Source organism: Salmo trutta, chromosome 22, assembly GCF_901001165.1.
Source record: "Salmo trutta chromosome 22, fSalTru1.1, whole genome shotgun sequence".
NCBI lineage: Eukaryota > Metazoa > Chordata > Actinopteri > Salmoniformes > Salmonidae > Salmo > Salmo trutta.
The window spans coordinates 38,690,583-38,812,478 of NC_042978.1; the positions used below are offsets into that span (position 1 = coordinate 38,690,583).

At 43.4% G+C, this 121,896-nt stretch overlaps 6 protein-coding genes and 1 non-coding gene across 10 annotated transcripts; 3 read left to right on the plus strand and 4 right to left on the minus strand.

The window, feature by feature from the left end:
• The first annotated feature begins 11,501 nt into the window (after nt 1–11,501).
• LOC115157902 (calcium-activated chloride channel regulator 4A-like) lies at nt 11,502–27,077 on the plus strand. Its single transcript, XM_029706237.1, is given in 11 exon segments — nt 11,502–12,029; nt 12,408–12,921; nt 14,330–14,583; nt 14,641–15,051; nt 15,281–15,521; nt 15,724–15,984; nt 16,475–16,672; nt 16,833–16,960; nt 16,963–17,089; nt 24,068–24,339; nt 27,045–27,077. Coding segments are annotated over 11 exon segments (2,565 nt in total). The 5' UTR covers nt 11,502–11,903.
• A 19,752-nt stretch (nt 27,078–46,829) lies between these two features.
• On the minus strand, nt 46,830–81,064 carry LOC115158708 (leucine rich adaptor protein 1). 2 transcript variants are annotated; one of them, XM_029707935.1, is made up of 2 exons: nt 80,848–81,064; nt 46,830–49,258 (listed from the first exon to the last, which is right to left on the minus strand). In XM_029707935.1, the coding sequence occupies exons 1-2, from the start codon at nt 80,884–80,886 to the stop codon at nt 48,407–48,409; spliced, it is 891 nt and encodes a 296-aa protein (XP_029563795.1). In that variant the 5' UTR covers nt 80,887–81,064; the 3' UTR covers nt 46,830–48,406. The 2 variants fall into 2 exon arrangements, with proteins under 2 accessions (XP_029563795.1, XP_029563794.1); XM_029707934.1 differs by lacking the exon at nt 80,848–81,064 and adding an exon at nt 78,735–79,893.
• A 10,122-nt stretch (nt 81,065–91,186) lies between these two features.
• trnaa-ugc (transfer RNA alanine (anticodon UGC)) lies at nt 91,187–91,261 on the minus strand. Its single transcript has one exon. It is a non-coding gene; the product is annotated as a tRNA-Ala (tRNA).
• Nucleotides 91,262–93,108: 1,847 nt separating this feature from the next.
• ttc22 (tetratricopeptide repeat domain 22) lies at nt 93,109–97,609 on the plus strand. The gene is made up of 8 exons (XM_029707939.1): nt 93,109–93,436; nt 94,063–94,447; nt 94,540–94,595; nt 94,707–94,819; nt 94,971–95,089; nt 95,493–95,654; nt 95,864–96,016; nt 96,425–97,609. The coding sequence occupies exons 1-8, from the start codon at nt 93,210–93,212 to the stop codon at nt 96,956–96,958; spliced, it is 1,749 nt and encodes a 582-aa protein (XP_029563799.1). The 5' UTR covers nt 93,109–93,209; the 3' UTR covers nt 96,959–97,609.
• A 205-nt stretch (nt 97,610–97,814) lies between these two features.
• Nucleotides 97,815–102,298, minus strand: ttc4 (tetratricopeptide repeat domain 4). Of its 2 annotated transcripts, none has more exons than XM_029707942.1 (10): nt 102,264–102,298; nt 100,358–100,475; nt 100,098–100,259; nt 99,927–100,004; nt 99,667–99,791; nt 99,479–99,565; nt 99,119–99,360; nt 98,554–98,638; nt 98,351–98,433; nt 97,815–98,251 (listed from the first exon to the last, which is right to left on the minus strand). In XM_029707942.1, exons 1-10 carry the CDS (start codon nt 102,294–102,296, stop codon nt 98,152–98,154), a joined length of 1,113 nt encoding a protein of 370 aa, XP_029563802.1. In that variant the 5' UTR covers nt 102,297–102,298; the 3' UTR covers nt 97,815–98,151. The 2 variants fall into 2 exon arrangements, with proteins under 2 accessions (XP_029563802.1, XP_029563801.1); XM_029707941.1 differs by lacking the exon at nt 102,264–102,298 and adding an exon at nt 100,869–101,463.
• Nucleotides 102,299–103,568: 1,270 nt separating this feature from the next.
• pars2 (prolyl-tRNA synthetase 2, mitochondrial) lies at nt 103,569–106,570 on the minus strand. Its single transcript, XM_029707940.1, has 3 exons — nt 106,456–106,570; nt 104,748–105,349; nt 103,569–104,613 (listed from the first exon to the last, which is right to left on the minus strand). Exons 2-3 carry the CDS (start codon nt 105,324–105,326, stop codon nt 103,732–103,734), a joined length of 1,461 nt encoding a protein of 486 aa, XP_029563800.1. The 5' UTR covers nt 105,327–105,349; nt 106,456–106,570; the 3' UTR covers nt 103,569–103,731.
• A 108-nt stretch (nt 106,571–106,678) lies between these two features.
• On the plus strand, nt 106,679–120,200 carry dnai4 (dynein axonemal intermediate chain 4). 2 transcript variants are annotated; one of them, XM_029707937.1, is made up of 17 exons: nt 106,679–107,012; nt 107,320–107,488; nt 111,123–111,304; nt 111,493–111,605; nt 111,820–111,976; nt 112,147–112,286; nt 112,570–112,746; nt 112,897–113,082; nt 113,520–113,689; nt 113,785–113,871; nt 114,120–114,271; nt 115,533–115,690; nt 117,705–117,829; nt 117,912–118,010; nt 118,393–118,619; nt 118,848–118,953; nt 119,959–120,200. In XM_029707937.1, the coding sequence occupies exons 1-17, from the start codon at nt 106,963–106,965 to the stop codon at nt 120,007–120,009; spliced, it is 2,349 nt and encodes a 782-aa protein (XP_029563797.1). In that variant the 5' UTR covers nt 106,679–106,962; the 3' UTR covers nt 120,010–120,200. The 2 variants fall into 2 exon arrangements, with proteins under 2 accessions (XP_029563797.1, XP_029563796.1); XM_029707936.1 differs by having other exon boundaries at nt 106,687–107,012; nt 118,848–119,001.
• Nucleotides 120,201–121,896: the final 1,696 nt, after the last annotated feature.

Consider the following 121,896-nt stretch of genomic DNA (forward strand, 5'->3'; position numbering starts at 1 on the left):
CGCATACAAACATGGTCTCTTTCTTTTGTAAGACGGCTACAAAATGCAGGTGTTTCAGCCTAGCTCAGTGCTTTCTGTGGTGGAGGGGCAGCCAGCAAAAGAACAGAGCGTAGGCTTTGGTAATCTTCTCTAGTTGTGCTGTGACTGGCTTAGTGTTCTGTCCCCCAAAGGTTGTGAGTTCAAATGTCATAACAGACAACTTTAGCATTTTAGCTAATTAGCAACTTTTCAACTACTTACTACTTTTTAGCTAACCCTTCCCGTAACCCTAACCTTAACCATTTTAGCTAACCCTTCCCCTAACCATAACAATAACCCATTTAGCTAACCCTTCTACTAACCCTAACCCTTAAACCTTACTCCTAAAATTAACCCTAACCCTAACATTAGCTAAGAATTCGTAACATATCATAGATTTTGCTAATTATTAACATATAGTACCTTTAGCAAATTCTGAATATATTGTATGTTTTGAAAATGTGTAACATATAATAAGAATTGTAATTTGTAACATATCATATGAAATGGGTGATGGACACCCACAAATGAATACATACCATAGGAAACTTAACATATCATAATAAATGGAGTGTCTCGACTTTACGAAATGCTCTGACAACAGGTTGGTTTTAGAGAAATTTCATCGTTGAATATTGTAAGGCCTTTCATTGTCTGCTTATGCCCCCGTTATTTATCCAACGGTTCTGACTTGGTGTACAGGGAGAATGCTCTACGAGCGGCCCATGTTCTGAATTCTGTCGCTGTCCATTTCAAAAGTGACGATCAAATACGCCCCCCAAAAAAGTTCAGTAATAGAACCATGTAATTCCAGTTGAAATTGTGAGGGTAGTTTTGTTTGCTCAATGCGTTGTCTGTGCCATGGTATATTTTCTATAAAAGTGGATCCTCGTGATTGTATTTTCCCTCCTTTTTAGACCATATAGGACTAATAAAACACTTCAAATGGTAGGCTAATCACATCTCTCTCATCTCTCTCCCTCTCTGTGGTGACTTAAAGGGGAGTAAAGTTAAGGTCTCAACATCTTGCTGAATTCATCTGAACTGACAATTATTGTAATTTCTGTCAGTGTCAATTTTGAAAGTGCTGATCAAATAAGCCTACCTAGCCATGTATATTCCCCCTCAAGCCGATACGACGACAGCCCTCAAGGAACTACACTGGACTTTGTGCAAACCGGAAACCACATATCCTGAGGCCGCATTTATTGTAGCTGGGGATTTTAACAAAGCAAATCTGAGGAAAACGCTACCGAAGTTCTATCAACACATTGACTGTAGTACTCGCACTACTAAAACACTCAACCACAGCTACTCCCTCTCCCCCGCCCTTCCTTCGGCAAATCAGATCATGACTTAATTTTGCTCCTCCCTTCTTATAGGCAGAAACTCAAACAGGAAGTACCCATGCTAAGGTCTATTCAATGCTGGTCTGACCAAACAGAATCCATGCTTCAAGATTGTTTTGATTACGTGGACTGGGATATGTCCCGGTAGCCTCTGAGAATAACATTGGCATAAACATGGAAACAGTGACTGAATTCATCAGGAAGTGTATAGGGGATGTTGTTCCCACTGTGGCTATTAAAATCTACCCAAACCAGAAACCGTGGATTGATGGCAGCATTCGCACAAATTAAAAGTGTGAACCACCACATTTAACCATGGCAAGGTGACAGGGAATATGGTCGATTACAAACAGTGTAGTTATTCCTTCCATAAGGTAATATAACAAGCAAAACGTCAGTACAGGGACAAAGTGGAGTCGCAATTCAACTGCTCAGACACGAGACATATGTGGCAGGGTCAACGGGCAATCACGGATTAGAAAGGGAAAACCAGCCACATCGCAGACACGGACATCTTGCTCCTGGACAAGCTAAACACCTTATTCAACCACTTTGAGGACAACACGGCCCACTCCCAAGGACTGTGGGCTCTCGTTCTCCGTGGCCAACGTGTGTAAGACATTTAAGCGTGTTAACCATCGCAAGGCTGACGGCCCAGACGGTATCCCTAGCCGCATCCTCAGAGCATGCGCAGACCAGCTGGTTGGAGTTTTTATGGACATATTCAGTCTCTCCCTATCCCAGTCTGCTGTCCCCACTTGCTTCAAGATGTCTACCATTGTTCCTGTACCCAAGAAAGCAAAGGTAACTGAACAAAATGACTATCGCCCCGTAGCACTCACTTCTGTCGTCATGAAGTGCTTTGAGAGGCTAGTTTTAAGGACCATATCACCTCTACCTTACCTGACACCCTAGACGCACCTCAATTTGTATACCCCCCCAAAAGATCCACATACAATGCAATCACACACTGCCCTTTCCCATCCCGACAAGAGGAAAACCTAAAGTTGAAGTCGAAAGTTTACATACACCTTAGCCAAATTCATTTGAACTCAGTTTTTCACAATTCCTGACATTTAATCAAAGTAAAAATTCCAGGTCTTAGGTCAGTAAGGATCACCACTTTATTTTAAGAATGTGAAATGTCAGCATAATAGTACAGAGAATGATTTATTTCAGCTATTATTTCTTTCATCACATTCCCAGTGGGTCAGAAGTTTACATACACTCAATTAGTATTTGGTAGCATTGTCTTTAACTTGGATCAAACATTTCAGGTAGCCTTCTACAAGCTTCCCACAATATGTTTGGTGAATTTTGGACCTTTCCTCCTGACAGAGCTGGTGTAACTGAGTCAGGTTTGTAGGCCTCCTTGCTCGCGCGCACACTTTTTCAGTTCTACCCACAAATGTTCTATAGGATTGAGGTCAGGGCTTTGTGATGGCCACTCCAATACTTTGACTTTGTTGTCCTTAACTGTGGCCATTTTGCCACAACTTTGGAAGTATGCTTGGGGTCATTGTCAATTTGGAAGACCCATTTGCGACTAAGCTTTAACTTCCTGACTGATGTCTTGGGAGTGAAGCTTCAATATATCCACATAATTTTCCAGCCTCATGATGCCATGTATTTTGTGAAGTGCACCAGTCCCTCCTGCAGCAAAGCACCCCCACAACATGATGCTGCCACCCCTGTGCTTCACGGTTAGGATGGTGTTCTTAGGCTTGCAAGCCTCCCCCTTTTCCTCCAAACATAACGATGGTCATTATGGCCAAACAGTTCTATTTTTGTTTCATCAGACCAGAGGACATTTCTCCAAAAAGTCAGATCTTTGTCCGCATGTGCAGTTGCAAACTGTAGTCTGGCTTTTTTATAGTCAAACCGTAGTCTGGCCTTTCAGGTTATGTCAATATAGGACTCATTTTACTGTAGATATAGATACTTTTGTAACTGTTTCCTCCAGCATCTTCACAAGGTCTTTTGCTGTTGTTCTGGGATTGATTTGCACTTTTCACACCAAAGTACATTCATCTCCAGGAGACAGAACGCGTCTCCTTCCTGAGCGGTATGACGGCTACATGGTCCCATGGTGTTTATACTTGCGTACTATTGTTTGTACAGATGAACGTGGTACCTTCAGGCATTTGGAAATTGCTCCCAAGGATGAACCTGTCTTGTGGAGGTCTTTTGTTCTGAGGTCTTGACTGATTTCTTTTGATTTTCCCATGATGTCAAGCTAAGAGGAACTGAGTTTGAAGGTCAGCCTTGAAATTCATCCACAGGTACACCTCCAATTGACTCAAATGATGTCAATTTGCCTATCAGAAGCTTCTAAAGCCATGACATCATTTTCTGGAACTTTCCAAGCTGTTTAAAGGCACTGTCAACTTAGTGTATGTAAACTTCTGACCCACTGGAATTGTGATACAGTGAATTGTAAGTGAAATAATGTGTCTGCAAACAATTGTTGGAAAAATTACTTGTGTCATGCACAAAGTAATGTCCTAACCGACTTGCCAAAACTATAGTTTGTTAACAAGAAATTTGTGGAGTGGTTGAAAAACAAGTTTTAATGACTCCAACCTAAGTGTATGTAAACTTCCGACTTCAACTGTATATAAGAATGCTGTTTATTGACTATAGCTCAGCCTTCAACACCATAGTACCCTCCAGGCTCATCATTAAGCGTGGGGCACTGGGTCTGAACCCTGCCCTGTGTAACTGGGTCCTGGACTCCCTGACAGGCCGCCTCAAGTTGGTGAAGGTAGGAAACAACACCTCCACTTTGCTGATCCTCAACACAGGGGCTCCACAAGGATGTGTGCTCAGCCCCCTCCTGTACTCCTTGTTCACCCATGACTGCACGGCCATGCACGTCTCCAACTCAATCATCAAGTTTGCAGACGACACAACAGTAGTAGGCCTGATTACCAACAATGACGAGACAGCCTACAAGGAGGAGGTGAGGGCCCTGACTGAGTGGTGCCAGGAAAATAACCTCTCACTCAATGTCAACAAAATGAAGGAACTAATCGTGGACTTCAGGAAACAGCAGAGGGAGCATACCCCTATCCACATCAACGGGACCGCGGTGGAGAAAGTGAAAAGCTTCAAGTTCCTCTGCGTACACATGGCTGACAATCTGAAATGGTCCACACAGACAGTGTGGTGAAGAAGGTGCAACAGTGCCTCTTCAACCTCAGGAGGCTGAAGAAATTTGGCTTGGACCCTAAGACCCTCACAAACTTTTACATCAGCACAGTTGAGAGCATCCTGTTGTGCTGTATTACCGCCTGGTATGGGCAACTGCACTGTCCGCGACCGCAAGGCTCTCCAGAGGCTGGTGCGGTCTGCCCAATGCATCATCGGAGGCACACTGCCTACACTCCAGGACACCTACAGCACCCGATGTCACAAGAAGGCCAAAAAGATCATAAAGGACCTCAACCACCCGAGCCACGGCCTGTTCACCCTGATACCATCCAGAAGGCAAGGTTAGTACAGGTGCATCAAAGCTGGGACCGAGAGTCTGAAAAACATCTTCTATCTCAAGGCCATCAGACTGTTAAAAATGAAATAGCCATCACCAGCTGGCTACCACCCGGTTACTCACCCTGCACCTTAGACATATAATATTTATTTGTTTCTTAATTCCCTTCCATTCTTTTACTTTTAGATTTGTTTGTATTGTTGTGAATCGTTAGATACAACTGCACTGTTGAAGCTACGGACACAAGCATTTCTCTACACCCACAATAACATCTCCTAAATATGTGTATGTGACCAATAACGTGATTTGATTTGAATTGTTAATGATATAAGAACAAACATGAATTTACTGAACATAAATGTAATAATGTTTGGTATGGTTCAAAAGTCACAACGCATGTCGGCATTCGTTATTATTGAAGGAGAATGCAGTTCTTATCAAGTTACACAAATCCACAAGGAGTGAGTAGAAACCATATTTATTTCAGCAAGTCAGATGTATCGTCTATGGTTTTTAAAAAGGCAGTAAATGAGGCTGAATTAACTGTTTTGCTGCCAGATGAGGTGCCGCCAGGTGTAGCGGTAGTAAGGATTCACTCCATGGTGCTGAAAAGAAAGCTCCGCTGTCTGGACAGCTTTATGTTGGCCCCAACAGTTTGTAGGTAGTGTTTGTCACCGTTATAGCGCAATTAATATATTGTTTAGTGTTGTGTTGTATAGTGGCTTTACTGGCATGCATCTAAAAAAATTGTTGCGTTTGCCCCACCAAGATTTACATGCTAAAGTCCCCACTGACTGTCATTAACTAAACAGATATCAGAATGTCATAATGTTTGCTAGCTAGCTACAACCATGTCCATGGAGGATTATCCAGAGCCCTAACGTTAGCTAGCTAGCTAAAACCTGCCAGAGCATTAGCTAGCTAGCAAATCTTTCCTTGATGTTCTTCTCCTGAAAAAAACACCACTTTACTTTCAAAAGTAAAACACGAATTCAAGATAACATTAATTTGTTTATTTTTTTTTGTCAAAAATTAGAGAACCTGCCGTTGTTTTCCAGCTGTGTTGCTGTGTAGCCTACCTGGCGCTCTGTCCCAACTGATGTATGGAATGTTGACCAATGCGCTAGAGCAGGCTGCCTGCCTGCAGAGATCTGTTGCTGCATGTGAAACACATATTCCAATACAAGTTTTTGCAGGAACAGATATGCCTACCTCCTTATTTAGCTACTGAAATCCAAATACAATTACTGCACACATTATGTTAATTGCTTAAACGCTTTAACCTGTTAGGGCTAGGGGGCAGTATTTACACGGCCGGATAAAAAACGTACCCAATTTAATCTGGTTACTACTCCTACCCAGTAACAAGAATATGCATATAATTATTGGCTTTGGATAGAAAACACCCTAAAGTTTCTAAAACTGTTTGAATGGTGTCTGTGAGTATAACAGAACTCATATGGCAGGCAAAACCCTGAGAAGATTCTTTAAAGGAAGTGCCCTCTCTGACAAGATCTTGTTCTTCTTGTCTCTGTTTCTTGAAGACTGAGGATCTTTGCTGTAACGTGACACTTCCTACGGCTCCCATAGTCTCTCAGAGCCCGGGAAAAAGCTGAATGATGTCATTCCAGCCCCAGGCTGAAACACATTTGCGCTTTTGGCAAGTGGCCGATAAGAGGATAATGGGCTTAGGCGCGTGCACGAGTCGATCCTGTGCTTTATTTTCTTTTGTCTATCTACCTAAACGCAGATTCCCGGTCAGAATATTATCGCTTTTTTACGAGAAAAATGGCATAAAAATTTATTTTAAACAGCGGTTGACATGCTTCGAAGTACGGTAATGGAATATTTAGAATTTTTTTGTCACGAAATGCGCCGTGCTCGTAACCCTTATTTACCATTCGGATAGTGTCTTGAACGCACTAACAAAACGCCGCTGTTTGAACATAACTATGGATTATTTGGGACCAAACCAATATTTGTTATTGAAGTAGAAGTCCTGGGAGTGCATTCTGACGAAGAACACCAAAGGTAATCAAACTTTTCTAATAGTAAATTGGAGTTTGGTGAAGGCTAAACTTGCTGGGTGTCTAAATAGCTAGCCCTGTGATGCCGGGCTATCTACTTAGAAAAAGCTATTTTAAAATCGGACATATCGAGTGCATAGAGGAGTTCTGTATCTATAATTCTTAAAATAATTGTTATGCTTTTTGTGAACGTTTATCGTGAGTAATTTAGTACATTTTTAGTAAATTCACCGGAAGTTTGCGGGGGGTATGCTAGTTCTGAACGTCACATGCTAATGTAAAAAGCTGGTTTTTGATATAAATATGAACTTGATTGAACAAAACATGCATGTATTGTATAACATAATGTCCTAGGTGTGTCATCTGATGAAGATCATCAAAGGTTAGTGCTGCATTTAGCTGTCTTCTGGGTTTTTGTGACATTATATGCTAGCTTGAAAAATGGGTGTCTGATTATTTCTGGCTGGGTACTCTGCTGACATAATCTAATGTTTTGCTTTCGTTGTAAAGCCTTTTTGAAATCGGACAGTGTGGTTAGATTAACGAGAGTCTTGTCTTTAAAATGCTGTAAAATAGTCATATGTTTGAGAAATTGAAGTAATAGCATTTCTAAGGTATTTGAATAACGCGCCACAGGATTCCACTGGCTGTTACGTAGGTGGGACGATTTGGTGCCACCTACCCTAGAGAGGCTAACTAAACATTTAATAGTCATATTTTCAGGGTCAAATTCAGGTGCAATAATTCAACTATTTATTGATGGAAATAAACGCTATAAAAATAAGGTTTAGTAGATCCTGGTGGAATAAAGTTGGGTATTGAAATAAAAGACATAGGCCTACATGTTATTTGTTAAATTCTGAAGACATATTTAGTGTAGTCATAGTACAACATCAAAACAGCATTCAGTGGGACAGAAGAAATGTGCAGGACAATAAAACAGTGTAATTAGCTAATATCGACAAGATATTACCATTAGAAGCCAGCACACACAGCAAGCTACCAAAAATAATTTATTAAACAACCATTATTTCACTGTACTGCAGTTTACTGCATTTTGACGGCAGTGTCATTTTGTAAGGGTATCTTGCACTCTTAGAACAAAAGGTGCTATCTGGAACCTATTGGGTTCCATATAGAACCCTTTCCCCATAGGGTTCTACATGGAACTCAAAAGAGTTCAACCTGGAACCAAAAAGGGTTCTGCTTTGGGAACAGCTGTCACGTCCTGACCATAGTAAGAGGTTATTTTCTATGGTGGAGTAGGTCAGGGCGTGACAAGGGGTGTTTTGTGTTTTTTGATGTTTTCTATTTCTAGGTTTGTGTTCTAGGTTTTCTATTTCTATGTTTGGGGGGGGTTGATCTCCAATTGGAGGCAGCTGGTCCTCGTTGCCTCTGATTGGAGATCATATTTAAGTAGGGGTTTTTCTTCCTGGGTTTTTGTGGGTAGTTGTTTTCCGTTTTGTGAGTATCACCTGACGGAACTGTTGGCTGTCGTTTTGTTGTTTTTGTTTAAATGCTAGAACAAATGTTAAGGAAGTGAATGTGCACTTTTCAGTTGGGTGGACTGCAACTACGAAAAACACTGCCATAGCCTGTAGTAAAGCAAAAGCATTTATATCTTCAGACATTCTCTAATGTGTGCTTTTAATAACCTAGCAAATTCAATGACTTGGAGGTGAAATACAGTCTATCACATTCCATTTTTCTTATTTTTTTATCGGTATTTCATCACCTGCCTAATAAAAACCTCAAATGGCCCTGCTCCTGCAAAAGTTAATTGGGCCGGATAAGCTGAAGTGGACTCGGCCCATGTACCATTAGCCGGAGCTCATAGTAATGTCATGACGTTGCCCTCTTTGGGTTTTCTATGCACCATCCCCCTACCTCTGTCTCCCCCACCCAGGCTCTGAGAGAGCGGTCGTAAATTCCTAAGAAAATGTCCCGCCTCATGGCCACAGTATAAAGAGAGAGTGGGTTTCATAGAAAGAACCTAGGAATTCTTCCACCTCACAGGACTGGAGAACCGAACGACATTTATGTTCTGGAGAATGTATAAAAGATCGGTGACGAATCCAGCTACGAACTGGTCCGTTTGGTACAATTTTGTGAAGCTCATGCGAGACAATACGGCCACATTACCATGGCTCTGTTTATATAATAGCCTCAGTTGTGAGACATACAATAATGGTTGTATGTATGGTTATACAATAATGGTTGTATAAAATGAATGAATAAGGATAAAGCTATTTGGAATATGTTGGGATGCTTGTAAGATGTTAGTGTGAGAGAATTGTATTTCTGTTTAAAGTTTCACCAAGTTATCGGCACGCCCCCATGACCAGACGGGACCTGGCGTCATGAGACAGCCTTTTCTATGTTCCGAATATAACCCCCACCCAGATTTTCTATCACCAGACCGAGCTTACCTCCATTACGAATGGCTAAAGGTTGGAGACCAGCTTACCTCGATAACGAGAGGGCCAAGGCTTGACCATGCATTCCTCGTTCTGAACTTTAACCATACCACGTGGTTAAACTCTTAGACTATCGATACCGGCAGAATAATAACAAGTCTTTGATATTAATTACCAGTCTGCAGCTAGGAATTCGGTATCATTGAACGAGAAGGCCGACGAAACATCTGTCCTATAACGACATTAATGAATGTCACTTTGAAATATCCATTCTAACCAAGAGAGAGAGAGAGAGAGAGAACGTGAGGACAAAACTCTCCAACAGAAAATAACTTTTCAACAAAGATCCTGACGACACACTGAGCGTAAATATATATATTGATTGCAATTGTTCCCGAATGAGTGGGCGTTCATGTGCAAAGGATTAGCATTTCAATTGTTATAATTATCAACTCTTGTCAACCTTTTGTCTAACAAACCGCCATGCCGGTTTAGCCCACTGGGGCACATTCCTTTATCATTTCTTTGTAACGATATCTACTGTTTGTATGCATTTCTGTGAATTACTTAGTAAATAAATGATTTTAAGACAATTGATGTATGGATGACTCATAGTGAAGACTGGGTTTGTGCAGATAACCAACAATTTACGACGTTTGGAGTGAGACTGACGAGATAAACGAATATATCATTAATCCGAAGACTAATAGATCAGATATTATGATATCTGAAAGTTATATTAGGAAAATTATAACTTCGTAATCTGAATATTTTCCTTGGTGCCCCGACTTCCTAATTAATTACCATTACACAATTAATCAGTTTAATCGCGTAATAACAATTACAGAGAGTGATTTGATAAATAAGTCTTCAGTTTAATGATGCCAAAGACACGACAGTAATATGAGCATACAATTGGCAAAAAATAGAATGTCATCATGGAGAAAAAGCACATGACTCGCAGCTGTTTTTACCAAAAATGTTACCAAAAAAATAGCATGGAATCACTAACTATTACTTCTAAACAAGACACCTTTTAGGGGGATTCTAAGAAGGCTACAATGTTGTTTGGTTTATATCTTTAATAGTCGCTGAGATTGTATTTGGTTATCAATGCAAAATAGGCTACTTTGATGCATAACCTATATAGATGAGATCAAGGAACCATGCGAGTTGGTGGTAAAATACAGCTTCATTGTCCCTTCCAAGGATCCGCCCTTTTGTGAAGAAAAACAACATTGTGCTACGCTCCAAGTGTTGTGTCTCAGTAGGGTCAAATCCTTTCACTTATGAACGCTTTCCCGGTTATATCAGCAGATCTATCACCATGGCTTCTGAAGCAGTGGCTGTGTTGCTGCTGGTCTTCTTGTCAGGATCTACCTTTGGGATAAAGCTGGAAGGAAATGGATACACAGATGTTCTGATTGCTATTAACCCAGTGGTGCCTGAGAACCCACTGCTCATCAAGAGAATCAAGGTAAAGATTATAAACCAACAGTTAGAGACAATTTGCTTCCATGTTACTTGTTTTAGGTATACATATACAGCAGGGATCCCCAACTGGTGGTTTTATTTGGCCTCCCAAATTTTTCTGATCAAAAAATACAATAAAATAATTATAAAATAAATAAATAATTGTTGGACATAAGACTGCGAAAAAAAATATGAAAAGGAAATCAGCTCCAAATGATTTTAATTGAAGAAATCTGTTCCCAAGTATTCCCACTCATAATATAGAAACAATTGCGATCGTATACAAATGTAAGCAAGGTTTGAAATTATTATGTTTTAGCCAAACATTATATCTGTTTGGGCTTCTTGCGGTCAATTTGCAGCCTACAAATTATTTGTAATTATGTTGCGGCCCCCCAACCATCCGCTCAAGAAAAAATCGTCCCACGGCTGAATCTAGTTAATGATTCCTGGTATACAGCATTCACGTTTACCTCGCAAGTGCTTCAGTATGTTTGGATAAGTGATTTAAAGGGTATAGATAAACCAAGAAGAAACACATTTGTTGTCAAATATTGTTCAATATACGTATATAATTTGTGTTTCAGGACATGGTGAGCGATGCGTCATCCGTACTCTTTACAGCCACTGAGGGCAAATTCTACTTTGAAGAGATAACAATACTAGTGCCACCAAACTGGTCTCAAGGAGACTATGGAAGAACAAAGACTGAAACCTATGAAAAAGTATGAATATTATTGTTATAACCAACTGCAACAGATGAAGCTTCATGGCAATATTTTTCAGACAGCATAGCATTTCATTGCTAAAAGGCTTTGTTCTCTATTTTAGGCCAACATAGTCATTAATGAGGAAAATCGTGCATATGGAGATCAACCTTACACCCTGCAGTATGGTCAATGTGGATCTGAGAGCCGGTACACACATTTGACCACTAAATTCATGTTAGATGATGAACTCATTAAACTGTATGGACCCAGAGGTAAGAGGTACCACCATAAACAGAAGTCTAAGTAATTTAAACACATAACAATTATGATTCTTTAAAATCATAAATAAATAAATCCTGAATAAATGAACAAGACTGAGTTTACAGTAGGCTCACAAGCTTATGGAATTAAGGAAATGAATGACTTGTCTCTTAGGTAAAGTCCTGGTGCATGAATGGGCTCACCTGAGATGGGGAGTTTATGATGAAAATGATGACGGGCAGCCATTCTACAAGGGTGCACACGGTGGTATTCAGGCAACTAGGTAACCTTGTCTCTTAAACTCTTTCCCACTGTCCAGTCCTACACAGTAACAGTATAACTAATATCAGATCATGTACGACATTTGAAGATACTGTACATTTTGCAGTTTTATCTTTACTTTTGTTTGAACCAGTTTCACATTCATTGTGCATTCTCAACATTCTCTTACTAATTTCACAGATGTTCCGTAGAGCTTTATGGTCAAATTGTCAACAGAATTAACCACACAAAATGCACACACATTGACCCAAACACCAAGCTATATACACAGGACTGTGTGTTCTTAGCAGACAGCGAACATTGGGAGAAAACTGCATCTTTAATGTCCTATCCAAGTTTACATAAGGTAAGTTATGATTATAAAGACACTTTAAAAAAAGGTGCTATCTAAGAACCTAAAAGGGTTTTTCGACTGTCCTACGTGGAACCCTATTGGGTTCCGTGTAGAACCCTTCCCCAGAGGATTCTACATGGAACCCAAAATAGTTATACCTGGTGTCAAAAAGGGTTATACCTGGAACCAAAAAGGGTTCTCCTATGGGGACAGCCGAAGAACCTTTTTGGAACCCTTTTTTCTAAGAGTGTATGCTGTCTTTCTCAACTGCATCATTCTCAGTTTTGACAAACTTTTATTTATGTACACACTCAAGGTTACAAGATTCTGCTCCAAGAAAACACACAACAGGGAGGCCCCTAATGCACAGAACAGGATGTGTGACAACAGAGATGTGATGGACGTTATTTTCACAAGCTCAGTGGATGCCAAAGCCAATGTCCAGCCTCTGAAAGGACCACATCCAGCACCTAGGTTCACTGTGATGCAGAGGGGACAGAGAGTTGTCTGTCTGGTCCTTGATGTTTCAGGAAGCATGCATGTACGTTACTGCAATATCAGTATAATTGTCTAGGGTAGCACAACTTAAAGCATTTATTATGGATTAGTAAATTGTTCATTCATCATTTATGAATCATTACTCAGTTCATAACTTATTTAATATAGGTCCTTATAAACCATTTACTAATCATTAAGTAAGTCTTTTTATGTGGCCTCATCTAAAATGTGGGCTATTTATACTTTATAAATATTTTAAATGTTTGAGTGACCAGCGTAATTTATCACAAAAAGAAGGACATGCCATTGGTAGACATTCCAGCAGTACCTGATGAAATATATACTGTATATTACACACGTCACTCAAAACATTTGTAAAGTATAAATAGCCCACACTTTAGATAAGGTCACGCAAAAAGACATCTAATGATTAGTAAATGGTTTATAAGGACCTATATCAAACATCTTATTAAATCATTATTAAATACTTTGAAGGTTGTTTATAAATGTGTGAATAACTAGGTTACTAACATTTACAAATGTGTGAGTAATGATTACTAAATGATGAATAATCTATGTAATAATCCATTATAAATGCTTTATTATGTGGATTTGTTATAAATTGTTACCGTGTCTAGTTTTCATTTCAATATTACAAATATTTTTTCTAGTAGTTACTGTTATTAAGGGTATGTACCCAGCCCTTCAGCATTTGTCTGTGTTATCAATACGTTAAAGTTTGTCTAACATCAGACTGTTCTAATGTTTACTTTTAAGGGCTCAAGAATATTGCAACAGCAACAAGCAGCATCTCTGTTCCTGACAACTATAGTGGAAGATAATTCCTATGTTGGGATTGTAACATTCACAAATTATGCCACAACTTTAAAACCTTTAACTGTAATCCATCGTGAAGAATCAAGAACGCAACTTGTGAACTATTTGCCAGTTGAAGCTATTGGAGGCACTGACATTTGTAAAGGACTTAAAAAAGGTTTTGAGGTAAATATGCTACCACATATTTTTTTAAACCCCCATGCAGTCTTTGTAATTGTATTTTTAAATCATCACTGTGTGTGTTAATTTAATGAAAATAACTCCAAAATATATTTGTAATTATTTACTTTTCTTTGGCCTCTGATCAAGTGAGTGTTAGAAAACAAATGTGAAGATATTTACATAAACAGCACTGATTGGCTGATAGGTTGGTCCAGACCCCACCTTACCCAGTTAAACATTCATTGGTCTATTATAATCAGATCACATTGTGACGTCCTGATGTGGGGCAAAAGTTCCATCTTGCCTGAACTGGCTGAAATTCCAGCAAAAAAAAATTCAAACAGCATTTACACAAAAAGGGCATTATTATAATTTTATTTCGACCTCATAGTGTGGAAATGACATTTAAAAAAAATACAGGAAATCACCTTTTTAACTGCACTGCCCCTTGAAGATGTAATGCAAGTGTAGCCTACATGGGTCAGTTTTTTATGTTTTTTTACACCTTTTTATGTTTTCCCAAAAAAATCTATGTTGATTTTCAGGAGTTATGCAAAGACAATGGCAATACAATGGGAGATGAAATCATCCTTTTAACTGATGGGGAATCAGAATTAGATTGTGTGTCTGAGGTTAAAGAAAGTGGTGCCATTGTAAATACAATTGCTCTTGGACCAAGTGCAAACAAAGAGTTGAAAAGGATGTCAGAAATATCAGGTAAGATTTAATCAAAGGACCATCATAGGAAGAATATTTAACTCACGGACGTTACATTGTATTAGCCTTTAAAGGGACTATCCACTCAAAAACGATATTTGGGATTTTTCATTATTCCACTGTTAATACTGTACAGTACCACAATATTTTGCATGTCAGCGGTCAAGTTTTCAAGATTTTGGACTTTGAAGAAGCAAAGTGTCACAGGCAACATCAACACGAGGAAGCAAAATGCATATTTTGGGACTGTATCAGCAGTGGATTTTCCCTTTAAGGCAGATGAGAAAGTCACATTTTGTATGCATACTCTTTTCAATTCATTGTCAATTATCTTCATTCTACTTGTTCTTATTTATGTTTCAGGTGGGAAATATTTCTATGCATCTGATAATCTGGATCAAACTGAACTTGTGAATGTATTTGCTTCACTTACCACAACCAACGGCGATTTCACACATCAGACAATCTTGGTGAGATAGAAGTCATTGTAAATGCTTATGAATGTTAATAAATGCTTTAGAAATTATTGTATTTGTTATAAATTATAATTAATTGTATTGCTTATAAAACGTATAGATGATTATAAATGCTTACAAATAATTAAAAACGTTATTAGCTTATAGATGTTAAGTATTACCAAACACTCTAACAATATATTTTTAAATGACATGTTTTTATTTTCACTCTGTACATTTTCCTTAACAGCTTGATAGTTCTGGAATGAAAAGAAAAGGAATTCTCAATGGGACTGTGTCTGTTGATCACACAGTTGGGAATAAAACCACCTTTTTGGTGCTCCATGAAAGTCAATCACCAGAGGATATTGAAATAAAAAGCCCATCTGGACAAATCTACGATTTTATTGATTTTCAACCTTCTTCTATTTCAAAAACACACTCCTTAGTTATTCAAGGGACAGCAGAGGTATTGTTTTCCATGTCCTGTTGTTGAACATGTAAAGTGTTTTTGTTACTTTAATTGTATCATACTATCAATAATGATAAAGCTCCATATGGGGAGCCTGATACAAACATGAGTTGTTTAAACCCTATGCATTAATCTTGTGAATGTGATTAAGAACTAATGAACTACTCAACCCTTTCTGACTCATTTGAACAATTTCCTTATTGTTTATTTCTAGACTGGAGATTGGACATATACCATAAAAAATACACTGTCAGATCAGTCTATAACAATAACAATAACAAGTCGTGCTGTCAGTGAAGCCATACCTCCAGTCACGGTCAAGGCTTACATGAGCCAACAGTCCATTGATGGCAGCAAACCCATGTTGGTGTATGCAGAGGTCAACCAGAAAGGTGTTCCAGTGATTCTGGCAGATGTGATGGCCACACTGGAGTCTGATGCTGGGGACCAATATCAGCTAGAACTGCTGGATAATGGAGCAGGTCAGTTAGAACCATAATGGAGCAGGTCAGCAAGAGCCATGATGGAGCAGGTCAGTTAGATACATAATGGAGCAGGTTAGTTAGAGCCATAATGGAGCAGGTCAGCTAGAGACATAATGGAGCAGGTCATTTAGAGCCATAATGGAGCGGGTCAGTTAGAGACATAACGGAGCAGGTCAGTTAGAGCAATAAAGGAGCAGCTTAGTTAGAGCAATAACAGAGCAGGTCAGTTAGAACAATAACGGAGCAGGTCAGTTAGAGCAATAATGGAGCAGGTCAATTAGAGCAATAATGGAGCAGCTCAGTTAGAGCCATAATGGAGCAGCTCAGTTAGAGCCATAATGGAGCAGCTCAGTTTGAGACATAATGGAGCAGCTCAGTTAGAGCCATAATGGAGAAGTAGCAGAATGGTAAAATACATGCATAACATGACTTTTTGGATTGTTATCCATTCCATCACTGTCTGAGAGAAATATATAGATATTCTGATTATACACATCTGTATTCTTTCCAGGTGCTGATGCTTTTAGAAATGATGGGATCTATTCCAGATTTTTTACCACTTCTAAAAAAGGAAGGTACAACTTGAAAGTGAAAGTGCAAAGAAAAGACAAAGGCAAAAATAATGGACAAGTTAGATTGAAGAGACACAGTGTTGCCCCATATGTACCTGGATATGTCATCAAAGGTAAATCTCCCAGTCTGCTGTTGTTCATCGGTGACAAGTTGAATGTTTTCACATTTTGAGTCTGTTGCAACGTGATATCTAATGTTCTCATATTTCAAGTCTGTGAGTGCCGATATAACATGAATGCATGTAACTTATTGCCCCATTCCCTCTCTTCCAGGAAAAGTAGTGATGAACCCCCCAAAGCCCCCATTCAGTGAGGATGACCTACAGGATGATGTGGGCAGCTTCACCAGAACAGCCATAGGAGAGAGCTTCTCAGTCAGTCTCCCACCTGGTGTCCCCCCTCCAAATTTCCCCCTAACAAAATCACAGACCTGAATGCAGAGATAGAGGAGGACAAAGTGATGCTCACCTGGACTGCACCTGGGGAAGACATGGACCAAGGCACAGGTACAGTACCTAATTTATTTTTAAGTCTATTTACATAACGTCTAGGGATGGGCAGGTTTAATCGAATATCCGGATATCCGAACGGACGTTAGTATTTGATTACTTTAGTGAGTGTTCATTTTTTTTGAAAAAAATGTGAAAGCCTGTTTTAACAATGAAAAAGTTTGTCTAAATTAAATAAAATTATCCTTGTGACATTTTTAACTACAAGGATATACCATAACACATTTACATTTTTACATTTAAGTCATTTAGCAGACGCTCTTATCCAGAGCGACTTACAAATTGGTGCATTCACCTTATGATATCCAGTGGAACAACCACTTTACAATAGTGCATCTAAATCTTTTAAGGGGGGGGGGGGTTAGAAGGATTACTTTATCCTATCCTATGTATTCCTTAAAGAGGTGGGGTTTCAGGTGTCTCCGGAAGGTGGTGATTGACTCCGCTGTCCTGGCGTCGTGAGGGAGTTTGTTCCACCATTGGGGTGCCAGAGCAGCGAACAGTTTTGACTGGGCTGAGCGGGAACTGTACTTCCTCAGAGGTAGGGAGGCGAGCAGGCCAGAGGTGGATGAACGCAGTGCCCTTGTTTGGGTGTAGGGCCTGATCAGAGCCTGAAGGTACGGAGGTGCCGTTCCCCTCACAGCTCCGTAGGCAAGCACCATGGTCTTGTAGCGGATGCGAGCTTCAACTGGAAGCCAGTGGAGAGAGCAGAGGAGCGGGGTGACGTGAGAGAACTTGGGAAGGTTGAACACCAGACGGGCTGCGGCGTTCTGGATGAGTTGTAGGGGTTTAATGGCACAGGCAGGGAGCCCAGCCAACAGCGAGTTGCAGTAATCCAGACGGGAGATGACAAGTGCCTGGATTAGGACCTGCGCCGCTTCCTGTGTGAGGCAGGGTCGTACTCTGCGAATGTTGTAGAGCATGAACCTACAGGAACGGGTCACCGCCTTGATGTTAGTTGAGAATGACAGGGTGTTGTCCAGGATCACGCCAAGGTTCTTAGCACTCTGGGAGGAGGACACAGTGGAGTTGTCAACCGTGATGGCGAGATCATGGAACGGGCAGTCCTTCCCCGGGAGGAAGAGCAGCTCCGTCTTGCCGAGGTTCAGCTTGAGGTGGTGATCCGTCATCCACACTGATATGTCTGCCAGACATGCAGAGATGCGATTCGCCACCTGGTTATCAGAAGGGGGAAAAGAGAAGATTAATTGTGTGTCGTCTGCATAGCAATGATATGAGAGACCATGTGAGGATATGACAGAGCCAAGTGACTTGGTGTATAGCGAGAATAGGAGAGGGCCTAGAACAGAGCCCTGGGGGGCACCAGTGGTGAGAACACGTGGTGCGGAGACAGATTCTCGCCACGCCACCTGGTAGGAGCGACCTGTCAGGTAAGACGCAATCCAAGCATGGGCCGCGCCAGAGATGCCCAACTCGGAGAGGGTGGAGAGGAGGATCTGATGGTTCACAGTATCAAAGGCAGCCGATAGGTCTAGAAGGATGAGAGCAGAGGAGAGAGAGTTAGCTTTAGCAGTGCGGAGCGCCTCCGTGACACAGAGAAGAGCAGTCTCAGTTGAATGACTAGTCTTGAAACCTGACTGATTTGGATCAAGAAGGTCATTCTGAGAGAGATAGCAGGAGAGCTGGCCAAGGACGGCACGTTCAAGAGTTTTGGAGAGAAAAGAAAGAAGGGATACTGGTCTGTAGTTGTTGACATCGGAGGGATCGAGTGTAGGTATTTTCAGAAGGGGTGCAACTCTCGCTCTCTTGAAGACGGAAGGGACGTAGCCAGCGGTCAAGGATGAGTTGATGAGCGAGGTGAGGTAAGGGAGGTCTCCGGAAATGGTCTGGAGAAGAGAGGAGGGGATAGGGTCAAGCGGGTAGGTTATTGGGCGGCCGGCCGTCACAAGACGCGAGATTTCATCTGGAGAGAGAGGGGAGAAAGAGGTCAAAGCACAGGGTAGGGCAGTGTGAGCAGGACCAGCGGTGTCGTTTGACTTAGCAAACGAGGATCGGATGTCGTCGACCTTCTTTTCAAAATGGTTGACGAAGTCATCCGCAGAGAGGGAGGAAGGGGGGGAGGGGGAGGAGGATTCAGGAGGGGGGAGAAGGTGGCAAAGAGCTTCCTAGGGTTAGAGGCAGATGCTTGGAATTTAGAGTGGTAGAAAGTGGCTTTAGCAGCAGAGACAGAAGAGGAAAATGTAGAGAGGAGGGAGTGAAAGGATGCCAGGTCCGCAGGGAGGCGAGTTTTCCTCCATTTCCGCTCGGCTGCCCTGAGCCAATGATAGGTTAATTTGAACAGTGAGAGACAGAATAACAACAAAAATATCCAGAAAAACGCATGTCAAAAATTGTATAAATTGATTTGCATTTTAATGTGGGAAATTGCAAGTGACGAAGAGTTAATATACACGTACTCAAAAAAACTCTCCCACAAACCCAGGTGGGAAAAACACCTACTTAAAACCTGTTAGGGATAGGGGGCAGTATTTTCACGTTCGGATGAAAAGCGTGCCCAGAGTAAACTGCCTGCTACTCGGACCCAGAGTCAAATATTTGCATTTTATTAGTGGATTTGGATTGAAAACACTCTGAAGCTTCTAATACTATTTGAATCATGTCTGTGAGTATAACAGAACTCATATGGCAGGTAAAAACCTGAGAAAAATCCAACCAGGAAGTGGAAAATCTGAGGAGCTTTGCAGCTCCTTCAGGGTTATCTTTGGTCTCTTTGTTGCCTCTCTGATTAATGCCCTCCTTGTCTGGTCCGTGAGTTTAGGTGGGCAGCCCTCTCTTGGTAGGTTTGTTATGGTGCCATATTCTTTCAATTTATAAATAATAGATTTAATGGGGCTCCGTAGGATGTTCAGAGTTTCGGATATTTTTTTATTACCCAACCCTGATCTGTACTTCTCCACAACTTTCTCCCTGACCTGTTTGGAGCGCTCCTTGGTCTTCATGGTGCTGCTTGCTTGGTGGTGCCCCTTGCTCAGTGGTGTTAAAGACTCTGGGGCCTTTCAGAACAGGTGTATATATACTGAGATCATGTGACAGATCATGTGACACTTAGATTGCACACATGTGGACTTTATTTGACTAATTATGTGACTTCTGAAGGTAATTGGTTGCACCAGATCTTATTTAGGGACTTCATAGCAAAGGGGTGAATACATATGCACGCACCACTTTTCCGTTTTAAATTTTTTGTATTTCACTTCACCAATTTGGACTATTTTGTGTATGTCCATCACATGAAATCCAAATAAAAGAAAATACAGGTTGAACGCAACAGAATAGTAAAATCGCCAAGGGGGATGAATACTTTTCCAAGGCACAGTGTATACACTACCGTTCAAAAGTTTGGGGTCACTTAGAAATGTCCTTGTTTTTGAAAGAAAAGCACATTTTTTGTCCATTAAAATAAGATCAAATTGATCAGAAATACAGTGTAGACATTGTTAATGTTGTAAATGACTACTGTAGCTGGAAACGGCTGGACAGAGACACTGGGCAGAGGAACTCTGCCTAGAAGGCCAGCATCCCGGAGTCGCCTCTTCACTGTTGACGTTGAGACTGGTGTTTTGCGGGTACTATTTAATGAAGGGGCCAGTTGAGGACTTATGAGGTGTCTGTTTCTGAAACTAGACACTCTAATTTCCTTGTCCTCTTGCTCAGTTGTGCACCGGGGCCTCCCACTCCTCTTTCTATTCTGGTTAGAGCCAGTTTGCACTGTTCTGTGAAGGGAGAAGTATACAGCGTTGTGTCGGAGGTGAACGGTAGTGTATATTTTTTTGTGTACATGTATTTAACCCCTTATTTTTGGCACTAAACAGTCTCCAGATATACTGTACTTCCATTTATTTTTTTCAACTGATACCGGGGGACCTTTAGAAGAATCCTGTGAGGCCTGTGGGCATCCTAGAGCAAAACAACCGACATGTACGTGTTCGTGAGAGTCTCATCTTTAGTGTGTAGTCCAAACTGTTTGGACGCTACAGACAAAAGTTGGCAGATCAGCTGTACCTACTTCAGACGAGTCACAAGACGTTTATGGAGGTCGTAGAGCAAAACAGAGATCTCTGTCGTGTTCGTGAGAGTAGGCCAAACCTTTCGGACACTACGTGCGATTTTGTGAGAAGACCAATTTTCGCAATGTCTCATGGTCTGACAAACCCAGCTCTAACTCTGCCACCTTTTACCGCAGATGCAGAAGTACGACATCGTCAGAGTGGTGGATTGAGACACGTCCAATGCAAAAAAGATATACTGCTCAAAAAAATAAAGGGAACACTTAAACAACACATCCTAGATCTGAATGAAATAAATAATCTTATTAAATACTTTTTTCTTTACATAGTTGAATGTGCTGACAACAAAATCACACAAAAATAATCAATGGAAATCCAATTTATCAACCCATGGAGGTCTGGATGTGGAGTCACACTCAAAATGAAAGTGGAAAACCACACTACAGGCTGATCCAACTTTGATGTAATGTCCTTAAAACAAGTCAAAATGAGGCTCAGTAGTGTGTGTGGCCTCCATGTGCCTGTATGACCTCCCTACAATGCCTGGGCATGCTCCTGATGAGGTGGCGGATGGTCTCCTGAGGGATCTCCTCCCAGACCTGGACTAAAGCATCCGCCAACTCCTGGACAGTCTGTGGTGCAACGTGGCGTTGGTGGATGGAGCGAGACATGATGTCCCAGATGTGCTCAATTGGATTCAGGTCTGGGGAACGGGCGGGCCAGTCCATAGCATCAATGTCTTCCTCTTGCAGGAACTGCTGACACACTCCAGCCACATGAGGTCTAGCATTGTCTTGCATTAGGAGGAACCCAGGGCCAACCGCACCAGCATATGGTCTCACAAGGGGTCTGAGGATCTCATCTCGGTACCTAATGGCAGTCAGGCTACCTCTGGCGAGCACATGGAGGGCTGTGCGGCCCCCCAAAGAAATGCCACCCCACACCATGACTGACCCACCGCCAAACCGGTCATGCTGGAGGATGTTGCAGGCAGCAGAACGTTCTCCACGGTATCTCCAGACTCTGTCACGTCTGTCACGTGCTCAGTGTGAACCTGCTTTCATCTGTGAAGAGCACAGGGCACCAGTGGCGAATTTGCCAATCTTGGTGTTCTCTGGCAAATGCCAAACGTCCTGCACGGTGTTGGGCTGTAAGCACAACCCCCACCTGTGGACGTCGGGCCCTCATACCACCCTCATGGAGTCTGTTTCTGACCATTTGAGCAGACACATGCACATTTGTGGCCTGCTGGAGGTCATTTTGCAGGGCTTTGGCAGTGCTCCTCCTGCTCCTCCTTGCACAAAGGCGGAGGTAGCGGTCCTGCTGCTGGGTTGTTTCCCTCCTACAGCCTCCTCCACGTCTCCTGATGTACTGGCCTGTCTCCTGGTAGCGCCATGCTCTGGACACCACGCTGACAGACACAGCAAATCTTCTTGCCACAGCTCGCATTGATGTGCCATCCTGGATGAGCTGCACTACCTGAGCCACTTGTGTGGGTTGTAGACTCCGTCTCATGCTACCACTAGAGTGAAAGCACCGCCAGCATTCAAAAGTGACCAAAACATCAGCCAGGAAGCGTAAGAACTGAGAAGTGGTCTGTGGTCACCACCTGCCGAACCACTCCTTTATTGGGGGTGTCTTGCTAATTGCCTATAATTTCCACCTGTTGTCTATTCCATTTGCACAACAGCATGTGAAATGTATTGTCAATCAGTGTTGCTTCCTAAGTGGACAGTTTGATTTCACAGAAGTGTGATTGACTTGGAGTTACATTGTGTTGTTTAAGTGTTCCCTTTATTTTTTTGAGCAGTGTATATCTAGCTTAAACAGACAGATTTTTATGGGGATGTTTATATTATGCTAATTTGACTGCGGGGGCGCAGACATCGAATCTAGGGGGTTAATAGTTTTTCTGAACCATACTTAACAGGTTAGCTAGACTCATATCCTTGAGAATGTGTGCTAAATTGTATCACTCCAAGTCAAACAGATCAAGAGATATAAATATGTGCCTGTTGTTGTGCCACCATGTGTTCGATTTGAATGGGCTTGCTTTATGTTAAGTCTTGACAGTGTTTGGAACATGTGACAATATGAATAACCATGTCTGATTTATATGCATTCATGTGCTAAGTCACGCCCAGCTGAATATTTATTGGTCACTAGTGGCCATATTGTTTGAGATAATAGCCTGGGAAATATAGCGTTGAGAGACCTTGTTCCATAGATGTTATATATTTCATCCAGATCAGAACAGTGGTTCCAGAGATGTAGTTATTTAGGTGTTTTTCACAAAATTCAAAATGGCGGAAAATCCATCATGGCGGACCTTATGGGGTAAATTTGTTCCTTGTAATGAACAGGACCTATGTACTGAATTTTATGACTCCAGATCACATGGGGTGAGAGGTGTGACCTTTACATTTTTGCATTTGAAATCAATTGTTGTAGCGCCACCATAAGGCGAATATGGATGGCATTGCATGACAGGGTGTGGCCCTTTACCATCATGCAATGTTGCACCCTTCTAAGCCTTATCTTCTCAAGGGAATAAGCATTTTAATTTGGCATTACGGAAGGCTGCCCTGATATCGGTATGCTATTTTCCATACTTTTAAATAGTAATTCCAGGCACTCACCTAACAGAGTTTGCACAATACCTGACAGATCAATGCAAAACACTTTTTGTAACATAATCAGTTCTTTCATGGCAAAAAACTTCTCTTTCGCTGTTGATGTTAACCAAACTACCTCAGAAAAGCGCCATTCTGATTGGTCGAGAGTGAATAGGATTTTTTTTTTATAAAAACATTTTTTTATGTTTTTAAATTTCGACTCTATGGATATCTGAAAAAAATGTCATGATATTAGTCAGATCATTTCAAATGTCTATCCCTACTAATTATCATCATCATGAACATTACTGATCCTGAAATCATTATTTACCATAACAGTTTCTAGATGAGTTCAGACATTTGCATTGAATACCCATGTGTGAATCTCATACATATGTGTTATAACCTGAATTTTCCCTTTCCACTTTGTCCTGCTTCATTTCTTTCAGCTGATTCCTATGAGATCAGAGTCAGCATGGACTTGGAAGCCCTGAGAGGAAATTTCAGTGGAGCACATCTAATGAACACCTCTGACATCCAACCACTAGAGGCAGGCTCTACAGAGGAATATTCCTTCCTGTCCAGTTACATCATCAATGCTGAACCAGAGACGGTCATGTTCTTTGCTGTACGTTCTCGTGACAAGGATTCTCTGATGTCTGACATGTCTAATGTTGCTAAAGCCACAAAAATGTTACGGTTTGTACCATTTGTTCAAACTACAAGTACGTCTACGATATCACAATATCCAAGTCCAAACCTAAAGCGGTCCTCTGGATCAAATGTAGTAGCAGTGGTTGTATCAGTCATTGGTACTACTGCAGTCATTATTGCTGTGCTAGTTGTAAGCAGGATGCGACTCAACAGACCCGGGAACACTCCCCACTTCACAGAGACACAGGTCTCTACAAGCTTGCTGTAACAATTCACAGCACGAATACATCCATGGCCTTATCAACACTAAAGATAACTCTAGAATTAATATAACACTCCTTTCTGAAAAACAATGGCAACGCAAGCTATTCTCTCTTTGAATTTGAAATATATTGCCCTTTCCAAAGGCAAGACAGAATTGTATTTACTGAGACGACAGAGAGCAGAATATGCCATCCATCGAGTAAGACTCAACCATTAGTTCCATCATGGTAATGCTCCCAGTCGTTTACTGGCTAACAAACTACGCAGTAATGACCAATTAGCTGATATAGCAACTTCTGAATCTGAAATCTGTCTGAATCTGTCTCAATGAACTTAAAAGGGCATTGGATAACATGAATAAAGGCAAATCACCTGGATGGATGGTATTCCCCCTGAGGTCTATTTCAAATATTGGAATCAATTAGGTCCACTGTTGCTTGACATGACTAACACAGCCGTTCACAAAGGCTCATTTGGGAGAGATGTGAATAAAGCACAAATTTCGGCTTATAATAAATTCAAAAAGTAAGGATGCCACCCAGTGTTCTAACTATTGCCCCCTATCTTTGATAAACACAGATATTTAACTGTTTTCCAAAATGTTGTCATCCCGTCTCGAGACTTTCTTACCCAAATTGCTCGTCACAGACCAAAGCGGGTTTGTTAAAAAACATTAATCCACGGACAATCACCGGACCTGTTACATATCAACAATGGTTCAACAGAAACAACAGCTTCTTGGGCTGTTTTATCTCTCGATGCAGAACATCTTTGATAGACTAGAATGTTAATACCTCTGGTTGATCTTGGAACATATGGGAATTGGCTCCAATTTCATTAATATGATTAAAATACTATATGCCAATCTCTCAGCCATAGTTATAACAGGCAATATCTGCTCTGCTCTGTTCAGAATCACCTGAAGCAGAAGACAATGCTGTCTGATTTCTTCATGGAACCCCTGGCCCAGGCAAATCATCAATCGAAGGAAATAACACCAACTTCCCTAAAAGCTACTGATCACTTAATCTCATTATACACGGATGACATTTTACTATACTGCTGTGGAGAAAATGAACAGACCATGGCAAAATGATCAGTTTCTCTGGTTTTACTATTTATAGGTATGTGTTTGGGTAAAATGAACATTTTTGTTTTATTCTATAAACTACTGACAACATTTCTCCCAAATTCCAAATATTGTCATTTAGAGCATTTATTAGCAGAAAATGACAGCTGGTCAAAATAACAAAAAAGATGCAGTGTTGTCAGACCTCGAATAATGCGAAGAAAATAAGTTGATATTCATTTTTAAACAACACAAAACGAATGTTTTAACTTAGAAAGAGTTCAGAAATCAATATTTGGTGGAATAACCTTGATTTTCAGTCACAGCTTTCATGCGCCTTGGCATGCTCTCCAGCAGTCTTTCACATTGATGTTGGGTGACTTTATGCCACTCCTGGCGCAGAAATTTAAGCAGTTCTGCTTTGTTTGATGGCTTGTGACCATCCAACTTGCAGTGGTCTCTTCATTTTTTCCAGAGCTGTATATAGACATTGGTACCGCAATCATTCCTAAATGCATTGAAGAATATAGAATAATTTAGCTTCATCCCAAATTATTAAATGTATCTAACCAAATCATCCCTACTGCATCTCAAGACCCCGATGTAGTTTTTGAATCCCAATCATTGCCCATTTTAAATATTTGTGAGTAGATATATTTCCTCCTTAGATAAAACCATTGCAAGAAACTTTAACAGAATGCTCAAATCAATTCAAATCCAACCTCAGTAGATGGACTAACATCCCAGTTGCTTTAACTGGCAGAATATCTATTGTCAAAATGAATATATTGCCACGGGTGAATTTCTGTAGTTCAATTCTTCCCTTCTCTCCCTTCTGACTATTGGGATACAATTCATAAGTAAGCGATCCTGGATAAAAAAATAATAAACTTACAAAGAGGGAGTCTTTCCTACATCTTGTAGGAGGACTATCCATACCAAACTTTCCGGGCACTAGCATTTCGACCCATTCTAAATTGGTGTAACTGGGAATCAAAATGTCATGCCTATAATACAATATTTCACAATAATGCCTTGCGATCTGGAACAGAATATGGAAAAATATGACCTTGGCATCCCGTAATCTGAACCATCAATTTATACATTTAAAGGTTGTTCAAAGACTGCATTAAACATCAAGGAAACGTTTCACTATGAAATTGGTCCCAACTGTTCACTGTGTTCCCTACAAGCAACAGTGACAAGCAACCATAGTTGCTGGGAGGCTGTATGGGCAGAGGCTTGTTTGATGGGCGGAAGCATACTTATTTTTGTTTATTTTCCTTTACATACTAAATGTCATAATGATCAATACTTTGTATTTATGTGCCTTTGTTATGTTGTAGTGGCAGGCTACAGGAAAAGACGATATGAACTGAACCGCCCCCCTCTACTTCTCTCTTTTCATTATATTCATACATTTTTTTTAAATGTTATATTCTTTCAGGACAAACACATTAACATCTTGCATGCTTTGAATATTTAAGATGTATTTGCTTAGTTTAACCACAGGATGGCAGTCAAGTACCAGCATTAGCTTTTCTTCACTGTCTTTTGTCTGTCTGGTCTGGTGCTTTATTATTGTGGTCATGTCATGATGTGGGCACATTTAAAACGTTTACGAATGAAACTGGCTACACATCTACCATTATTATATTGTTTTACTGTGATTGAAAAGGGTCTATTCAAGGTCTTAATAAAAGGCCTATTTTACACTCACACATTCATTCGTTTATAATCATATTTTCTACTATCATGACTTCACACTTAACACTCATTTCACATAATTTTGTGATAAGTCGATTAGATAAATAAAAATCATATAATTTGCTAAAGGAAGTGACTTTGTAATCTTTTGTTGTCTTAACCAGTTGATGTCAGGATTTCATTCCTAGAATTTCAAACAGAAGCCATCAAAAGTACATGTATGTATATGATACAATTCATGATTTTAACACCAACTTATCTAGCATCATCCAACACAATGCAAATATTCTCCTTTCTGTGGTCTTTGACTTTCAAAACAGGTGATTTTCCTGTAAGACCCGGGTTTACTGAGACTGTTCTATTCCTTTGCCTTGTGCATCATCTCAGGTATTTCCCTCAAACATGTCTTTGAAACTAATGATGTCATCTAGCGTTTATGAGCGTCAGTAAACCACATAAAACCATTCATTACAATAAAGCCATTCCTAGGGACAAGCATGGATACCAACGCAGAAAAAACACCCAATAAAGCAATCATCAAATTGGAGGTTTGGAGTTTACAGAGAAACCCCCCTATTATCATCCCTTGTTGTTATACTCAGTCTGGAAAACATAGTCACACTTTCCATGATCACTGTTGGAAAGATGGTGGCTCTTGAAAGAGTGGTACAACAATACAATAGAAGTACTGGGTGAACTTAACCAGGTCAAATACTACAGTTGGTCCATTGTGGGCAAGAAAGGAAACCATGGCTCTATTGTTCTTTTCATGGGATTGAATCAACGTTGTTTCCACGTCATTTCACTGAAATTACATTTAACCAACGTGGAACAGATGTTGAATTGACGTCTGTGCCCAGTGAGCAGCGTTGTCCCCAGAACTCATAATGCTGAATGTCTATGGCCCAATTTTCAATCTCAGCACAGACATGAGTTCAATATCATAAATCCAGGGTAAAACCCGTTGTGCCAAAGTCAGGAAGCCTTACGTCAGAAATTTGGTAAACACATACTGAAAGTTGGTTCATCATGACAAAAAATGAAGTATCAGTAACAAACCACCATAGAGAGATGAAATGAAACGTGATTCTTGATAATACTAATTGAATTAAACCCCAAGGCAATTTGTATTTCTGTCCTGCTACTACAGTATACAGAATGTAAAATATTTTGTTTATTTTATGTAGTTTACGAAAGTTCAATCAGGAAGGCTCGTCTGAATGCTCATTTAACTTCATCCAGGAAGCATAACATAATTCACTCTGTTTCCTATTCTAGGGGCATAGTGGGAATGAATACAGACGTATCATCATCAGCATAACATTTTGTTTCTCCTCTTTCCTATTAGCCAGTTGTGGAATGGCATTCACCTATTTTACCTTATAAGCACGGCGCAATAATGGACATACCTCACGCTTGCCGTTTAACCTATGGGCTCACTTTTACAATTATCAACTTCTTCTTGCTCAACCAATGGACTTACATCTTGTGATGTACAATATTTATATTGTCAACTGTGGCTTCCCTGTGGCTCAGTTGGTAGAGCATGGTGTTTGCAACGCCAGCATGGTGTTTGCAACGCCAGGGTTGTGGGTTCGATTCCCACGGGGGGCCAGTATGAAAAAAAAAAAAGTATGCATTCACTACTGTAAGTTGCTCTGGATAAGAGTGTCTGCTAAATGACTAAAATGTAAAAAAAAAAAAACGGAACTCACTTGCTACTTTTCACATCATCTGGCTCTGCCGATCTTCCCTCGGAGACAAGGCCATTCCCCAAACTATTTAATAAAATGTCCTATTGCAATCCATCTTTGTTGTTCATTCAGTTAGGTCTGTACTCGATTTAACTCTTTTTGAGGGTGGTGTTAAGTGGTCTCTGTGCATTCTGCTTAGCTAGAATATCAGAGAGTGACTTATCCATAATAACCCCCCTGTCCCCATGCTTCCCCTCTGCTGTCTCCCACCATCTTCACCCCAGTCTCCCCCCAGCCCCTGTCCAGACCACTTTGTGACGTATTACAGAGGGAGAGTCAATATGCAGAGTGATTCATGGGAAACTCAGTCTAAGCTTTGGAAAGGAGCAAAGAGACAGGATCTCCATCTTGGTGAATTGTTTCCCTCTCTCTACAGGTCTGTCCCTAAACTAAGTCATTCTCCCTATCTGTCTCTCTCTTCCTCAATGTATTTATTTGTGCCTATCTTTAGCCATGTTGGCTTCATCCTCCACTCTGCAGTTGGCCATCCCTGTTTCACCACCACAGCAGTGCTGATCCATGTACTTCTAAGGCAGGCAAGAGGCAAAACACGGAGGGCTGAAAGAGTGTTCATATTAAACATTTGATTTAACAACCGTATAATAAGGTTGTGTTGGTATGAAGGTAATTGTACATTGTCTATGGTGATTGACATCACTTATTTTCTGAATTTGACACATAGTGCCATGCTTTAAAAAGGCATTCAGATTCTTTAAGATAATCTCTCCTGGACTTGGATGGCTTTCATATGAGTGTATTTCTATGTGTCAAATTACCATCCCCTTAAGAGACAATATTACATTCATTCGCCACAGCTTGCCAAAGCAAATTAAATATTTTCCATTCTGACAAAATCATAGCCTATTATTATTCCATCATTCATCTTAAGGGCTCAAAAGCACTGACTAAAACAAACTATCAAATTCAATAATAATGTTATTGCACACTGATACCAAATGCAGGCAAGCTTTAGTTAAACCTTGGCTTGCAGTGCAAATGATTGTTTAAACAGAACCATGTTGTGTTTCTAAACACTAGCTGGTGATGAACATCAGCTCACCATTCAGCCTCGCCCGTTCTGTCTCTGTTACTCGGTGGATGGCCTGGCCAGTACTATCAGAGGGAACTTCCTAAATCTAAATCTCTCTTCCTAAATCTATAAAGCTACTTGGAGACTGTCATTCGTAGCCCCAAAGGTGCAGTATGCTGACAAATGCCACCTAATTAGACAGGATTATATTTGAGCCCAGACTTCAAATCTGCCGTTAAACACTTCCTTTTTCATTCTTGATTCATATGGAACGAGAAAAGAGGGGAATTTCTTTAGCCAATTACAAGTTTAAAAACCTTATCCTGACTTACAGACGTCAATTCAACATGTATTCCATTTCATAACTTTAATTGAAATGATGTGGAAACAATGTTCATTTAAATCAGTGTTTGCCCATTGGGTTATTTGTCAACTCGAAAATGTAAACAAATTAAGTCGTCTTAGTGAAGTTTGATTATCCTGACCTCGGGACCAGGAAATGCAAGCTCAAGGGTCATGTTTACAAACTGGAGACCCATTCAAACAAATCACTAGTAGGGACTTTTTTGTTGCTGTAGTTTTTTGGGGGGCCCATCCACCACCCCTCTTCGGAAGACAAAAATAAAATTTGCTTTCACAGTTTTTTCTTTACTCGTACGTTCTACATACATTTTACATACATGGCATTTTTTTTTACGGTAGTTACATAGCAAGACTAAAGTAATTTAATATTTGTATATACATTACATCTAGATAGATCGTACTTGAACATTATAAATCGTGTTTTCAGTCATAACTATCATAGAACATGAGATTTTAAACATACCCTTCAGCTACTATCAGTCCATCCCACCTATCTACTACCACCCCCCATATCTGGAAAATGGCCCTCATGGATTCTCACTGCAGCCTGTAGAAACATAAGGCCTCTGTCACCAAGGACATCCCAGGAAATAGCTCTTAGGTATCGCAATAATCATAAAAATAAATGTTTAGGGTATCCAATGTGATTTATCTATGAGGTGAATGCCTTCCGCGGTCATCTGGAAGTGCAGGGGAGCCACTTCTTAAATATACTGATAGCAGATCAAACATTAAACTTCTACTTGTTCAGTTCTGCTGAGTCAGAGCGCTCCAGAAGTTCTGCCACAGAAAATTTGCCAGCAGTTAATAGTTTGAGCATCCACATCCAAATAAAGTGTGACCTAACCTTCAAAGAGATATAGAAATACATCAGCCATTCTCTTTTTGATTGTTAATGTTACTGGAAAGTGTTTTGGTGGATCAATACACCTTCATAAAGTTGAAGAAAGCAGGTGTTATAACCCAATACATTTGATAAAATCGTTGCGCTCAATTTGACCTCACTGTGCCACCTGTCGGTCTAGTGTTTTTTTATAATTAAAAGTCCCCTTTAGATGCCTGCCCACTGGGCAAAAACTGTTTTCATCCACCTTGTTTCCATGTCATTTCAACAACCAAAAATGTATGTGATGATGTTGAGTCAACGTGGAAAACTGATTGGATTTGCAAAAAGTCATCAACATAAGGGAATTTTGTCTTTTAACCTAAATCTAATGACAATGTGGCATTGGTTGTTGATTTCACTTTGAATTTACATTAGTTGACAACTCAACCAAATGTAAATCCAAACTAGATGTTGAACTGACGTCTGTGCCCAGTGGGTGGTCTCGTGTTATGGGACAGGTAATCATTGACGTGAGAGAGGTCTGTAAGGATATTAAGGTCTTCTGTGTGTACAGAGGCTGCTGGCATTACCCTGGTATTGAGAATCAGGGGAAAGACAGCCGCTTGACATTGTAAATCCTACATTGATCGCATGGCATTAATTCATGTACCTCCTGGCATCTAGTTGTGTTGGCTTTGTTTTGAGGACCTTACGTCCGAGTCAAAGGTCAGATCATGGGATCATTCACACCACAAACATGTCCACAAAGGAAATTCTCTCTCTCTCTCTCTGTGTCTCTTTCTCTCTCTTCCCCCGCTCTCTCTCCTTCCCTTCCTCCCTCGGTCTGTGCCATGTACAGAGTGCTTCGGCTCCCCTCTCCTTTGAGTCTGTGTAAATGGGGTTAAAAACCTCTCCATTTGGGTTGCCAGGAGCTGATGTAAGGCTGTTGGCTGAATGTATTTAGATTCAGTGGGGAATGTAAAGTCCCTCACTAAGCTGTACTCTTACTCTGCCTGACATCATGGAGCTGCAGGAAGATTGACAACAGCACTCAGATGTTTTCACAACCCATCCCAGCCCAAGCACTCCTGAAAGAGAGGAGCAGAGAGAGGGCAGGAGGATGAGAGAGCGAGAGAGAGAGAGTTAGGAAGAGATAATTAAATTGGAGTGATTGAGGGAAAGAGAGACAGAGATAGTAAGAGAGAAAGAGGTCATCAAAAGGATGCGAGAGTTTGTCAGAGCCAGAGCAATGCACAGAAGCTGTGTTCTGACCCGCTGGGGCCTTGTTCCCTCTTCCCGTGGGTTTGGCATTTGAGTAGAGCATTGAGAGAACAGGCATGCTGTCCTCTCACCTCCTGGCTTTCCGTTCAGATTCCTCACATCCTGACCTTATCACTGATCTCTTCCTCTCTTGTTTTCTCTCCCTGTCCAATCGCATCTCTGGATACACACATACTGTGACTTATACACACAGTTAAACCACCACCCCTCTTCTGTTCTGCTCCACTATCTCCACACCTGTTTTCAATTGCACTGTACGGCCAATCCTAACACACAGGACACGCACGTGCAAACACACACCATGCGTTCACATAAACACAGTAGCAGCAGCAGCGACACGGGTTACAGAGTAAGAGAGAGAAAGAGGGGGCATCACTGAATCCCTGAACTCCCATTCATCTCCATTGATGCTACAGCTTGGTCCTGGACAACTAGGTCACCAGGACGTGTTGATGACCAATAGCGTCAATGCTGCCAATACACTGCTGTGCTGAGAGCCCAACACCACATAAATACACTGAGAGCCCAACACCACATACATACACTGAGAGCCCAACACCACAGAAACACACTGAGAGCCCAACACCACAGAAACACACTGAGAGCCCAACACCACATAAACACACTGAGAGCCCAACACCACATAAACTCACAGAGCCCAACACCACATAAACTCAGAGCCCAACACCACATACATACACAGAGCCCAACACCACATGCATACACAGAGCCCAACACCACATGCATACACAGAGCCCAACACCACATAAGTACGCTGAGAGCCCAACACCACATAAATACACTGAGAGCTCAACACCACATAAATACACAGAGCTCAACACCACATAAACACGCTGAGAGCTCAACGCCACATAAATACACAGAGCTCAACACTACATAAACACACTGAGAGCTCAACACCACATAAACACGCTGAGTGCTCAACACCACATAAACACGCTGAGAGCTCAACACCACATAAACACACTGAGAGCCCAACACCACATAAATACACTGAGAGCCCAATACCACATAAGTACGCTGAGAGCCCAACACCACATAAATACACTGAGAGCCCAACACCACATAAATACGCTGAGAGCCCAACACCACATAAATACACTGAGAGCCCAACACCACATAAATACGCTGAGAGCCCAACACCACATAAATACGCTGAGAGCCCAACACCACATAAACACACTGAGAGCCCAACACCACATAAACACGCTGAGAGCTCAACACCACATAAATACACTGAGAGCCCAATACCACATAAATACGCTGAGAGCCCAACACCACATAAACACACTGAGAGCTCAACACCACATAAACACGCTGAGTGCTCAACACCACATAAACACGCTGAGTGCTCAACACCACATAAACACGCTGAGAGCTCAACACCACATAAATACGCTGAGAGCCCAATACCACATAAACACGCTGAGAGCTCAACACCACATAAATACGCTGAGAGCCCAACACCACATAAATACACTGAGAGCCCAATACCACATAAATACGCTGAGAGCTCAATACCACATAAATACGCTGAGAGCCCAATACCACATAAATACGCTGAGAGCCCAATACCACATAAATACACTGAGAGCCCAACACCACATAAATACACTGAGAGCCCAACACCACATAAATACACTGAGAGCCCAATACCACATAAATACGCTGAGAGCCCAATACCACATAAATACGCTGAGAGCCCAATACCACATAAATACACTGAGAGCTCAATACCACATAAATACACTGAGAGCCCAACGCCACATAAATACGCTGAGAGCCCAACACCACATAAATACACTGAGAGCCCAACACCACATAAATACACTGAGAGCCCAACACCACATAAATACACTGAGAGCCCAACACCACATAAATACACTGAGAGCCCAATGCTCTCCCTCAAGAGAACAACATTAGTCCATTAGTCCATAGTCCCTGTTTGTAGGTCGCGAACGTGAGATGCACATGCTCAGAACAGAGAGCCTTTAAAAATGATCAGATGATAAAGAGAGCACATATTTGTGGGGGGGCAGTGTCAGACTTGTTAGTGTGTGTCACAAAGCGTGCTTGTCTGTGGCTAATTGAATGAAAGAGATGCGGAAGAGGGTCCATTCAGGCCATTAGGGGACTAGATCACAGATTCACTTTGGCATGTTCTCACATTTCTCATTTGCCAGCTTAAACACTCTATGAAAGCATTTCTCTGAATCCCAATGACTGTGTGTGTGTGTGTGTGTGTTGTTAGCGCGTGTGTGTGTCTCCTCTGTCAATGGCTCACAGGACTGTCTCTTTATGAGGTGTCTCACCTGTTTAATAATTTACTGGCAGGACTTAGCCTAAAATTACTCAAGAGCACTGGAGGCCCACGAACACAGCAGAACAATCCACACATGTATACTGTATGTGTAATATAACCAACAGCCTTATTCTAAAACGGATTGTGTCGAGGCACAGATCTGGGGAAGGGTACCAAAACATTTCTGCAGCATTGAAGGTCCCCAAGAACACAATGGCCTCCCTCATTCTTAAATGGAAGAAGTTTGAAATGACTAAGACTCTTCCTAGAGCTGGCCGCCTGGCCAAACTGAGCAAACTGAGGAGAAGGGCCTTGGTCAGGGATGTGACCAAGAACCTGATGGTCACTCTGAGATCGAGAGTTCATCTGTGGAGATAGTTGTCCTTCTTGACGGAAATCCTATCTCTGCAGCACTCCACCAATCAGGCTTTTATGATAGTGGCCAGACAGAAGCCACTCCTCAGTAAAAGGCACTTGACAGCCCGCTTGGAGTTTGCCAAAGGGCACCTAAAGACTCTCAGACCATGAGAAACAATATTCTCTGGTCTGATGAAACCAAGATTGAACTCTTTGACCTGAATGCCAAGCGTCACATCTAGAGGAAACCTAGCACCATCCCTATGGTGAAGCATGGTGGTGGCAGCATCGTGATGTGGGGATGTTTTTCAGTGGCAGGGACTGGGAGACTAGTCAGGATCAAGGAAAAGATGAATGGAGCAAAGTACAGAGAGATCCTTGATGAAAACCTGCTCAACAGGACAACGACCCTAAGCACACAGCTAAGACAATGCAAGAGTGGCGTCGGGCCAAGTCTCTGAATGTCCTTGAGTGGCCCAGCCAGAGCCCGGACTTACATTTACATTTAAGTCATTTAGCAGATGCTCTTATCCAGAGCGACTTACAAATTGGTGCATTCACCTTATGATATCCAGTGGAACAACCACTTGAACACGATTGAAACATCTCTGGAGAGACCTGAAAAAAGCTGTGCAGCGGCACTCCCCATCCACCTGACAGAGCTTGAGAGGATCTGCAGAGAGGAATGGGAGAAACTCCCCAAATACAGGTGTACCAAGCTTGTAGTGTCAAACCGAAGAGACTCCAGGTTGTAATTGCTGCCAAAGGTGCTTCAACAAAGTACTGAGTAAAGGGTCTGAATACTTATGTAAATGTGATGTTTTACATTTTTTATACATTTGCTAAAAATTCGAAAAACCTGTTTCTGCGTTGTCATTATGGGGTATTTTGTGTAGATTGATGAGGGGGAAAAATTATTTAATCAAATTTAGAATAAGGCTGTAATGTAACAAAATGTGGAAAAGTCAAGGGGTGTCACGCCCTGGCCATAGAGAGGTTTTTTATTCTCTATTTTGGGTAGGCCAGGGTGTGACTAGGGTCTATGTTCCTTTTTCTATGTTCTTTATTTTCTATGTTTTGGCCGGGTATGGTTCTCAATCAGGGACAGCTGTCTATCTTTGTCTCTGATTGGGAACCATACTTAGGTAGCCCTTTTCCGTCCTTGTGTTGTGGGAAGTTGACTTTGTTTATGGCACATAGCCTTTAGCTTCACGGTTTGATGGGTAGTGTTTATTGTTTTGTTCGGCGTCTTTTCTAATAAAAATAATATGTACGCTCACCACGCTGCACCTTGGTCCTCTCCTTTCAACCAACGTGACAAGGGGTCTGAATACTGTCCGAATGCACTTTTTTCAATGTGTTGTACCTGTATGACACTATAAAGTCAAGATACTGAAGGTACATTTAAATATTCAATGTTAGTGATCAATGATGTATGAAATCAAAACTGATTCACATTATGAACCAAGAACTTCAATGCAACCTATACAACTGATATGAGACCTTTGAGCCAAATTGAATGCAGAATTTCAGGTCTTACCCTAGCTGAGAGAACTCTTCTCCACGATATATACATCTCAATGGAGTTGAGTGTCGGTGGAGTTTACCTCCAACTACATCGAGTCACTATCAGTCTGTACATAAAAAATGTCCATTCTTTAATGTGTGCCTTGTACCTCTATTTGTCCTGTGTAACTGCAAGCCTTTCTTTGGTTGCTGAAATCTGTAATTTTTTATAAAAGTAGCATTTTACCTCTGCCAAGGGAGCCGTTGTTTGTTAAAACCTCTTGGGGATAGAATCCCACTGACGGGATTGCTAGCATGGCGGGAAATTCAAAACACCAAAAATGTAATAATTTCAATTTCTCAAACAATCAACTATTTTACACCATTTGAAAGATAAACATCTCCTTAATCGAACCACATTGTCCGATTTCAAAGAGGCTTCACGGTGAAAGCATAAAGTTAGATTATGTTAGGAGAGTAAATAGCCAAAAAAGTACACACAGCCATTTTCAATTCAAGGACAGGCGTCACCAAAAGCAGAAAACCAGCTAAAATTATGCACTAACCTTTGACAATCTTCATCAGATGACACTCCTAGGACATTATGTTAGACAATACATGCATTTTTTGTTCTATGAAGTTCATATTTATATCCAAAAACAGCATTTTACATCGGCGCATGTCGTTAAAATGTGTCTCCCCCAAAACTGCCAGTGAATTTACAAAAAAATACTCATTATAAAACGTGGTTAAAGTATTAAACTGTTATTCAAAGAATTATAGATGAACATCTCCTGAATGCAACCGCATTGACAGATTTCAAAATAAATTTACTTGGAAAGCACACTTTGCAATAATCTGAGTACTCTGCTCAGAAAAATACACTACGCAATACAGATAGCCGCCATGTTGGAATCATCTAAAATCATAAATAACATTAGAAATATTCCCTTACCTTTAATAATCTTCATCAGAAGGCACTTTCAGGAATCCCAGGTCCACAACAAATGTTGTTTTTTTCGATGAAGTTCATAATTTATGTCCAAATAACTCCATGTTGTTCCGTGTTGTTAGCGCGTTCAGTAGGCTACTCAAAATGTAGGGCGTGGGAGGGAAAAGTCACGACGAAAAGTCAAAAGAAAAATCTATTTACGTTCGTTCAAACATGTCAAACGTTGTTTAGCATCAATCTTTAGGGCCATTTTTAACGTGAAACATCAGTTATATTTCAACCGGACCTTTCCTGTGTCTTGAAAAACGTTTAAAATACAAGGTCTCATTTCACATGAACGTGCATGAACGCGCAATAATGAAGTGACGACATCCCAGGGACATCAACTTCCCTTCCTTCTCATCCGGTCTCTGTTCATCATAGACGCTTCAAACAACTTTATAAAGACTGTTGACATCTAGTGGAAGCCATAGGAAGTGCAAAATGAATCCTTTGTCACTGTGTGTTTTATTGGCAATGACTTGAAAATAGTACAGCCACAAGATTTTCATTTCCTGCTTGTATTTTTTCTCGGGTTTTTGCCTGCCATATGAGTTCTGTTATACTTAGAGACACCATTCAAACAGTTTTAGAAAATTCAGAGTGTTTTCTATCCAAATCTACTAATAATATGCATATTCTATTTTCTGGGCTAGTGTAGTAACCTGTTTAAATTGGGTACGTTTTTCATCCGGCCGTGAAAATACTGCCCCCTAGCCCCTAGAGGCAGATTTCTTTTGTTTTGTGAGTGGAATTATACTTTTTTAAACTATGGATTCCAAATCCAACTGACAACTCTATAACAAACAGGACAAGGACAGGTACACACTAAGCATTAAATAATGGATATTTATGAAAGTATCGAGTGGTAGTGGATGCTTGAAGTCATAACTTCCTTCTCAGTGGATGACAGTGGATTTTGGGGGTCAGTTTGACAGTTTCACATGAAATGAAATTCCACGAATACAGAATGATGCTGAGACTCAGATTGTTCACTTTAAAATGTACACTACTGGTCAAAAGTTTTAGAACACATACTGAGTCAAAAGTTTTTCTAAAATGTTTATTATTTTCTACATTGTAGAATAATAGTGAAGACATCAAATCTATGAAATAACACATATGGAATCATCTAGTAACCAAAATAGTTTTAAACAAATCAAAATATATTTTATATTTGAGATTGTTCAAATAGCCACCTTTTGCCTTGATGACAGCTTTGCACACATTACTCACCCACATGGGATGAGTCATGTGTATAACCTTGGAGGCCCGTTGTCACTCTCATATGTGATACTATGGGAGAGACGGAATGAATTCCCACAGACACACAGACACGTGCACACAGTACACTATAACATAAAACAGATGAGCTTGTTCGGAAACCATATTATGGGGTTGGGTAGCCATTGTAGATTGAACAACAACTCCCCCTTGGGTTTCGCCTCTAACCTCTACCCACGTCTGATTGCATCACTTTGTGGGAACACTGTGGCCTATTTCGGCCCCTTGGTTTACTTCCCCCCGAATACCATAGAGAGGCTTCCCCCAGAGTAACACACACACACATACACACCACACTGCTTACCCAATAATATGATAACTATAGCTGCATTCCATAATGTGGAGAGAGAGTACTCACTGCAGACAAACCAGGAGAAATATAAATATGAAAATACTACAAGAATGTGGCTCTTAGAGTGACACTGCTTAATTTAAAGGCAGAGCTAAACAACACGTATGCCAGACTCCAGATAGAGCTGAGTTTTTTTTATGTCACTGTGGTTTGAGAGCAGAATATGTGTGTGAGAGACTGGGCGGCAGGCCACACGGGTTTAGTCTCAGAGAGGGGATACAGTTGGGTTTCCACACACAGTACATCCAAAACAAAGCTCTGTATGTAACCATCAAGCTATTTTCCACTACCCTGGTTTATGGTCCTGTCTCCCCAAGGCAGTGCTGTAAGAGGTGGCTTGTGGTGTTACTGTCCTCAGATTCAAGGTAATAAGAAACAGTTTGGGGCTGGTATTGTCCTGACATGAACAGAGATTACAGGAGATTTGTGGTCCAGTGTGGATTGTGGTCTGCCCTGTGTGGACCATTATAACCATAAACCAAACCAAACGAGACACACACATCCAAGAGAACCATCTCCTCAGGATCTGATGAAACAAAAACATTGGGGTGTGTCAGTGAATACAGAGCATGTTGTGTCTTACAAAATGCTATTATTAAGCTGTGTGCTTGTCCATTGTACAAACTATGGCAGTAGAGCACCATGGACAAACTGAGGGTTTCGGCTGGTCCATTGTCTTGCTCTCCATATAGTATGACGATAAACTGTTTTTACAGAGACCAAAGGCTCATCTGTTGTTGATCTGTGTTAAACAACATTTTATATGATTGTTGGATCTCCACCTACCTCCTGCTGTGCAGCCTCTGTGGTGGAACTCCCACCCTGTCCTGATGTTGTCGAGCCCTGTGCTGTAGTAAGCTCTCCTCCCCACTGTTCCTTTGTTCTTTTACAGCCTCACAAGAATCTGTGTCCACTACCCACCACTGTGGTTAGAGTCTGCTAACACGCAGACGTCAACACAATCCATACATGTTTAGTCTGTGCATTTGTTATACCACACATTATCAGATTCAGACATAACCGATCTGTCTCCAAATAGTAAAAATCAATGGCCCTGAAACTGACACCAGAACCAGCTAGCATCAGGCAGCCAAATGGCCAGTCAGTGACATAGGCTTTGTTTTTCTACAATGTGGTTACATTTCTCTCTTGAACCTCTAAAAGTCTAACGGGGGAGGGATTGTTTTAAGATGGTCATACTATGGATCACAAAAGTATCTAATTGTATGATTATAACTAGAGTAGAGCCAATGGACCTGAAGGCTACGGCACAGAGCAGTTTCAGAAGTCTGAAAAGAGGGTTGATAAATGGTTGTCATATGATGTGAAGTGCTAATGGGTTTGCTGGGAAGTAGTGAGGAGGGAGGACAGGGCTGGTTGGAGGGTATTGATTAGAAAATGTACACCAGGCTCTCTGAAAGAGAAGCCCATTGGAATAGTGGTTATAGAGAAACACAGCTAGGCCTATACAATAACAGTACATCAAGGATAATGGGCAGTTAGCACTAAACCCAACGCCACAATAAATGAAATAAGGACACATCTCAAGGTGGAACGATGGCTCCCTGTGGGTTACAAGAGAATAACACAACTGCTAATGAAGACAGGCTGGGGAGGATCTCTATCTCTCCTGAGTGCATTGTTTTCTTTCTTTGTGGAGAACTATTTGAAATCTGTCCAAAGACAGCTCTTTAGGGAACAGGGAGGTGAAACCGCTGATACTTCTGGGTTTCAGTTCTTTTCAGACATAACATTCTGTGACTTTTATTTCAGCTAAATGTTGTGTTAGAGATAACAAAGACGTTAGTGTAACATTGAAAATATATTTAATTAATCACTTCCGTAAGCTACACATTTGCATACATATAATTCTCAACATCAATGCACATGTCAATCATTAGATGTACATCTCAATAATATACACACAAAATAAATAGCTTCTTCCTGTAAAACATTGCATCACAATTAAAAACCTGTACCACACAAAGCGAAATGTGTCAAATGTGTCAATTTGCAAGATCCAGTGCATTTAGTCAGTCTCAATGACTTGACTCCCTCCCCGCATAGTAAATGTCCGTTTTCAGTTTTTGAGTAAATGCAATACACTATAATTTGATCACAGTGGCCTTATTTCACTTCCAATTCTCTGTGTTCAAGATATGAACACAACACACATAGCGGACTGGCAACAAAAGCAAGAGAGAAAGAGAAGAAAAAAAAACTGTTCTTAACGGATGCTTTCTTTGAGGACCCTGTCATGTGCTTAGAAACCCATGTCAATGCTGAGGGTAATGCATTCTGGGAACAGAACAGCAGGAAATATTGGAAGCGGAAGCTTCTTTCAGCTCCCTATATCCACCCCCCCCCCCCCCCCCACCCCCCCCCCACCCACCCAATTCCGGCCCTCAAATCCATGGAAACATAATAAGCTAACTTTCCTCAAGCCACTACAATAGGGGCCCCAGCATTAGCCACCATTTGGCTAGCAATGAGGTGCCAAAAGCCTCTTTAGTGTGTCTCAGCTTGATATACAGCGTGTGACTGGCTTTCTAATGCAGAATGGAGAAAATATGCAGCCTGATGCTGCAAGGCTACTGTTTGAAAGATTCCCTTATGACATACATTAGGTCTGGTAATTCCAGAACTAACTGTACATTACTGTTCTACACTTTCCCTAGGTGGGATAGGGAATACTTCTGTAATATATTGTGCATTTGGGAATGACAGCATTGCCTTGTTTAGTAGTACAAAGTCAATATGCACAGTCTTTACAGCCACTGACATTCTAATGTCAATATGTAAAACATGGTTTGGATCATTGCCATGGCTACTGAGTGGATATCCATTACTCCGTAAAATCATGCTCTGTTTGTCTGCGGTTCAAATCAGATGATGAGTGTTTGGCACCTGTATTCAAAACAAACATCACACTGGACGTCTGATAAGCAAACATCTTATAGTGGGTATCTGATAATGAAATACAAACACGCTTCAGTTATAGTTTACCATCAGTGACCAAGTTCATATTATGACAGTGACCAAGTTTATATTATGACAGTGACCAAGCTCATATTATGACAGAGACCAAGCTCATATTATGACAGTGACCAAGTTCATATTATGACAGTGACCAAGTTCATATTATGACAGTGACCAAGTTCATATTATGACAGTGACCAAGTTCATATTATGACAGTGACCAAGTTCATATTATGACAGTGACCAAGTTCATATTATGACAGTGACCAAGTTGATATTATGACAGTGACCAAGTTTATACTATGACAGTGACCAAGCTCATATGACAGTGACCAAGCTCATATGACAGTGACCAAGTTCATATGACAGTGACCAAGTTTATATTATGACAGTGACCAAGTTTATATTATGACAGTGGCCAAGCTCATATGACAGTGACCAAGTTCATATTATGACAGTGACCAAGCTCATATGACAGTGACCAAGGTCATATTATGAGTGACCAAGCTCATATGACAGTGACCAAGTTCATAATATGACAGTGACCAAGCTCATATGACAGTGACCAAGCTCATATGACAGTGACCAAGTTCATATTATGACAGTGACCAAGTTTATATTTTCACAGTGACCAAGTTCATATTATGACAGTTACCAAGTTCATATTATGACAGTGACCAAGCTCATATTACAGTGACCAAGTTTATATTATGACAGTGACCAAGTTTATATTATGACAGTGACCAAGTTCATATTATGACAGTGACCAAGTTCATATTATGACAGTGACCAAGCTCATATTACAGTGACCAAGTTTATATTATGACAGTGACCAAGTTTATATTACGACAGTGACCAAGTTTATATTATGACAGTGACCAAGTTTATATTATGACAGTGACCAACTCATATTATGACAGTGACCAAGTTCATATTATGACAGTGACCAAGTTTATATTATGACAGTGACCAAGTTTATATTATGACAGTGACCAAGTTTATATTATCACAGTGACCAAGTTCATATTATGACAGTGACCAAGTTTATATTATGACAGTGACCAAGCTCATATTATGACAGTGACCAAGTTCATATTATGACAGTGACCAAGCTGATATTATGACAGTGACCAAGCTGATATTATGACAGTGACCAATCTCATATTATGACAGTGACCAAGCTCATATTATGACAGTGACCAAGTTTATATTATGACAGTGACCAAGTTCATATTATGACAGTGACCAAGTTCATATTATGACAGTGACCAAGTTTATATTATGACAAACCAATATTTGTGTGTTCTACTGATACCTCTTGAGAACTCTTTTTGTCATTCCAGATTCTTACAGGCCTACATATAGATTATTACAGTGGATCTTGTCTTCTCTAAAATACATCACGAAATGTATAGCTCAGTCTGTAATGCGAGTTAAACCATTAGGAAAATATAAAGTATGTATGTATGATCTGACATGTTTGATGATCATGGTCTCCTCCATTAAGAATGTCTCCTCTGTTTGGGCTGGCTAATTCGATGAAAACCACAAAGTAGGAGGGAAACACTGGCATGCCATGACTTACTACCAGCCAACCCATCTGTTAAATGAAAGTATTAGGAGTCTTAACAGAAGAGCTTTAGAATACTAAAGGCTACATCACGGAACACCCAACATCTAACTACGGACGGTCTTCTACTTTATCTACTGGCATGCACATTCTATTTTTACCATAGAGAGAGAGACAAAGAGAGAGAGAGAGAGAGAGAGAGAGAGAGAGAGAGAGAGAGAGAGAGAGAGAGAGAGAGAGAGAGAGAGAGACAAGTTGGTCCTGGGGCTCTGGTCACAAACACAAACAGACCTCACAGAGCCCCAGGACAGCAACACAATTAGACCCAACCAAATCATGAGAAAACAAAAAGATAATTTACTTGACTCATTGGAAAGAATTTACAAAAAAACAGAGCAATCTAGAATGCTATTTGGCTCAAAACAGAGAGTACACAGTGGCAGAATCCCTGACCACTATGACTGACCCAAACTTAAGGAAAGCTTTGACTATGTACAGACTCAGTGAGCATAGCCTTGCTATTGAGAAAGGCCGCAGAAGGCAGACCTGGTTCTCAAGAGAAGACAGGCTATGTGCACACTGCCCACAAAATGAGGTGGAAACTGAGCTGCATTTCCTAACCTCCTGCCAAATGTATGACCATATTAGAGACACATATTTCCCTCAGATTACACAGATGAGTGAAACACCACAGCGTGCCATCACAGCAGCAATATTTGTGACCTATTGCCACAAGGGCAACTAGTGAAGAACAAACACCATTGTAAATACAATCCATATTTATGTTTATTTATTTTCCCTTTGGTACTTGAACCATTTGCTTATAATATTATATTTGTAATGTCATTATTCTTTTATTATTTTTTATATCTTTTTTTAACTTTTACCCCTTTTTGTCCCCAATTTTGTGGTATCCAATTGGTAGTTACAGTCTTGTCTCATCGCTGCAACTCCCGTATGGACGAGAGAGAGAGAGAGAGAGAGAGAGAGAGAGACAAAGGTCGAGAGCCGTGCATCCTCCGAAACACAACCCAACCAAGCCACACTGCTTCTTGACACAATGCCCGCTTAACCCGGAAGCCAGTCACACCAACGTGTCGGAGGAAACACCGTACACCTGGCGACCGTGTCAGCGTGCATGTGCCCAGCCCGCCACAGGAGTCGCTAGAGCGCGATGGGACAAGGATATCCCTGCCGGCCAAACCCTCCCCTAACCCGGACGACGCTGGGCCAATTGTGAGCCCCCCCCATGGGTCTCCCAGTCGCGGCCGGCTGCGACAGAGTCTGGACTCAAACCAGGATCTCTAGTATCACAGCTAGCAACTGTGATGCAGTGTCTTAGACCACTGCGCCACTCGAGAGGCCATGTCTTTATTATTTTGGAACTTTTGTGAGCGTAATGTTTACTGTACATGTTTATTTCATTTTTGTTGATTATCAACTTCACTTGCTTTGGCAATGTTAACATGTGTGTCCCATGCCAATAAAGCCCTTAAATGGAATTGAATTGAGAGAGTGAGAGTGAAAGAGAGAGAGAGAGAGAGAGAGAGAGAGAGAGGAGAGAGAGAGAGAGAGAGAGAGAGAGAGAAAAGGGGATAGGGAAATATTTAAGTGATGCAGTGTGGTTGGGACTGTAAGTGGGCAAAGCATGGAGCTGGACACCAGTTCTGGCACAGATCCCCCTCACCATCCCCAGGAACTGGGTTATGGTCATTGTTTCCCCATTGCCATCCTTATTGTACCATGGCCCGTGAGTAGACGTGCACTAAACGTACACGTTGGCACTGAATGTATGTTTCCATCAAGTCATTGTGCTGGTGGAAAACAGGATGACAAAAGGAGGTGGAGAAGAAAGAAAAAAAGCCACAGTGCAGTTTGAAAGTGGAGGAGGAGTGGGTGTGCGGAGACAGGGAGGGGTGCATGGAGGGTTGTAATGTAGCTGAGGTCTGGAAGTGAGAACTCATCTGAAACATATTAAAAATACTGCTCTGATAGGAGTGCTGAGTGGTACAGAACTGAAGACATGCAGGCAAAGACATCACACAGAGACAGACACCCTAAAACAATAGAACTAAGACTGTCAGCTTGTAACAAGGTCGTAAGGCGTTGAGTATACATAATCCAAAACATCACTAAGGGAAATCCTAACGTAATTCAATTGAAAACAGTCCATCATGATCTGATTTGTTACACTAACGTGGTTGAATGCGGCGGCAGGTACCCTAGTGGTTAAGAGCCAACTAGGTGGAAAATCTGTTGATGTTCCCTTAAGGAAGGCACTCAACCCTAATCGCTCCTGTAAGTTGCTCTGGGTAATGTAATGAATGCTATGCATATCACATCTGATAACATTCGCAATACATATGCCTTATATAATGGCATGCAGTGCATTGTTCTCCCAGAGTTAATATGAGTAATGGTGGAGGTTATAGTGAAGAATAGCCCCTTGGGACTCGTTAGTATCTGACAAAGTACCTGTGCACAGCAAGCCAGTCGCAAACACACGTGCACTCACACACACATGTACTTACACACGTGCACTCTCTCCCTCTCTCTCACCCTCTCTGTCGTCCTGGCAACCCCTGCCTTGGAGTGTCCAGGCATTATTCGTTTTCAGTGGTGACGATTCTGTGTGAGAGTGGGTTGTTTATAACTGAATACAAAGGCTCAGAGGGAATATTGCTTTTAAAAAGCAGTCAGCACATGACATGCAATTTTCACCCACCCAAATAACTAACAAGTTCACACCACTCAACACTGAGTGAAAGATCAGAGACGGTTGGACTCATTAAGACACAGACAGCAGAGGACTGAATCAGTCATTTAAACTATCAGGATTATCAGAACAACAGTGCAGTCATCTTGGGACTGGAGATACAGGCATAATAGTTTAGGATGACACCAATCACAACAACTGCTGTCCAAATGAAACAAAAATAGTGTACAGTTAAAAAAGAGACAATAATAACACTCAGCCACAACAACCACCCACAGAAGTACCCGATGCACAGATTAATTGTATTGCGATTGACTGATTATACAAATTGCATTGACTGGTTAAGTACTGTAGGTAGTAGGACATCGACAACAGCACAAGTGTGCAAACAGTAGGAACATTCTATATGCTCTTAGCATACTATGATGGTACACACACCTACAGTATGTATGAGAACGATTCCGCTATCTATAGAGTGTGTTACAATCATTTTAACATGGGGTTGTGAGGGCAAACTAGGTTCTATAGATGCGAGTGATTGTAACAAATATATTTTTTTCTGTTGGAAAATTGTTAATTTTCTCTGGTACTGTATGTTACAATGCATAGAGGAAAGGAGGATAAACATGTCAAAAACAAACTTGATTCAGAAAAATATCAACACTGTGCTTCATCTCCAATATAATACTGACATCATTGTTCTAGAAAGTTAGTGCAGTCACATTTAGAGTGAATAGAACATAATGTAATGATGTTGTGTTCTCCTACACACCATGGAAATGGTAGACGTTTGTATAATATGTGCAATCAACCTCTCTCTTAATATTTGACCGGTAGGGTCATTACATGGGAGGGGGAAAAAAATGCTGGGTTGTTTGGTTGACCCAACTACTAGGTTGCAGGCATTGGGTCACTTAGTTGGATTGTTTTCTTTAAAAAGAGCAAGGTTGAGTTGTTGTTGTTGCTGGGTTATTGATGCTGGGTTATTGAGACCCAGTGGTCAGGTCAGAAGACTGGAATCGCGACTACAGTAAGTAGCGCCGTGGTTTCATATAGTTATTTTTGGCCACCCGTGAGAGTAAACATCATTCCGGTTTATCTGTTCTGATATCAGAAGGTTAAGGTTGTACACTGACACTTTAGTAGATTTAATGAAGCTTACAAAAGTCTAAGAGTTCCTTAAAAGCCTATGCAAAACCCAGTGTTGGTATACTTACCACTATGTAACAATACGTACAAAATTATGTTATTAATAATACATTAGAATATGTAATGTGTATTTTATTTAATGAAAATTGAAATTAGCTGTGTATTTAAGATTATGAACAAGAATTACATTTATTTTCACTGGTGGCGAAAAATAACTATCTGAAACCCCCACACCTAATAAGCCACGTCTCCTGAAAATAACCTATGGATTACATATAAAAAGAGCTGTTCAACCCAGCATGAAAATGAATATAACCTAATTGATGGTTAAATTAACCCATGTTTGGGTAATCACAACAATCCAACATGCTAGGTTATTCACACAACCTAACTGGCTGGGTCAAAATAACCCAGCGTGTGTCCTGTCCAACATTTACCCAGCACTTGGTTACCAAATAACCCAAATTGGGTTGATTTTAACCCAGCATTTTTTAGAGGGAAGTGGTGTAATACATCCACCTCATAGAAATGTCACATCGTCCTGCGACTGCACCCATCGCCAGTGGGCATCATACCCCAGGTGCATCTTGCCGTTCATCTTGCAGGCATCTATGTCTATCTTGCCATTCTTATAGGGTTTGAGTTTTGGGCTCTGGCTTTTCCCCAGCTTTTCAGCCAGGCAGACCCGGGCTGAATCAGTAGGTCCTCGTGCTTGCCTGACTGCTTTCTCCAGGGCGCCGTTGCTCTTACTGGGCTGCTGGGTTTGGCTGGGGTCCTTGGTATCCTTGGTGATGGTGGTTCCTTTCACTGCATCTGTGGCCTTAGTCAAAATGGAAGACTCCTTATTGGGGATGTCTGGCTTGACTTGGGGAGAGCCAGGATCAACAACTACCTTGCCCCCTGTGCCTTGTCCTACCCCAGCTCCAGCCCCAACCCCTGCCATAGCCACTGACCCTTCTCCAGCTCCAGCACCTCTCCCAGCCTCTGCCCCAGCCCCTGCCCCAGGCACTGCCCCAGCCCCTGTCTCTGCCCCTGTCCGTGTGGGTGTCACAGTCCCCAGTGGAGTAGAACACAGCACAGACTCAGAACTAGAAGGGCCGTACTCGTCCATGTCATCAGCAAGGGTGTCCAGATAACTGCCTATAGAGATGTTATCCAGCTTGTCATTCAGGGGGTCCTGCAGGCTGCTCCAGCTGCCCCTCCAGGTGTCTCCTCCAGGGCCCTCTCCCAGGCTGTACTGGCTGCTGGTCAGACTGCTGCAACGGCTGGTCAGGGTGCCACGCTCCTCCAGGAGCCACTTACATGCCTCGATCCCCTCGTGCACCGCCAGCAGCTGCTGCAGGATCTTCACGTCCATCGAGCGCAGGTGGGCCTATGGAGAAGAAGAATACTTTATTGATACAGGAGAGGGGAGAGAAGAGATGGCGGGAGGAAAGCAACTGACTCAGGAGACAGGAGAGAAGAGATGGTGGGAGGAAAGCAACGGACTCAGGAGAGAGGATAGAAGAGATGGTGGGAGGAAAGCAACGGACTCAGGAGAGAGAAGATGGTGGGAGGAAAGTAACGGACTCAGGAGAGTGGAGAGATGGTGGGAGGAAACAACTGACTCAGGAGAGAGGAGATGGTGGGAGGAAAGCAACGGACTCAGGAGAGAGGATAGAAGAGATGGTGGGAGGAAAGCAACTGACTCAGGAGAGAAGAGATGGAGGGAGGAAAGCAACTGACTCAGGAGAGAGGAAAGCAACGGACTCCGGAGAGAGGAGAGAATAGATGGTGGGAGGTAAGCAACTGACTCAGGAGAGAGGAGATGGTGGGAGGAAAGCAACGCTCAGGAGAGAGAAGATAGCGGGAGAAAAGCAACGGACTCAGGAGAGAGGAGTTGGTGGGAGGAAAGCAACGCTCAGGAGAGAGAAGATAGCGGGAGAAAAGCAACGGACTCAGGAGAGAGGAGTTGGTGGGAGGAAAGCAACGCTCAGGAGAGAGAAGATAGCGGGAGAAAAGCAACGGACTCAGGAGAGAGGAGTTGGTGGGAGGAAAGCAACGCTCAGGAGAGAGAAGATAGCGGGAGAAAAGCAACGGACTCAGGAGAAAGAAGACGGTGGGAGGAAAGAAACTGACTCAGGAGAGAGGAGATGGTGGGAGGTAAGCAACTGATTCGGGAGAGAGGAGAGAATAGACGGTGGTAGGAAAGAAACTGACTCAGGAGAGAGGAGGGAGCTGTGAGAGCGGTGGGAAAGAGAAAGAAGAAAGAAGAGATGGAGGATGGAAGGGTAAGAGGAAGATAGGAGAGGAGCAAGGTGAGAGTAGGAGGTGAGAGAATAGAGGAGGAATAAGAGGAAGGAGAAGTAAGGTAATGGTGTCACGACTTCTGCCGAATTCGATGCATCTCTTTATTCGGGCGGTGCTCAGCGGTCGACGTCAACGGTCTTCTAGCCATCATTGATCCATTTTTCATTTTCCATTGGTTTTGTCTTGTCTTCCTACACACCTGGTTCCAATCCCATTCATTACATGTTGTGTATTTAACCCTCTGTTTCCCCTCATGTCCTTGTCAGAGATTGTTTGTTGTTATGTTCGTGATTATAGATTAGTGCATGAAGTTAGCAGGAGAAGCTACCCCGGACATGGAGGTGGAGGAGTGCATCCAGGAGCATACGGAGAAGCTTTACCATCTGGGCGCCGCCATGGATCGCGTTGTCCAGAATATGGACCGCTGGGAGAGACAGGGAGTTCTTCCAGTGCCTCCACCAGCACAACCGGGGTCTATCCTGAGCACCCCTTTTCCGCCTGAACCCAGTGGGATCCGTCTCTCCATGCCACAGGGGTATGACGTAAGTGCTGCCAACTGCCAGGGTTTCCTCCTCCAATTAAACCTTTATCTGGCCACGGTCCACCCAGCTCCATCGGACCGTGAGAAGGGTTTCACCCTCGTCTCGTGCCTCACCGAGAAAGCCCTGGAGTGTGCCAGCACCGTGTGTGGAGAGGGAGATGCAACGTTGGACCATTTTGAGGAGTTCACCTGCCGTTTCCGAGCAGTCTTCGACCACCCACCCGAGGGCAGAGCGGTGGGTGAGCGCCTCTACCATCTGAGGCAGGAGACGAGGAGCGCCCAGGAGTTTGCCCTGGAGTTTAGGACCCTGGCTGCCAGTGCGGGATGGAACCACAGGGCCCTGATCGACCATTACCGTTGCGGTCTGCGCGAGGACGTCCGTCGGGAGCTGGCCTGCAGAGACACCACCCTCACCTTCGACCAGCTGGTGGATCTGTCCATCCGGCTGGACAACCTGCTGGCTGCTCGCGGACGTCCAGATCGGGGTCTGGTGGTTCCATCCTCCCGCACCCCCTCTCCGATACCCATGGAGCTGGGAGGGGCGGTGCGCAGGGAGACCGGGGGAGGTTCCCGCTCGTGCACCATCTGTGGCCGCAGAGGTCACACTGCTGGTCGGTGCCGGGTTGGTTCCTCTGGGACTCAAGGCATCAGGTAGGGCGCTCTGGTGTCACCCCAGGTGAGCCGGCACCATTCTCACCCAGAGCCCTCTGTTGCACATATATTTGTGTCTGCCACTTTTCCTGAATTTGCCCCGCGTTCCCAGCATAAGGTGCTAGTAGATTCAGGCGCGGCTGGGAATTTCATTGATAAAGTGTTAGCTCATAGTTTAGGGACCCCCATTGTACCCGTGGATGTGCCTTTCCCCGTTGACGCCTTAGATAGTCGTCCATTAGGGTCAGGGTTTATCAGGGAGGCCACTGCTCCTTTGAGTGCGGTGACGCAGGGGGTCACACGTAAAAGATTAGTCTTTTCCTTATTGACTCTGCTTCATATCCCGTGGTGCTGGACCTACCCTGGTTAGCTTGTCATAACCCCACTGTTTCTTGGCCACAGAGGGCTCTCACGGGGTGGTCGCGAGAGTGCTCAAATAGGTGTTTAGGGGTTTCTGTTGGTGCTACTACAGTGGAAAGTCCAGACCAGGTCTCCACCGTGCGCATTCCCCCAGAATATGCTCATTTGGCTCTCGCCTTCTGTAAAAAGAAGGCGACTCAATTACCACCCCATCGACGGGGGGGATTGTGCGATAAATCTCATGGTAGACGCTGCACTTCCCAGGAGTGGTGAGAGGTGAATGTTGTAGCAGGGTGGTGAGAGGTGAATGTTGTAGCAGGGTGGTGAGAGATGAATGTTGTAGCAGGGTGGTGGGAGATGAATGTTGTAGCAGGGTGGTGGGAGATGAATGTTGTAGCAGGGTGGTGGGAGATGAATGTTGTAGCAGGGTGGTGGGAGATGAATGTTGTAGCAGGGTGGTGGGAGATGAATGTTGTAGCAGGGTGGTGAGAGATGAATGTTGTAGCAGGGTGGTGGGAGATGAATGTTGTAGCAGGGTGGTGAGAGATGAATGTTGTAGCAGGGTGGTGGGAGATGAATGTTGTAGCAGGGTGGTGGGAGATGAATGTTGTAGCAGGGTGGTGGGAGATGAATGTTGTAGCAGGGTGGTGAGAGATGAATGTTGTAGCAGGGTGGTGGGAGATGAATGTTGTAGCAGGGTGGTGGGAGATGAATGTTGTAGCAGGGTGGTGGGAGATGAATGTTGTAGCAGGGTGTGAGAGATGAATGTTGTAGCAGGGTGGTGGGAGATGAATGTTGTAGCAGGGTGGTGAGAGATGAATGTTGTAGCAGGGTGGTGGGAGATGAATGTTGTAGCAGGGTGGTGGGAGATGAATGTTGTAGCAGGGTGGTGGGAGATGAATGTTGTAGCAGGGTGTGAGAGATGAATGTTGTAGCAGGGTGGTGGGAGATGAATGTTGTAGCAGGGTGGTGAGAGATGAATGTTGTAGCAGGGTGGTGAGAGATGAATGTTGTAGCAGGGTGGTGGGAGATGAATGTTGTAGCAGGGTGGTGAGAGATTAATGTTGTAGCAGGGTGGTGGGAGATGAATGTTGTAGCAGGGTGGTGGGAGATGAATGAAGTAGCAGGGTGGTGGGAGATGAATGAAGTAGCAGGGTGGTGGGAGATGAATGAAGTAGCAGGGTGGTGGGAGATGAATGAAGTAGCAGGGTGGTGGGAGATGAATGAAGTAGCAGGGTGGTGGGAGATGAATGAAGTAGCAGGGTGGTGGGAGATGAATGAAGTAGCAGGGTGGTGGGAGATGAATGAAGTAGCAGGGTGGTGGGAGATGAATGAAGTAGCAGGGTGGTGGGAGATGAATGAAGTAGCAGGGTGATGGGAGATGAATGAAGTAGCAGGGTGGTGGGAGATGAATGAAGTAGCAGGGTGGTGGGAGATGAATGAAGTAGCAGGGTGGTGGGAGATGAATGAAGTAGCAGGGTGGTGGGAGTAAGAAGAGGTGGATTTGAGAGAGAAACTGAAAAAATAATTTGGGTTAAGTTGCATTCCCCACAGTTAAAACAAGTTGCCAACCGCAGTAAATTGTAAAAGTAAGTAGACTTACGGAAAATAAAGGAAAGTTGTAATTAATCAAAATAATTTGGCACCACTGCTTTTAATACGTGTAGGAGCGATGCTGAATAAGCCAGGGATAAATAAGAGGAAAAAACAGTGCTACGGTGATGGAAAATCCAACAGAATACATTAGCAGAGATGTGCTCCAGTCCAGTCAGGAGCTAGGGCCAAGAGGTAATATATGGTAATGAGATTTATGGCCTCCCCCCCCCAGGGTTAGCAGAGAGAACTGCCAACTGGATACACCACACTCCTAGAATGCAACTCAATCACTGTGATATGCCTATCGCACTTCCAATTGCTTAGAGTTCCAGGACAGTGGATAAAGCACAGACACCTAAATCTTACAGATCTTTGACCTCTGACCTTTTTCAGTCTTTGTGTACCTCTCTCGTTGCCCCCACTGCACCACCCCTCATGACCCTGCAGGTCAAGTCATTAAAAAAGCATCCGAGTGGAACCTATTGATTGATTTCTCTGGCCTACATCCACTTTCCTTAAAATGTGGTTACTGCACAATGTACATGCCTGGACCTTTCTGTCTCTGTATCTCTCAGCCGGAGCAATACATAAATCATATGGATATAGATTACTCATATATCTCTGTCAGGCTGCATCATTATAGCTCATAACTATCATCACAAAAAGCTCATTCCGTAATAAACTGCAGAAGGGGCCCACATGAGACATGTGATGGATAGGTGTAATATAGGAAACATAGACATACTAGAGATGATCTTCCAATAATACAAATCACACTGGATATTGTTTCATCAATCTGAATGCCCTTTCAGTGAACTACTCTCCATCCAGCGAAACAAAGGAAATGGTGATGGGATAACACTGCGTTAGAGTACCCTTCTTTGGCCCTATACTATCCAATCCAAAGTGTTTGTGTCCTTGCCAACTCAGCTCCACTCCTCCCAGCCTGGGGCAGAGACCAGGAGACACAGGCCATCCGGAACAGAACAAGAGATGAGGCAAAGAGTAACAGCTTTCTCAGTCAGCAGAGCTTGTGTATAGGAGGGGGAGGAGGAAAAAGAGAAAGTGGAGGAGGAGGGAGACGGCACCGATATCTCTCTCGTTCTTCCTATCTCTCCCTCTCTCAGTAAATGAGCTGAAGGGGCTATAGTTGTTCTGCTGATGCCAAAGCCACACTGACCGACCGGCTGTATGCTCTGCTGTAGTAATGAGTTAGTCTGATGCTGTGAGCACAAATCACCAATCAAAAGACCAAAACACAGGAAGCGAGAGAGGGAATGCAAAGCTAAAGCCAGGCTGCAAGGTGGGAAATAAGAACATACAGTGAGGGAAAAATGTATTTGATCCCCTGCTGATTTTGTACGTTGGCCCACTGACAAAGAAATGATCATTCTATAATTTTAATGGTAGGTTTATTTGAACAGTGAGAGACACAAAAAAATCCAGAAAAACACATGTCAAAAATGTTATAAATTGATTTGCATTTTAATGAGGGAAATAAGTATTTGACCCCCTCTCAATCAGAAAGATTTCTGGCTCCCAGGTGTCTTTTATACAGGTAACGAGCTGAGATTAGGAGCACACTCTTAAAGAGAGTGCTCCTAATCTCAGTTTGTTACCTGTATAAAAGACACCTGTCCACAGAAGCAATCAATCAATCACATTCCAAACTCTCCACCATGGCCAAGACCAAAGAGCTCTCCAAGGATGTCAGGGACAAGATTGTACACCTACACAAGGCTGGAATGGGCTACAAGACCATCCCCAAGCAGCTTGGTGAGAAGGTGACAACAGTTGGTGCGATTATTCACAAATGGAAGAAACACAAAAGAACTGTCAATCTCCCTCGGCCTGGGGCTACATGCAAGATCTCACCTCGTGGAGTTGCAATGATCATGAGAACGGTGAGGAATCAGCCCAGAACTACACGGGAGGATCTTGTCAATGGTCTCAAGGCAGCTGGGACCATAGTCACCAAGAAAACAATTGGTAACACACTACGCCGTGAAAGACCAAAATCCTGCAGCGCCCGCAAGGTCCCCCTGCTCAAGAAAGCACATATACATGCCCGTCTGAAGTTTGTCAATGAACATCTGAATGATTCAGAGGACAACTGGGTGAAAGTGTTGTGGTCAGATGAGACCAGAATGGAGCTCTTTGGCATCAACTCAACTCGCCGTGTTTGGAGGAGGAGGAATGCTGCCTATGACCCCAAGAACACCATCCCCACCGTCAAACATGGAGGTGGAAACATTATGCTTTGGGGGTGTTTTTCTGCTAAGGGGACAGGACAACTTCACCGCATCAAAGGGACGATGGACGGGGCCATGTACCGTCAAATCTTGGGTGAGAACCTCCTTCCCTCAGCCAGGGCATTGAAAATGGGTCGTGGATGGGTATTCCAGCATGACAATGACCCAAAACACACGGCCAAGGCAACATATGAGTGGCTCAAGAAGAAGCACATTAAGGTCCTGGAGTGGCCTAGTCAGTCTCCAGACCTTAATCCCATAGAAAATCTGTGGAGGGAGCTGAAGGTTCGAGTTGCCAAACGTCAGCCTCGAAACCTTAATGACTTGGAGAAGATCTGCAAAGAGGAGTGGGACAAAATCCCTCCTGAGATGTGTGCAAACCTGGTGGCCAACTACAAGAAACATCTGACCTCTGTGATTGCCAACAAGGGTTTTGCCACCAAGTACTAAGTCATGTTTTGCAGAGGGGTCAAATACTTATTTCCCTCATTAAAATGCAAATCATTTTATAACACTTTTGACATGTGTTTTTCTGGATTTTTTTGTTATTATTCTGTCTCTCACTGTTCAAATAAACCTACCATTAAAATTATAGACTGATCTTTTCTTTGTCAGTGGGCAAACTTACAAAATCAGCAGGGGATCAAATACTTTATCCCTCACTGTATATTTAAAGCAATTTAATGTTCAATCAATTGAGTTCTATTTAGCTAATTGTAGACTACTGTCTGATGTGTAGGGCTAACATGTGCGCAATGATGTGCTGCCTCATTATTTGCAGCCATAGGTGATCATTTATTTTTAGGAGCTGATCTGTCATCAGTATCTAATGTTAAGGTAAGATTTGAATGGAGAATGCTGATCTGAGAGCACCGCTGCCTTTCTTTCGATCGCACCTATTGAACGTTCTCCCTATGTGGTGTTTTTTGTAAATGCATGTGAGTTCTTTGGCCATTATAGAAACAATGCATCATTTTGTGCCAGCAATATACCACCCTTCATCCCACTGCTGGCTTGCCTCTGAAGCTAAGCCGGGTTTGTCCTGGTCAGTCCCTGAATGTGAAACCAGATGCTGCTGGAAGTGGTGTTGGTGGGCCAGTTGGAGGGCCAGTAGGAGGCAATCTTTCCTGTGGTCTAAAAAAATCTCCCAATGCCCCAGGGCAGTGATTGGGGACATTAGCCTGTGTAGGGTGCCGTCTTTCGGATGGGACGTTAAACGGGAGTCCTGACTCACTGTGGTCACTAAAGATCCCATGGCAGTTATAGTAAGAGTAGGAGTGTTAACCCCGCTATCCTGGTTAAATTCCCAATCTGGCCCTCATACCATCATGGCCTTCTAATCATCCCCAGCTTCCAATTGGCTCTTTCATCTCCTCTCCCCTGTAAATGAGAGTGTGTTCTCAGTCAACTTAGCGGGTAAAATCAAATAAAACACTCGTAAGCTTATGTTCCATCGCTATCAAGAAACCGGGCTCAAGCTATTACTTCATAGACATGGCTATTTGTATTTATGCAAACCATATGGATTCTCCCTTTAAAGAGGGGAGGGGGTGAATATCAACAGCTGCTTTACATTAAGCACATACCAGTCCCTGTGACTCTCAAAGTACTGAATAAGTTGGCTGAGTGAGCATTTGAAAAAAGAAAAGAAACCTCCAGTTTTTTACTTCTTGTTGGCTACTTCCCACTAAGTCCAGGCCGGCTGTCTTTTTTGTGTGCGGTCCGGACGGCCCCAGCTCCATGAGGGGTCTAAAGTTTAAAATGTTTAGTCCCCTCAGTTTTAGTTTTGTATCCCTATTTAAAATAGCAAAAAAGTTAAGATGATTGAGTGACAGGTTGGTGGCAAAACAAATTATATCTCCGCTGCGCTGTGTTAGCACAATGGGCAAGGTACTCCATGGTGTGTATAGGGGACTATGGAAAGCCTCTGGGGCTGTTAGGAATGACTCCTTTGGGGTTTCCATAAAAAGGCAGGAAAACGCTTCTCATCTCTGTGGTAGACTGCACAGCTATTTTCAGGTCTTTCTAGAGATGTTCGATCAAGTTTAAGTCCGGGCTCTGGCTGGGCCACTTAAGGACATTCAGTGACTTGTCCTGAAGCCACTCCTGCATTGTCTTGGCTAAGTGCTTAGTCTGAGGTCCTGAGCACTCTGGAGCAGGTTTTCATCAAGGATCTCTCTGTACTTTGCTCTGTTCATCTTTCCCTTGATCCTGACTAGTCTCCCAGTCCCTGCCGCTGAAAACATCCCCACAGCATGATGCTGCCACCACCATGCTTCACTGTAGGGATGGTGCCAGGTTTCCAACAGACGTGACGCTTGGCATTCAGGCCAAAGAGTCCAATCTTGGTTTCATCAGACCAGAGAATCTTGTTTCTCATGATCTAAGAGTCCTTTAGTTGCCTTTTGGCAAACTCCAAGTGGGCTGTCATGTGCCTTCTACTGAGGAGTGGCTTCCTTCTGGCCACTCTACCATAAAGGCCTAATTGGTGGAGTGCTGCAGAGATGGTTGTTCTTCTGGAAGTTTCTCCTATCTGCACAGAGGAACTCTGGAGCGCCTTCAGAGTGACCATCGGGTCCTTGGTCACCTCCCTGACCAAGGCTCTTATCCCCGATTGCTCAGTTTGGCCAGGCAGGCCAGCGCAAAGAAGTCTCTTTGTGGTACCAAACTTCTTCCATTTAAAAATGATGGAGCCCACTGTGTTCTTGGGGACTTTCAATGCTGCAGAAATGTTTTGGTGTCCATCCCCAGATCTGTGGCTGGACACAATCCTGCCTCGGAGCTCTACGGACAATTCCAAAGACCTCATGGTTTTTCTCTGACATGCACTGTCAACTGTGGGACCTTAGGTGTGTGCCTTTCCAAATCATGTCCAATCAATTGAATTTCCCACAGGTGGACTGCAATGAAGTTGTAGAAACATCTCAAAGATTATCAATGGAAACAGGATGCACCTGAGCTCAATTTTGAGTCTCATAGCAAAGGGTCTGAATACCTATGTAAATAAGGTATTTCTGTTTTTTATTTGTAATACATTTACAAACATTTCTAAAAACCTGTTTCCACTTTGTCATTTGGGGGTATTGTGTGTAGATTGATAAAATCCATTTTGAAATAAGTCTGTAACGTAACAATATGTGGAAAAAGTAAATGAGTCTGAATACTGAAGTACATATCGGTATGTTTCATCATAGAAATAGATAGGCTACATTTTAGAATGGTTTTCTTGGTAGCCTATTGGTTTTTGTAGCTGTAGATGGAACTGTATGTATTGGAAACATGTTGGCATTGCTTAATTGATTACGTGGGTCGAATTTGACACACATAATTGTATTGTGCCATATCACAACATGTTGCTTAACTCATGAGCAAGCGGCATGATTTTCCATGTTAGAAGCATGCCTATATAGGCCTATTTATTTGGCAAGACAGCTGTACATGGCTGCATCTCACTGTAGTAGGCTGTAGCTTATGTTTTGGTTATTTGGATCTCCATTCGCCTTTTGTTTGCTGCGTTTGTTTACTGTTAATGTACATATCCTAAATATAGATTGTGTCATGCCTTAATCGATCTGATATTTTGTTTACTAGGCCTACCTCTTGGTACTGCTGTTTTCTTCTGTTTGTTTGCGTTCGTTCGCATTCACAGTTGTGTCAGTATTCTAAGCCAAACTGCTATTCAGTATTTTTTTTTGCATGCATGAATAACTATGCTATTTAGTTTGCATTATTTTGGTATGACAGCTGTGTGTATGGCTGTATTTACAATGTTTGTTTGTAATAGATGAATTGCCCTATCTAGCTTGTAGCCTATATTCATTACCAAAATGGCCTAGCTGTAATGCGCCCTCCATTGTGCTGATACAGCGCAGCAGAGATAGGCTACAGACTTCAACAGCAGTCAATGTTTTTGGAGTCTCGACATTTGAACTTGATCTTTATTGTAGTATAGGGTGACTATATACTGTAAGCAGAATTCAATATAATTCCAATGCAAAACCCCCAAAAATGTTACTGCCCCCTTAGTTACTTTATCCTGGCGCTGGGTCTGGGTTTGGACTTGATTTCAACTTTCCACAGATGGCACTCCCTAAAAACACACCACTTTGATACAAGTTACTTTTCGTGGGAGGTTAGGAGAGCATTTTTTCAAACCCTTATCCTTGTCCTATCCTTAACCTAATTCTCCTAATCTGTTACAAAAGTCGTAGCTTTATCAATGTGTTTTGATTTAGGGGATCTCGTCCACTGACGTAGATTTTTGGTCCTGTCCCGACATCTATGGTTCACAAGTTTGGACAGCAACGTTTTGTGCAATAGAGGAATGGTTCTCAAACCTCTCCATGGGGACCCCAGGCCGTTCCATGTAATTGATCTATTCCAGAGCTAACACACCTGATTCAACTTGTCAACTAATCCTCAAGCTCTTGAATAGCTAGTTCAGAGCTACAGCAAAATTGTGAAATGTCTGGGGGTCCCCAGGGAGATGTTTGAGAACCACTGCAGTACAGCACAGCAAAGTGCAGTACATTGCAGTAAAAAAAAGTAGAGAAAGTCTATTCAACATTCATTCAGAACCCGAAAATACGTATTTTCAACGTTAAGAATGGTTTTAATTTCAACGTCCGTAAAATATATATTTAAACCTCCTGAAAACGACCTTTAATTCAGAACCTAAAATTAACCTAACTTCAAAGTGTCACGCCCCCACCATAGAGAGCCTTTTATTCTCTATGTTGGTTAGGTCAGGGTGTGACTAGGGTGGGTAATCTAGGTTGATCTATTTCTATGTTGGCCTGGTAGGGTTCCCAATCAGAGGCAGCTGTTTATCGTTGTCTCTGATTGGGGATCATATTTAGGCAGCCATTTCCCCGCTGTGTTTTGTGGGATCTTGATTTGTTTTTGTGTAGTTGCCTGTGAGCACTCCAGAACGTCACGTTTTGTTTGTTCTTTATTGTTTTTTTGTGTGGTTCACTTCAAATAAAATGTCGAACTGATTTCACGCTGCGCTTTGGTCTGAATGTTCTTACGACGATCGTGACAGAAGATCCCACCACAACAGGACCACGCAGCGTGCCCAGGAGGAGAAGGTATCCTGGGCTTGGGAGGAGATCAAGGAGGAGAAGATATCCTGGACATGGGAGGAAATCATGGAGATAAGGGAGGACAGCGACGACGCCAGGGTTTGCGGCCACAAGGAAAGCCTCCCCCCCAAAAAAATTGGGGGGCACACTGGGTGGTCGGCAGAGCCGAGGAGCAAACCAGAGCTGATCTGGGAGAAGAGGGAGAAATTGGAGGAGTGAACGGAGAGAGTCAGAGACCATCAGTGAGTTGATGGAGAAATTGGAGGAGAGAGAAATGAGAGAGTTGTTGTGTTGGTGTATGATGCACGACATTCGCCCTAAGGAGCGTGTTATCTGTTTGATGCCACCTGAGTCAGCTCTCCGTACTCATCCTGAGGAGCGTACTAGCAGTCTGGTAAAAACTGTGCCAGCTCCACGCACCAGGTCTCCAGTACGCCTCCACAGCCCTGTACGTCCTGTGCCAGCTCTCCGCACTCGCCTTGAGGAGCGTATCATTTGTCCGGTACCATGTGTGCCGGCTCTACGTACCAAGTCTCCAGCACGCCTTCACAGCCCAGTACGTCCTGTGCCAGCTCCCCGCACTCGCTGTGCAAAATGTGTCATCGTTCCGGTACAATTTGTGCCGGCTCTACGCACCAGGTCTCCAGTGCGCCTCCACAGCCCAGTACGTCCCCACACTCGCCCTGAAGAGCGTGTCACCAGTCCGGTGCAACCTGTGCCAGCCCCACGCATCAGTCCTCCAGTGCGCCTCCCCAGTCCGGTACATCCTGTGCCTGCTCCCCGCACTCGCTCTGAAGTGCGTGTCACCAGTCCGGTGCCACCTGTACCGGCTCCACGCACTAGGCCTCCAGTGCGCATTCACAGTCCGGAGCTTCCGGCGACGGTTCCCAGTCCAGAGCTTCCGGCGACGGTCCCCAGTCCAGAGCTTCCGGCGATGGTCCGCGGTCCGGAACCTTCTGCGACGGTTCGGAACCTCCTGCGACGGTCCGGAACCTCCTGCGACGGTCCGCGGCCCGGAACCTCCTGCGACGGTCCGCGGCCCGGAACCTCCTGCGACGGTCCGCGGCCCGGAACCTCCTGCGACGGTCCGCGGTCCGGAACCTCCTGCGACGGTCCGCGGTCCGGAGCTTCCAGGCAAGGTGTCCAGTCCAACTCCTAGGCTGGAGCCTTTCTCAGCGCCGGTGCCCAGTCCAGGCACAGTGACCAGCCCAGCTCCAAGGCCGGAGTTGTTCTCTGCACCGGTGCCCAGTCTGGGCGCGGCGTTCAACCCAGCTCCATGGCCGGAGCCTTCCTCTGCGCCGATGCCCAGTCCAGGCAAGGCGTCCAACCCAGCTCCATGGCCGGAGTCCTCTCCTGTGCCGGTGCCCAGTCCAGGCACGACGTTCAGCCCGGCGCCATGGCCGGATCCGGGGTCTGGGCGGGGATTACGACCTGCACCGGAGCTGCCACCAATGCTAGATGCCCACCCGGACCCTCCCCTATTGAGTCAGGTTTTGCGGCCGGAGTCCGCACTTTTGAGGGGGTACTGTCATGCCCTGACCATAGAGAGCCTTTTATTCTCTATGTTAGTTAGATCGGGGTGTGACTAGGGTGGGTAATCTAGGTTGTTCTATTTCTGTTGGCCTGGTATGGTTCCCAATCAGAGGCAGCTGTTTATCGTTGTCTCTGATTGGGGTTCATATTTAGGTAGCTATTTCCCCACTGTGTTTTGTGGGATCTTGATTTGTTTTTGTGTAGTTGTCTGTGAGCACTCCAGAACGTCACATTTAGTTTGTTCTTTATTGGGGTTTTTTGTGCGGTTCACTTCAAATAAAATGCCTAACCGATTTCACGCTGCGCTTTGGTCTGAATGTTCTTACGACGATCGTGACACAAAGTCTGGAAAATACATATTTTAAACGTAATTTTGCATACTGGGTTTCTGGGAACAAACTGAAAAGTAATTTGACACAGTCAGCTCAAATTTGGATTAAAATTGTATGAAGAAAATCGCATTGACAGAGGAGGGTGTACTGAATTAATTATGCATAAGGTTGGGGCTGGAATTTGTTCTGGATGCTCGAACAGTGATGTGTCTGTCTCATATGTTGATCTAGCTAATTGGCTAGCTAGCATGTGTACGCTCACTGCAATGCACAGCCGATGTGCTACTCGCATGTGCATTGAGAAGGGTGCAATTGCAGTCCGCAATTCTGGGCGTTCCTGTATGTGGGTATTCCCGCACCTGCAGGAACGCCTCTTTATAATTTAGGAGAAGCGGGGGCGCTCTATTACAGTAGGTGACTTTAATGCACAATAACGTTGGATGCCAGCTGGCGATGAACTCCACAGATGAAGGGGGGGGGGGCGCGACTACAACGGTAGCAAGCTAGCCGTACATTGGTAGACAGTGTCCTTCGCCCCCAGAAATAAGCATGTGGGAGCGATTCAATTATAAATTCAATAGAAACTGTTGCACCTACAAACTAGATCAGCTTTAATATTGGAGATAGATTGGCTTCTATCAATGCAATTGTCTGCACTATTGTAAAGTGGTTGTTCCACTGGATATCATAAGGTGAATGCATCAATTTGTAAGTCGCTCTGGATAAGAGCGTCTGCTAAATGACTTAAATGTAAATGTAAATGTAATTTCCAATCCCCTATACATATATTATTTGTAAGTATATACAGTACCAGTCAAACGTTTAGACATACCTACTCATTCAAGGGTTTTTCTTAATTTTTTGTAGAATAATAGTGACGACATCAAAACAATGAAATAACACATATGGAATCATGTAGTAAGCAATAAAGTTTATATTTTATATTCTAGATTCTTCAAAGTAGCCACCCTTTGCCTTGATGACAGGTTTGCACACTTTTTTGCATTCTCTCAACCAGCTTCACCTGTAATGTTTTTCCAACAGTCTTGAAGGAGTTCCCACATATGCTGAGTGCTTGTTGGCTGCTTTTCCTTCACTGCGGTCCAACTCATCCCAAACCATCTCAATTGGGCTGATTGTGAAGGCCAGGTCATCTGATGCAGCACTCCATCACTCTTCTTCTCGGTCAAAAAGCCCTTACACAGCCTGGAGGTGTGTTGGTTCATTGTCCTGTTGGAAAACAAATGATAGTCCCACTAAGTGCAAACCAGATGGGATGGCATATCGCTGCAGAATGCTGTGGTAGCCATGCTGATTAAGTGTGCCTTGAATTCTAAATAAATCACAGACAGTGTCACGAGCAAAGCACCCCCACACCATAACACCTCCTCCTCCATGCTTCACGGTGGGAGCCATACATGCGGAGATCATCCGTTCACCTACTCTGCGTCTCACAAAGACACGGCGGTTTGAACCAAGAATCTCAAATTTAGACTTAACAGACAAAAGGACAGATTTCCACCGGTCTAATGTCCATTGCTTGTGTTTCTTGGGCCAAGCAAGTCTATTCTTATTGGTGTCCTTTAGTAGTGGTTTCTATGCAGTAATTCGACCATGAATGCCTGATTCACGCAGTCTCCTCTGAACAGTTGATGTTGAGATGTGTCTTTTACTTGAACTCTGTGAAGCATTTATTTGGGCTGACATTTCTGAGGCTGGTAACTCTAATGAATTTATCCTCTGCAGCAGAGGTAACTCTGGGTCTTCCTTACCTGTGGTGGACCTCATGAGAGCCAGTTTCATCATAGCGCTTGATTGTTTTTGCGACTGCACTTGAAGTAACTTTCAAAGTTCTAGAAATATTCCGTATTGACTGACCTTCATGTCTTAAAGTAATGTTGGACTGTCGTTTCTCTTTGCTTATTTGAGCTGTGCTTGCCATTATATGGACTTAGTCTTTTACCAATTAGTGCTATCTTCTGTAGCGGAGGAAGGAGCAGCACAATGAGGGGATGAAGCAGCGTGCTCGGGAGGTCATGGCATCCTGGTCGCTGGAGGTGTTGGAGTCAAGGATTGACTGGACATGGGATCAATTATTTGACCACTGCAACAACCTGCCGAGGGAGAACGACAGACACGGGAGGCAGCCCCCAAAACATTTTTGGGGGGGGAACACGGGGAGATTGGCGTAGTCAGGCGGTAGACCTGAGCCAACTCCCCGTGCTTACTGGAGGCAGCGCAGTACTGGTCAGGCACCGTGTTATGCGGTTAAGCGCACGGTGTCTCCAGTGCGCGTTCATTGCCCGGCGCGCTATAGGCCAGCCCCCCGCAAGTGCCATGCGAGTGCAGGCATCGAGCCAGGACGGATTGTGCCGGCTCAGCGCGTCTGGTCTCCAGTGCGCCTTTTCAGTCCAGGTTATCCTGCACCGGCTCTGCGCACTGTGTCTCCAGGGCGCTGGGAGGGTTCAGTTCGCCCAATGCCTGCGCTCCGCCCGAGCCGGGCCAAAGTGGGCATTCAGCCTGGAGTGTGGGTAAAGAGCCTATGTACCAGAACTCCAGTGCTCCCCCACAGCCCGGTTTATCCTGTGCCTCCTCCTCGGACCAGGCCTCCAGTGGGTCTCCCCATCCTGGTCAGTCCTGTGCCTTCTCCACGGACCAGGCCTCCAGTGGGTCTCCCCATCCTGGTCAGTCCTGTGCCTCCTCCACGGACCAGGCCTCCAGTGGGTCTCCCCAGCCTGGTGAGTCCAGTGCCTGCGCCCAGAGCCAGGCCTCCTTCATGTCTCCCCAGACTGGTGAGTCCTTGGCCAGAGCCGCCAGAGCCGCCCGCCAGTCCGGAGCCGCCAGAGCCGCCCGCCAGTCCGGAGCCGCCAGAGCCGCCCGCCAGTCCGGAAACGCCAGAGCCGCCCGCCAGTCCGGAGCCGTCAGAGCCGCCCGCCTGTCCGGAGCCGCCAGAGCCGCCCGCCTGTCCGGAGGGCCAGGCCTCCTTCATGTCTCCCCAGCCTGGTGAATCCTGGGTCAGTGCCGCCGGAGCCGCCCGCCAGCCCGGAGCTGCCGGAGCCGCCAAGGTCGCCCGCCAATCAGGCGCAACCAGAATCGCCCGCCAGCCGGGCGCAGCCAGGGTCACCCACCAGCCGGGCGCAGCCAGAGTTGCCAGCCGGGCGCAGCCAGGGTCGCCCACCAGTCCTCCGGCGCAGCTAGGGGCGCCACCTAAGTGGCCGAAGCCAAGGGTGGAGCAGGGTCCACGTCCCGCACCCGAGCCGCCGCCGTAGGAAGGCACACCCGGACCCTCCCCTTCAGAGTCAAAATGGTCGGTGATCTGTTTGTTAACTTGGCTTTCGAAGACCTTAGAAAGGCAGGGTAGGATAGATATAGGTCTGTAGCAGTTTGGGTCTAGAGTGTCTTCCCCTTTGAAGAGGGGGATGACCCCGGCAGCTTTCCAATCTTTGGGAATCTCAGACGATACGAACGAGAGGTTGAACAAGCTAGTAATAGGGGATGCAACAATTTCGGCAGATAATTTTAGAAAGAGAGGGTCCAGATTGTCTAGCCCAGCTGATTTGTAGGGGTCCAGATTTTGCAACTCTTTCAGAACATCAGCTATCTGGAATTGGCTGAAGGAGAAATGGGGGAGGCTTGGGCAAGTTGCTGTTGGGGTTGGAGGGCTGTTGATCGGGGTAGGGATAGCCAGGTGGAAAGCATGGCCAGCCGTAGAAAAATGCTTATTGAAATTCTCAATTATAGTGGATTTATCGGTGGTGGCAGTGTTTCCTAGCCTCAGTGCAGTGGGCAGCTGGGAGGAGGTGCTTTTATTCTCCATGGACTTTACAGTGTCCCAGAACTTTTTGGAGTTTGTGCTACAGGATGAAAATTTCTGCTTGAAAAAGCTAGCCTTAGTTTTCCTAACTGCCTGTGTATATTGGTTCCTAACTTCCCTGAAAAGATGCATATCACGGGGGCTATCCGATGCTAATGCAGAACGCCACAGGATGTTTTTGTGCTGGTCAAGGGCAGTCAGGTCTGGAGAGAATCAAGGGTTATATCTGTTCCTGGTTCTACATGTTTTGAATGGGGCATGCTTATTTAAGATGGTGAGGAAATTACTTTTAAAGAATAACCAATCAACAGCCTAATCAACTCTATGTGAAGGAGATATGTCACGCTGCATGAGGTAAATGTTGGTCACAACAGATACTGACTAATTTTCTGATTCACACCCCTACTTTTTTAAAGGTATCTGTGACCAACAGATGCATATCTGTATTCCCAGTCATGTGAAATCCATAGATTAGGTCCTAATTTATTTCAATTGACTGATTTCGTTATATGAGATGTAACTCAGAAAAATCTTTGAAATTGTTGCATGTTATATTTTTGTTCAGTATAGAGAGAGAGAGACATTTTTTTTTAGGCTGTATGTATTTTTAGATATAGGCCTATCGTACATTTGTATTATTGTAGCATCACAATCTTTATTGCAAAAAGAAATACACACAACTTCAAGCTACATATTCATTTGACAGAGGTAATGAACTGCCCATTGATCAGTAGAACAATTGATAAAACAGGACCATGTTTGCAAAACAAGTGTTTCTGAGCTTATGTCAATATTACAGAGGTAAGCTAAGGGTTACAGAAATCAAGAATTGAGACAGGATTTATAGACTTCTACAGTTGAAGTCGGAAGTTTACATACACCTTAGCCAAATACATTTAAAATCAGTTTTTCACAATTCATTTTTTTTATTTCACCTTTATTTAACCAGGTAGGCTAGTTGTGAACAAGTTCTCATTTGCAACTGCGACCTGGCCAAGATAAAGCATAGCAATTCGACACATACAACAACATAGAGTTACATATGAAATAAACAAAACATACAGTCAATAATACAGTAGAACAAAATAAAACAAAAAGTCTACATACAGTGAGTGCAAATGAGGTAAGTTAAGGCAATAAATAGGCCATGGTGACATTTAAGCCTAGTAAAAAATTCCTGTCTTGGGTCAGTTAGCAACACCACTTTATTTTAAGAATGTGAAATGTCAGAATAATAGCAGAGAGCATGATTTATTTCAGCTTTTTTTTCTTTCATCACATTCCCAGTGGGTCAGAAGTTTACATACTAATTGAGTGTATTTGGTAGCATTGCCTTTCAATTGCTTAACTTGGGTCAAGGGTTTCGGGGAGCCTTCCACAAGCTTCCCACAATAAGTTGGGTGAATTTTGGCCCATTCCTCCTGACAGAGCTGGTGTAACTGAGTCAGATTTGGTTTGTAGGATCCTTGCTTGCAAACGGTTTTTTAGTTCTGCCCAGAAATGTTCTATAGAATTGAGGTCAGAGCTTTGTGATGGCCACTCCAATACCTTGACTTTGTTGTCCTTAAGCCATCCATTTGGAAGACGCATTTGCGACCAAGCTTTAACTTCCTGACTGATGTCTTGAGATGTTGCTTCAATATATCCACATAATTTTCCCTCCTCGTGATGCCATCAATTTTGTGAAGTGCACCAGTCCCTCCTGCAGCAAAGCACCCCCACAACATGATGCTGCCACCCCCGTGCTTCACGGTTGGGATGGTATTCTTCGGCCTGCAACGCTCCCCCTTTTCCTCCAAACATAATGATGGTCATTATGGCCAAACAGTTCTATTTCTGTTTCATCAGACCAGAGGACATTTCTCCAAAAAGTACAATCTTTGTCCCCATGTGCAGTTGCAAACCGTAGTCTGGCTTTTTATGGCGGTTTTGGAGCAGTGGCTTCTTCCTTGCTGAGCGGCCTTTCAGGATATATCGATATAGGACTCGTTTGCTGTTGTTCTGGGATTGATTTGCACTTTTCGCACCAAATTATGTTCATCTCTAGGAGACAGAACGCGTCTCCTTCCTGAGCGGTATGACGGCTGCGTGGTCCTATGGTGTTTATACTCGCATACTTTTTTTGAGGTCTTGGCTGATTTCTTTTGATTTTCCCATGATGTCAAGCAAAGAGGCACTGAGTTTGAAGGTCGGCCTTGAAATACATCCACAGGTACACCTCCAACTGACTCAAATTATGTCAATTAGCCTATCAGAAGCTTCTAAAGCATTGACATAATTTTCTGGAATTTTCCAAGCTGTTTGAAGGCACAGTCAACTTAGTGTATGTAAACTCCTGACCCACTGGAATTGTGATACAGTGAATGATAGATTATTTCACTTGTCTGTAAACAGTTGTTGGAAAAATGACTTGTGTCATGCACAAAGTAGATGTCCTCACCGACATGCCAAAACTATAGTTTGTTAACAAGAAATTTGTGTAGTGGTTGAAAAACGAGTTTTAATGACACCAACCTAAGTGTATGTAAACTTCCGACTTCAACTGTATATATGAGTGACTGTGTCCAACACACCACCACCTGTTGTTATGTTGGGCACTTACTGACCAAAAAGATATTCTGAAATATATGTTCTTCTCAATGACATGTATTGCTAAAATAAAGGTTTAAGGAAATACAGGCAGCACCATATTACGACAAGAAAAAAACAGCTCACTCAATCAAGCATTATGGTCTTGTAAGTATAAAAGCAAAGCATGCTTTCATACAATTAAAAAAAGCTTGAAAAGGTAATGGGATTAGTGTGTGAAGAATACAATACTTTAACTTGTATGTGGTACAAATCACAATATTGTGGGAGCACCTGCTCTAAGTGTATGAATTAGGCTGTTTGAGAAAGTTTGAATCCTAAGCAACCTGCATACACATTGTTTGAAGTACAACAGACCAACATACATTACATTTAAGTCATTTTAGCAAATGTTCTTATCCAGAGCGACTTACAGTAGTGAATGCATACATTTCATACATTTTTTTCTCCGTACTGGTCCCCCGTGGGAATCGAACCCACAACCCTGGCGTTGCAAACACCATGCAAACACCATGCTCTACCAACTGAGCCACATGGGACCGTAGTAGGTCAAAGCTGTGTGCTGGAAAATCTTGGTAGAGCATAGGCTTTGTGGTGCCCATTTGAATTTCCTTTATTTTTTGGCTTCAGACCAATGCCTACTTCTCACTTAAAACAGTTATTTTTTTGTTTTTAATTACATATTGGTACAGACGACAGAAAAGAAGATACACACCCATCTTTCTGCAAATCTCTGGCTAGGCTACATTTTTGCTTGTGTGCCTATCTACATGTTGTCTGCATGCCATTTATTTTATGTGCCAGTCCCAATGCCAGTCTGCCTGTAGGCATGTCCTAAAGTGTGTGTGGGGGGTGGGGGGGGGGGGGGGGGGGAGTCATAGCCTTGGGAGCCTTGAAGGTGGTAGAGCCATTTTCACAGTCAAAAGGATTCCGGTTTCCCGGTGGAGGCGCCAGGCCAGACAGCTCCCGGCTAATTCACAGGATTCTGGAGAGCTAATTTTCCTTTCTCCGGCTTGCATCGCATACACCATGCCACGCTCAGTTGAGCTCACACAGTATATACAGCACTCTCTCTGTGTGTGTGTGTGTAGCATCTTAAGCACTAGTCTCCTCAGCCTTCATCACAAAATGAACAGGCTATCACTTGATACTACTCAAGGGGAAAATATGATTTTCAGGCTTGATGTGCCATTTCACCATGCAGAAACCTATACGCATGCACAGATCCACGCATACACGTGCACGCATACACATGCACAGTGTTATGATTAGTGTGAATGTACACATAGCTGTCCTACACACCAGTGAACAAAAGACAGATTCCCACGCTGAGACCAGTCTGACAATATCACACTGGAAACAGGGATGAAACAGACCCCCCCCCCCCCACACACACACACGGTTGTCTCTCTTGTCTGTTATCTTTCACCTTCCCTATCTATTGTCTGCCTTCTGCAAACAGAGTTAAGTGAACACATCCCTGAGCATCCTCCATCTCCCCATCTCTCCCCCCTCTCTCTCCCCCTCTCTTTCTCCCCATCTAGTAAGATCCCTTTCAGAGACAGCAGAAGGGTGACCTCTCTCCACAGCCCTCCCACTGTTCCATCTGTTTGCATACTCCCTTCCACTCTTTCTATCTCTTTCTCTCCCTCTCTCTTTGTCCCAAAGATTCATGGAAAAGTACTAGTCAGTCTCCACAGACTTGCACCCACTCAATATACAGTATACTGACTCTCTTACATCTAAACACTCCATACTCTGGCTTCTTCTGTTTGTCTGTCTTCCCGCCATCTCTCCATCTCATTCTTTTCTTTTACACAACCCTCTTGTCCTGTTCTATCTGCCTGCACATGTCTCCCCTGTGACTTCCATCTGTGCAGCACAGCAGCAGTCAGGGAGAGGTAGGGGGTGAGTCATGCACTGGGCTCCAACAACACTGTGCAGCATTCACATTCTTAAGACTTTTCCTTTTTATAGGACACACACATAGATACAGGTGGCAGACTGTAGCCTATATGTGGACATAACAGTCTAAAGAAGTGTTTTTATTTTATTACAGTTGAGCTCCAGACTGATAATAGAAGCTATCTGATACAACGAGGCTCGTCTGTGTGTCTTAGTCCATGACAGGAAGGTGGCAGCATGTCTTTGAGGACAGAGCATCCTTTTTCTTTCTACCTTTATTTAACTAGGCAAGTCAGTTAAGAACAAATTCTTATTTTCAATGACGGCCTATGAACAATGGATTAACGGCCTTGATCAGGGGCAGAACAACAGATTTTTACCTTGGGGATTCGATCTTGCAACCTTTACGTTACTAGTCCAACACTCTAACCACTAGGCTACCTGCCACCCCACTAACTCAGTAAAGCTGTTGAGACCCGTGAAGAAATGTCTGAGATTTGACAGCAGCTGGGGACTTCTTGAGGGAAAGTAGTCAGACAGTATTCAGCCAGCATGACACTGAGCCGACTAAGACCAGACTGAGTATGATCTGTGTCTCTGCCTGTCTACACATTGCAGTGTGTCAAAGTCTGTCCCAACAAAACCATTTGTGTCTGGATCAATGATACACAGGCCAGATACATGAAATTTGAAACAGACCAGATGCATGAAGCTTGAAACAGGCCAGATGCATGAAGCTTGAAACAGGCCAGATGCATTAAGCTTGAAACAGGCCAGATGCATAAAACTTTAAATAGGCCAGATGGGAAAAAGCAACAAAAAAGCCCTATGAGTGAGTGAGTGAGTGAGTGAGTGAGTGAGTGAGTAGCGGGCAGGAGCAAAGGTGAGAAGTGGCGACAAAGGACACCTCTGCTAGTTAGAAGGTGCCTCAATGCGGGGGCCCTAGAGCTCTGGGGGCCATGCGCCTGTCATTGATTTTTACATTGACACCCACCTCCCCCTTTGTTTTTACACAGCTGCTACTTGCTGTTTATTATCTATGCATAGTCACTTTACCCCTACCTACATGTACAAATTACCTCCACTAACCTGTACCCCCGCACATTCACACGGTACCGACACACAGAGACTCATACAAAGCTCTCACTCGCCCTCCATTTGGCAAATCTGACCATAATTCTATCCTCCTAATTCCTGTTTACAAGCAAAAATTAAAGCAGGAAGCACCAGTGACTAGATCTATAAAAGACGTGATCAGATGAAGCAGATGCTAAGCTACAGGACTGTTTTGCTAGCACAGACTGGAATATGTTCCGGGATTCCTCCCATGGCATTGAGGGGTACACCACATCAGTCATTGGCTTCATCAATGAGTGCATCGATGACGTCATCCCCACAGTAACCATACGTACATACCCCAACCAGAAGCCATGGATTACAGGCAACATCCGCATTGAGCTAAAGGCTAGAGCTGCACCTTTCAAGGAGCGGGACTCTAACCCAGAAGCTTATAAGAAATCTCGCTATGCCCTCCGAACAATCAAACAGGCAGAGCATCAATACAGGAATAAGATTGAATCGTACTACACCGGCTCTGACACTCGTCGGATGTGGCAGGGCTTGCAAACCATTACAGACTACAAAGGGAAGCACCGCCGAGAGCTGTCCAGTGATACGAGCCTACCAGACGAGCTAAACTACTGCTATGCTCGCTTCGATACAAATAACACTGAAACATGCATGAGAGCACCAGCTGTCCTGGAAGACCATGTGATCACACTCTCTGCAGCCAATGTGAGTAAGACCTTCAAATAGGTTAACATTCACAAGGCCGCAGGGCGAGACGGATTACCAGGACGTGTACTGCGAGCATGCGCTGACCAACTGGCAAGTGTCTTCACTGACATTTTCAACCTCTCCCTGTCCGAGTCTGTAATACCAACATGTTTCAAGCAGACCACCATAGTGCCTGTGCCCAAGAACACTAAAGTAACCTGCCTAAACGACTACCGTCTGTAGCCATGAAGTGCTTCGAAAGGCTGGTCATGGCTCACATCAACACCATTATCCCAGAAACCCTAGACCCACTCCAATTTGCATACCGCCCCAACAGATCCACAGATGATGCAATCTCTATTGCACTCCACACTGCCCTTTCCCACCTGGAAAAAAGGAACACCTACGTGAGAATGCTATTAATTGACTACAACTCAGTGTTCAACACCATAGTGTCCTCAAAGCTCATCGATAAGCTAAGGGCCCTGGAACTAAACACCTCCCTCTGCAACTGGATCCTGGACTTCCTGACGGGCCGCCCCCAGGTGGTAATTGTAGGTAACAACACATCCGCCACTCTGATCCTCAACACAGGGGCCCCTCAGGGGTGTGTGCTCAGTTCCCTCCTGTACTCCCTGTTCACTCATGACTGCACGGCCAGGCACAACTCCAACACCATCATTAAGTTTGCAAGCGACACAACGGTGGTAGGCCTGATCACCAACAACAATGAGACAGCCTATAGGGAGGAGGTCAGAGACCTGGCCGTGTGGTGCCAGGACAAAAACCTCTCCCTCAACGTGATCAAGACAAAGGAGATGATTGTGGACTACAGGAAAAAGAGGACCAAGCACGCCCCCATTCTCATCGATGGGGCTGCAGTGGAGCAGGTTGAAAGCTTCAAGTTCCTTGGTGTCCACATCACCAACAAACTAACATGGTTCAAGCACACCAAGACAGTTGTGAAGAGGGCACAACAAAACCTATTCCCCCTCAGGAGACTGAAAAGATTTGGCATGTGTCCTCAGATCCTCAAAAAGGTTCTACAGCTGCAACATCGAGAGCATCCTGACTGGTTGCCTCACTGCCTGGTATGGCAACTGCTCGGCCTCCGACTGCAAGGCACTACAGAGGGTAGAGCGAACGGCCCAGTACATCACTGGGGCCAAGTTTCCTGCCATCCAAGATAGAGGTTGACCGATTAATCTGAATGTCTGATTAATTGGGGCCGATTTCAAGTTTTCATAACAATCTGTAATCGGTATTTTTGGTTCACCGATTTGCCGATTTTTTAAATTTTTATTATTATTATTTTTTTTTTACACCTTTATTTAACTAGGCAAGTCAGATTAAGAACACATTCTTATTTACAATGACGGCCTAGAAACGGGGGTTAACTGCCTTGTTCAGGGGGGATTCGTGTTTGCCACCTTCGGTTACCAGTCCAACGCTCTAACTACCTGCCTTACATTGCACTCCACAAGGATTAACAGGCTGACTACCTGTTACGCGAGGGCAGCAAGAAGCAAAGGTAAGTTGCTAGCTAGCATTAAACTTATAAAAAACTATCAATCTTAACATAATCACTAGTTAACTACACATGGTTGATGATATTACTAGTTTATCTAACGTGTCCTGCGTTGCATATAATCGATGCGGTGCCTGTTAATTTTCATTGAATCACAGCCTACTTCGACAAACGGGTGTTGATTTAACAAGCGCATTTGCAAAAAATGTACTGTCGTTGCACCAATGTACCTAACCATAAACATCAATGCCTAACAGGAATATTTAGACTTAGTCACCCGCTAGATAAAATACGGAACGGTTCCATATGTCACTGAAAGAAAAAAACTTTTGTTTTCGAGATGATAGTTCCGGATTCGACCATATTAATGACCTAAGGCTCATATTTCTGTGTGTTTATTGTATTATAATTAAGTCTATGATTTGATTGAGCAGTCTGACTGAGCGGTGGTAGGCAGCAGCAGGCTCATTCATTCAAACAGCCCTTCGCTGTGCTTCAAGCATTGCGCTGTTTATGACTTCAACCTGGGTGGGTATAATTTGTGGAACGTTCCAACAGGAATCTATTCCAAAAACTTCGTAAATAACAAGGTTTCCAAAAAACAACGCATACAAAGTTGTATAGCGGCAGAATAAGATACCGGGTAGGGAGTGGTCTATTTCATTCCGTTTTTCACTCATCACGTTTATTACGAAAAATGTCTGTCCTCACATGTCTGTTTGCCTATGGACAAACATTAAGAATAAGCTACGTGGTGAGTTGATGCCTATTCGGCAGCTAGTTAGCTAGGTTTGTATGCGTTGCTACTTTGTACGCGTTGTTGGTTGGCAACCTTTTACTTTACGTTTTTTGGAACAGATTCCTGTTGGAACGTTCCACCCCTTCAAGCCTATCAACTCCCAAGTTTAGGCTGGTTTAACCGATGTGAAATGGTTAGCTAGTTAGCCGGGTGCGCGCTAATAGCGTTTCAAACGTCACTCGCTCTGAGACTTGGAGTAGTTGTTTCCCTTCCTCTGCATGGGTAACGCTGCTTTGAGGGTGGCTGTTGTCGATGTGTTCCTGGTTTGAGCCCAGGTAGGAGCGAGGAGAGGGACGGATGCTATACTGTTACACTGGCAATACTAAAGTGCTTATAAGAACATCCAATAGTCAAAGGTATATGAAATACAAATCTTATAGAGAAAAATAGTCCTAAAATTCCTATAATAACTACAACCTAAAACTTCTTACCTGGGAATATTGAAGACTCATGTTAAAAGGAACCACTAGCTTTCATATGTTCCCATGTTCTGAGCAAGGCACTTAAACATTAGCTTTCTTACATGGCACATATTGCACTTTTACTTTCTTCTCCAACACTTTGTTTTGCATTATTTAAACCAAATTGAACATGTTTCATTATTTATTTGAGGCTAAATTGATTTTATTGATGTATTATATTAAGTTAAAATAAGTGTTCATTCAGTATTGTTGTAATTGTCATTATTACAAAAAAATTAAAATAATCGGCCGATTAATCGGCAGCGGCTTTTTTGGGCCGCCAATAATCGGTATCGGTGTTGAAAAATCATAATCGGTCGACCTCTAATCCAAGACCTCTATACCAGGCGGTGTCAGAGGAAGGCCCTAAAAATTGTCAAAGACTACAGCCACCCTAGTCATAGACTGTTCTCTCCTTTACCGCATGGCAAGCGGTACCGGAGCGCCAAGTCTAGGTCCAAGAGGCTTCTAAACAGCTTCTACCCCCAAGCCATAAGACTCCTGAACACCTAATCAAATGGCTACAAAGACTATTTGTATTGCCCCCCCTCTTCTTTTACACAGCTGCTACTCTCTGTTGTTATCATCTATGCATAGTCACTTTAATAACTCTACCTTCATGTACATATTACCTCAACTAACCGGTGCCCCCACACATTGACTATGTACCAGTACCCCCATGTATATAGTCTCGCTATTGTTATTTTACTGCTGCTCTTTAATTACTTGTTACTTTTGTTTATTATTCTTATCTGTATTTTTTTAAACAAAATTGTTGGTTTGGGGCTCGTAAGAAAGCATTTCACTGTGAGGTCTACACCTGTTGTATTCGGCGCATGTTACTAATACAATTTTATTTGATCTTTAGTGGACAACAGTTCTTGGAGGGTCTTTCCATGACTTAGACTGACCAGTTGAATCCAAGTGAAAGCGATGATCCCTTATTGATGTCCACTCCAATCAGTGTAGATGAATGGGAGGAGACAGGTTAAAGAATGATTTTTAAGCCTTGGGACAATTGAGACATGAATTGTGTATGTGTGTGCCATTCAGAGGGTGAATGGGCAAGACAAACCATTTAAGTGCCTTTGAACGGGGTATGGTGCCAGGCGCATTGGTTTGTGTCAAGATGTACAATGCTGCTGAGTTCACGCTCAACAGTTTCCCATGTGAATCAAGAATGGTCCATCACCCAAAGGAAACCCACAATTGAGACGCATTGGTCAACATGGGCCAGCATCCCTGTGGATAGCTTTCAACAACTTGTAAAGTCCATGGCCCGACGAATTTAGGCCGTTCTGATGGCAAAGGAGAGGGGGGATATACTCAGTGCAGATTGCGAGGATGGCTCATGTCATGCAGGTTCAGGTAGGCTATACAGGACAGTTGTATAGTCTAAAAAAATCTATTGGTAGCTGATTAGTATGCGGTTGCATCTACATTTTTCTTTTACTATCTGCAATGTTTGAATATCCAACTTTAATTACTGAACAAGTAATTACATTATTGCCGCCAGCCAGGCGACACCGTGTATAGGTTAGTGAAATGTTAGGCTTAACATGAGAAATGGATGCCCAAATAGGCCTACCAATAAAAAATATATCCATTAGCTAAAGCAAAGCTATAGACTACATGCCCTGGCATCATTGATTTGATAGGCAGCAGCATAGACATGTTGCAATTTCAACAACATGGACTGCGACCGGTAGTCTATACTTTGTGAGTGGCTGTCTGGCTGACGCATTAGATGTTTGTTTTTGGTTTTTTTTTGGGGGGGGGGGGGGGGATTCGACCTTGCGGGGGCCCAGAGAAACTGTGTTACACCAGTGGTGTGTGTACGCGCATGTGTGTAGCCTATTTTGTGAAAGCAGAATAGTGATGAGAGTGCAAAGTTCAGTACCCCTCTGTTCTCCTGCTACCCAGCACCACTCAGAGAGATGAGATATGGGCCCAACACATAGCAGCACTATGTATGCTGTCTGGCAGTGGGAAGATCACTCTGACTATGAGGTAGCTCTTAATCACTGGAGCCTCTGTATGCGTCCCAAATGGTACCCTACTCCCTACATAGTGCACTACTTTTGACCAGGGCTCTCTCTGCATCCTCTGGCTCAGCAGGGCTGATGAATGGGGATGGCTGCAAGCAAATCATGGGGTCGTTATGTGACACTGGCCGCACAAAGATTTATGACCCTCTTGATGTCCCCTAACCTTAAAACCTTTGCTGTTTAGTTTGTTCAAACCACTCACTAGTGGTCCACAATGTCAGCACTGTAAAACATCATCACCCAAATGGCTGGTAGTGGTATTCCCTCTGGGTATAGGCTATCGACTAAATTCTACTGGCAAAGCAAGAAAGTTTGGATTAACATAATATATTGAGTTGTTATGGGCAACATGGACTACATACTGTATCCTACAACACCATATGTAATTTTATGCAGGTTTCTTTGCCAGAGTCTTTGGGGTAGTCTGTTGTTATTCTCTGGCAAGTCAGAGTGCAGATGACAGAATGACACCGCAGGGAAGTGCAGCAGTGGTAGGCCTACAAACAAAACCTGTGGGTCGTTATTTTCAAACCAAACAAATGCGCCAAATGAGACTTGTTTCGGTTTCTAGGAGGACACACGCATCCACAATGTGCTGTTTGTGTACAATCATTCCAATACGACATACATTGCGCCGTCACCAACACAGCTGCCGCAAGCGCCTGTCTTTGCCATAGGAATGCAAGACATCTGTGCACAAGGGAAAAACAACACACACCCGGAGCTTCTCTGCTGAAGTCCTGTTTTTGCACCAAGGGGAGAAGTATGATGACGTCTGTTATGATAAGCTCGGAATGTCGCCTATCAATGAAAGATGGCTGGCCTGCAATAAACTTGGTTTAATAGGATAAATGAACAGTTAGATTGTAAATGAAATAGCCTACCAGTTCTTTCGCATTATATAATACAATAGTAATCCATCCCTAGGCTAATTATTAGTCTCTGAAAACACCAATTATGACCTGTTGACAATAATGAATCTTTAGCAACCTCAGCCACCTGCCGCTGTTATCATGGTGAAGAGCAGCTGAATTATTGATTGGGTGGATGCCTTATATTCAGGAAGAGGATATAGGACTAGGATCAACATTAAATACATATTCTGTTCACTGTAGGCTTAATGACCACCAACAACATCATTCTGAGTTATTAGGGAATCTTTATAACATTAAATGTCAAAAGCAGAGCAAATGTTGTACGACTGCTCATAATCTTTCTAACAAAATTAAATTAAATGTGAATAACTAATGGTAAGGCCAACAAAAGTCACTGCCCCAATTAAGACCTTACCATATCAACTTTTAATTTTCGAATCTTCTCATCCAGACTCTTCCTGCCCGTGATGTCTCGGTCTTTGGTCTCCAGTGAATTCAACTTGACATCTCGGTGGGTGGACGCCTCTTCCCGCATGCACTTGAGCAAACCCTCAGGTGTCTTCCATCCGATTTTCACCTCCAAATCGTTTAAATCTGGAATAGACTCGTTGGCAGCTGTGCTCTCATCCATACTGTTCCGTTCTTTGTCAAGACCAAAGCACACTACGTCCTCTGTGATTCTTGGATATCCTTGTCTGTCAAACTGCAATAACAGCAACCTCTAATTGCAATGTCTGGCATCCTACGCAACTCCTCTCCAATCGGTGCGCCAGAGAGATAATAGGTTAAATAATGCACTAGGTCCTTTTAGTTTTATCAACAGGCAGAACATTGAGAAACACTATTATACTATGGTCCTGTTGAGGTCATGGATGTAGAAAATAGCCTAATACCATTGCAAACACCGTCGATGCTGTGAAGTTAATGCGCTGTTACAATCTATTGAGATGATGCGCTCATCAGCTGAAATAAATACACAGTCACTGGTCTGTATTATGTTAAATTCGCACTGAAGGGTTATCGCGATGAAGTCCACTGGCTCTCCGTGGAGGTGCATTCATATAATGTGAATCTTCCTCAGAAAAAAAAACAGTCGCAGAAGCCTATGAAAGAATAGTCTACATTTCCCTCGAGTCCAAACGAGTGGTTTTGCTTCTCAATACGGAATAGTCCTTTCTAGATTAGGCTAGTGTAGGCCTATGCATGAAATACACAACAGAGAGCTGGACCTAAACCCTACAAGCCACGCGTCGAAACGCAGATTCCACCTGCATGATGCCAGCGACAGCTGTAGAGGGGAAAACTGAACCGTAGCGCACAACTTGCCTTCCGTAGGTACTGTAATATCCCTATACCCCTACCGTAATAGTGCTGATGTGAAACGCACCACCCCTTTCCAACTGGACACGAATAATAGAACACTTGAACACCGACGTAATAGCCCATTTCGAAGCCTTCTGCTTACTTGGCTGATGTTGATTCATGCTTTCTCACAGAGGAGTCATGTTCCGTAACAGCACCATCAGTGAAAAGCTCTCTCCACATTCAGAGTAATGCCAAGCCGGGGGTGGTAGAAAGGGCGATCAGGGGTCTAATCAGAGTAATCTAGTGGGACAGATGTCTATGTCATTTAATACTGGATGAGACAGTTATTCATTTGATTGATATTTTTCTGCACACCATCTGATATACTATACTGCTGTATCAGACCATCAAAGCACACCTACAACATAATAACAAGAATGTACACACACTTGCTGACCAGATTACTTCAAACCACTTGAGCTTCATAGCAGCCTACATTACCCTCACCCAACATAGCTCGCCTCACTCTACACATTTTATGGGTGAGCAGTTTGGGCAGTTTAGCTTCCCTGTGGCTCAGTTGGTAGAGCATGGTGTTTGCAACGCCAGCATGGTGTGTGCAAAACCAGGGTAGTGGGTTCGATTCTCAAGGGAGGCCAGTACAACAACAAAAAAAATGCATGAAATGTATTCACTACTGTAAGTCGCTCTGGATAAGAGCGTCTGCTAAATGATTAAAATGTAATATGTAGTGCCTATTCCTCAACAGGGTCGTATGCTTTATGATCTGGACGGGTTCTGAAATTAAATAAAAATAATGTATTACTTACATTAACTCTAGAGTACAATCAATTTCCTTCACTATGTAAAATAACATTAACTCTATACATTTCTTAGATGTACTTGTTACAAAAAAGGGACAATCTCTAAGTACTACAGCTTACAGAAAACGTACAGATAAAAATATAATGTTGATAGTTATCGCCCTCTTCCCCTAAAAAGAGGTTTACCAGTCAACTTCATAGACTGCGTCGCATCTATGACACAGAGGAAGAATATGACAAACAATCAAATTCTCTCCGTGAGCGTTTTCGCTCGAGAGCATACCCCGATACCTGGCTTGATAAAGCTCAAAACCAAGTTAAAAGCTTGAACAGAAGCCAGTTACTTAATAAATCCCAACAAAAACAGAAGAAACCGTTTTCTGTAAACGATATACTTACTTTCAATGATAGCGGTAATGGCATCAAGTGTATTGTCATGAGACTCCTCTTTAAATTCTGATTTCCAGAATCCACCTTTATTCAACAATAAACGATCAAGAGTTCTATAAAAATATTGGTCAAATCAGATGTGGTCAGAGAGAGAAAAGAGGCCTTCATAAAATGTTTCCCTGTAGATCTTGTACCACTTGTATGCCCTCCGACTTCTAGGACCTATGAGATAAAGCAATGTATAACTTGCACTACTAAATGTATATGTATGTATATGTTACAGTGTTCTTGTAATACTATTTTTTATTGAAAGTACGTCTTGGAGAACATAAATCCACTATTAGACGTCAAGAAATCACCTCGCCAGTTGCGAGACACTTTATAGAACAACATTCTATTAATGAATTACGTTGCGTCGGGATCGAAACAGTTCATCCACCACGTAGAGGTGACGACTATGACACCAAATTACTCCAAAGAGAAGCCATGTGGATATATACATTTAATTCTGTATCTCCACACGGTTTAAACGAATAATTCGATTTCACCTCTTTCCTATAAGCCACATATAGACTGTTATACAAGAACACTGTCCATATCAGATTTGCATTTCGTTTATGAGTTGGACCCAGTGGCGACCCGTCATTCAGGGTAGGTGGAGCAAATGTAAAAGAAAATTGGGGGCTTGCCTGTTTTGCATGTTATTTTGGCATTAATATGTGTCACGTATCAGTTTGCAAACAATATAAAAAAGATGTATATCATTGAGTTAATAAAGCCACATACAAACATGGTCTCTTTTTTGTTTTCTTGAGTAAAACAGCTCCAGAATGCAGGTGTTTCAGCCTAGTTCAGTGCTTTCTGTGGTGGTGGGGCAAGCCAGCAGAAAATACAGAAGTGTTGCGCCATTATTGGCTGTGTTCTGTCACTCATGGGGACACTATGTCATCGCCAAGTCTAAGGGTAGAGCTAGAAAATTCTAGCCCATTGGGTGCTGACATAGAGTTACATTAGACGTGCCCATCAAAGAAGGCTCAAGGTCATTGGCCACAGATAAAATGAGTCAAATCACGTTATATGTACAGTAGCTTTGATTGGACTGATCATGTCAACATCATACTTTCAAAATCTTACCTAGCAGTAATCGTCATGAATCAAGAGGACAATCTACTGGCAAATCCTTTTTAATCCTTGTCATATGAAGAGAAATAATGAAGAGAAATTATAGATAAAATGTATTGGTGCTCATCGACCATTGGATAAACATTACACAACAAGTTGGAAATTGCAAATTCAACAATGAGGGGTTTGGAAGTAATCAGTGACAGTGGCTAACTGCAAACATTGCAAAGCAATCACTAGCCTGTTATTCAGTGGAGTGGCTGTGTGGTCCCAAATCTGGGATTAAGGGGCTCTTTTCTAAGTTTAAAATGAAAAACATTCAACATTGGCTTTTCTGTCAATGAAGCATGATTTGTGCCGCGCCCAAAACAACTGTTAACTCGGAACTGTGAAAACTTGACTTCAGTGAGTTCAAGACAACTGGGAAGTTGGAAATAAACGAGCTTTGACTGTGAAAATATGTTTTGAACGGTCATCCAACTCAGAATTGTAAATCCTGCATCTTTCGAGAGCTACAACCTGAAGATCAATGACGTCATCATGATTCAACCTTGTTTTTTTCCGAGTTCCCAGTCGTTTTGAAAGCTCCATAAATGCAGAGAATGCCAGACTTTGAGGACCAAATTTGCCCACGAAGGACCGTCACGCCACCTTCTTGTTCAAGTAAGCACAGCACAACAAGGTGAGTAGAAAATGTATTGTATGCTGCTGAATAAATGATGTAATATGCCAGGGAGATATGTATACTGTAGCTAAGAAAGTAATACTAAGTGTATGTTGTGTAGTAAGATGTGAGTAGCCCATGTGCCTCACTCTAATAATTTGGTCTATTTACCCCTTTTAATTTTGCCTACTGTTCTGACTTGGTGGTGCACATGTAGCCTATAACCTGTTTTAAAGAAATGTAATCATTGAATTGTGTAAGAGCTTTCATTGTCTGCTTATATGCCCCCTTTATTTATCCTACGGTTCTGACTTGGTGTACAGGAAAAACACTGTAAGAACGGCCAATGCTCTGAATTCTGTCGCTGTACATTTCAAAAGTGCTAAACAAATAGTTATATTGACTACGTCCGTCCTAGCTTGCTCATTAATGTCTTAATCTAAATTACAGATTGCCTCTTATCCGCTTGTCGTCCCCTTATACCATAGTTTGTACATCTCAATTGTCATTAGAATCCACATTTGTTTAAGCAAGTCAGCCATATCAGCTGTTTTTTTTAAAAGGCAGTAAATTAGTCTGAATGAACTGTTTCGCTGCCAGACAAGGCTCCGCTTGAACCCAATGGTCACTCTGAAAGAGTGGCCAGACGGAAGCCACTCCTCAGTAAAAGGCACATGACAGCCCGCTTGGAGCTGTCAAGGCACCTAAAGACTCTTAGACCATGAGAAACAGGATTCTCTGGTCTGATGAAACCAAGATTGAACTCTTTGACCTGAATGCCAAGCTTTATGTCTGGAGGAAACCTGGCACCATCCCTACGGTGAAGCATTGTGGTGGCAGCATCATGCTGTGGGGATGTTTTTTAGCAGCAAGGACTGGGAGACTAGTCAGGATCGAAAACCTACTCCAGAGTGCTCAGGACCTCAGACTGTGGCGAAGGTTCACCTTCCAACCCTGTTCGGGGCGGTAGTTATTTAGGCAGGTTACCTTCGCTTACCTCCGCCTCAATCTACACACAATACCCCATAGTGACAAAGCAAAAACTATTTTTTAGACATTTTTGCTAATTAATTACAAATAAAAACCTGAAATATGACATTTATATAAGTATTCAAATCAAATCATATATTATTTGTCACATGCGCCGAATACAATGCTTACTTACAAGCCCTTAACCAACAATGCAGTTCCAGAAATAGAGTTAAGAAAATATTTACCAAATAAATGAACGTAAAAAATTAAATAAAAAGTATATGAACCGAGTCTGTTAGTAGATTGGACCTTTACATATGGGACCTGAACTGCTGAGGGGAGGACAGCTCATAATAATGGCTGGAACAGAGCAAATGGAACGTCATTAAACACATGGAAACCATGTGTTTGATGTATTTGATACCATTCCACCTATTCAGCTCTAGCCATTGGCACAAGCCCGTCCTCCCCAATTAAGGTGCCACCAACCTCCTTTGTAACAGACAAACAGCCAGTTGGCACTAGAGAGACCTTTAGAACTCTAATCTATAGTCAGCCAGTGCCTCAGAGAGACTGGAGAGCTGAGTGGATCTTTGGCAATGCACTGACTGTAGGTAGCACTCTTTCAAGATGCTAAGGAGGGTCTGATGGCCCACTTAGAGGTACCATGATAATAAAAAATATATAGTATCATAAAGGTGATGGAGAGGAAGATGGGTAAATCACTCATGTAATCTGGTAAAATCCAGGTTACTGTTCAGCTTCACCACAGCCAGAGATAGCTTTTCAGTTCACAGTCACTGTCTGATTGAAACAGTGCTCAGATTGCCTCTAAGGATACAAGATCTGTTGGGGAGCAGATAGATGAAAAATGCATTGATCCCACAAAAAAGGTATCATAACATGAACCAAAACCAACATCTGAAATTCATAAAAGCGAATTGAGGGATCAAACGGTTTGGCTACACAAACATGAAAGCAGCTCGTGGTACAGCACCAGGGAACCCTTCTATATCAGGATGACTTTGACGACAAGTAAATACAATACAAAAGTTAGTATGAGGTGAATGCACAGTATACAGTGCATTTTGAAAGTATTCAGACCGCTTAACTTTTTCCACATTTTGTTACATTACAGCCCTATTCTAAAAAAAAAAGGTTTTAAATCCCTCAATCTACACACAATACCCCATAATGACAAAGCAAGTTTTTAGAAAATTTTGCACATTTATTAAACATAAAAAACGTACTATTACATTTACATAAGTATTCATACCCTTTACTCAGTACTTTGTTAACACCTTTGGCAGCGATTACAGCCTTGAGTCTTCCTGGATATGATGCTACAAGCTTGCACACCTGTATTTGGGGAGTTTCTCCCATTGTTCCCTGCAGATCCTCTCAAGCTGTCAGATTGGATGGAGTGCGTCGCTGCACAGCTATTTTCAGAGATGTTCGATCAGGTTCAAGTCCGGGCTCTGGCTGGGCCACTCAAGGACATTCAGAGACTTGTCCCGAAGCCACTCCTGCGTTCTCTTGGCTGTGTGCTTAGGGTCGTTGTCCTGTTGGAAGGTGAACCTTCGCCCCCAGTCTGAGGTCCTGAGAACTCTGGAGCAGGTTTTCATCAAGGATCTCTCTGTACTTTGCTTCATTCATCTTTCCCTCTATCCTGACTAGTCTCCCAGTCCCTGCCACTGAAAAACATCCCCACAGGATGATAATGCCACCACCATGCTTCACCATAGGGATGGTGCCAGGTTTCCTCCAGATGTGACGCTTGGCATTCGGGCCAAAATAATTAAATCTTGGTTTCATCAGACCAGAGAATCTTGTTTCTCATGGTCTAAGTCCTTTAGGTGCCTTTTGGCAAACTCCAAAGGGGCTGTCATGTGCCTTTTACTGAGGAGTGGCTTCCGTCTGACCACTCTATCGTAAAGGCCTGATTGGTGGTTTGCTGCAGAGATGGTTGTCCTTCTGGAAGGTTCTCCCACCTCCACAGAGGAACTCTGGAGCTCTTTCAGAGTGACCATTTGGTTTTTGGTCACATCCCTGACCAAGGCCCTTCTCCCCCGATTGCTCAGTTTGCCCGGGCGGACAACTCTAGGAAGAGTCTTGGTGGTTCCAAACTTCTTCCATTTAAGAATGATGGAGGCCAGTGTTCTTTGGGACCTTCAATGCTGCAGAATGTTTTTGCTACCCTTCCCCAGATTTGTGCCTGGACACAATCATGTCTCGGAGCTCTACAGATACTTCCTTTGACCTCATGGCTTGGTTTTTTGCTCTGATATGCACTGTCAACTGTGGGATATTATATAGACAGGTGTGTGCCTTTCCAAATCATATCCAATCAATTGAATTTACCACAGGTGGACTCCAATCAAGTTATAGAAACATCTCAATGTTGATCAATGGAAACAGGATGCACCTGAGTTCAATTTCAAGTCTCATAGCAAAGGGCCTGAATACTTATGTGAATAAGGTATCTGTTTTTTATTTGTAATAAATATTGGAACATTTTTCGCTTTGTCATTATGGGGTATTGTGTGTAGATTGAAGAGGTTGAAAAAAATAAGAATAAGGCTGTAACGTAACAAATTGTGGAAAAAGGGAAGGGGTTTGAATACTTTCCGAATGCACTGTACATGAATGCTATGTTAGATCACAGTGACTTATGTCGCACATTCGCATGGAGCAGACATGCCATTATAATTATATCTCCTCATCAGGAGGTGTGCGTGTGTGCGTGTGCGTGTGTGTGTGTGTGTGTCAGGACAGACCTCGTTAAAACGATTAATAACTGGGCTAACTGGGGCTTAGTTTCCTAACACCAAAAAACTTTAACATTTTCAGTATGTTGGACACACATCATAATCCTCCAATACTGGGAACGTCTCTTAGAGGATTATTGGGGGTTAACATCTCTCCAATTCTCTGCCATTCTGGGTCTTTAGGAGGCTTCTATGAGGCTGATGAAGTAGAAAATTGAATGTTAAAAAGAAAAATGTACTGACGACTCAGAAAATATGATGTGCAATTTTCATATTATTTGACTATGCCCTGGCACCTGAGGAAGGGTGAATACCATGGCAACAGTTGTGCGGAGAAATGTGAAAATATTAATAATTCAACACTACCAACGCACAAAATCATGTATACAGTACCAGTCAAAAGTATATCTTCTATATACCATCCCTACCTTGTCACAACACAACTGATTGGCTCAAACACATTAAGAAGGAAAGAAATTCCACAAATTAACTTTTAACCGGGCACAAATGTTAATTGAAATGCATTCCAGGTGACTACCTCATGAAGTTGGTTGAGAGAATGCCAAGCGTGTGCAAAGCTGTCATCAAGGCAAAGGGTGGCTACTTTGAAGAATCTCAAATATATTTTGATTTGTTTAACACTTCTTTGGTTACTACATGATTCCATATGTGTTATTTCATAGTTTTGATGTCTTCACTATTATTCCACAATATAGAAAATCGTCAAAATAAAGAAAAACCATGGAATGAGTAGGTTTTTCCAAACTTTTGACTGGTACTGTATATCTACCCACTTAACAGCTGGACCCTAAAGGTTTTACAACAACATATTATACTGTACACCAGACTATTCTAACATCTACTGCAGCACACACAGAGAAACCTAAGAAAATGCTCTGTCAGATTACGTGGCAGACTGAGATTGAGTAAGGAACAGAGATGACTTCATAAACAACAAATATGTTCAACAGACAGACAACATATCAACTACAGAAGATAACTATTGTACCATACACAAATGAAACCCCATGAAACTCTTACTGGAAACAAACTGTATCGTTTCAGTTGAGTGTACTAGAGCTTAGCCTGTCTACTGGAAGGTGATGCTGTTGTTAAGCAACCTCTTGCTAGCTTGACTAGCTAAACATTTTACGATTTCGGGTGTGTTTGTAAATTCAATCTGGAGTGCCAGAGTGCGCTCTGGGTGTTTGTAAATCCAGAGCATTGTCAGATTGTCAGTTCATAAATTCAGAGCGTTTGGCTCTCGGAGCGCACACTGGATGCTCTGGCCGAGGAGTAGAGTTGAGCGTTCAACGGCAGTCAAGCACCCAAGCTAACTGGCTAATGTTGGCTAGCTACTTCCAGAAAAACAAATGAGAGAACACCTCACTCTGACCATTTTACACACCCTAGCAAAGCTGGTTAGGCTGTTTTCATGTTATCCAGAGCATTGGTGACTGTAACTGTGCTGCAGGCAACATTTAAATTATGTATTTTTTTGGCCAACATTTACTGACACTGGCCATATTCAACGGGTGTTGAGCGTTCATAAATTCAGCAGTTATTCTGCGAGAGAGTGCTCTGAAATCAGAGTAGATAGCCATTGAATCGCCCGACTGTCACGGATCCCTCTGGAACTTTCATTGCACACACTTGGCCCCTATTCCCACTGACTGTATTTGTATATATGTGCCCTTTGTTCACCATGGTGCTGCTGATTATTGTTACAATGTCCGTTGGTGCGTGTGAGTACCTGTGCTGTGTGTTTTGGCTTTCATGCCCTTGTGGATTGCGCAGATGATTATGGGTCTTGTCCCGTGTGATAATCATTGTGTGCAGGTGTTATTTATTCAAGGTACTCCTCGCTCTTTTGTTTGGGTTTCAACCCTGTGTTTTGTATACGTGTTTGTTTGATCTTCGTCCCGTGCCTTTACATAGCACGCCGTAATTTGGGGCTTAATAAAAAACCCAATAACGCATTCCTGCATCTGTCTCCCGAATCTCTTCATACCAATGTGACAGAATAATTGACCATTGAGGGAGACAACTGGAATGGCCCGTCCGACGACGCTGCGACTGGTCTGTCCGGTGCCGCCGCAACTTCGACAGCTGCATCGGGTCCCGCACTGGGTTCCTGTGATCGTGACGCCGCCACAACGGGTCCGTCTGACGCCGCCACAACGGGTCCGTCTGACGACGCAACAACCGGTCCATCCGACGCCACTGCTACTGGTCCGTCCGACGCGGCCGCAACTTCAGCAGTGGCAACTGGCCCGTCCGGCGACGACGCAACTTCGGCAGCTGCATCGGGTCCCGCACTGGGTTCCTGTGATCGTGAGGCGGAGGTACTGTCACGGATCCCTCTGGAACGTTCATTGCGTACACCTGGCCCCTATTCCCACTGATTGTAAACTCAGCAACAAAAGAAATGTCCTCTCACAGTCAACTGTTTATTTTCAGCAAACTTAACATGTGTTTGTATTTGTATGAACATAACAAGATTCAACAACTGAGAGGCATAAACTGAACAAGTTCCACAGACATGTGACTAACAGAAATTGAATAATGTGTCCCTGAACAAAGGGGGGTCAAAATCAAAAGAAACAGTCAATATCTGGTGTGGCTACCAGCTGCATTAGGTACTGCAGTGCATCTCCTCCTCATGGACTGCAACAGTTTTGCCAGTTCTTGCTATGAGATGTTACCCCACTCTTCCACCAAGGCACCTGCAAGTTCCTGGACATTTCTGGGGGGAATGGCCCTAGCCCTCACCCTCCAATCCAACAGGTCCCACACGTGCTCAATGGGATTGAGATCCGGGCTCTCGCTGGCCTTGGCAGAACACTGACATTCCTGTCTTGCAGGAAATCACGCACAGAACAAGCAGTATGGCTGGTGGCATTGTCATGCTGGAGGGTCATGTCAGGATGAGCCTGCAGGAAGGGTACCACATGAGGGAGGAGGATGTCTTCCCTGTAACGCACAGCGTTGAGATTGCCTGCAATGACAACAAGCTCAGTCCGATGATGCTGTGACACACCGCCCCAGACCATGACGGACACTCCACCTCCAAATTGATCCCGCTCAAGAGTACAGGCCTCGGTGTAACGCTCATTCCTTCGACGATAAACACGAATCCGACCATCACCCCTGGTGAGACAAAACCACGACTCGTCAGTGAAGAGCACTTTCTGCCAGTCCTGTCTGGTCCAGCGACGGTGGGCTTGTACCCATTGGCGACGTTGTTGCCGGTGATATCTGGTGAGGACCTGCCTTACAACAGGCCTACAAGCCCTCAGTCCAGCCTCTCTCAGCCTATTGCGGACAGTCTGACCACTGATGGAGGGATTGTGCGTTCCTGGTGTAACTCGGGCAGTTGTTGTTGCCATCCTGTACCTGTCCCGCAGGTGTGATGTTCGGATGTACCGATCCTGTGCAGGTGTTGTTGGACGTGGTCTGCCACTGCGATGATGATCAGCTGTCCGTCCTGTCTCCCTGTAGTGCTGTCTTAGGCGTCTCACAGTACGGACATTGCAATTTATTGCCCTGGCCACATCTGCAGTCCTCATGCCTCCTTGCAGCATGCCTAAGGCACGTTCATGCAGATGAGCAGGGACCCAGGGCATCTTTCCTTTGGTGTTTTTCAGAGTCAGTAGAAAGGCCTCTTTAGTGTCTTAAGTTTTCATAACTGACCTTAATTGCCTACCGTCTGTAAGCTGTTAGTGTCTTAACGACCGTTCCACAGGTGCCTGTTCAGTAATTGTTCATGGTTCATTGAACAAGCATGAGAAACAGTGTTTAAACCCTTTACAATGAAGATCTGTGAAGTTATTTGGATTTTTACGAATTATCTTTGAAAGACAAGGTCCTGAAAAAGGGACGTTAGTTTTTTTGCTGAGTTTATTTGTATACATGTGCCCTTTGTTCACCATGGTGCTGCTGATTATTGTTACAATGTCCGTTGGTGCGTGAGTACCTGTGCTGTGTGTTTTGGGCTTTCGTGCCCTTATGGATTGCACAGATGATTACGGGTCTCGTCCCAGGTGTTCTTTTTTCAAGGTACTCCTGCCTCTTTTGTTTGGGTGTTTTTGTTACGTGTTTGTTTGGTCTTTGTCCCCGTGCCTTTACACGGCACGCCGTAATTTGGGCCTTAACTAAAAAAAATATTATGCATTTCTGCGTCTGTTTCCCGAATCTCTTCATACCGACATGACAATGACTATACCACTTAGCTAAGAATGATGTCAATAATCAAGTCAATAAATGTTGGGTAGTTAGTTAGATAGCAGATAGTTAATATACTGTCTGGCAAGTTTGATGTATTAGTAGCCAACTAACGTTAGGTAACTAGCTAACATGCAGGTACATATTGCTGTAATGCTATGCGGTTCTTAAGGATAGCGTAGCTAACAAATTGTCAGCCAACATAATGTGTAACGTAACTTACTTTATTACATTTTTTTAAATGTTCTTAACATGTGTCATAATTAGTATGCCCTCTCGTCGGACTTCGGCTGCATATTTTCCACCATTTTCTTTAAATCTGAAAAGTAATGAAGCCACGGCCGTGGCTGATGAATTGCACGGAAATAGTGTCCACTGCATGTGTACTTCGTATTTTGTCGAATTTAGTATGTCATCCAGGAACCTTTGGCATACTAACTATATCCATATGTAACCGATGTGAAATGGCTAGTTAGTTAGCGGTGGTGCGCGCTATTTTTTTTTACATTTTAGTCATTTAGCAGACGCTCTTATCCAGAGCGACTTACAGTAGTGAATGCATACATTTCATACAATTTCATACATTTTTTTCTGTGCTGGCCCCCCGTGGGAATCGAACCCACGACCCTGGCGTTGCAAACACCATGCTCTACCAACTGAGCTACAGGGAAGCTAATAGCATTTCAATCAGTGACGTCACTCGCTCTGAGACTTGAAGTAGGGTTTCCCCTTGCGTTGCAAGGGCCGCGGCTTTTGTGGCGCGATGGGTAACGATGCTTCGTGGGGTGTCAGTTGTTGATGTGTGCAAGGGTCCCTGGTTCGAGCCCGGGTTGGGGCGAAGAGAGGGACGGAACCTACACTGTTACACATACTATGACCAATAAGCATACTACATACTAAATTCACGTCACAAATTGTACGGTTAGTATGAGTATTGCTCCTGACTCTCTGTCAGGTTACATGACAGACTGGGTAAGGAACAGACTGACTTCATGCACATGTTCCCCTTCTTCCCCTTTTCCCTCCTTCCCCACCATCCACTCTTTCAACACTCACCTTGGTGTTCTCCCTGACTCTTGTCCCGGGTTGATGACATCACCAAGCACCTGCAGACAGCACAATGGTGTTTTCCCTCCTGTTAAAGTAATTTAGGAGCAAAATAGTACAGAAAAGAAGGAACGAAAATAAAAAATAAATACGGAAATCAAGAGATAGGAAAAAACACACATTGGACTAAAATGTTTTTAAGAGCACTGGGTCTATTACCCCAATATCCAAAGGAAGTCAAATATGTCTGATCAAGTACTCCACAAGTATGTTTTTCAGTTTAGAGATTGAAGGATAGACATTACCATGCTGACAGATTAGTAGTCTGGCCCAGGAATCAGACGTCATTCTAGACGGATGTTTGATGTCTAGACTGCCAACGACATCCTTAGCCAACTAAAACACAAGCTGTCAAAATGATCAGACACGTAACAAACTTGGGTGAAACTCTATGCTATATGCTATTCAAGTTAAGGGTAATTGGTTCACTAAAATCGCAGCTCATAAAGCAGATAAAACACACACAGCCCAAATATATTCGGAACTATTTTGGGATCATTTGTGAAGATGAGATTTTACGTACCCATTATCCATCACCATAGGAATTGCTTGAGCTTTTATAAAAAAAATATCTGCCAACTTTTATTCAACACTATAATAAATTAAATGCTCGCTCTCCGTCAACAGTGTGGTGTCAGTACACAACACTTTCAATCTGTTTGTCATACAATACAATCAATGCATGTCCACCCTCTGGTGGTGATAAGAGGCCAAACACTTCAAGGGTAAAAAAATAAATACTGGTGGTACCATACATAAATAAATACTCCTTATCTGCACTGGACAGACCGTAATGCAACAAATACTTTTTGAAATATTAGTATGAGTTTTGAAAGAGTGATCACCTTTGTTTACAATTAGAGTTTATTTGAGTTCACTGAGATTGAGGATATCTGCATACTTCATCTAAGCACATGAGCCAAGTCAAAGGGCTCTTTGTCCAACTGCATCTCTCTCAAACTGTTCATGCTGAGCCTAATGGATCACGTTCTGTCATTACCATGGAGACAGCAGGCAAGAGGAAAGCTGATGTAAGCACCTTCTAAAAGATTGTTTTAAAAGGTTGAGTGAAAGTCAACCTACCTACTGTTGTTGTGACACCTGTCTAAAGCAATAACCCACTCTCCTTGTCTGTAAAAACCTAAAGCTGACATGTGAGCCATAAAAGAAGACCATAGACCTACTGATTATCAGTCAGATATTCAAACCACATCTCAATGTATTGTATCATAAAGAGAAACACAAAAAAGGGGGTCATAAATGTTCAATCACATTCAAATGTACTATTCAAATGAGAAGAATGGAGCGGGAGGTAGCCAACTAAGCCAGCTAGGCCAGAATGGGAGTACAGTACACCACTGCATGAGGTTACTTACTCCTTCCCCTCCCTAGTCCCTAACCTAACCGGTATTACCAGTCTGCCTCTGGAGGAAGAAGAAAACAGCCAGTTGACTCTGACAGTCAACAGTAGTGTATGGGGACATATGAGTCTCAGGTAGTAATTGTAAAAGACTATGAATTACCTGGATAAATATGTGATTAATAAACAGGAGAAAGCCATGAAGGAAGGCAACACAGAGGAGGACATTGAGTCCCTCATTGATGGCATGGCGTACATCCCAGGTCACTTCCACCTGGACCTCAACCTGAACCATGAGCCCAGCGGGCCAGGGGAGCTGCGGAGGAGGGACACCCAGCTGAAGGTGGACTCTCTGGGGGCTGAGCTGGAGGCAGAAGTTGGGTATTGTAACATATTATCTTATGGTTATAAGGATGGAGTTTGGGATGTCTGATATTGTTAATTGAACTTTACTGAAATCATGGGTGTACATACAGGTAACTGCCAAAATAAAGGAAACACCAAAGTGTTAAGTGTCTTAATAGGACAAGTGTCTGGAACTCTATTGGAGGGATGCGACATCATTCTTCCACAAGAAATTCCATAATTTGGTGTTTTGTTGATGGTGGTGGAAAACGCTGTCTCAGGCTCCGCTCCAGAATCTCCCATAAGTGTCCAATTGGATTGAGATCTGGTGACAGATGGCCATGGCATATGGTTACATCGTTTTCATACTCATTAAACTATTCATTGACCATTGTGCCCTGCGGATTTTTATTCAGGAACCTAAGCATTATGGAATGTCAATTGTTTATTTAACTCAGGAACCACACCTGTGTGCAATCACTTGCTTTCAATATACTTTGTATCCCTAATTTAACTCAAGTGATTCCATTATTTTGGCAGTTACATTGTTGATCACTAGCTAAAGAGTGCTGGAGTAAAACATGGAACTGGAATTCTAATTTCCCTTTAGCTGGTACAATGAATAATAAATGGACTGGACTATTGTTTTCAAAACATTACAGGTACCTCCAGTATGGTGTCCGTAACCTCCTGGGTCTCCTGGCTTTCCATTTGGACCAGCTGGAGCAGGCCGAGGAGACCTTCATGAGCATCTGTAAAGAAGACCCGGGGAACCTGAACGCTTGGGCCAACCTTGGCTACGTGTACGACCGCCTCCAGAGGGAGCTGGACGCAGGGGAGTGTGTGGAGAAGTTGTCCCAGCTCATGGGTCTGGAGGCTGGGCAGCCAGGTCAGGCGGAGTCCAGGCTTTCTGCAGCCCGGTGCCTGGCAGAGCAGGCCTATGCTCATCCTTATGACATAGAGCTTGACAGAGAGGAAGAGCAGAGGGAAAGACTGACCGCCTCTCTGATCCTGTACAACAGAGCTCTGGACTACGGGGGAGAGCTGGTGAGATCTCATGTTAGATTACTTACGAAGTAATTTCACATCTACAGTAATATATTGATTTAGTAAAAGTTAATGTTGCTTATTTTTTTTAGATACCAACAGAAGAAAAGAGAAGCTGGTATTTCAAAATGGCAACAATCTATATTCGGTAAATTGTGTCTTGAATGTTTCAAATCTTTTCATAGAAAATAAATTAGAAAATAATATCTCCAAGCTCATGTGTAAGAACAATGTAAAGCAAATGGATCTATTTTTGTAGACTAGATGATATGGTAAAGAACAAGGAAGACTCGGAGAACTCCAGACTGTTTCACTACAAGGGACTGAAGCTGCTCACAGAGACCCTGAAGTCAGAGAAAACACATCACAAAGGTATACAAGAAGGAAGATAGGCGGAAAAAAAGAATTAATTATTATTGCTCTCTCTCCATCTGAACCCACAAGATGAGTGCTGTGTCTTACTGTCCTAAATGTATTGATTAATCATTCAGTATGTTTCTACCTGACCCCCTCACCCACACAGCACTATCCTGGTGCTACATAGGCATCATGTTAGAGAGGAAAGAAGAATTCTCCACGGTGCCCATGTCTGTACATGACTGTGGCTACTCTGATTCTGACCCCCTGTTCTGCTTCGGAACTGTACGTACAACACTCACAGAAAAGTGGGACTTATAAACTAGAACAAGTCGTAAAGCCCTAGGGACTTGTCTCTTGCTTTTTAATGCTTCTAATGACTGCTTAGTGGCATCTTATCCTCACAGCTGCCAGATTCATTCAGATGACAGTGTATCATGAACGTTTGAATAATGATTAGCTGATATGTCTGCTTCCTCATCACCTACTGTATAAAGGGTTATAAACTTGGCGCCAGCTCAAGTCTACTACCGTATCTGCCCTCAGTTCTTCTGCAGGGTTGAAAACTTCTCATAAGCCCTTATGCAGGGTTATAGGTTGTTATGCACCTGCCAGATTTTAAAAAGAGAGCATAGCCCTGTCATTCTTCAGGTTATCGTAAAAACGAATGTAATATTGTCCCCTGCAGGCCATAAAACTAGCTGCAGACGATGCGTTCATCCTGAACCAGCTGGCCAAGGTGTTCTATCTGCTGGGAAAACATGAGATGTCCACAGGGATCTGTAACATGGCCCTCAATGTGCTGCCTGACCCTGAACTCAACTGGCAGGCCTACTGCACCCGCGCCAAGGTACACTACAGTAACCCTAACATGTCTAAACACAATGTTCAACTCAGTTTAACACTTGACACTATTGTAATATGAAATGTCACTTCAATAATGTTAATACTAAACCAAATGATAAATCTAAACTCTACATGACACTCGCAGGGATGGACTTACATGACAATCACAGAATACACACAAACAGACATAAACAGACATGCTTTTATTCTCAGATCAATGTGATGGCCTATGTGAGGGATCTTGAGAGGGCTAAACAGGGACAGGGTGGGCTCCCTGACAGACATAGCCTGACTGAGGCCAAGGCAGACCTGGAGAGGGTGCTGAGTGTTCGCCCCTGTCTACGCACACACCTGGAGATGGGACAGGTGAGTGGGGATGTGTGTGCTGCTCTCTGCTGTTTGACAAGACACTGCAAGCACTTTGACAGCAGTCACATCGGGCACGTAGAAATAAGCCGTGTGAGTGAAAGATCAACAGTAACTTGTCAAGAAAAACAGAATATCTAGTGAGACATACAGTAATGTGTCATTGTGTTGCTGTGATAGGCAAACAAATTAATGCAGGTGTTACTACAGGTGTATCACCACACAGTATAATACAACTGTGTGTCTTACCAGGTGTATTAGTATACAGTATAATACAACTGTGTATTACTACACAGTATAATACATCTGTGTGTGTCTTACCAGGTGTATTACTACACAGTATAATACATCTGTGTGTGTCTTACCAGGTGTATTACTACAGTATAATACATCTGTGTCTCTTACCAGGTGTATTACTACATGGGTGTGGATGCCCTTCAGGAGAGCCTGCTTGTGGATGAGGGGGCGTTAAACAGAGCCCTGGTGTCCCTCTCTCAAGCGCTGCAGTGTGACCCGGGGGACAGCCTCCCAGACCTCCACCTCCTCCGGGGGCGCTGTCTGCTGCTGAAGGGCGAGGAACAGAATGCAGCCGACTGCTTCAAGAGGGCCCTGGATCTGGAGCGGCCTGGCAGCAGGGACACCATGGCTCTACGCTGCCTCCTGGAGGCCCTGTTGGGGCTATTCACTCAGAGTGGCTCCGACCCCGGTCCCGCCATCACCCAGCTGGAGGTGTGGGTACGGAGAGCCCAGGAGAGGTACCCAGAGGATGCGGTGCAGGCTGAGCTGAGAAGCCTGTGCAGGGCACACACCGAGGAGGTGACCGAGCTCTCCAGGGCTCTGATCAGCAGGGGCAGGCTAGAGCTGGTCAGGAGGCTTCTGGAGACTGTGCAACCCAACCAGCCAGCCAGGAAGAGACCACTGGCCAAGTCTATGTCCATGTGAGCAGTATCTAATGTTGATAGAGAACTAGCAAAGATCAAGCACTGATTGAACAGCCGGGTTCCTTTTCTTTAGTGTTCCCAGTATGACAGGAAGATAGTCATTTTATTGTTTCTTTGTTCCAATGAGGAGCTTGCCTTGTGTCAGAAGACTTTGTACTAATCATGCAATGTTCTAAAGTGAAATGGTAAAATACATCTGTGCACAACTGCTTTTTTGGAACCCCTGTTTCTGCCTATTTTGTCTTGCTTGAATCAACTCACAAACTGAATGTGCATCAGTCATCCAAGGAGTTTATATAAGACAAATAAACTGCTGATCCGAGACATTCAGGAAGCAATGAGGACACACCTATCATTTTAATGATGAACCATACCTTCCCAACAATGGTGATAATTCTAAAGCAGTGTTTCCCAAACTCGTGCACATTTCGTTTTTTTGCCCTAGCACTAAACAGCAGATACAAATAATGTAAGTTTGATGATTAGTTGATTATTTGAATAAGCTGAGTAGTGCTCGTGCAAAAAATCTAATCATGCACCCTTTGGGGTCCCGAGGACCGAGTTTGGCAAACACTGTTCTAAAGCTTATTGGTTTAACCTGTCCCAGGTATTTTGTACAGACCCCAAAATAAAGAGTATTTTCATAAAGCCAGCCAGCTTATTGAGTAATGCTGCTTGGGTACTACGGTGCACTGTAACACACAAGCTGCTGGAAAATGTTCTTACATGGCAAGAAAAGCTGGTTTAGTCAGATTGAGTCTTGTCAACTACATGTGTAACATATGGGTTGGTTTGGCTTTCACAATCATAGTATGTTGTTGAGACAGTGAAAAGGAAGTGACAAAAACAAATTCCAATACTTTGTTGTAAGGCCTTTTAGTAAGAGTGACATGGTGACTTAATTATAACAGATTTTATGACAGGTTCCCAGATTGACACTCATATAGAATTTGATATATACATACAGTAATGAGCACTGCAATCTTGCCAATCACAGAGTATGTTGGAGATATCTGGAACAATGTAAAGGCTCCCAAACATAACATTAATCTCTTCTCTTAAATAACAAAATCTACACTTTTACATATACTTTGGGCAGGGAGTGGAGAGCAGTCCTTTCCGATTGGTGGGAAAGAGTTCATACCAGTAGTCTGTGAGATTGACAGGTCTAGGCTGATTTAATGAGGAGTGTCATTACAGTCGATGGGTTTTCCTTTCTGATAAGAACTTCTCGCAAAACGGCGACCCATTTACCAGAATGACAAAGCTGGGAGTTCCTGCTTTTACAAAACACCTGTCAAAAAAAGCAGGAAAGATCAGCCATGAGAAAGCAATTAGCAAGTCACAGTATACAAGTGAGCTCAAAGAAGTAAGAAAAAAATACATTCCGTACCTTTTATGCTGAAGGATTTTAATGAGAGGCGTCTCTGGATTGACTTGATATAAGGACTCTTTCTCGTGGTCTTCAAAGAACAGCTAAGGAGTCAGAATGGCAAAATAGTCAGAACCAACTAAGGAAAACACAATTTCAGAGATAGAGGATATAACCCCAAAACTGTTCAATGTAACCAATAAATCAAAGTAAAAACTACTGACCTGGAGGTTTTGGGGAGAATACTTCCGGTTAGTGTCCCAAGGTGGGAGTTCCTCTCCAAACATGAGAGTCAGGTGATCAAGAAAGCTAAAAAAGCAAATGTTATGTTTAAGCAATAAGGCACGAGAGGGTGTGGTATATGCCCAATATACCACAGCTAAGGGCTGTTCTTAGGCAAGACTCATCGCAGAGTGCCTGGACACAGTGCTTAGTCGTGGTATATTGGCCATATACCAAAAACCCCTGTGGAGCCTTATTGCTATTATAAAACGGGTTACCAATGTAATTAGAGCAGTAAAAATAAATGTTGTCATACCCGTGGTATACGGTCTGATATACCACGGCTGTCAGCCAATCAGCATTCAGGGCTCGAACCACCCAGTTTATAAAATCTGTATTATTTTGAGTGTTATTGGTCATTAGCAATGTAATGTTGGTTCTACTTTAGGCATCTTGTAGAGTATTGAGTTGGATGATTTCTAGGATCTACAAACCAACATACTGTCTGATTTTATGTAGACCCTTCCAACCCCACATTCTGTTGAGAGAGAGAGGAGAGAATCATACCTGGAGGATTCGCTGAAGGCTGAGATGAAGTCTGTTTGTTGGTGTTCGGGGTAGAGGAAGAGGACTGGCCAATGCATGACACCCTGTTCATCCAGGAACACCTTGGCCCCTGTGGCCTCCACAGAACACAGACCATCCAGGTCCAGGCCTGCCATGGCTCTAGAGGAGCCTCTATTATCATCCTCACTGTCAGAGCTGCACTTAGGACGCTGCTTAGGCTTCAGTAACTTGATGCCACGCTCCTGTAAAGCATGTGTCATAAAAACGATGTATTGCCACGCGGCAGTGCCTTCATCAACCCTCCTTATAAAGGAATCATGTGGTCGGATGCGTGTCTTGTGTGACTATGATCTCGCTCACCTTTATAGCAGCCAGCAGAGCCTCTCTCTCACTGAGCTCCTTCTTTTCTTTAACCTTCGCCTTCCTTGCATCTCTCTCTGCTGCTCTCTGAACCACAAATACAACCATTTCAGCATAGGTTCATCTAAAATATGGACTGGACTCCACAACAGAAAGGAGTCAAGGCCATATTAAGGCCTGTAATATACCTTGTGTTTATCTGCTGTAGCTCTCAGCTCCAGTAACTTCTTGTCTGTGGGCTGCAGCTTGAGCCCCTCCTCACACCACAGCAGGGCATCTGTATATTTTTTCAGCTCCATACAACACGAGGCACCTGCACAGACAGTCACAGAGCAGGAGAATGAGAGAGAGGAGTCATGCATACAGCATTTGTCTCATTGCAAATGTTCAGTGTCTAGATGTGTCTTCCAGTAGAATAGTCAAATGTGATGTTTATCTATGGACAAACCTCTAATTAATGCTTTGAGGTGGTCTGGTTTAAACTTCTTTGCAGCGACAGAATCATTCAGTGCAGAGCGCATGTTACCTGCAAGGCAAGAAGAGAGAGTGACTGCAACAAACATCCCAGACCAATATCATGAGATCTACAGATGGGTAAGTTCTAAGAACAGGTCTGTACCCAGGTGGAAGTGTGCTGCCGCTCGGTTAGTGAGCAGGATGGCATTGACATTAGAGTCACTGCAGTTCTTCTTCAGTCCGGCTGTGTAGGACACGATAGCTTTCTTGTAGTTCTTCTCTTTAAAGTAGTCGTTCCCCTCATCTTTCAGGCTCTCGGCTTGCTCTGAGTAGAAATAAGGAAACAACCATTGACTCTGGGTTTGGTTGGGACAGCCAATTCATTCCTCAGGAGTGGAGAAAGTACAGCAACGGCTACCATACCCTCTAGTGGTCTGTCATCGTCGTGGATGATGGACTGAATAGCAGCGAGCTCCGGGTGTTTCATGGGGTCAATCTCATCAGGCGCTGTCTTCATAAACATAGGCACCTTATCGAACTCCTGCAGGACAGTGCAATGAATGAGACAGGTAGTAAAGCCTGTGGCCTCTGGAAACCATGGGGACAGTTCTGGGCATAGCTGAGTGCACGACTCTTTGCCAGTAACTAACATAACTAGCTAGCTAGCCAATCAATGAGACTGGCAGTATGACAAAACGTAAAGAAAACTGTTTTATATCAAAATGGTTTAGCCATTTAAACAAATCTTTAATAGTATTCTAGCTAGCTAACATTTGTCGTTAGCGCCCATCCACAGATGGCTAGATATGACTGGTTAGCTAGCTAACGTTAGCTAGCCAACACTCCAATGATACTGACAGAGTAATGACTGAAAACTGTCAGTGCTATATCAGTCGTGTTTGTAGAGATGTAGCTAGTTACATGTCTTTACTACCTCTTCCCAGTTCTTCTCGGAAAAGGCGTTGCTATATTTCTCTTTCTTGAATTTCTCCATAAAGTCGTCCATGCCATCGTCGCTATCATCGCCCTGTTGTGATAGTGAAGCCATATTCACTCCAAATAAGGTGGATGTATTTGAAGATTAAACTAGTTGCTGAATTACGGTTTCTTAGTATTGACTACTGAAGCGACACGTATGACAAGAAATACGTCTACATAAAGTATGTAGAACAAAATCATACAAGTTATTTACACGTGAACGTTGCGGTGCAATATCAAAAAGCTTCCGTAGGGGAACAGTTAGAGCTTTGATTCAATAGTTCTGATGCAATGTGTGTATATGACTCGTGTTACTGTATCTGACCGAGCCCGGATGGAAAAAAATATGTTTAATGACAGACATCACACATGACTAATGAACCAACGTAATTTGAGAATAATTATTGATCCTCTTCCACCGGCCCTATATTGGACTAAAGGAGCCTAATACGTCTTAGTGCAAGGATTTGCATGTTCTGTTTAAAGGGTGAATTGGCTTTGGAAGCCTAAAACAGCCAAATACTCCATCTAAATGTGAATCGATTCTCAATTGCGGTACGGTTCTTGAAACCTAAATCCCTCTACTTTCATATCACATCAAAAATAATTTAACAAATGCTAAATACACACTTATTGTACACGGTCGTAACCGGTTTAAACAGTTGCAGATTGACAGTATTTTTCAGTGACAACACGTTTGTGGCGTCCATCTTCCGTTTACACACAGGTGTCCGAAGACTCAGATAGCGTATTAGCACAGGTAGTCCACTCTGTCTTCCATCTGTTTTCTGTAACATGGAAATATGACCATGTGGGAACCCTAACCCTATAAAAGGTGTGTATCAATTGAACCTTTATTAATGTATACATTTTTTCCTTGCTGATATGAAAGCAAAGGTCCTTATGCTTCCAAAACCGTACCGCAAGCGATCCGTGTTAATGTTCAGACCGAGCGTCGCGGCTCTTGACAAAACTTCCTCCTGCAGAAGACGCCTTCGTCCAATTGATTTACAGTTGAAGTGGGAAGTTTACATAAACTAGATTTAATGACTCCAACCAAAGTGTTTCAACCACTCAACACATTTCTTGTTAACAAACTTATAGTTTAGGCAAGTCGGTTAGGACATCTACTTTGTGCATGACACGTAATTTTTCCAACAATTGTTTAGGCAGATTATTTCACTGTATCACAATTCCAGTGGGTCAGAAGTTTACATGCAAGTTGACTGTGCCTTTAAACAGCTTGTAAAATTTCAGAAAATGATGTCATGGCTTTAGAAGCTTCTCATAGACTAATTGACATCATTTGAGTCAATTGGAAGTGTACCTGTGGGTGTATTTCAAGGCCTACCTTCAAACTCTGTGCCTCTTTGCTTGACATCATGGGAAAATCAAAAGAAATCAGCCAAGACCTCCAATTGTCGACCTCCACAAGTCTGGTTCATCCTTGGGAGCAATTTCCAAACGCCTGAAGGTACCACGTTCATCTGTACAAACAATAGTATGCAAGTATAAACACCATGGGACCATGCAGCCGTCATACCTCTCAGGAAGGAGAGAGTCTCCTAGAGATGAAAGTACTTTGATGCGAAAAGTGCAAATCAATCCCAAAACAACAGCAAAGGACCTTGTGAAGATGCCGGGGGAAACCGGTACAAAAGTAACTATATCCACAGTAAAACGAGTCCTATATCGACATAACCTGAAAGGCCGCTCAGCAAGGAAGAAGCCACTGCTCCAAGCCGCCATAAGAAGGCCAGACTACGGTTTGCAACTGCACATGGGGACAAAGATCATACTTTTTGGGGAAATGTCCTCTGGTCTGATGAAACAAAAATAGAACTGTTTGGCCATAATGACCATCGTTGTGTTTGGAGAAAAAAGGGGAGGCTTGCAAGCCAAAGAACACCATCCCAACCGTGAAGCACAGGGGTGGCAGCATCATGTTGTGGGGGTGCTTTGCTGCAGGAGGGACTGGTGCACTTCACAAAATAGATGGCATCATGAGGAAGGAAAATGATGTGGATATATTGAAGCCACATCTCAAGACATCAGTCAGGAACTTAAAGCTTGGTTGCAAATGGGTCTTCCAAATGGACAATGAGGACAACAAAGTCAAGGTTTTGGAGTGGCCATCACAAAGCCCTGACCTCAAGCCTATAGAAAATGTGTGGGCAGAACTGAAAAAGCGTGTGCGAGCAAGGAGGCCTACAAACCTGACTCAGTTACACCAGCTCTGTCAGGAGGAATGGGCCAAAATTCAACCAACTTATTGTGGAAGGCTACCCGAAACATTTGACCCAAGTTAAACAATTTAAAAGGCAATGCTACCAAATACTAATTGAGTATGTAAACTTCTGACCCACTGGGAATGTGATGAAAGAAAGAAAAGCTGAAATCACTCTACTATTATTCTGACATTTAACATTCTTAAAATAAACTGGTGATCCTAACTGACCTAAGACAGCAAATTTTTACTAGGATTAAATGTCAGGAATTGTGAAACTGAGTTTAAATGTATTTGGCTAAGGTGTATGTAAACTTCTGACAACTGTATGTGTAATGTAATGGAACTGAGAGTCATGATCAAGGGCTACTTCCACCCTACCCCACACATACATGTCCATAACAGTGTAATAATAGATTTCAGTCCAGCTCAGTTTGCATCAGACTTAGATTGGCCTTAGTAGGTATAGGGCTGTTGAGAAGTAGCCTCTTTACCACATATCATCCCACCCAACCACAAGCATGCCCATTTCAGAGAAGCAATAGAGTTCCACAGAGTTCAATAGTTTAGTCCAGGTCAAGATCAGTCCAACTCAGACCGTCTCCACTCGTCTGAGTAGGTCTACCAGTCCATCCCTACTGAGGAACATAGTCTCACCAGTCTGCTGGCAGATCACCTCAAACCTGGGTATCTCCTCTGTAGCCTTCTGCCCCAATGCCACCACGTAGGGGTATCCAAGCTGACTGGCATCCTTCAGCCTCTTACCAATGGTCATCTGTGTACGGTCATCCAGAACCACCTCACCTCTTAGGCTGGGCAGAGCCTCCCCCAGAAAAAGGGCCACCTCCTCAGATAAACCAGCCACCTCATCCACCTTACTGCCCCTTTTAGGGGGCAGAACACAGACCTGGTAAGGGGCAAGCAGCCCAGGCCAGCGGATAGCCTCCTCTGTGGACATCACCTCTATGGCGGCAGCAAGGATCCGGGTCACCCCCAGCCCGAAGCAGCCCATCTCAGTGACAGCAGGCTTGTTCTGGGTGTTATTGAAGGTGGCATTGAATATGTGGGAGTATTTGGTGCCAAGGTAGAACGTATGACCCACCTCTATGCCCTTGGACTCCACCAGTGTGCCTACCTGGCACTGTGGGCAGTCAGTCCGGCCTGGTTCCATGGTCTCCACATTGGCAGAGAAAGAGCAGCTCCCACAGACCAGTAGTCTGTCCTCTCCGATGTCTGCTGGGAGCTGGAACTCGTGGGAGAGTTTACCTCCGATTTTCCCTGTGTCTGCCTGGACCTGAACAATGCGCAGGCCCAGCCGGGAGAAGAGACGGTTGTAAGCCTGACATACAGACTCATATGTGTGGTAGGCAGCCTCTTCACTCACATCAAACGTGTACATGTCCTTCATGTAGAACTCCCGCCCCCGTAGCAGCCCGAACCGAGGCTTTGGCTCATCACGGAACTTGCGGGTCATCTGCATAGACAAATGAAACACATCAGCTTAATACCATTATAATATAAACCCAAGTGTACGATAAGAAGAAAGAAGCCCCACTCTGAATAAACTAATGAATAAGGTTTAATCTGGTGCCATACTGTAGCCTATACCTGGTAAAGCATTAGAGGAAGCTGTCTGTAGGACAGGGTTCCCTGGGAGGCCAGCAGCTCTGTCACTGCCTCCTCATGGGTGGGGCCCAGGCAGTACTCAGCTCCGTGGCGGTCCCTCAGGCGGAACAGCTCTTTTCCCATCAGGTCCCAGCGCTCGCTGCGTCTCCACAGCTCCGCAGAGCACAGGCTGGGCATGTCCAGCTTCTGCCCACCAATCCTCTGCATCTCCTGGTCGATCAGCCTCACCAGCTTCTCCATGGAGCGCACTGTGGCTGGGAGGATGTAGTAGCAGCCAGGGTTGGAAGGGTGGATGAGACCTGCCTGCTGCATCAGTCTCTGGCTCTTGCAGGTCATCTCCCCCTGAGCACGACTCTCCTGCCCCACATCACGCAGGTTGGAGGGCTGGAAGAGACGGGATACAAGGGGAAGGTGTGTGCTAGGTCGGGAGATGGAGTCAACGAGGGTTGGCTTTGGGGCATGTCCTGCAGCACAGCTTGAATGGCTCTTACAAGAAGTGGTGAAGGTTCTGGGCAGGTGGGGTAAGATTCTCTGCCGAAGGTGATGCATTATGACTTCCATTGTAGTAGACTGGTGTCAATATCCTAGAAATATGAGAAAAATCAAGGACTTGTTTTACATATACTGAACAAAAATATAAAAAGCAACTTGTAAAGTGTTGGTTCCATGTTTCATTAGCTGAAATAAAAGATCCCAGAAATGTTCCATACAAACAGAAAGCTTATTTCTCTCCAATATTGTGCACAAATTTGTTTACATATTTGTTCGTGAGAATTTATCTTTTGCCAAGATAATCCATCCACCTGACAGGTGTGGCATATCAAGAACCTGATTAAACAGTATTATCATTACACAGCACCTTGTGCTGGAGACAATAAAAGGCCACAAATGTGCAGTTTTGTTACACAACGCCACAGATGTGTCAAGTTGAGGGAGTGTGCAATTGACATGCTAACTGCAGGAATGCCCACCAAAGCTGTTGCCAATGAATCTAATGTTTATTTCTCTACTATAGCCACCTCCAACGTCATAGAGAATTTGGCAGTACGACCAACCGGCCACACAACCACAGGCAACCACGCCAGTCCAGGAAGTCCACATCTAGCTTCTTCACATGCGGGATCGTCTGAAACCAGCCACCCGAACAGCTGATGAAACTGAGGAGTATTTATGTCTGTAATAAAGCCCCTTTTGTGGGGAAAAAATAATTATGTTTGGCTGGGCCTGGCTCCCCAGTGGGTGTGCCCAGGCCCACTCATGGCTGCTCCCCTGCCCAGTCATGCGAAATGAATGGATTAGGGCTTAATTAATTCATGTCAATTGACTGATTTCCATATATGAACTGTAACTCAATAAAATCGTTGCGGTTATATTTTTGTTCGGTATAAAAATAGATTGAGGATGTAAACCCAAGGTCAGCAAGAAAGTTTACTTAGCTAGCTTTAAAACCTAACATTGACACTTATTTTGTTAGGCAATGCAATAAACCATAAAACGATTACATTATCCAAATGTCAACTATTTGTAATCATTGAAAGTACCAGGTTGCTTGCTAGCTATATGCATTCCACCAATGCATTCAACCTTTCAGATGTAGCTAGCTAGCTAGATGTTAGCTAAGTTAACAAACAAGTTAGGTAGCTAGTTTGCAATGCAATGCAATTCGGGAGCAAGCACGAGATCAACTCACCTTGTGTATGTAACCGAACGAGTAATGATGAGCTGGAACTTGATTCATGCGAAGTTTATTAGCTAAAGAACGTTAGCTAAGCTAGCTAGCCGTGCGTACTCTTCTTCGACAGGGATGTCGACCCCCGTGGATAACTATCATCTGTGTACTGCCACCTACCGTACTGGAGTAGCGAGCTAAAACGTCTTCATTTAAAAAAAAATCCAACATGATATTTTCAAAACGGATGCATTTCTGTTATGGACAAGCACCGTCAAGAAAAGCAGACAACAGAGTCCCAAAAAAGTGGATCTATACTTAACGGGTCGTTTGTAAATTTTCCTGACCAATCAGAATCTTATCCGTCTTATGGGAGGAGTATGTTGCTATAGTAATATGAAACAAGAAACTGAAGCGTGAAGTTAGTTAGCTAGCTTTCTTGCTGCCTCGAATATGTAACGAAGTCATAAACCGATTAGTAAACACCACTATTGCCTTTGTACTAACGACAACATAAGACCACCAAAAATGTCCACCACCAGAGCAAAACTGAAGAAACCCACTCTAAAAGTTACACCGTAAGTTGCTAGCTAGTTACCCTAAAAGCTAACCTGTCAAGCTAACATGCTAATGGCAATGGCAGGTGATGCCAGCTAGCTACTGTATGTAGACTGTTATCAGCACTTTTACTCCTAGGCTATGCTCTCCAAGGCATTTAACACCCTGTCATTTCACCATATCCTTTGCCCTATTAAATCACATGTTACTGTGTAATAAATCAGTGTGATCTCATTTATTTATTCATTTTTTACAATTTAAGCTAGTAGATAGGGTCTAACTTGATGTGTTCTGACCAGTAGACAAAATGCTTTTACTGTCTTACAGATCTTCCCGGGTAATGAATGTCTCAACATCAGGCGTACTCCGGGTCAACCACAGCTCAACATATGCTCGGAGTATCAATGCCTCAGTGAGCCGGAAAAGTTTCAGTTTGGCTGCTGACAGTAAAATCTTGGATAAAAGCTCTGTTCAAACACCAAAACACACAGTTCAGGTACAGCCCTTTATTGACACGTCTTCTTTGATACATTGCAGGCTCAGCTTCCTCCTGTACTCCCTGTTCACCCATGACTGCGTTGCTGTGCACGGCTCCAACTCAATTGTCAAGTTTGCTGACGACACAACAGTGGTAGGCCTGATTACCAACAATGATGAGACCGCCTACAGGGAGGAGGTTGTGCCAGCAAAATAACCTCTCCCTCAATGTCAATAAAACTAAGGAGCTGATCGTGGGGCCGCCGTGGAGGTCAGAAGTTCCTCGGCGTGCACATCACTGACAACCTGACATGGTCCCTTCACACAGACGGCGTGATGAAGTACGTGCAACAGTGCCTCAGGAGGCTGAAGAAATTTGGCTTGGCCCCTAAGACCCTCACTAACTTCTACAGATGCACCATTGACAGCATCTGGTCAGGCTGTATCACCGCCTGGTATGGCAATTGCACCGTCCAGTATGGCAATTGCACCGTCCACAACCACAGGGCTCTCCAGAGGTTGGTGCGGTCAGCCAAATGCATCAACAGTGGCACACTGCCTGCCCTCCAGGATATTTATTTACATTTTATTTAACCTTTATTTAACTTGGCAAGTCAGTTAAGAACAAATTCTTATTTACAATCACGGCCTACCCCAGAACAAACCCTAACCCGGACGACGCTGGGCCAATTGTGCGCCGCCCAATGGGACTCCGAATCACGGCCGTTTGTGATATAGCCTGGAATCGATGTGGGTCTGTAGTGACGCCTCTAGCACTGAGATGCAGTGCCTTAGACCGCTGTGCCACTCAGGAGCCCCACATCTACAGCACCCGGTGTCACAGGAAGGCCAAGAAGATCATCAAGGACTTCAGCCTCCCAAGCCACGGCCTGTTCACCCCACTACCATCTAGAAGCCGGAGACAGTATAGGTGCATCATCAAATTAAATACAATTTTATTGGTCACATACACATGGTTAGCAGATGTTAATGCGACTGTAGCGAAATGCTTGTGCTTCTAGTTCTGACAGTGCAGTAATATCTAGTAATCAAGTAATAACAAGTAATCTAACAATTCCCCAACAACTACCTAATACGCACAAATCTAAAGGGGTGAATGAGAATATGTACATATAAGTATATGGATGAGCGATGGCCGAGCGGCATAGGCAAGGTGCAATTGATGGTATAAAATACAGTATATACATGTTATATGAGTAATGTAAGATATGTAAACATTATTAAAGTGGCATTATTTATAGTGGCATTGTTTAAAGTGACTAGTGAATAATTTATTAAAGTGTCCAGTGATTGGGTCTCAATGTAGGCAGCAGCCTCTCTGAGTTAGTGATTGCTGTTTAACAGTCTGATGGCCTTGACATAGAAGCTGTTTTTCAATCTCTCGGTCCCAGCTTTGATGCACCTGTATTGACCTCGCCTTCTGGATGATAGCGGTGTGAACAGGCAATGGCTCGGGTGGATGTTGTCCTTGATTATCTTTTTGGCCTTCCTGTGACATCAGGTGCTGTAGGTGTCATGGAGGGCAGGTAGTTTGCCCCCGGTGATGTGTTGTGCAGACCGCACCACCCTCTGGGGAGCCTTGTGGTTGAGGGCAGTGCAGTTGCCGTACCAGGCTGTGATACAGACTGACAGTATGCTCTCGATTGTGCAAATATCTGTAAAAGTTTGTCAGGGTTTTAGGTGACAACCAAATTTCTTCAGCCTCCTGAGGTTGAAGAGTTGCTGTTGCCCCTTCTTCACCACACTGTCTGTGTGGGTGGACCATTTCAGTTTGTCTGTGATGTGAACGCCCAGGAACATAAAACGTTACAATTTCTCCACTGCTGGCCCTTCGATGTGGATAGGGGGGTGCTCCCTCTGCTGTTTCCTGAAGTCCACGATCATCTCCTTTGTTTTGTTGACGTTGAGTGAGAGGTTGTTTTCCTGACGCCACACTCCGAGTACCCTCACCTCCTCCCTGTAGGCTGTCTCGTCGTTGTTGGTGATCAAGCCCACTACTGTTGTGTCGTCTGCAAACTTGATGATTGAGTTGGAGGCGTGCATGGCCACGCAGTTGTGGGTGAACAGGGAGTACAGGAGAGGGCTGAGCACACACCCTTGTGGGGCCCCAATGTTGAGGGTCAGCGAAGTGGAGATCTTGATTCCTACCTTCACCACCTGGGGGCGGCCCATCAGAAAGTCCAGGACACAGTTGCACAGGGTGGGGTTGAGACCCAGGGCCTCCAGCTTGATGATGAGCTTGGAGGGTACTATGGTGTTGAATGCTGAGCTGTAGTCAATGAACAGCATTCTTACATAGGTATTATTTTTTGTCCAGATGGGATAAGGCAGTGTGCAGTGTGATGGCGATTGCGTCATCTGTGGACCTGTTGGAGCGGTATGCAAACTGAAGTGGGTCTAAGGTGGCTGGTAAGGTGGAGGTGATATGATCCTTGACTAGTCTCTCAAAGCACTTCATGATAACAGAAGTGAGGGGGGGGGGGGTGCAGTCTTTGTTAGCGAGCCGCGACGGTGGCACTGTATTATCCTCAAAGCAGGCAAAGAAGGTGTTTAGTTTGTCTGGAAGCGTGACGTCGGTGTCCGTGACATGGCTGTTTTTGTTTTTGTAGTCCGTGATTTCCTGTCGACCCTGCCACATACGTCTTGTGTCTGAGCCATTGAATTGCGACTCCACCTTGTCCCTGCACTGGCATTTCGCTTGTTTGATTGCCTTGCGGAGGGAATAACTACGCTGTTTATATTCAGACATACTCCCAGACCTCTTTCCATGATTAAATACGGTGGATCACGCTTTCAGTTTTGTGCGAATGCCGCCATCCGTCCACGGTTTCTGGTTAGGGTAGGTTTTAATAGTCACAGTGGGTACATCATCTCCAATGCACTTCTTTATAAACGCACACACCGAGTCAGCGTATAGGTCAATGTTGTTCTCTGAGGCTGACCGGAACATGTTCCAGTCCGCGTGATCAAAACAATCTTGAAGCGTGGCTTCCGATTGGTCAGACCAGCTATGAATTGTTCTCATCACAGGTACATCCTGTTTGAGTTTCTGCCTATAAGACGGTACGAGCAAGATGGCGTCGTGGTCGGAATTGCTGAAGGGAGGGCGGGGGAGGGCTTTGTATGCATCGCGGAAGTTAGAGTAGCAGTCGTCGGGAGTATTAGCCCTGCGTGTCGTGCAATCAATATGCTGATAGAATTTAGGTATCCTTGTTCTCAAATCATAGCTGGGACTGAGAGACTGCTAAACAGCTTCTATCTTCAGGCCATACTGGTTTGCAGTTATCTCTAGCCGGCCTCCACCCAATACCCTGCCCTGAACCTTAGACACTGTTCTAGCCAGCTACCACCCGGTTCTCTACCTGCACCTTAGAGACTGCTGCCCTATGTACATAGAGTCATTGAACACTGGTCACTTTATGTTTACATACTGTTTCACCCACTTTCTTCTGGATTATGTGTGTATACATTTTTTTTTATTGCTATGTATTACTGCACTGTTGGAGCTAGTATAAACACAAGCGTTTCACTGCACCTACAAATCTGTGTACGTGACCAATACATTTTGATTTGATTTGACATTGCAATAACAATTACTGTGCATCCGTTAAAAAGTTACATCCCTCTCACAGGTCTTTGATGAAAGTGGCAAGGACGTCACCCCACAGCCTCTCTACCAGCCAGACCCTGCAGCAGTGATGTCTAAACACAGTAAGATCTTTGCCAGTGACACCTCTGGTGGCACCATGTCAGACTTCTACTCTACGGCATACCAAACAACAACCAACGCTAGCTTCGCTGGGCCCTTTACCAGGTAACACACTCTCAGAATATTCACTTTTTAAAATGAACATTATTTAGAAGACAATGTGCATAACTTTATGGTCATTGGACTATGTACTGCTTTGAGTACCTTAATCTCACACTTTAGTTCTCTTGTAAAATTTTTTAAGTAATATGACTGGTGATTATGACAGAGTAATGCTGCCTGTCGTATGTCAGGTCAGTGTTTGGAAGCAGCACAGTGTCCAGAGGGAGCCAGTCCACGATGGAGTCGATGAATGAAGAGATTGAGGACCCATCCTCCAAAAGGGACATCTCCATCAGTCTCTCAGGTTGACAATCATTTCACTCTCCTTTCATTTACTGATGATGTTACAGGAGTATGCAAAACATTCATTGTGTAATCAGACAGCAGTTTAATTGCAACTTGATTGCAAGTATATGTAATCTGAAAAATCCAGGGATGCAAAGTTACCCCAAAATGTACAATTTTTATAACCTGGATGCTTTTATTTATGTTGTTGATGTATATTTCTGTCCTGTCAGATGTCCAGGTGAGGAGGGAAGAGGTGAAAGAGTTGATAAAGGAGGAGATGTTGGATGACGTGGTGGATCGGTACCTCATCGAGTCAGAGACCCTCTGGCTACTGCACATGCCAGCCGTCTCTGTGTCTGTGGACTCTGAGGAAGCTGAATCTGTCAAGTAAGCAATCACCTTTTCCAGATTCAGAATGAAATAGCTCATATGTAGATCCAAATGATGTAGATTCCAGGCTCAGGCCTCAGTACCTCATAATGCAGTTCCTTGCTTGCTATGTAGTTTATATACATTTTTATGCAAGTTGTGTTCTGTCAATCACCCTCTGTCGGAAGAGAGAGAAACAATCTGTACATGGAGCTGTGTAAGAACAGAATGGGGAATGATAAGTACGTGGAGCGTTCCATGCAGACGTTCAACGGAGCACCCAAGACCAAGGAGGTCCAGAGTGAGGCCATCACCATGGTGGATGCAGGTTAGGATGCACTTCAGCCTTGCTATGAGATATGAGAGCACTCTTGTCTGTTGTTCTTATCTCACCTCTCACCCAAGCACAGCCTCCTCAGTCAGCCTTTCGCTTGTTAAGCACACCCCGCTGTGCACTGATGTCAATTCAACTTCTATTCCACGTTGGTTCAATGTAATTTCAATGAAATGACGTGGCAACAACATTGATTCAACCAGTGTGTGCCCAGTGTGCCTCTGGCCTCTATGCCTGTTGTTACAAATAGCAATTGTCTCCTTTGCCCTCTTTGTAGCCACCACAGCCACCACCTGGGATATGTATGACTCATTCCACAGCGCAGGGCTGGGGGAGGCTGCCTTGTCCCCAGACACAGACAAGGCCAGCGTCCCTGAGATTGTCTCCAACCACAGACTGGACCCCACCAGAGCTCCCGAGAGAACCATGTCTGTCATCAGCACCACTAGCATAGGTACAGTAACTGTCATTAATAGAATATAACCATATTAGAGGACAAAGGGATCTTTATGATTATGATCCTGCAGCAGTTTTAGAATTTCTTATTTATTTACAGTTTATTTCATGATGATGTGTGATATTAACAGGCGTCTTTCTATTCCAGCGAGTGCCTCTAGCTCGCGGATCGAGATAGAGCCTTTCGTGGTCCCATCTGAAGATGAACCGGACCCGGAACTGATTCTGCAGTCAGAGAAGTTCCAGCAGGATCTGTTCGTGATGGAAAGGATCATTCTGGAGAACATCTACCAGCCGAAGCTGGCTGCATACAGACAGCTCCCCACATTGGAAGGTATGGTTATTACTGATACATGCGTCTCTACCCACTGGGCACAGACGTCTATTTTTGAGTTGTCAACTAACGTGAATTCAACGTGAAATCAACACCATGACATTTGGATTTAGGTTAAGTTGAGGACTTTATGCAAATCCAAGCAGTTTTCCACTTTGATTCAACATCATCACATAACATATATTTTTTTAATTATGTGGAAACAACGTTGATTCAACCAGTTTTTGCCCAGTGGGTAGTGGTTTTTTTTGGTGACGTTTGCAGGCAAACGGTACACTGTAATCTATGTCCCCATGTGGTTTATTAGCCGCAACGTTTTAACCCTTAGGTCTTCATCAGGTTCGGATCAGATTTTTATCAACTTGAATTGATATTTAGTAATGTTACATATTGAATGCCTTATTTCTTATTAACATCCATGTTTGTTGGATGTCCAGATCCTGACAGTGTGCCCAAGGTTGTGCCCACGGTGGTGAGCAGGAGAGAGGAGAGTTCCCTGGATGAGGAGAGCACTCTTACCCCGGCACTGGAGCGCCTCTGGTCCTTCAGCTGTGAGCTGACTTCAGGACACAACGTCAGCAGTATGGCCTGGAACAAGAGGAACCCCGTATGATTCTATCTTTATTCACTTATTTATTTGTCTTTTGTGTGTGTAATATTTTTTTAACAAATAAACTCTCTCCATGTTATTTCCTTCTCCAGGACCTTCTTGCAGTGGGGTATGGACAGTTTGACTTCAAAGACCAGAAATCAGGCCTGATCTGCTGCTGGTCTCTGAAGAACCCCACGGTAACTGACACTTCTCACATTTCTGTTTTCTTCTGTATTTCAGTTCATACCATTCGTTTCTCAAATTGTGCTGTACATGTAGCCTGGTCCCAGATCTATGTGTGCTGTATACTCCTATGGACTTTATCATGCCAAACATTTGGCAAGGCAGCACAAACAGATCTGAAACCAGGCTACTGTACCAGTGCCAGGTTAGAGAATAGTTCTCTAGTGACTAAGCTAATGGGTTTTGTATCTTGTATCTACAGTGGCCTGAGAGGGTCTTTACCTGTGAGAGTGGAGTGACTACTTTGGACTTTTCGGCAAGCAATGCCAGCCAGCTAGCAGTGGGGATGCATGATGGCAGCATAGCCACCTACAACGTCAAGAGCAGAGAGAAGACACCCGTCATCGACAGCAGGTGGGTCTGTGTTTCCTCAGAGAGAGAGACAACCAAATCGACATGTGTCATATTTCTCATAGACACCAGGTGGCACTGTATACTGGCAGACAAACAGGCTATATGACAGGGTTCCCCACCAAGTTTTCTGAGCAAAAGAAAATTAATAAAATAAATGTTATAATTTTTGTTCTTGAAGCTAGAATACTGTAATATTACCAGGAAATTAGCTTGCACATGATTTTAATTTAGGAAATCTGCTCACAGGTATTCTTACGCATAAATACAGAGGGATATGTGATCGTATCCCAATGTTATCATGATTTTGTCAAATACCATATCTGTTTGGCATTCTTGCGGTCAATTTGCAGTGTACAAATTATTTATAACTATGTTCTGACTCCCCGACCATCTTCTCAAGGAAAAATCGACCCATGGCTGTATGTAATTGGGGACCACTCTATGGTTTACAAAGCATAGCCCACAGTCACAAACATTTCTGCTTTACCCATAGGCTTTACCTTTATAATTAGTCAGTGGAGTAGGTCTATGTTCCGTTTATAATTTAAAATAATAGCAATTGTAATGTATAAACTTTTTTGATAATCACAAAAGATTGAGGTGATGAACAATATTGGAAACATTAATGATGAAGACAAGGATAAGTCTTATTTAAAAACATTTTATTTCTCATTTCAAAATGAGACTTGTTCATGTTCATTTGGAAATGCACGTATTGCACAGTCGGTCATGTCAAGGACTATGTTTAAAGAATAAAACAACAGGAAACCTACACTGAAAGGGAGATGGTTACCGTGATGCAGAGGAAACAACGGAAGGCCAGCCAGCCAACAAAAACACATAACAAGCCTTTTAACAAGCTGTTCCATCGTTCCTCAGATACTAGCGAAATATATTTGTGTGAATTCAATAGAGTGACGCATTTCCACCAAATATCTACTGTTTTTACAGTATCTCCTGTGCATATCTCCCCGTTACTCAACATCTGTCTGTTGTTGTTATGACTGACTAGCTGGGCTGTGATGTCACAGACTGTCTACTATTTGTAATCTCCGTTGGACACTGGAATATCTACTGATCTCAATCAGACATGTAACAAAGCTGGTAGAAATTACATCTGTGAGAGCTACAGGAAAGCTGTGTAGTGACTGCGTCTAGGAAAACTAGGAGAACCTCAACGTGTGTGTTAGTTGAAGCACACTTATCTGTGTGTGTGTGTGTGTGTGTGTGTGTGTGTGTGTGTGTGTGTGTGTCTGTGTAGTGACTGTGCCCACAAGCACACAAGCCCTGTGTGGCAGGTAAGGTGGATCGACCATGAGAGGGGTGCCTCAGGGGAGGACAAGGGAGAGACACTCATCTCTGTGTCTGCAGACGGCAGGATCAGCAAGTGGTTCCTGCGGAAAGGCCTCGACTGCATAGGTCCAGTTTTACCTCAATCTCTGAAAGTCTTGGGAAACCTTTCTATTAGTATTCCCCCTCCAAGTATCCCAAATATCCACCCATCCTTCATATTTTTGTAGACACTTTTTCAGACAAATCTTGCAGACATTTCCCCCATAACCTTCCAGGCAGCAGACAACTCTTGCAGACATTTCCCTCCATAACCTTCCAGTCATCAGACAACACTTGCAGACATATCCCCCATAACCTTCCAGTCAGCAGGCAACTCTTGCAGACATTTCCCCCCATAACCTTCCAGTCATCAGACAACACTTGCAGACATATCCCCCATAACCTTCCAGTCATCAGACAACTCTTGCAGACATTTCCCCCCATAACCTTCCAGTCATAAGCGTAACAGTTACAGTTGAAGTCGGATTTTTACATACACTTAGGTTGGTGTCATTAAAACTAGTTTTTCAACCACTCCACAAATTTCTTGTTAACAAACTATAGTTTTGGCAAGTCGGTTAGGACATCTACTTTGTGCATGACGCAAGTCATTTTTCCAACAATTGTTTACAGACATATTATTTCACTTATAATTCACTGCATCACAATTCCAGTGGGTCAGAAGTTTACATACACTAAGTTGACTGTGCCTTTAAACAGCTTGGAAATGACAACAGAAAATTATGTCATGGCTTTAGAAGCTTCTGATAGGCTATCTGACATCATTTGAGACAATTGGAGATGTACATGTGAAAGTATTTCAAGGCCTACCTTCAAACCCAGTGCCTCTTTGCTTGACATCATGGGAAAATCAAAAGAAATCAGCCAAAAAATTGTAGTCTGGTTCATGCTTGGGATTAATTTCCAAACGCCTGAAGGTACCACGTTCATCTGTACAAACAATAGTACACAAGTATAAACACCATGGGACCACGCAGCCGTCATACCGCTCAGGAAGGAGATGTGTTCTGTCTCCTAGAGATGAACGTACTTTGGTGCGAAAAGTGCAAATCAATCCCAGAACAACAGCAAAGGACCTTGTGAAGATGCTGGAGGAAACAGGTACAAAAGCATCTATATCCACAGTAAAACGAGTCCTATATTGACATAACCTGAAAGGCTGCTCAGTAAGGAAGAAGCCACTGCTCCAAAACCGCCATAAAAAAGCCAGACTACGGTTTGCAACTGCACATGGGGACAAAGATTGTACTTTTTGGAGAAATGTCCTCTGGTCTGATGAAACAAAAATAGAACTGTTTGGCCATAATGACCATAATGACCTGTTTGGAGGAAAGGGGGAGGCTTGCCAGCCAAAGAACACCATCCCAACCGTGAAGCACAGGGGTGGTAGCATCATGTTGTGGGGGTGCTTTGTTGCAGGAGGGACTGGTGAACTTCACAAAATCGATGGCCTGACGAGGAGGGAAAGTTATGTGGATATATTGAAGCAACATCTCAAGACATCAGTCAGGAAGTTAAAGCTTGGTTTCAAATGGGTCTTCCAAATGGACAAAGACCCCAAGCATACTTCCAAAGTTGTGGCAAAATGGCTTAAGGACAACAAAGTCAAGGTATTGGAGTGGTCATCACAAAGCCCTGACCTCAATCCTATAGAAAATGTGTGGGCAGAACTGAAAAAGGATCCAACAAACCTGACTCAGTTACACCAGCTCTGTCAGGAGGAATGGGCCAAAATTCACCCAACTTATTGTGGGAAGCTTGTGGAAGGCTACCCAAAACGTTTGACCCAATTAAACAATTTAAAGGCAATGCTACCAAATACTAATTGAGTGTATGTAAACTTCTGACCCACTGGGAATGTGATGAAAGAAATAAAAGCTGAAATAAATAATTTTCTCTGCTATTATTCTGACATTTCACATTCTTAAAATAAAGTGGTGATCCTAACTGACCTTAGACAGGGACAATTTACTATGATTAAATGTCAGGAATTATGAAAAACTGAGTTTAAATGTATTTGGCTAAGGTGTATGTAAACTTCTGACTTCAACTGTATGTGCTCTAACCCATACCTACACAGACCTGATGAAGCTGAAGAGGACGAGGAATGAAAAGGCCAAGAAGCAGGCTGGAGACAAAGAGAGGAAGAGCGAGGCACTGATATCACGGCAGGCACCGGGGCTCTGTTTTGACTTCCATCCCACGGTGAGCGACCAGAGTGTTCTTAAGTTTCCATAAAGGATAGTTACACATGCGTTGTTTTAGTTACTTATTCCTGTGTTTTTAGGACTCCAACATCTACCTTGCTGGTACAGAGGAGGGCCACATCCACAAGTGTTCCTGTTCCTATAACGAACAGTTCCTGGAGACCTACATAGCACACAAAGTATGAACAGATCCTTCAGGCCGTACAGATGCTCTCTGCTGGACTGAATAATACAATTCCATTCATTCATTCCTTCCCTAACCCTAGATTCATGTCTGCATCCCTGTTCAACCCTAACACTAGCCTCTACCACCACCCTAACCCTAGATTCATGTCCAAATCCCTGTTCAACCCTAACACTAGCCTCTACCACCACCCTAACCCTAGATTCATGTCCAAATCCCTGTTCAACCCTAACCCTAACTTCATGTCCACATCTGGTTGAGCCCTAACCCTAGCGTAAACAACCTTAACCCTAGCTTCATGTCCACATCCAGGTTCAACCCTAACCCTAGCCTCAACTCTGACCCTAACCCTAGCTCTAACCTGTCCTTGCTCTCAGGGCCCTCTGTACCGGATCACATGGTCTCCGTTCTGCTCAGATGTCTTCCTGAGCTGCTCCTCTGATTGGACGATCCAGCTGTGGCGGCAGGACCTGTTCACTCCCGTGTTGGGCTTCACCTCGACCCAGAGTGCCGTCTATGATGTCATGTGGTCTCCCAAGTGGGCCACCGTGTTTGGGGCCGTTAACGAGGGACGCGTGGAGATCTGGGACCTGGGAGCCAGCATGTGAGTAGTCTCTCTTTGTCTGTCTCTTTCCTTTTCTATTACTCTCTCTCTTAATAAATTGATTTCACTCTGTCTCTTTCTCTCCCTTTCTATACATTGTAGTTTCTTCTCTTAATGCATTTCCAGAAATATGAAGCTACAATAATAAAGCTCAACTCTTTACTCTGAGCTTGGCCTGTGAATAAACAAAAGACAGCATTTCCACCATGCCCTTGTCCCTCTCCCAAGCCTGGACCCCACCATAGTGAGCCTGGCCAGTCCCGGGGTGAAGCTGACCTCCCTGCTGTTTGCTACTGAGACAGACTGTATCCTAGTGGGGGACAGTGACGGACAGGTCAGCGTCTACCAGCTCAAGAACCTCACCGTAGGAGAGGGAACACAGGTGAGGCAGGGGTCTCCAACAGGTCGATCGCAAGCTACCAGTAGTGCGCAGCCCACCTATGAGTAGCTCGCCAAGCAATTAAGTACATGCATTTTTTTCGTTTCTTCCTTGCAAACTGTCAAAACCATAAAGCTCACGGCTACTATCCAATCAAAGCCACACTTACATTATCCCACCCCTGGTTAGCCACTATTGGCATAAAAAGCCAAACGTAACACATCTGCCAATTAATTTCCAGCAATATTGCCCTTGTCTGTTTGCCTGCGATTCAAACTGAATTCTTCCGCTGCTCTATCGTTCGCTACATACTTCAGTCTGAGACTGCCATCTTTGAAGTCTTTATGGTGACATCAAAATTAGGGGTGTTGTACAAAACAAAGTCATCAATGATTGGGTCATCTCTAACCAATCAAAGTATCAAAGCCAATGACGACTTTTCAACCCCCCTAATTTTACCAGGTATATTTACAGAAAACACATCTCTTGCATACCAAGGATGAGTTGCAGTGTAGAAGAGAATAATGTGACCGTTTCAAAGATTAATAAAAAAAGAGTGGTTTCCTTTTCTAAAACAAGCTCTCGTGCTAGAAAGGTTTGGAGACCCCTGGATTAGAGTGGTAGCTTTCCGGTTTGAATATAAGCCAACTGCGTTGCATAGAAAGGGTCTGTTGTTGCATACACCTTCTGATCTGAATGCTTCATCGCTGTTCTTACAGTGACTCATCTTTTTGCGGTGTGCACTGTTCTGTAAGACATACGGTATGTCACTCAGTGCTTTGCCTTACATACAAACTGTTCTGTGTAAATTCAGGTTGATTATTACAGACCATTTAAAGACAGTTTCAGCCCAGATTAAGGCATCGTTTCCTCAGTCTGTGGGTGGCTGGTTAACTGTTTTTATCTCCCTGAGCAAACAGACAGAGGGTAAAATATCTTGTCTCATCTCTGTCCCCTTAGGTGGACGCGTTAGAGGACATCATCGGCTCCACCCTGGCCAGTCAGCTGTGAGCGGGACAGACCCAGCCATGGGTGGAGGGACACACCGGGACTATGTATCCCCTAAAGCCTGCCTCATCCACTATGTCATCATCGGCTGTCTGTCGCCATAATGTTTGGTCCCCAAGGACTGCATCTTTGTCTCTTTTTATATTGAGAAAAAGAACATGATAATTTTTCGTTACCATAAAACATGTTTCGTCTCTGCTTGTCACTCACTGTCTCTCAAAGTTTAGATCAATATCTAGATCACTCCGATTTTTCTTTGTCTTGTTTTTATGTTCATCTGGCCCAATGCCCAGTTTCCCCAGTTCCAGTCTTGAATAATAGCTGAAATATCTGGAATTGATTATATCCATTTCAAGGGAGGTTCTGCCTGATTCTATGTAGCTGCTAATCTTGTTGACCCAGTCATAAAGAATGCTGTCTTTGAGCTTGTTTTGATGAAGAGCAATGGAGGATCTCTGAGTGACACACACGAAACGCATCCCAAGGATACTTTTTTCAGAAAGCTGAAATGCCATGCATCTCTTTTTCATCTTCCCAAACCGGCATCTTTGGCTGTCAGGCCCTCATCGCCACAGCAACGTCCCTGTTTTGTATGATAGTCATTGTGTGTGTACTGTATGGAGAGCACTGTGTTTTTGAGCATGCTGTTACTCTGCAGTGCTGTGTGTGTGTATATGAGTGTGTTCATGTGTATTAAGAGTGTAGCCTGTCTAAAGAGCTTCTGTTGCATCGAGATCCAGACACACGCACACCCCACTCAGCCTCCCATACCTCCGCTAATGGCTGTCATTATGTAGTCAAGGGCTTTCCCTGACATTTGAAAGTAGGTGTTGTTAACCGTCATTGTTATGTGGGTAAAAAGGCTAAAACGGACTGGAGTCTACTGCTTCAGGAGCAAATGAGCAGAAAAACATAAAAACCTGGTAAAGTGCACATCTGACAGGAGTCACATGACACTAGTAAACAGATCATATGCCATTATGACTGCTATCTCTCTGTCAAGGTGTCGTAGGGTAGAGACCAAGACGCAGCGGGAAAATGTACACTCATCTTTTTATTTAGATGAAAAAGGAAAACACAAATGTACACAAAACAAAACGAACTTGACAGTCTTGTCAGGCAAACAGCTAAACAAGAACAATCTCCCACAAAAAAAACCCATGAAAACAAACTCCTAATTATAGGACCCTCAATCAGAGGCAACAATAACCAGCTGCCTCCAATTGAAGGTCCAACCCCAATTAACTAATCATAGAAATACAAAAGACTAGATAGAACATAGAAATATACTAACATAGAACTATGACTAACAAACCCCGGACTAATAAATCAAATACCCCTCTATCTAAACACATACACAAAACACACCCTGAACCACATAAAACAAACACCCCTCTACCTAAATACATAGCCTAAACCACATAAAACAAACACCCCCTGCCACGTCCTGACCAAACTATAATAACAAATAACCCCTATTACTGGTCAGGACGTGACACTCTCTGAGTCTATCTGTTCTCTAGATCTCTACCATTGCTTCCCATTTAGGGGTCTTCATCAAATCAGAATACTGGAACTTTTATTCTATTTCATCTTCATTTAAATTACACAGGAAGTCCCATTGAGGTGAGAAGACCTGTTTCCCAAGGGAGACCTGGCAAAACTGACTCAGGCAGGTGGTCTCAAAACCTTGTCCTGAAGAACCACCGGGTCTCTAGGGGTTTGCCCGGTAGGTCAGGATGTAATCAATTAACAAAGCACCTCATTGATTAGCCTGATTGAGTAATTGGTGGATCCTTCTGAGAGGAGAGTGAGATGAACTAGAATTTGCCTAATTAGATCTTGTGAAAGTGTGTAGCCATATCCTTTCATCAAAACAATATAATGAGT

Excerpts from the sequence above, each read along its gene's own strand:
- LOC115158708 (XM_029707934.1), bottom strand. The coding sequence starts at position 78,950 with ATGGATGAGAGCACAGCTGCCAACGAGTCTATTCCAGATTTAAACGAT. Across the intron at positions 49,259-78,734 it reads GAAAATTAAAAGTTGATATG|GCCCACCTGCGCTCGATGGA; the intron begins GTAAGGTCTTAA and ends TCTTCTCCATAG.
- ttc22 (XM_029707939.1), top strand. The coding sequence starts at position 93,210 with ATGAATTACCTGGATAAATATGTGATTAATAAACAGGAGAAAGCCATG. Across the intron at positions 94,596-94,706 it reads ATGGCAACAATCTATATTCG|ACTAGATGATATGGTAAAGA; the intron begins GTAAATTGTGTC and ends CTATTTTTGTAG. Across the intron at positions 96,017-96,424 it reads CACACCTGGAGATGGGACAG|GTGTATTACTACATGGGTGT; the intron begins GTGAGTGGGGAT and ends GTCTCTTACCAG.
- ttc4 (XM_029707941.1), bottom strand. The coding sequence starts at position 100,982 with ATGGCTTCACTATCACAACAGGGCGATGATAGCGACGATGGCATGGAC. Across the intron at positions 99,792-99,926 it reads CCTCAAAGCATTAATTAGAG|GTGCCTCGTGTTGTATGGAG; the intron begins GTTTGTCCATAG and ends CTGTCTGTGCAG. Across the intron at positions 98,434-98,553 it reads ATTCTCCCCAAAACCTCCAG|CTGTTCTTTGAAGACCACGA; the intron begins GTCAGTAGTTTT and ends CTGACTCCTTAG.
- pars2 (XM_029707940.1), bottom strand. The coding sequence starts at position 105,326 with ATGGAAGTCATAATGCATCACCTTCGGCAGAGAATCTTACCCCACCTG. Across the intron at positions 104,614-104,747 it reads TTCCTCTAATGCTTTACCAG|ATGACCCGCAAGTTCCGTGA; the intron begins GTATAGGCTACA and ends TTGTCTATGCAG.
- dnai4 (XM_029707936.1), top strand. The coding sequence starts at position 106,963 with ATGTCCACCACCAGAGCAAAACTGAAGAAACCCACTCTAAAAGTTACA. Across the intron at positions 112,287-112,569 it reads CATCACCATGGTGGATGCAG|CCACCACAGCCACCACCTGG; the intron begins GTTAGGATGCAC and ends CCCTCTTTGTAG. Across the intron at positions 117,830-117,911 it reads GTTTTGACTTCCATCCCACG|GACTCCAACATCTACCTTGC; the intron begins GTGAGCGACCAG and ends CTGTGTTTTTAG.